This window comes from Hydractinia symbiolongicarpus, chromosome 8 (genome assembly GCF_029227915.1).
Source record: "Hydractinia symbiolongicarpus strain clone_291-10 chromosome 8, HSymV2.1, whole genome shotgun sequence".
Lineage (NCBI taxonomy): Eukaryota > Metazoa > Cnidaria > Hydrozoa > Anthoathecata > Hydractiniidae > Hydractinia > Hydractinia symbiolongicarpus.
The window spans coordinates 18819972-18941867 of record NC_079882.1 but is presented as its reverse complement, the minus strand read 5'-3'; the positions used below and the strand labels follow the sequence as shown (position 1 = coordinate 18941867).

The following is a 121896-nucleotide window of genomic DNA, read 5'->3' as shown; positions in this document are numbered from 1 at the left end:
ACATGCTGATGGGTCAAACGCAGACAATTAGAAACACGTTAACATTACGTAAGCAAAATTATTTACCAGTTTGCTTTCCCTTCAATGACATAGCATGGTTAAAAGGTGATAGTAAGGAACAACAAAGACCGTTGATAATTTTTGCGGTTTCAGTTTCTATGACCGTGCAAGTCAATTTGATTTCATTTAATCCGATTACAATATAACTTCTTGACCCTTTTTTCTTCGGATATGAATGGTATTTTAACTGAGGCTCAAGGTTGCTTAATTTTCTTCATTTCACAGGCTCAACTGTTAGTTGTTGCTCGTTAACTAGCTATCTGGAACGTGGCTAGAGCCAATCGAAATTAAAATCCAGTTTAATCGCGTTTTTTTTATGGAACTTACATAACTTTTAAAGCAGAATATGTCTGGGAAACTATTGTTTTTTTTATAATTTCTGCTTTTGTTCTTTTATACAACATTTGGAGGAAGATGCATCTACTTTAGGCTAGGTTATTGTTTGTCTGTTGCTTTTTGAAAGATTTGAGTCTCGTGTTGCTTGTAAAATGTTTCTTATGAAAAAGAAGTGTAGACTAACACGACAAATGGCGCTGCTTACCTAGCGCAGCTAACAAGGACCAGGTCTATGGTACTAAAATACACTTGATCTATCTCAAGACTTTTTAAGCATTGATGGTTGCGTGATGCGGCATGTATGTTGTCCCCTACATATCATTTAGGTAGAAGCTTAACAAGTAGTTTTCACTCGGATTAAAAAATTTAAAAGAAACTGGGGACAAGGTTACCGGACAGGGGGTTTTAGCAAAGAAAAGAAACAAATATAACAAATCAAAGAATAATAATATAATTTTTAGAAATCATTTAACGTCAAAAAGGACAATCAATTATCAATCTTTTATAATTTTATAGCATCAATGTTTGTCATGTAAGCATGTTAAAGTACATGGAAATTTCCGTTGAGGATATTGGTTTTTAATTAATAGCTTTTAGTTTCACAAAATCATGTGCTGATCGTTTGTTCTCTTTTGTCATCAAAGCATTTGCTAGACACAAGCGGAAAATTGCGTTGATTGTATTTACGCGCACCAATTTCCTATGCATACATAGGGCGGTATCAAGAAGATGAAATTTACAAGCACTAACGATGTGGGGGAAATTTGCATGTATAGTGATCGAGTAACAAATTATAATATGAATGAAACTTGTCATCCACTGCCGAGTTATATGGTCTGTATAAACAATCGCTGACATGAATAATTTTTAAGGGTAAAAATTACAAGTTGTTTTTAATGTGAATTATATAAATAAATTCCTTTTTACGATATACCCCTTGATGCCTAGAAAAATAACATAATGACGTCAGCATTTATTGCATTTAAAGCTCCAATTTGAGCTACGAAATTCGTGCAAGCACAGCGATCGCTTAACTAGAAAACCACCCAAGATATCAACTCTATTCAGGGGCGGATCTAGGGTTAGGCAGCCTAGGCAATTGCCTAAGCCTAAGCTTGGGCAAAAAAAAGGAAAATATGCCATATAGCATAACTTGTGAAAGTAATAAATATTTTTGTAAATTTGTCTTGTAGTGCTAACTTTGCTTCGCCAACCTGGATGCGCGTTGTTAGGAACTGTTTTTTTTTAAAAATTCAATAAGAAGTAAACCCGGGGCGATTTTAGGCAAGATACCGATTCGCCTAAAACGTCCGTGGGTTTCCAAGTTTTAAATGAATGAAAATCACGGGTGGAAGAAAAAACGCCTAAAACGTCCGTGGGTTTTCAACTTCAAATGAATGGAATTCTTAAATCGGAAGAAAAAACGCCTAAAACGTCCGTGGGTCTTCAACTTCAAATGAATAGAATTCTAAAACCGAGAAGAAAAACGCCTAAAACGACCGCGGGTAAGTTTTACATAAATCTCTGTGCGGCCAAGGGTGTGTCCTTCTTTTTCAACATGGATTCCCTTGATCAGGAGTACACTGTTGAAGAAGCTTTCAAGTCAAATGATTTGAATAAATTGAATGAGTTGTATGCAAAATTGAAAAAAGAAATTCTGGATTCAGCTACCTTTTCGGATAATGAGAGGATTAATAATGTTGGAAAGAAGTATTTTCGCGATCTAGTTGCTGAAACCTTTATTCCAACCTTTGCTAAAGACAAATTTATTGCTTTGAAGTAAGTAGCTAGATAATTTTTGTAGCTTTTTCTGTCTTGAGTATTAGGTACCTCTTTGTGAAAAACATTAAAAGTTATTAAGCACCAGCACTGATTGTTATGAAATAATTAACCCCCACCTCCACAGATGTTCTTACAAAACGTGTTATTAAATCTTTCTTATCAAAACAAAAGCTTCAATTAATAACCTCGTTCATATGAATAGTTTGTTTTTTTAAAAACAAGATAACTGAGACAAGTGTAATCTTGTTTTATGTTTTGATGAGTTTGTTAAGTTTAGTATGGAGTATAGCTAGCCAGCAGCTGCTTGTGTGATAGTTGGGAATTTTGTTTAATTTTTAACTTTTACTTTCTTTAGGTCACAAGCCTCAGGTAACTGTTTATACAGCTCTGTATCTTTGTTTTTGTGTGGAGATAACTCTCTTGTTCGAAAACTAAGAACTTTGACATCGTTAGAACTGTATTTAAATAGTGGCTTTTATATAAAGCATCCCACTATAATTTCGGCATATGAGAAAGGCAAAGGAGTTTATTTTAACAATTTCAGAAACATTTTAGGTGGTCTCTTAGTTTCACATGCTGCTTTAGATTCAGGTAAAACTGCTGATGCTTTAATTAAAGTAGAGGCAATGCATAATATAAAAAACTTTGAGTGGTGTAGTTTTGTTTGTGTTCTTGCACTGTCCTCAGCAATTTCGAGGAACATCATTACACTATATCCAGACTGTGGTCACGCAAAATTGAAACTTCTTTACAGTCAAAATATTGAACCTAGAGATTCTGCAGTTTCTTCTACAAGTCTTCACATTTTACTTTGTTATTGTGGTACTTTACCGACACAAATTGAATTTAAACATAATCATTTTGTGCCTCTATTATGTGGTGTACATCCAAAAAGAAAAATCAAGCAACCATTGCCAAAACCTGTGATTAAAAAAAATAAGCAGTCAAAATTGCCTTTCTGGGTAAATAGACATGGCATGAATGACCTAGGTATTGCTTCTGACAGACCTACAGTAACATTTCCTGCTGTCAATATGTCAACCAAAACAAAAAATATTCCAATGTCATCAAGTTCTACTGTTAAATCAGTGACTAGTATTAGTCCTGTAACTAAGCAATCCTCTGGAGGTGCAATAAGTTCTATTATTTCTGTGTCAACCGAAATAACCTTAGCCAACGATATAGCTTCGTATATGAATAAAGTTCAAAACATGGAATATTCAGAAATAATTAAATTAATAAACGAAGTTTTCATCCCTGATAATAACTATAAATTTCCTGTTAAAGATGGTCGTTCCTTTAAATTTGATTGGTTAAAACAATACACCTGGCTTTGTTATTCACCTGCTTATGATGGTGGTTACTGTTTGCCATGTGTTCTTTTTGGAAATAAGTTTCCTAATTTGTTAAAAAACATAAGAAATCTGGTAACACAGCCTGTTAATGCAAAACGTTGTGCTACAACGTTGTTCAAAAACCATGAAAAAACATCTAGCTCTGTAAAAAGTCTTCACCAGGCAACATTTTCACTGTTTACAACATATTTGAGCCAGCATTCTGGTAAAAGCAAACCAATTTCTGAACTTGTTGATCAGCAAATAAGTAAACAGATTTCTGAAAATAAAGCCAAACTTGAGCCAATCATCGATACAATTTTGTTGTGTGGAAGACTAAATATCCCTTTAAGAGGTCATAGAGATGATAGCAGTTATCATCCTGAAGTAGGCAGTTACTCATCTGGGGGAGTAGGTAATTTCATAGAAATTTTAAATTATAGAGCTCGTGCAAACCCTGTTTTCAAAGAAACTCTTGACAACAGTGCAAAAAATGCTACCTACATTTCAAAAACAGCTCAGAATGAGTTGATTAATTGTATTGGTGAAGTCATCACTGAAAAAATTGTTCTTGAAATAAAAGGCAGTAAATTTTTTTCTATTCTTGGTGATGAATGCATGGACAGTTCATGCAAAGAGCAATTTTCTCTTTGTATAAGGTTTGTTGACCAAAATTGTGATGTTAGGGAAGAATTTTTAAGACTGGTTCATTGTGGGGAAGGTTTGTCAGGTGATGGTTTATGTAAAATTGTCCTAAAATGTCTCGCAGAAGATCTTCAGCTAAATATAATGGATTGTAGAGGTCAAGGTTACGATGGTGCAGGTTCAGTGGCAGGTTTTAGAAATGGTTTGGCAGCAAGAATCCTACGCATAAACCGAAAAGCCTTGTATACGCATTGCCATAGCCATCGATTAAATTTAGCAATCTGTAAAACCTGTGGCATTCAAGCAGTTGAGAATGTTATGGGACAGATTAGAGACATTTCATTTTTTTTTAATTACTCTGAAACTAGGCGGTTGATTTTAGAACGTAATATCAAGGAACACTGTCCATCAGCTACAAAATATAAATTATTTAATGTTTGTGCAACAAGGTGGGTTGAGAGAATTAAAGGTATGGAGGTATTTAATGACCTTTATGTAGCTATTGTAAACACATTAGATGAAATGAATTTAAATTTAAATCATGTTTGTAATGCTGACACATCCTCTAAAGCTCTTCCTTTTTTAAAAGTCCTAACCTCATTTGATTTCATGGCTACATTTATGATCACTAAAAATATTTTTTTGATGACTTTACAAGTAACTGAGCTTTTACAAAGCAGAGCAAATGATATCATGGATGGTATACACATGATAGATGCTCTCAAGTCTCGTACTACCATGGTTAGAAACAACATTGACTACTACCATGAAAAGTGGTACAAAGAAGCTTCTGATCTTGCTAAGGAACTACATGTTACTGAGGCAAGTCCTCGAACCTCGGGTATAACACTTTTTAGATCCAACACACCATCAGAAAATCCTTCTGATCATTATAAAAGGAATATTACAATACCTATGTTGGATCATTTACATTCCGAACTTACTGGCAGGTTTGAAGAAAAAGCATTGTCTTGCTATAGTGGGCTAGCTATTCTCCCAGAAAAAATGCTGAGTCTTATCAAAGAAAATGTAGATTGGAAAAAAAGGTTCAATGCTTTCTTTCAATTCTATCTAGAAGACTTGCCCAATGTTCAATCTATCGAACATGAATTGGAACTTTGGGAAATTTACTGGAAATCATATGAAGGGCCTATACCTAACAACATTTCCTCCACATTGAAATCTGTCAATTTTACTGGGTTTGAAAATGTAAAAGTGGCCTTGAGAATTTTAGCCACTTTACCTGTGACTTCTTGCGAGTGTGAAAGGACATTTTCAGCCATGAAGAGGTTAAAAACATTTACTCGCACAACCATGGACTCAGATAGACTAAATGGCTTAGCCTTAATGCATGTACATCAAAACATCATTCCTAATATTTCTGATGTTATTGAGAAATTTTCATTGAAAAATAGACGATTAAACTTTAAGTGAATTACATTATTACCTTCTTCATAAAACCTTACTTCAAGTTATTGTAGAACACTTCTTTTATTATATATACATATGTACCTCTTATTTTACCATACCTATTCTTTTGCCTAAATTATACTTATATTAGTATATGCCTTATCATTGCCTAAATTATACTTACATTTTTATGTACTTACCTTACCTATTTTTGACAAAAATGTTTTCTGTAACTTTAATTCTCGAGTTGCCTTTGTGGCCTCTCCTGGAAGCAATTGACTGTAACAAAGCACCTCCAGAGTAAGGTCCAAATTTCACAATCAATTTACGTAATTACTTAAGTTCTGTTTTTCCTAAATTTTGTGTGTTTTTTATTATGATTGTTTTTACCTTTAGCCTTTTACCCTATCATTTTGACTGGTCTTGATGCAAATAATTGTATCTGTTGAGTGGCGCTCCATTCACTTCATGGTTTGTTGTTTGACAATTGATCATTTATTTTGATTTCAATGCTAGATTCATTCGTCCATTGGTATTACTTCTGTTTCTGCTTATATACAAGTGAAGAAGAAAGAAGAAAGAAGAAAAATTGTTTGCCTGGTTATTAGATTAACCTCAAATTTATAAAAAACATTATTCTGGCATATACAAAACGTCGGAAGATAGTAAAAAGACGGGAGTAGTTATCGCATTATGTATCAAAACTTTTATTTGTATTTTATATTATTATATAGCCTTAGTAGCCGAAAAGCACTTGTTACCACCTCGAAAACCTCTTTCTGGTCTTCTGGTATCTCGTAAAAAAAATTGAAAAAAAAACAAAATTTGCCTAACCATAAAAAAATCCTAGATCCGCCTCTGCTATTCTCATGCTGAGCGCTAAGCAGAAAGGATTTTATAGTCTCTGGCATGATTCCGCCGGGGTTTAAACCTAAGACCTCCCGCACTGGAAGCAAACGCTTTACTATAAGGCTACCAGTCGGTTAATACACTGCAAATGTTTTTAATTTCTGCACGATTCAGACTTAAATCGCTGGACATTGAAAATACAATAACTATTTATTCGCAGAGTAACGAACTCGAGTAACATTTTTAACAATAAAAATCCCTCAAACATTCCGATCACGATAACGAAGCGATACAGGTCAGTTTCAACATTGCATGCGTCGGTGATCGTTTTATCTTCTAAAATGGTCATGTTGTCATTTTAAATATTTTAAAGGCTTTATTCCTACTGAGGATACGTGCCCTTTTTTCCACGGTATCCACCAAGCAGAGGTGTGACAACTCAATACTTTAGCCGTCACATATTCCCCTCCTGTCGCGAAAGTCAAATTCCAGCACGTAGATGTCCATCTCAACGATTTCAGCAGGAAAAAAAGAATAGTCTACTGACAAAAAAAAAGTTAACCAACTCCTTGTTTCGAATATCAATAAGCAATTCATTCTGCAAATATTCGAAGAAACCTTAACAAGGCTTGTTTCGAGATGACAAACGCATCTCTTTTCTGTTAAAGTATCAATCTAATTGAAGCTGTTTAATAAGCATTTTTCATCAAATTGTGGTTAAAGAATTTTTTTAAAGTTATTAGAAAAAATAAAATTAAACAGTTGTGCAATTTTTTTTTCTATTAACATGAAACATGAAAAGTTTTTGCACATTGATGAACCAGTAATTACATTTAGTTATATTTGTTTTGTTTTGATTTTCAAAAATTATGAATGTTGATTGATACATCTGTTTGTTTTAATCCACGATGATGCTTATATCATGTCTTTGTAGTTAATGTTACTGGTAATATCCGTCCGAAATAATTTTCCGATTTGAAAATAAGCTGTATTAATCTCTTTCAACTACAGCAGGCAATTATACCATAAAAATACGACATAACAATTCAAAACGTTGCTTGTAGTAAAAAATAAACGGTATTAAATTTCTTTGCGCGCCTATTTGCTGAAAATTTGAACTGTAAGAAAACGGCAGTAGTATATTGGTCTTATTGAGTGTGCTTTTTATTAGGAGGGTAATAGCAAATGGGCACAACAAATCTTAAAACCTAAACATTTGAATAGAACAACGAAAAAAAAATTAAAATTTAAGAGCTCCTCAAATTATGGAATGAATTTTTCACACTTTTTTCGTTAAAAGATTTTCAAAATTTATTAACACTTATAGTGCTATTATGCGAAAAATGTTAACAAAAAAAAATGCGGTAACATCAAAAGAGCAAAAAATTCTCTAGAATATTTCAACTTCATGTATATTATTAGCCCGGATTCCTGACGCTCTTATCGACATTACGGCGACCGGTACAGGGCCGTGGAAAGTAGAAAAAAATCGAATCAATTACTAAAAAGCTGTAGAAGAAGAAATAGAAGAAAAAAAGGCAGGTAGGTCGGTCTAGTAAATTATCCAAATCTATTACCAGTTTATTTCTGAAACTTTTTAAAAATAGGTCAATCTAGTAAATTATCCAAACCTATTACCGATTTATTTCTGAAACTTTTTAAAAATAGTTCGGTCTAGTAAATTATCCAAATCTATTACCGATTTATTTCTGAAACTTTTTAAAAATATTATATATTATCTACGTTTGGACTATTTTTTTAAAACAGAAAAAACTTTAAGTCAACTTCATGAATTTGATTTGGAAGAATCTTAATCATAATTTATCACCATGAAAAAAGCTATCTGTAATTTACAGAAGTTAGAAAAAAACAATTGATAGGTCAAAACCGTCATCAACGTAGGTAATTTTTGTGACTTAAGCGACGACTAATTTCTCCTAAGTGTGTGAACCAAACTCACATTTTCCGCGTAAAAAAACGCGGGAGAAACAGATTGCAACATCTCAGACATTGCTTAATTACGATGATAAAATATGAGATCAGAAAAAAGAATTACGATTTCCTGTGTGTCTAACGTAGGTCAGCTAGCAACCGCAAAAAGCAATTTAAGATCAGTGCAACAATAAGAATCAGCAAATCAGCAAATTTTGCGAAATATTATACAAACCTATGGAATAACTTTTCTTCATTCGCATATGAAGCAAGCCATTTTCTTCCATATTTTTTTGCAGATATGCTGCTCATAAAAAACATTTTTGAATAAAAGGTGTTTAAAACTATAAAACTATAAAAAAGGTCTAACTTTAGCCTTCCAATGAATGAAAAAGGCTTGTTAAATGCCCTTCTTATTGATCAAATTCAAGTTCTTAAAAACCAGTCTTAATAAATCAATCAAAAACTAGTGATGGTCGCGTCAAATGAAGACATCTTGTAAGAAAAAATATTTCGCATAGCGGCTTGTCGACATCTAGTCATAAAAATTTACATTTTGATCACCTTTAATTTTATTGAGTTCTGAGGTGTTTCCGAGATTACCAATTTATTAAGATTTGCTTTTGGTCAGTTTTTCTTATTGTAAAAGCAAACTCTAACCATTGGAATGCGCATTGGTCATCACAGTTAATGACGTATCTTTACTGACAATGAAAATATCGCCAGCTCTGTTGATGTTAAAATATTAGGTGTGTTAGGTATCGTAGAAAGAGAAAACTTAAACACAAGAAGATTTCTAACGTATTAAAACTAATCGCGCTTGTCTTTGAAAACTTCACATAAAAAAGACCCTAACCCCAATTTTCATGAGATAATTATTAAACTATACCTTAATGATTATTGAGGTATACTGAAAATTCAATTAGTAATTTCCAAAGATGTATCAGGATGTTTTTATTTTAAAAAAGGTAGATTTTCCATTATCTGACCACCCCAATCAATTCATATACATACAACCATAAAATAATGAATAAAGATAACTTGAATAGAATTGGTGCATTTTTTTGGACATCTTACGTCTTATTGGGTCAATTAGAAATTGTAAAAACGGGCAATAGTTTATTTACACGAGCTGCCAAATTATTTTTTTTTTGAGGAAAAAATGATTTCTTGTCATTGTGCTGTTTGAATCAAGCGTTTCTAAGAGTTGAATTTATTCTTTATTTCGAATCAAAAGCAAATCCTAATTTTGTAACTTTAGTAAGTCGATAGAAAACAACAAACCTTCTATCATAGAATTTGTTTTGCTTAATCACCTAGCAACTATGTGGGTGTATGGCCTGCTAATCAGATAATGGTCAAGTGTCTTTTATTGTGTAGATAAAATATAAGAGTGAAATTTCCGTGGAGGCGCTAAAATGACGTAGAGAATATCCGGCAGTCGATGATTTGTCAAACCTACTACGCACGAAATATAATCATGCGAAACTCAATTTCGGCATTTTTCTGTGATGTACTACAAGTTTTTTCCTGTAATGTCGTAAGCATGTCAGATTCCTGTCACTGATAATTAGACAACTTAATAAAACTAGTCGTTAGCCTGTGGAAAAATCCACGGGTTCGCCCGTCGCAGTTAAGCTACCATTTTGCGTGACGGACAGACGTATACGGGTATTATAATATAGACTAGTCGTTAACCCGTGGAAAAATCCACGGGGTCGCCCGTCCTTTATATATCGCATTTCGTGTTTCTGTAACAGGACGCGGTTTTCGCGGACAGACAGACAAAATACGGCTATTATTAAAGAGACTAGTCATTGCCCGTGGAAAAATCCACGGGTTCGCCCGTCCTTTTTATTTACCTGTCGCAACAAAGTGGATAAAAATATATTGCATTTGATATTCGTGTTTACGTAACATAATTTTGTAACTCAGCAGAGACAGACAGACGACGGCTATTATTATAAAGATTTTCGAACTGTTAAAAGAAGCGGTTAGCAAAAGCAGTTAATAATTAAAACTCCGGACGAGATGCGTTTCCTTCCTTATGATTCTTCGATAATTTTCTGACCCAATCGTTTTTACATCCCTTTTAACTTCAATATCGTCCACTCTTCACTTATTAGGCACGTGATAACACCTAATAAAACCTAATTTACATCCATCTTCGCTCTGTAAAATGCGCACAACTTTTTACAGTGTTTAACTGGCAGTTTCACAATTTTGTAGTTAATACAGTTATAAAGCGGGTATTGGCAGTGACAAAAAAGTTAACATATTGTAGACTTTTAAGTATACCTACTTTTGCTATATGTTTTCTAAACCTACTAAGTAAGCCACGTTTTTGGATTGATCCGAACATCTTTTTATATTACTGTTTACTAATAAATTTAGAACTAAAACTTATTGTACAGTTTATTAACGCTTAGTAGCCAGGAGATCCAGCATACTTTTTGTTTACCACTAACAAATCGGAAGAGTTAAGGTGGGAAAAATTATTCTGGGGCGCAAACGAATTTTCTGCGGTCGGAATTATTGGTCACTTCTTGTTCTTCGCCTACATAATAATCACATTCAAATTACCATAATAAATATTCTTTCCTCTCTAACGTTTGCACGAGAATGGTCTCACTCACTCAAACAAACATTATAAATCATCCTATTATTATTAGAGGGTAAGATGACTTTACGCTCATTGGTTGATTTTAATTTGGGGTTTGCCCTTAAAAATTCTTTCGTGTTTACTGGGTGGATTTGAATTAGGGATTTGCTTTGACACATGCGTCTAAGCTTTCTTTTGAGAGAAACTCAGTTTTCTCTTTCTGAATATCATAAAAAAACTTCGATTGAATCTATAGCACCTAATTCAGAATACAGCTTAGGCAATTTTTTAAGGTGAAAAATACACCGATTCAATGATAAATTTGTTTCGTCTGAAACACGATATAAGCTAAAGAAAACTTTTTCTATTTTTTTAACTTATCTTTTATAGCTACTAATATAAGTAGATTTAATTCATTTATCTGAAAATTCAAGTTGTAACATACAACGCAACAAATACTTCGTGACACAAGTCTGCCACCCCGTTTAGCTTTCTGAATATAACTCCTTATTTATTAGATTTAAATTTATCAAATTACAATTTATGTCCGATTTTTTTTGGAGTCAAATGTAGTATATTTAAACTAGTACCAATGGAGAAGGTTAACACTACCAAACTAGTACCAATGGAGAAGGTTAACACTACCAAACTAAAAAAATAGAAAACCAGAAAGAAATCATAAACATAAAAATTTAATTGAACTCCTGAAGACAGGAGATCTCCTTTCCTTTCATTGGATAGAGCCTGCAGGATAATAGTATAGATGGTCATGCCTGTTCAAAGAATAAGCAAAACTTGTACCTTGTTTATTTTGTAATTGGGAGACAAGCATTTAAAAAATGGTGATATGGATGATGAAAGCGTTGATCCTTTGCAAGTTTTTCTCAAAAGTGAAATATAGTCATAATTTTTACAATTTCTATAGTCTTTAAAAAAAACGAAACAAACAAACAAATAAAAAACAAACAAACAAACACACAAACACACAAACATACACAAACAAACAAACAAACTCAGTAAATACATTCCGCATTAATTGTCGCAGTCTCGGATGTTGGTCGTTCCGTCATTCTTAGGCCTAACTTATCCTCTAGGTAGCGTATGTAAGCAATTGCAGATTGAAGGATGTGCAAATATCTCGGTCTGCCTTCCATAGGTATATTCAATGCCATTTGTAATGATTTATACGCCAGCCTAATTTCTTGTACTCTCAAACGTTCTCGCAAAGTAGCTTCAAATCGACTTTCAATTGTGTGTCTTGGCTTTTTGGGCTTCGCAATACACTTACGTCGATATTTGCAAGATTTCATTGCACCCAGGACGCTAAATTAAATGCTACAAGTAAAAACACACTTTATAAAAGTTGGATTATTTGAAGGAACAGTAAAAATTACCAATAGATGAGCTAAAATAAACTTTTATATCCAGGTTGTGCTTTTCGATACTTGATATAATTGATTGAGGAGATTTCAAAATTGGAAAATTATTCATTTAACCACTTTACCATATTTAGAAAAAGTGAAAATTTTTCACGAAAAAGCAAACTTGATACTTACACAGGTCTTCTTAAAATTCTTATTTATATTTTAATATTTTTTCGTTCTTCTATTTTTTAGTTTGGTGCAAGCACAAAAAATTGTTATTCTGCCGTCTGCAGAAATGCAATCTAAAAAGGAGCTTTTGAAAAACTGATCGAATTATATATTATGCAGCATGAAAAACATTTTAGAATAACATGAGCTGGATATGATATACGAGCCTGTTGTATCACTCTTTAGTAAACAACATAGCATTAATGTGCATAGAAATAAAAAAACTTATAGAAAAACCTTTCACGTACTGAATTAAGGGGAAGGTCACACATTGTTAAACTTTCTTTATTGTTTACCTCAACTGTCAGGTTAATATTACACTGAAAGTATTTTTCAGATAAAATATTTCTAAATCAACATATCCATTCACTGAAAGGTCATTGACGGCTTAGTTTTTGTCACGTTATGAACCAATTGGTGAAATAGAAAAATAGCTCGTTGTTGCAATGAGGATTTTGATAAAACTTTGTAGCTGACTTGTCGTGACATGTCGTTAAAAGTGTTGTTGAGTTTTAAGTTTTCCAACGAACTACGTAAAATAATGTGCACATTTGTTTTATGTTTTATATGTAAAACAAATTCAATTCACATTAATGCATGGTAGTGAATTTTAACATGTCTATTTTTTTCCCTTTTTTTAATTTTTCGCACCTGGTTCCCTCTTGTACCCCACTAGAATTTGATAGTTTCGAGATTCTGTGTAAAGTGTGCTAGAAGAGAGAGGGTGCTAGAACGCGATAGATGTTTTCACACCATCCGCCCTTTTTTAAATACTACTATACTTCGCCACACAACCAAAAAATTATTGTGCCCGAACCGAAAGTAATTTTCTAAGCTATAGAGAAGGCGGTAAATAACGCAAGTTTAGATTATCTAGATATATCACAAAAATAACGAAGGCGATAATAGACTTTGCAAATAAGGATAATAAGAAACCTCTAAAGACAAAATAATCAAAATAAAAAGAACAGATTAATGAACTTAACTTCGACGGAATACAGTTACTCGTAATCATAAAAAACATACTAAAATTCGAGAAAAAACAACGATATAAAAGAAAATCTTTTTGGATAAAATGCAGTTTTCAAAGATATAAAGTTAACAGACAACAAAAATGCAATTATTGCTGAATAAAAACCTAATAGACTTGGCTCATCTCAAAATAAACAGCCGTGCTCATAGGACATTTATATGTAGATGCCGTTTGAGTTATTTTTAGTAAAAAATGCGTTCCGAAAACATACAAAAGCCTGCAGAGAACAATTGATATTAAGAAGAAAAAACAAAGCCGCAATACAACTTTCTGAATAAAAAATACCTCTAATTCTTTACATAAAATTGCAAAACTCTACACGGATCCATTGTCCATATCCAGGATGTTATCAGTGCCTTAGACTCAGCACGCTTTCTCCTGTTGGTATTCTTTTTCAGCTTATAATTAGTGGGAGAACTCCTTGCCCCTGCACAGAGTATCATATCCCATTGCGCGCTGCCCTGATGTGCGTAGAGGTTTTTTGTTGTTTAGGGGGTATTTCCACCCACACCAATGACCCGTACAACACACAAATAGACACACACAGTAGGACCACGCGATTTGAATGCGGGAGCAGTCGCTTATTTCTTGCTTAAAAATACTTCGGAACAAAGAAACAACAAACCAGATACTTCAATATACATGCTTACTCTCCTTCACTATCTTAATAATATCCCCTCTTCAATCACACTAGTCTCCTCGTCAATCATTTTAACATCAAACCGTTTATTACTATTATATTAAACTATTATGTTAATACTAGTCGTTAACCCACGGTAAAATCCACGGGGTCGGCCATCTTTAAATAAAACGCTGTTTCGTGTGCCCGTTGCAAGACGTTTTTCTTGCGGACAGACAGACAAATTACGACTATTATTATAGAGACTAGTCGGGAACCCGTGGAAAATTCACGGGGTAACCCGTCCTTTATATATCGTATTTCGTGTTTCCGCCACAGGACTCGCCTATCGCAGACAGACAGACAAAATACGGCTATTATTAAAGAGACGAAATCTGTTACAATCTGTGACCATCAAAGTGGGCGTGCTCATGTTTCTTTTGCAGCTAAAAATATTACGTCTTATTAAAAATGTTACTTTTCTGGCGTTCCGGCACAACGTCAATACATTAGACTGGCTGACGTCAATAGTGAATTAGTGAAGCTTTGCAGTCATTGCACTTTTATGTTTGTGGCCTAATATCTTGAAAACAGCTGGAAATAACTGACGTGATAACTCTCTCGTGGGTAACTAGGGGCAACTTCTCTAATGCTGGGTCAACTCACCAGTTTCGAAAGAGAAGGGTTGATGACGTCATCAAACAGTCCTTGAACCCCAATATCTCTGTAACCGTTCGTCAAAAGTAAATGTTCTTATACTAGGCAGTTCATTTTTTGACTTTGTAGTATAAAATAGTATAAAAAGAGAGATAATAACTATGGGTCAACCAACTTCCATGTCCAGGCCTTAGTTGGAAATAAAAAGAAAGGGATAAATCTTCAAAACTGTTATGTTGTTAGTATTTATAAAGAAGAAAGACAACAGTTTTGGCACTAAAATGAATGTACTCTGAAAAGTAAGTATTATTGTTAAAAATATTCACATAAAAGTGGTAGGAATTAAAAAAAAAATAGTATTGTGAATAATAATATATGAAAAATATATATGACCAAAACTTGTATTTTTAAGCCCGATAAAATATTTTGCAGACAAGCTACTAAATTACAAACAAGCATCATTGAATTGTTTATGAATTTTTTACTGGACCAGTAAAAAAAGAGACAAAAGAAGCTAGGGACGGGTTTTGTTTGCGCATTATAAAGATTTTAAAAAAATCACTGTCAAACATTTCATTCAACAATTTCGGCAAGATCAAGGAAATCTTTGATTTAAATGCATCATTTTTCATGTTGGGTAGGTTTGATGGTATGTTATGTCCAACAGCTACAAACTCTGTGAATTGTCAATAGAATGTTAAAGGCGGTTGAATCTTTATCCACTCTCTTGTTTTACCACGTGTTGGCTTCTCCTCATCTGAAAGAAAAAGCTCATTCAGTAACACAACAAGCACTGCAAACCTCTTGTCATCCGCCATTTTGCTTTTAAAGAATGAATGAACGATCAAATCTTTAAGCGTTCAAATGTTGGATGAAAGAAGTGCCCACAAACCTAAAATCTTATATCATCCAAAATAAAGTTTTTCATCCAACATGGGAGAAGCTTGGTTGGTTTGCCTCGGCCTTTACCCAGTGCTTTGTAGTTTGGACACTTAACACAATGATAAAAACTTTAGTGACGAGGTTGAATTTCTGATTTGGTTTTCATGAGTATTAATTAAAAATTGAGAAGAAATAAGTCTTTCCCACATTTGTTATAAAATGAAAATAAAACTTTATAAAAAAATTTAGAAATTTTAGATATATCATGTTATTTAAATGTGTGTTTTAAAGATCACAGGTGTAATATACAGACTAGCCTTTACTACGAGTATAAATGCAAGTATAAATTGATTTTATGTACATAAAATACAAATTATTAGTCATGAAACTTCAGAAAAACAACTCTTAGCATGTGATGTGTCGAAACACAAAACAATGTGGGAGTATAAACAGATCATGTATTTTTAAAGTTTTAAAATTTCAAAAATTCGTAGAAGATCTAAAAATGCAATACTAAAACAGAATTCAAAACATCATATATGTTACGCAATGAATCACGCGATAAAACACTCAATGATAATAATGATAACTATTCACCTAAGAGTAAAATAGATCTGACGCCAGAGAGAGCTGGAAAAAAGACGGTAAGTATTTTGACGACTATTGTTAATCTATTTGTTCAGTCTGTTTTTATCAAATAATAGATCAGAAATGAGCATTTTAACGAGCTCAAAATGTCCATTATCTTTTTTTAATAAAACTCAATGATACTCAATACGATACTAACATCACTTGGTCAATTAAGAAGTGGAACTAAAAATGTGTGATGCTGGTCCCAACACTGAGGTTGTCTGTCTGTCTGTCTGTCTGTCTGTCTGTCTGTCTGTCTGTCTGTCTGTCTGTCTGTCTGTCTGTCTGTCTGTCTGTCTGTCTGTCTGTCTGTCTGTCTGTCTGTCTGTCTGTCTGTCTGTCTGTCTGTCTGTCTGTCTGTCTGTCTGTCTGTCTGTCTGTCTGTCTGTCTGTCTGTCTGTCTGTCTGTCTGTCTGTCTGTCTGTCTGTCTGTCTGTCTGTCTGTCTGTCTGTCTGTCTGTCTGTCTGTCTGTCTGTCTGTCTGTCTGTCTGTCTGTCTGTCTGTCTGTCTGTCTGTCTGTCTGTCTGTCTGTCTGTCTGTCTGTCTGTCTGTCTGTCTGTCTGTCTGTCTGTCTGTCTGTCTGTCTGTCTGTCTGTCTGTCTGTCTGTCTGTCTGTCTGTCTGTCTGTCTGTCTGTCTGTCTGTCTGTCTGTCTGTCTGTCTGTCTGTCTGTCTGTCTGTCTGTCTGTCTGTCTGTCTGTCTGTCTGTCTGTCTGTCTGTCTGTCTGTCTGTCTGTCTGTCTGTCTGTCTGTCTGTCTGTCTGTCTGTCTGTCTGTCTGTCTGTCTGTCTGTCTGTCTGTCTGTCTGTCTGTCTGTCTGTCTGTCTGTCTGTCTGTCTGTCTGTCTGTCTGTCTGGAAACACAAAATATGCGATATAGAAATGGACGGCCGACAACCGGGTTCATGCTAAACCACGCACGAAATCTTTTAGCTGCAAATAACAAATGCGTTACATTTTAATATTGTAATGGTGAACGCATAGCTGACCTAGCAACAAGCCACACATGTGAAGGTACTTCTAATGCTTCATACTAAATGTGGCTAGGTAAACTTTTGAGTGTATGGATATAACAAATAGTTTCTAAGCAGTGTGGGTAAACAGTTTTAAAATGGCAACATATTTCGCCAAAAATTGTTTTGCTTCCAATCAAAGACAAAAACAATTTACTGTTTTCTCGTTAAATAACAAACGTAAGAATACATTGAAAATAATATTGTCAAAACTTTATAACAGATTATTACTGTGTCACGTGTTCGATAGGTTGTGTTTAAGTATTTTAAAAAAAACAGATATCCTTTCAGGTGTCGCAATTAATTGATTGGTGGTCTATAATGCCAGGCATTAACTTTAGTATGAAATTTACTTAATCCACAAGCTTCTTTGGTTTGAAATTTTGTTAACATATGCACAGATGTTAAAAATATTGTTTTTATTACTAATTTATTGGTTAGTTATTGTGTTGGAAATAGCTTGAAAATCATAAGTTTTTCTATTGCAGAACAAAAAAAACGAAACTGATTTTTTGCTGCTTTTCGTCTTTCTTGGTTCGAGGTACAAACAAGGAAGTGCCATAAGTGGTGAGTTACTTTAAAGGCGTTTCATATCACGCAACCTCGTTTTATTTTGTTAAAGAATCCAGTTCTTGTATGAAATCCAGAACACCTTATATATTACAGCTAAGCGTTACTTCAGCTCTGTTTTTTATGGACTTTTTCTAGCGTTGAAAGTATAAGAGTGTGGCATAAAGTGCATGCTGTCCATAAGTTCTAATAGAGTCATACTAATGACATAAAACTTAGCACAATTGTATTTTTATTTAGCATAATTATTTTCTTGCTGACGTTAGTGTTTTTTTGTAACGTTATCAGCATACAGGAAGACGTTGCGACAAGTGCCCATTTGATCAATAGATCAGACTATAGCATTAGTCACAAAGTTTCATAAAAATTGAGCAAGTAATAAGATAATTTGCCGCGGGCACTTCTCCCTGTGTTAAAATCTTTTTGAGTTACAATTTGAAATTTTGCTTAGGTGATATTGTTCTCTTTTCTTCACAAAGCTTAAAACAAGAAAACCCAGAACTTAACAAAAAAGTCTATTTTGTAGATGCAACTTCACCAGGTCGATTTGCGACCCAAAATAATTTCAAAAAGCATACATTGCAGTGTGATTTATAGTTACAGTGTCGGTACTCTATTTCAATATCATATGAAAAATGCTATTACCATTTTGTGGCAATTTCTTATGATCAACTTTTGAGCATTGGTAGAGCTGATGTTAAAGGGTTTCTAAGTTTTTAAAGCGTTTTAAAATCCTGAAAAAAATGGGCTTTTATTTCTCAAAATGGCTCACAAGAATATTTTCTTTCAAGTCTGTAAATTTAGATAAACAGATTTTTTAGAGAGCCGTTGTAGATAAAAATTGGAATATTCCTATTTTAATGTTTTGCATACATTGAATGAAAAAAAAGGTTCAAAACTTCCTTAACAGTAACTTTCTATCCATCAAGAATAAATGACTTTAGATGGCGTTGTGGTAGTAAAACTATGCCGCACTTGAGATATGACGAAGCTTTCGCAAACGAACGAAAGACTGACTACAAGTTTTCGTTTCCATAGTTGCCAGTAGAACGCCCTCAGTTTTTTCAATACAAAAATAATTTTGCAAAATTATTAAGTGCCACATCATTAAATTAAATACCGAAACAAAGTGGAGGATTAAGTTTTGCATGAGCTAACTACAATCTGTGATGAAAAATATTTCCTTCTTTCAAAAATATAGAAGATAACTTCACTTTTTCGTACTGGTTACTCCAAGTTTCAGATGATATTTAGAATGACACTGAATGAAAGTTAGATTGTCTTCAGATTTAGAAAGCAGACAAAAAATCACACAAACATTGATCTTCTTATCGCACTCTACCTACTCGATTGGTATTTCACTGTAAGTATTCTGATTAACTGCCACGTTTTGAAAGATCTGTTCTAGAATTTTGTCTTATTTTTAAAAAATATATTTCTGATCCACTGGACAATTGTTAAGTACACTGTGACTAGACAAAGTAGTGATCAAAGAGCAATGTGTAATGGACATTAACAACATCACAGATATAAAATGCAGTAAGTTTCTTACTCAAAAATGGCCTGATAGCTAACCTATTGAAACCCATAGAAGGACTTATGATAGTCACGTCTTAAAACAACCAGGATCATTCAAGTTGTGAAGAAAAAGTTATCAGAAGGGGGGGGACGCATAATTGCAAACGCATAAAGCAAAAAATAAATAAATAAAAATGTAAAATCTATTTAAAAACAGTAGTACTACTTTCCACAGCAACATAAAAAATATCGACGAAAAAAACCCTTTTTTCTTCGTTTTTCATTGTTATCTTCATCAATATCCATTAGATTGTTATTAACGCTATTAGAAACTGAAGAGCGATTAACAGTTGGAACAGCTACAATAACTTCCCCGGTTGTATCGGAGACAATTACATCTTCAGGAGCATTATTATTATTAAGGATAGTATCAATACCAGGCACAGTATCAATATCTGGAACAATGTGAACATCTGGGACAGCATCCCTATCTGGGACAGTATCACAATGTGGGATAGCATTATCAAGCGGGACAGTATCACCACTAAGAACTGCCTTAGCACCTGTGTCTAACTGTTCAGAAACAGAAATGTCATCAACGATTTTCTCCCTAGTTTTGACAGACGGATGATTTTCTTGCAACAAGCCGCCATTGTTACAAGTTGCATCACTTTCAACCAAGCTAACAGGATTACTTAATATTTTGACGGAATTATCATTTTGTACAAGAGAAATCAATTGCAACTGCTGTTCCGGTAAGCCGCCACTACTGGTGCCAACACGTGCAATCTCAATCTCACCTTTGTCATTTTTCTTTTTGCAATCAGTTATATCGCGATATCTGACAAGTTGTGTATATATCTTATCAGGCTTGTTCGGGTTCACAGAGGATTTCTTCATTATTGGAGGTGACCTTTTTACTTTCTTCGCAAATTTTCTCTTCAATTCTTTCAACATCCTTGTCTTTAGTATTTCTAGATGGAAAAAAACAGATCAGGGACACCCAATCAAAAAACAAACAAACCACACAACATCCTTTCTTTACATACGATACTTCGAATCCTCCACTGGAGATTAGGGACACCCAATCAAAAAACAAATCTGCTATAGTGAAAGCATGTCGGCATTTAAGTTGGGTGGCGGTCTGGTGTCCTTTTTGTGTTTAGAAGTGATATTCTCACTTTTAAACATCGATTACAATTAAACTTTACCACATTTTTACCTGTTTGATAATTTTTGTAATAGCAATAAAAAGTCGAAAAGTAATTATTCCCTACCTTGGAATTCCTTAATACATCGCATTCTATCGTCAAAAAAATATCCATTACTCAGTCGTATTATCGCGTCATCGCTTATGGTGAAGAATTTATGAGATCGTACAAAGACGAACAACCCAACCACCACACAACAAGGCACCACGTATTTCATCACTTCTAACAATACATCTAAAGCAAGAAACAAAAAGTAAGTTCCTTCACAAAGGAAAGATAACCGCAGGTTTTTTTGAAACCAAATGTCAAAATTGGAGATTCAAGAAGTAAAATTATGGGTACATGACTTTAATACGGATATGGATTAAATACCGTATTTTGTTTCCATTAATACCGTTTGAATCCTTTTCTTCGGCCGCAGAGGCGTTATTTTTGGAACAAGACACAGGGGCCCACATGCCCCACTAATGATGGGCGCAAGAAAAAAGGATAATAACTGGCTCACTAAGTGAGAGCTGCATCCCGTTTTATTCTACATTCAAACCTGTCTTTAGCAGACATGTGTTTGGGTGTTTGCTACACAAGGGGTTTGGAAACATGAAAATAGTTTAAATTTGTGTTAACTGAAATCAAGCTGCCGTATGCAACGTACTAAAAAACATTTCTTTCCTATTTGTCTATTTCTCTATGGCGACAATGTCGCTATTGAGTGAAGCACCTATATATACCTTGGCTATCCACAATATGATTTGCTGCAGACAGGCTTGCTTGATTGCATTTTTTGCAGTACAAAATGTCTCTTTTAGTAGCCAAGATTTAGTTTATAAATAAAGTTCTTTTCTTCATATAAAAAATGAGTATTTCAAAAGAAGAAAACGGGGGCAATAGGAAAAAGACCGTGTAAAGAATACGAGCCAGGGTTAAAACAAGAATATCATTTTAAGCCCCGACTCCTCTCTGTTGTGTATGTTGGTGTTTTGGTTATGTTGAATATAGGTTGGTTCGTTTGTCAAATTTAGTTAAAGTGGGATGGTATTCTAAAGTTGCTCCTCCCCTCTCCTCCCTTTTCTAGCTCACAGTACCGGCAGAAGAAATTCTTACCCCTTTGTGACATGTAAAAGAAGTACAGTTGAACCAAACTAACAACATATTCCAACACGTCAATTGGAGTGACAATATCCATAGCTGCGTTCTGTCTACTGTCTTTTCAAAGACTGAGTTGCTTTGTATAATTGCAAAGTAAGTTGCTTTGTTTGACGTCAAATAGTGAACGTAGAACGACTAACGATATTTGACGTCAATCAAAGAACCAATAGGATCATGGGATAGCACGGGTACTTAGCAACCTTCCAGCAAGTAATATGGTAGACTTCGTTTCTATGGTTTGGCAGAATGCTTGTAAATATTAACTTCATAGATCGCCTAATGAATGTTTTTGTTGTAGTTTTCAAATTTATCAAATCATTTTGTCAGACTTGTTTTGTTGAATTGAGGACACTTAAATTCATGAATGTTCAAGTTGCAAGAACGTTGATTTGAAAACAAAGAATTTATATTTTGAATGCTATTTTCTCCGTTTTACATTTAAACATCGAACTAAAAGACGACTATTGTAAAGCAACCTAAGTATTATGCACTTCATCATTTCACAACTCATGCTAGTTGTCTATATTTAGGCTGTTGTCTTTTAATACTCGACCTGATTCTGCTGCTGAAGGTACTACAGATTGTCATGGCAAAGCTAAATCCTAAAATTTCGCAATATTTATATTTTATGCTTTAGGGTGTTTCACAAGGCTTTTCTATCAATTTATTTCACACCAGATAATTTTTATTCCAACAAAAAAAATTCTTAACAAGGGGCTCTTCACAAACAAGTCTTCAAATTTTTTGATCTCCTATCGCATCCGTCAACCTCCGTTAACGTTGCTTTCCCCCCTGCCACTGACCAATCAGAATAGAGATTGTAAATAATACGTTCGTCACGAGTGTATTCACGTGGCCATACCGTTCTGTGGCTAATTCACCTGGAAGAAGTAGTTGGTTAATAAAGAATTTCATAACTCAAACTCAGGTCGCTAAAAAGCTAATAACACTGTTTAAGAGAGGACTGTATATTATCTAAGATAATATGAATCGAAATTAAGACTGGAAGCACTTTGTCCCTTTAGCAAAAAAACTTAATGTAACTCCAACATTCTGAAAACCGTATGTCAAATGATTCGAATTAAAAACGAATTATTGCAAATTTTATTAAGATCAAACGATTTTCTGAGAGAGTCCATACTTCAATTTCAACATAGAAGAGAAAGCAAAATACAATCGCGTACGAGTTTCGAAAGTTGTGACATCTTTAAAGCAATCTAAAACGGCCAAAGCTTTCCATTGCATTTATTATTTTCACAAAAAACCTTTTATAAAATCTTTATCAGTCGTACTTTTCAAAAAGTTCGAGTTATTGAGAGTTCGTATATCTCAGACATTCGTTAGGTCGGACGAATTTTATTTCTCTCTGAGGGCCGGAGTTAACGGTACTTTATTGTATCACATAAATATCGAATTTGACAATAACACATTTATACAGAATTTTAAATAGGCCCCGCTGTTAACAACAAAACAATAGAGTAGATTGTGGGATGCAGTCGCAATTTGAAAATGGTGTCTATAGAACACATTACAGTGCGTTCTGAAGAACTTTTAAAGTGTTTTAAAACAGTTAAGTTTCCTTACATCCCTCAAGTCAAAGAGCAAAATGTATTGCAAGCAAAACGTCACATTTGCGTGAACCTCTACTGCAGTTGCAACCTTTGTTATGGTACTACAAGAAATCCAAGGATACACATGGTAGAATGTGATCTATTACAACTAAGTTTGATTTTTTTAATAATTTTAAAATTTCTTCTTGTGCTATATCTTTTTAATATAAGATAAACACTTTTCATCATTTTAATCAACGCTGGCAGAAAGCTTGTAGAAATTCTTAATCCTCAGTACACCATGTCTTGCTTCTGAGCGTAGGCCCTGCGCAAATTCTCGTAAAGGTACGCGCTCTTCTTTTACATTGCGCCCAGAGCTTCTTGATTATATTGGTACGATGCATGAACTCGCAGCCTTCTATATTGCTATGCGCGCTATTTCCTGTCCGCCCAAACCTCTATGTGTTTGCGTGAATTTTAACTTCCAACACAGGGCCTATATATTACTTTTTTCTTATGTTACTTTACTTTCACTTGTTTTTCGTGTCACATATGTTATACCCCACTTTGTAATATCTGCCCCACTTTGTAATAACTTTTGCCCCACTTTGTAATTTCGGAGCTGCCCCACTTTGTAATTAATTCATTGCTGCCCCACTTTGTAATTTTCGCAGCTGCCTCACTTTGTAATAATGTCTTGCCCCACTTTTTAATTTTTGGTTTATTTTGCTCATCAATAGCCTTTCAGGCCCTCCCGTAGAAAAAAAGCTTTAGAAGGGGGTTGCACGACATAAATTCAAAACGAAGCACACTGAAATTCAATACACAACTGGGATCTCAAATACTTGAAGTAATCTGTGTAGTTATTTTCCTCCTCGTTCATTTTGACATCTCCTAGTACATTTGAGATTTGATTATTCGATACTGCTAATTTCATCTCCGTGCCTCCAAATTGCTCTGGAAGATAATAGATTGAATCAGGACGGCCAGATGCAGTGTCACGTCGAGATTTTCTAATTCTAAGAGTATCCCAGTGTGCAGTCTTTTTGCAATAATGCAGAAAACGAATACCATAAACATTTTTTAGAAAGCTCGTCACTTAAATCCAGGCCTCCATTGGCCTCCATGTCAGCAAAAATATTCTTCCACCAAATTGATCGTGTTTTGCTGAAATGAGACCACCAAGATTCAATGCGTTGATTTCTTGGCGACGGGACGTACCTAATGAACTCGGTGTTAGCACGAAAAAATGCTTGAATTTCGGCTGTAATACAGTTCTCTGTCCCCAAATGGTAATCAGTTCAACTGGACATCCTTTATTTTTAATAACGCAATCAACGAACATCCATGCTATATTATCTGGCGAATTGTTAGACCTTGTTACGTTTAACCATAATATTTTTCTGCTAAAACCATCGATAGCACCGTGAATGGGGAAACCATATGGCTTAAGCTTATCATATCCGTCAATGTTCCAGACGAAGTTTGGGCCAGGATTCGAATATTCCCTCCTCTTAAGACGGCGGAATTTTCTGAATTCGGTACCTTCGGGATCCAACTCACGTAGCAATTTAGATACAACACATCTTGGCATATCCCATCCTTGCATTTGTAGAGTATGCCAAACAGTACGATAACCACCACATGATTCTGGACCGTCAACAATCTCACGTATTCTTTGTTCAATTCTTTGATTTGAGTTAACAACATTGCGATTACGTCTACACAGCTCATAACTTTTAAGGCGTCTTAGAAGCGTGCTTATGCTTATGATGCAGTTGTGTTTCCTCCCAAGTAAGAGGACAATTTCTGCATACTTAAAACCACAGTGGTAATAATATTTGATTACATTTTCTTCATCGAAAATGGCGTCCTCTGTGTACTCTTCTAAAAATATAAAACATTCGTTGCGATGCAGCCTAGCAGGAATTTCTCAAAAACCTACATTTTCTAAAAGTAAGTCATACCTGATGAGGATGACATACCTTGAATAAGTAAACACAGTTTAATGCCTCGCAACACAAGAGAAATAAACTCTGTGAACATCTACCTCAACCAACCAACAACCCAACACGGTCAACAATAGACAAAACCTGGAGCCTGAAAGAGGCACCAAAGTCACCTTATTGTTTTGTTTAATCAATTTGATTTTTCAGAGTTTCTTTATTTGCCGCGAATTTTCTTTATTTGCCGTGAAATTTCTTTATTTGCCGTGAACTTTCTTTATTTGCCGTGAACTTTCTTTATTTGCCGTGAACTTTCATTATTTGCCGTGATACTTGTGGGCCACCGTATAAAATATTTTTTTAAGATTTAATAAAGTAAGTACATGAATTTTAAAAATCAGGGACACCAAAACATTTAATATTTTTTACTGCGTAAAACCTCTTCTGTTACTAGCAGAAAAATATGGAGAGATTGTAAAATTATTTTAGAAATACCCTCATTCTTCACGACTTGCCTAGCAATAGTTCTGTTACTGTTGAGAATTGAACATTCATAATTTTCTTCAAAAAAACTCATCGCTGTCTGAATTTTGAGCCTATGCCTTCTAGACAGTCTTTTAAGGCTTAAATAATACCACTACAACTTAGTCCTGTGTGGTTATACCTTTAGTTTTGTGGCTGCTTGGCTGTGGTTGCTAAAAACAGAAAAACAGGACCATTTCATCTTTTTCATATAGCTCACAGGGCAACGTTTAAATGTGTTTTTCCGATAGGCAAAACTCTGATTGTGTTTTTCACACAAGCAGATCCCAGCCTGATTTTGAATTTTTACTTGATGGTTTTACAGGAAAGGTTTTACTAACACATCCACATCAGAAGACCTCAAAACATTTTTTGAAATATATATTCGTTCTTTTTCAGAACATCCACCATCAGCATTTTTTAATAATCTTGAGCAAAGCAGAAAGTTTAGAAATATGTTTAGAAAATTCAGATGTTAAATTCACATTGTTGAACTAACGAAATGTTTGAACTGCTTGGTTTATTGTACCATCTCACAAGTTATTATTCGAATCATTAATTTTACAACAAGATTTGTGAAATGAAATTCCAAAATAGATTTTACGGACATTAAGTTGCTACTTTTTAAGAATAATAGTAATGTAAAAACTGCATGTAAAGTCTATAATTTTATTCAGATGTATTGTATGTAAGTTCGAAAAGTTAGCTATTGCGTAAAAATACAGTTTATTTTTTATGATAGAGACTTAAAACTCTGAATTTTTGAGGAAAATAAATGATTTTGTCCCACCTTTCTTGGTCTTCAAAGTTTATCTATGATAATTAAAAAACTTGTCTATGTATTTTATTTGCGGAAATTTTTTCGGGTTTTGTAAAATTTGCATTATTACACTATTCCCGCAAAATGTTGAAATTAGAAATAGTCCATAAGAATGTCGCTGCTGCTATAACAAAATCCATGAGAAACTAGTGGGAACGACACAAAAAAAGGTAATCTCATATTACACAACTGGTGTAAATTTAATGAATATGAAAAGTTAATAAAGTTATCTGAGTGCACAATGGAAAATAGGCGTGATTTTGCAAGGGCCGGGCTATTTTGTTACCCATTGCTTTGTTTTTTTAAAGATCGGAGTCTAATGTTGGTTATAAGATGTTGCTTATAAAAAAACGTTGATCAACTTTGTTTTAGATTGTTCTAGTGCTCTTGAATTTGTTTCAGATCTGTATTTCTTCTACATTCTTCTTTATGAAAGTTCAAGTGCATTTGTATCTCCGTAAGTGAATGTTTATTTACATAATATTTAAAATTTACATATCTACATTGAGTTAATTTCGCAATTATTATAAGGACGAGAGAAGTTTGCTGCTGCATGTAAATCAAATGATGTCGAAGTATATAAAACCATCTTTGCCATGAAATCCTGTGTGTACTTCATCTTTATTTACTGAGTTGATTTGGCATAATTTGCTTTCGGTATTTCCTTTATATTGGAAGTTAAAAGAATGGCAAGCTTCCCCATGTTGTTGACACAAAACGAAGCATTCGTTCACATTTGAAACGAGTTTTTTATCAAATACTTGTCCTTCTAAAGCATGATCCTTAAAGTCTATTTTGGTTGAACCAATCCTTGCTCTGTAAAACTTGGCTTGGTAATTAGGTTTCGGTTTGTTTAAACCTGGAAAGAACAAGTTTGTGAACATGAATTAAATGCCATGTCAAAATATTTTGTTCCGTTTTAAAGTTAAAAGTGCGCAAATTGCCAAACGTTTGTGTTTGATTTTACAAAAAGTTAAAAATTTAGACAACTAAGTGAGACCGATACAGCAAAGAACACAACAATGATATAGCTTTAAAAATCACAAACAAAAGCTAAGAAACAAAGCAATGTAAGAACCAAATAAAAGTACCTGCATGAAATGTCGAATTTATGTCAGTTATCAATAAAGGTGTGTCCCATATCATGACATCATCAACCATAATATCCACCCCTTCATCAGGAGGTGGTTCTTCGGCAGTTGTTCCTATAGCTAATCGGTTTGGAACTGGTAATCCTTCAATTAATATTGTATACGAATTGGTCGCACAATATGTATTTGTTTCTGACGCATTGACAAACACAGTAAGACATGTTTTGTTCCATCTGATTGTATAAAAATGCCAGTCGGGATTTCCGCCTGCATCAGTTCGATTAAACAAGCTGGAGGTGTCATGAAAAATGTTCCACGAATTGGAACCATCCCAAACTTCAATCGGCAGAACATTTGGCGTAAAATGTTTTATGTTGAAAGCACTCGAACTGAATATATATGACATTCCTTCCGTCCATTTAATCCAGAACGCTAGAGTGTATCCGGTACTGCAGGTCGTAGGTTTTAAGAAGCATGTGTTTTGCAAATTATCAACTAGGATCCCACTTTTCTTGCCACTAAAATAAGCAACGTTCGTGGTTAGCGGGATGTCATATTCTATGAAAGTTCCAGAAAGTATTTTTCCATTGTTAATTGTTCCATTTTTTGAATAAACAACCCCTTCAGCGTTAAACTTCTCCATGTCCAGCCAAAAATTGGGCTCCACAAATTCACCTATAAAAGGATTTGTGTTAAAAATTAACTCGGCAACAAAGTTAAGTTAAAAAGATATATCTCTGCAACAATTAATTCTATTCTTAACCAACATTCGTTTGCACGTTTCGTTTTCTCTTATTTTCAGATAAAAAACTTCTTGATTATTTGAACACCTTATACAAATTAAAATGATTTAAATGAATTCAAAAGTCCATATCAATTGTGGGTACTTGCAAAATGAGAAGAATGTAGAATTCAGTAACAAATTCCCTATTAAAATATTTTCTCACTTGTTTAGTACGGAAATCGAGCAATACTACATTTGATAAGTCGGAAAAAATATCCAGCAAGGATTTATATTTTAAGTTTGCATGGGAATAACCACCACCAAATAAAACGTAGCTTAACTTTATCCCATCTCCTATACTTTGAATCTCATAGGTTAAACTACATATTGACAAGATTGGAGCCAACTCGGAGCTACAGAAAATCTACGATGATTAAATAAACACCCAACCTGTAATGGATTGACAAAATGTTTCCATTAGTTTTAACAACATCAGCTTCTTTAGCAAAAACATTTTTCTTTTTTTTCTGTCGCGACCAACTTTTTGCTGTCTAGTTTTAAAATAAATAAAAATTCTGTTCAAATATTTTACATTTAATGTTATAGTTTATAGAAATAACCATGGCAATGTAGGAAGTTTTTAAATTATGTCATAGCACCCGTTTGTGTTAAACTTATTTCAATAGATAATGAATAGACTGTATATATGTGTATATAGACTCCTGATTAAGTATATTCTTTTTTTTATTTTTTTTTATTTTTTTGACTTTTTCTTACAATTTTAGTGTGACGTTGATGCGTGTACTTGTTTACAGAAGTTATGAGAGAATTTTTATGAGAGAAAGATTTATAATATGTTTAGTTTCAGAATTAAATGTTTCAAGGAACATCGGGCAACACCTGTTTCAACTGAACTTACACTCCGCGCATGGTACAGGCAAGTTGTATACAGAAATTAAAACAAAATTTTTTTTAGAATGCAACTGATGAAAGCAGTAAATAGAAGAAAAGTTAAGATTCATCTCTGTTAAAAGTTACAAAAAATAGTCAGTGCTCCTTTTTTTTGAGTTTTGGAACCGAATATTAATGAGTAAATTTTTCGAATAAGATGAAATTTGCATTTATCAACTTTGTGAATTTTAGTATTATGAAATTAAATAACCACCTTAAGTCTGTGCTTGGAGGGTCTGTGCTGCAGAGATATGAAATTCCTGTCGACTACTTCGAAAGTAGAAATTATCTCTCCAAATATTATATCTTTTGCATATTTCATCTTCAATAAATTGGATTGTGTAGTGTAAAACATTAAATTGAAAACCTGACTTTAACTTATTATCATTTTTTGCTATACTTCCTATGCCTATTCATAAATTCAATACAAAAACGAGACTACGCATGGAATTGAGGCCAGGGCTGCTAGAAAAACTCTTTGTTTTAAGCCGGGCACAACAAAGTTGAATAAAATTATTAGGTTCAAGCTATAATGGAGGATATCTATTTTACCGTAAAATTTCATGATACGTCCAAAATATTGCGGTTGTTTTAACAATCTCCATAGTAAAACGAATATATGACAACCAAAATAGCTCACAATTGCCATTATTAGTTGTTTCAACTACAAAAGAGAGGTCTGAATTTTAGTGAGCGCTACATGTTACCCACTAAGAAATTATTGTATATCGTAGAAATGTTTCGTCTTTGTATGGTCTTTGTCACGTGGAAAAACAGCTTTTCTTACCATTCAATATTATGTTTTTTTGTATCCGAACACAAATGTGGCGATTTTTTGTTTAAAAAAATACCATGAACAATTTAAATACTGTGTTTCATCATAAATTGTTCTAGTATATTTTTCTAAATAAATTTGTAAAAAATTTATCTCAAATGACATTCGAGGTAAAAGACGCAAACACATATGCCAGTCTGGACTTACCTTTGAAACCCCACCTGGCAGTGTGTCAATTCTTGGTTAGCAAGCAGAGTAGACATATTGATCTTATGATAAAAGAATCCAACGGTATTAGACAATTTAATATAATAAAGAAAACCCCCCGAAAATTACCACATTTTTACGTTTTAAGTTTTAAATAAGAATTATCATGAAAACTTCTTATTGTGTTGTTATCAACCATATCAATTTAAATCAATCAATTTAAATCAAACATAAACTTCTGTTTTGTTGGATATATTTTTTTTGCAATAATGGTAGAAAATGAGAGTTGTCAAAAGAGACAAGCTTTACCATTTTTGTCAATGTGGTGGCCAACAATATGTTCAAATCAAATTGACATTTTTAGTAAGAAACTTTGTGTGAAAAACTTTGCTAGCAATGACACATCATCGCATACATATGTAAAGAAACACTCATACCCTACTTCTTAATGACAATATTCACAAAACCTTTGTGAAAAAGAATTGTTTTCTAAATAACCGAGACAAGTAGAAAGACTCAAATGACCAAGAAATTGCCAAAGATTTTATTTATAGGAACTGGTCTGTTCAGTATCTTACCTAGAGAAATCAGAAAGCAGGAGAATTTTTTATCATCCTTTGGCTCTTTATCTTCTTTTTATTTGTTTTGTGTCTAAATTTCTGCGTCTTCTACTTACTGGAAATTTTCACATATTTTATCTTATTAACTTTTTTGTTTTTATTTTTACATATCTGTGTTTAACGGATTAATTTTGTTCTATATCATGGTTTCAAATTCATAACAGTTAGAAAAATAAGCGGGATTAATGTTTGCGAGTCTGCATCTGCCTCATAAATATAAATTCCGCACATCTTTAATTTCACATTTTACTTTATTTTAGGTTTGTTATAGGATTAATTTTCCTACTAATTTCTACATAGGATAAAATCAAAATAATAGCTATGTTCGCATAGAATGTTCGCAATATTTTATTCTGCATTTTGCATAAATTTCGAGGTCCTATTTGCAAACATAAATTCCACGATCTTTTCTTCCGCAAACATTTCTTCCCTTTCTCAGAGTTTATTATTTATATGTAGTTTTAAAAACAAAGTTAGTTAAGATTAGTAAATTGTTTTTAAATAAATGACATATTTCGTTCAATAGAACCTAATTTTTCCCTTCTATATAATCACAATCCAATTTTGAAGTCCCGTTTCTTATACAAACAAATTGTACGTACGTTCTTTCGCAGATTACGTGTTTCCGATTTTATTAAAGACTAGCTGGGAGACCCAGCGTCGAAACGCCCCCTTCTACCAGTATTGACAGTCAATCCTTCAATACTAGGAGCTTAACTTTAGGTTTAACGCTTGAGTTGTTATAAACCGTGTTGTCTGTCAAGGTGAAGCACTTTGGCAAACGTATACAGTATGTCGCAAATCCAGAGAAGCGCACAGGTGTTTTAGCACATCGGGTGTAATGTATTTCCCAAAAAACAACCTTCCCACAGCTTTAGCTGAAATAAAAACAAAATTAGGGTTACAACCTGTTGTTACCCCGTCATAGCAAAAACAGTTGGCTGGCATTTTTTTAACTTGGGGAATAAGGTCCTGCGAAGTTCTAAAATTTAATCGGGGCAACAGGATGAGCGCTTAGTAGAGGCAAACCATGTTGGACATACATGTAGGCATAATACCCTTTTCAAAAAAAATTCATCACAACTTCGATTTCAATAAAGCACTGGAAACATTACTCCGTCCAGCTAAAACAATTTTAGCAACAATAAGTTTTCATGAAAGTAACCTATTCTTGCAAACTTTGCAAATTGTGGGCAAAAAAATAAATCAAGTTGTTTAATTGTGAATCAATAAACTTAAGACTTTTGCCAGATTTATATTAAAGTAAAATGTGTAGCTGCCAAACTGTATTTAGCATAAGAAGAATTTGAAAATTTCGTTGCAGCTAACTGTGCATTTGGCTAATTTCACTTTTTTAGCTAGAGATAGCTAACAGCTAGATAGCCCGCAGTTGCAACGTAGTATATATCAGATTGGTGAAAATAACACAAAAAGAAGTATTGCTGGCTAGGATCAAAAGCTCTTGTACCAAACTGAATAATAAGACTAGCTAGATAGCTGGCCTTTTAGGATGCTTTCTCGAAATCTTAAACGTAGCCAAAATCTTAAAATTGATGAGTTCAAGAAAATAAATATTACTTTAGATACAACGTATTTAGGAGGGAAAAAGTCAAAAGGAAACCTAAAGGCATTACACCATAACTTCCAAACCAAAATCATTACTTCCAAACAAAAATGGCCTTCGTGAGCGGAGTCCGACCGTAACATGTTCCCTTCGTCAGCATTTTGAGACTAAGAAAGAACTTGGATTGGTTATTAGCAAAAATCTGAACAATCAGAGCTATACTACAATTTTTTACTGGTTTAATTCTTTCATAAGTTTTCAAAATACAAGTATCCAACTTGCTTGTTCCTCTTCTTGTCGCACTTTGTCAACCTGTTCAGCCTACACATTGTTCTGTTGTAGTTTTTGTCAATTTTGATGCTAAATGAACGACAATTTGGCCTGTGGTTTTGGCACAATCTATAGCAGTCATTCACAGATAAAACATTGCTTTCAAAGATAAACTCTCCGCTTGACACGTAATTTCTATCACCAATAGTCGACAGACTTGCTTGAGCATCGTAGACGCTTATCTTTGATTCTGTAGTTTTCCATCTTCCAAGATCTGATAATAAAACAAGCGAATATACCGCTTAAATTGTTACGTTACTGTTGTAATTTCTCAAACTTTAAAAAAGGCTACCGTCAATCCAAAATTATTGCATACTATGTCTTAGAGGATTTTGCAAGATAACAACTTTGCGTTTTATTATTTAAAAAAAAACGCATAACAAAATTCCCGCGAAGCCTTGATTAGGCTCTTCATCGTTATATTTTAGTCCAAGAGTATTCTCATTTTTCAAATGCAATCAATTTTGAACAAAAACATCATGTCAAATTATTAGTTCTTTATCGCAAATAACTTTACGTAAAATATACACCTCAAATTTCTTCATAAACCGGTACGACTTGGTTGTGATTGCATGCATGTATCTATTTCGTCAGAACTTGGAGGAAGAAAGGTCAGAATAAGTTTTTTTTTTACATGTTTGTTCGTTTTTACAATCAAATAATAACTGGAGCAAGTAGAAGACATATTTTGTCTTATCATCAAGCCCCATCTAGTTGAGAGAGGTTCAAAAGAGGAGGTTAAAATTAACGTAAAGAAACCTCTAAAGTACAAAAATGTGATACTAAAAGTATCGCGAATAATCTAAATTATTAATAACAAGAAATGTTTAGTTGTTTTCTTAAAATGCGTCAACAAGCAAATAGATTTTTTTATCTTCATCTAAGATTGTGTTCCATAATAATGGCCCGACTGTTCTACTGGTCACTAGTAAGGTCTTTGGAATGTTAAAATTGTTTGTTGAATGTTGTGTGTAATAAAAGATTACAGTCTAATAATTACACCCTACTTTCATTTCATAAGGCGTGCAAAAATATGGAGAATGGGATTAACGGGTTTGCAGCTTTCGGAGCTTAAATAAACCGAATCAGTTCTTTTCCTGTAATATGTTCATAAAAACGGACCAAATCGGGTTGGAGAACTTTAGCCTTTGTTCTTTGAAATACTATTTGCTTCTATCAAACACACGAAATATTTACTTTGAATGGGAATTTTAAAAGCTCTCGTGTTGCTGTTGTTTCTCTGAGCTTAAATATAAATTTATATAAGCTGAGTCTGTGTTTATGAGGGGAATTTTCGACATGCACTTTTTTTCCACTTTAAAAATTAGGGAAAAATTATATCTCAATTGCTAAACGACGAGTTACTTAGTTTGACGTTACGTCACAACGTCGATAATTTACTTCGACATCAATGTTTAATTTAATTAGTCATTGTGTTGCACTTTAAGTTTAAGAGGCTAAAATTAATTGGAAAGAGGTGAAAATAAACTGACGTCATCTCCTGTATGGATAGCTAGAAACTAAAATGCGGCCATTTTCCTAAACCTAGGTCAACCCATTCGTTTTGGCACAGACAGTTTAATTACGTCATCATAAAATCTTTAAATCCTAATATCTTTTCAACCGTTCGTCAAAAGGATATGATTCTATGCATTTTCTTGATCAGCATTTGAAGCTTTATACAGAGGCAACGGGTTAAAAAACTAAAAATCTTTTTATGTACATTGGTGGGACTTTTCTAGTGTCAGCAAATTTTATAAACTCTTATATATCCGTTATAACCGCGCGATCCTATCCATTATTTTGATCAGCGTTTCAAGCTCTACGCAGTACAGGTAACAACTAAGAAAAATTGTGAAGAAAAATTAAATAGTGGGTATATATAGTATATATATAGTTAAAACTGCATCCTCACGAGACAGTCTCAAATCACAATATTAGGTTACCTGTTAATAGCAGCTCATTCAATGCTGTTTGCGAAAGGTGAAGGTTCCATATGCGCACGTTATCTATAAACACTCCCACAGCTGTTAATAATCTTCGCACGTATGATGATGTTCCAATCGCGAAACGATCCTTAATAGGGGTCTCCGACATAAGTATACTGTATTCTCTAGTGTCGCATCCTTCTTCATTGAATGTCGCGTTGATATAAACACTGAGACAAGTTTTATTCCATTGAATAGTATAAAAATGCCAATCTCTATTACTGCCGTCCTTTGTGCGATTAAGAATTGGTTTCGTGTTGTGAAAAATGGACCACGAGTGAGTACCATTCCATACCTCGATTGGAATCACTGAATTTGTGAAGTGTTCCATGTTGAATGATTGAGAACTAAAAATAAACTCCTTGGTGGGCTTAATCCATTTTATCCAAAAGGATAAGGTAAAACCATCAACGCATTGTGAAGGATTAGTAAGGCAGGTTTTATTGAACTGATCTATTATGATGCCGCTGTTTGATTGACTGAAATTTGCTGCAGTTGATTTAAGGTTTTCGTCATAAAACAGGGTAGTTCCAGGAAGTTTCAAAGCTATGTTTTCATCTATTTTGTTACTATAGATCGCATTTCTGCCATCCGTGTGTTCCATGCTGTACCATGCGTTTGGCTGTGGCACACCAACTATAAGTAACACAGAACCATTTTTAGGTCGAAAATACCGATGTTTTTAATTGTAGAAGTGCTTACACATACTGAAGAAGAGCTAGTAAGGTAACCGAATGGGGCCATTTCAGGTTAAAACTAATTATTCAGGTGCTAATTTATTGAGCAGTACCCAACAGTCTTTAGCAAAAAAGTACAATAAATATATCTTCTTTAAAATCCTTTTGCTTCAAATTGAAGGCTCAATGGGAGAAGTCAGAGATTGTCAGCATACCTGTGATGTCTATTGACATGACGAAACATATCATGAAAAAATTCATGGCACGACAACTGCTCCAAACTTCTTTCGTGTTCTCTTCTTTCTGAAATTTGGTAAAACGAATATATCCTATCCATGCGAAAAGATAAATTTCGTTCATGTTGAAAATTTTTATATACTTGTTAAAGAATTTTGTATAAAAAAATAAAAATAATATTCAATAAAATTTTCGTGTTTGTAATATGGAAACTTTCGCTAAGGACAGAGAACAAACATCAGAGGTACTTGTTATTTTATTATTATGCTTGAGAAGAAAACTAAAAAGTATAAAGTGAAAAAAGATAAATATAAATTAGTGTTAAGGCTGAAATACACGGTCTGACCGTGTATTTCAGGCTTTAAAATGCAACATTCTCAACCGCAAAGCTTTATGAGATAAAACTGAAAAGTAGGTCTTATATCAAAGAACTCTGGGGACCAGAATGGGAATGCACCCAATTAACACATCAGTCTCCCGATTTCAGTTTAAGTAAAACCATGAATCGTTTCAAACTAACTGATTATGACAGAACGAAAGGGTTCTGAACGGGAGGTACTTAAACTTCACTTTAAATTCTGGAAACTGTTTTTAGCAGCAACAGCTTGTGATTTACAACTTTGATATATCTTCTGATAAAGATTTTGTTGTCAACATCGACTAGCTAATCTTTGCCGATTTAGAAATATATGCCCTGCAACCATATTAAGTCTTTTTTGCAATAAGGGTCACACAAATATTTTATCAACAACACTCTTTCTAATTCGCGTCAGCAACAAGGCAAGCAGAAAATGAAATTACGTCGGCAATTTTTTGAGAAAAATTGAATTAGAAAGACATAAGCAACAAGTTTTGGTAAAAAAGATATATATATTAATGTAAATTTAGGATCTCTATATATACATAAATTAGAAAAAATATCATGAGAACTTCATCGGCTGTTTGTATTAAACTGCATGAAATACGCAGCTGTAGGATCGTTGGTGTAGACTTCTTTATTTAGATTTTCCAACCTAGAACACAACAAGAATGTATAAACAAATATAGAATGGTTTCGAAGATCTGAGTTATAATTTTAAGGACTTATGTCTTTGGTAATCCGCTTGCATAAACAGGGTATCTGCCAATTTTTTATTTAATTTTTAGCGGTGTCGAGGTTTTCAATTGTTTTTCATTTTTTAAAAAGGTTTCTCAAGGCTTTTTACACAAATTTTCGCCATATCTTAAGTTTATATAGCACAGACACAAGGAAGAACCCATAAAAAACTCAAATGGCTTTTCTAGATATCTTAGTGGAAGGCCACGGCCTGTAAAAAGAACTGCAAAAGTAACAAATCAATGTTCATCTAGGTTTTTAAGGTTATGAGTATTTAAGGATTTTGAAGGTCCGACAGGCACCTTGATAAAGACAACAGATATAACCAGATTAAATACAAAACAAACAAAACTAGGGAAAATGTTACCGAACAAAAAATAGGGAAAATGTTAACGAACCTAGTGTTTTGCTCATTGGCAAGTCTTAAATTTTCATCGGCTTGTTTTTTCATGAGTTCTTTTCGCAATCGTTCTTGTTTTCTTTCGAGCATTAGAGCAGCTCTTGCATTATCTAGCATTTGCTTATTCCACTCGGCCTCCCTTTGCGCCTCTTCCTCCTTCAATCGCTAATAAGAGTGAAAATATTTTAGAAAACATACAATACAGTGAAAATATTTTAGAAAACATACAATGCGGCAACCAAACGCAAGTACAGTAAGCTAAGGTCATTTGTACCTTGTTCTCTTCAACTTGTTGATTTTGGATATTTTGGATATTATTCACTTCTGCTGGGCTCATGCCTTTCCATCGATCAGGTATAACTCGATGTGATCCGAATGCACTTTGAGCAACTGAAGGGTTTTCAGTCAACATGTCACCGTTAACATGATTCGAGATTTCAGTTAAATTATCCTCCAGTTCTTTTTGCTTGTCAAGTTCTTCCTTGGTCTTTCGTTCTCGATCTAAGGCTAAGTTGTAATCCTTCATAGCCATGTTAATAGCGGTTCGACATTCTTGTTCGGCACGTGCTAATTCTATGGCGCGTTGATCTGATTCAATTGCTTTCAAATCATATAACCATTGGGCTTGTTTTAAGTTTGCTTCTTCTTGCGCTTTTTCGTTCATTTGTTGCTTCATCCATTCTCTAAAGAATGCTGTTGTTAACAAAAAGTGCATTTACAACAAAAGATAAAAAAGAAAACGTCCTGCCTAAACTGATATAGTTGTTGTAATAATCAAATCCAAGCACAAAGATATCACTAGGAATTACATGTTTATTAAAGACAGCAATGAGACTCGTTGATGTTTTAGCCGACATAAAAAATGAAAGCTATCATCCAATCAGTTTTTAATATTTTTCTGCTCACGCAAAACCTCACCGGTGTTGCTCTTGCTGTAACTTCTTTCTCGCCGTTTCATTTAAATCTTCACCTAAAAACTTTTGCATACTGGAGATACCACATCTCGGATCATCATCAGAAATCCGGGCAGGTTTATCCTTCTTTTTACCATCCGGATCGTATATGTCAAATTCGCGTCTATCTTCTGGACGTTGAAACTTTTGACGAAATGCATTTATAGACTTATTAAGGTTGCGTAGATCATTTTCTTGGCGGTTTTGAAGCAACGTACAGATTTTATCATTTCTTGCCATATCTGCAGCTGTAAAAAAGAAACAGTATTTATTATATACCTAAAAAATTTAAGATATAGTTAGTAAATTACATACCAAGCGTAGTAAAACTTTTTTTCCCCAAAAATTTCAGGGTAGCAGGAAAAACACATACCGAATGCCTCTGATCTTCTTCTTTCCTGTTCTTTCATCCATTTTCTTTCAGCAACTTGTGTTTCTAGAGCCTGAACATCAATCTGTAGAAGAACATAAAATATTTTATTGCAAACTAGTTGGCATACAAATACTGTTTGTAAACAGAATTGAATGATTATGCAGTAAAAAATCGGTTCTATGTTCCATGTTTTGCCGTTCCTTGTTTTATATATTGTCTTTATAGCAGGGACCAAAATTATGATTCTGTGCAATCAATTAATTTATAATTCGAAATAAAAATAGCTTTTATACAACTCGTATAAATTTTGTTTATTGACTGGATTTTAAGAATAAATACTTCAGTTCTAAGGGATATCAGGAAGTCAATCAATTTCACACTTAATGATCTCAAAACTACGAAATATGATGAATAAAAGGCCACCTAGTTCCCAGGGCTTTTTTAGTTACTTTATGCACTTGCTAACTAGCTACCTTAAGGATATGGTAACCTTTTTGTATCAAAAAATCTATTTTTTATTAGTCATTTATACTAAAGAAACAACAAACCCTAAGAATGAGAAAACTATTGATTTATTCTTTAAACTCCTGGAAAGTTAACTTTACCCACATAAACTTACTTTTTTTCTCGGACCATTCACATGTTTAAATTGAAAAGGAATTGTGAGTGAATTTTTTTAACACGTATATATCATCCTGTTGAGCATAATTTGGTTTGCTTTCTTTGATAAACTCACTCCGTAGTTATAAATAATAATTTTAATAGGACAACCTTCTAAAAATTTACCACCCTTGCATTATCACCCTCGCTTTTTCGTAGTGTTGTGTTTTTCGTATACCATGTTAACATTTTAAATTTCTTTTACAAAACTACAGAAACTCTGAAAGGAAGAGTGCTACTGTGCTAAAGTCAAGGTGTTTATCTAAAAATGATTTTCCTGTTTTTCGCCAAAAATTGAATTATTTTAATCATAATATTCAGGACGCTACTGACATGAAAATGCAGAAAAAACTACAAATCAGGTGGACAATGAAATTTTCCATAAATTTCTTAAACTATAGGCTCATAAAAACCAGAAAACCAGTTAGAATATATACATATTTCAGGGGCGGATTCACACATTGGCGAACTCGGCACTCGCCTAAGGAGAAATTTAACCCTCCCGCGCTTTCTAGAATTGTGTGAATTAGGTTCCGTTTTCACTTCGCTTTTTTATATTATGTTGTAGCAGTGTCTCCTTCACGGTCCTTTCCGAGTCTGTAAGATTTTTCCCAGTGATACGGTACCGATTTAATACTTTGTCCTATTTCATACTTCAGGCTTGTTCCAAGAGACTCCATAGGCTACCGTAAAGTTTGGTAAAGTCGGCGAGAAGCACATCTCGCCGACTGTGGAGTGCTTTTCGCCGACTTTGGGTAAATTTACGGTAGTTTTCTATAGGCCGACTGTAAGTTCACCTTACAAGGACAATTGTTTATTTTAATCGTTGACCGTTGACCGTTACGAAAGGACCAGCTAGACATAGACAGACCTGGTGGTGGAATAATGAGGTTGACCAGTGTATAAAGGAAAAGAGGAAACTTTGGAAAGAGTGGAAGTCAGGTGGTAGTAAAAATATTTACTTAGAAGCTAAGCGTCGTGCTCGTACAGCAGTGTATAAGGCAAAATCAGAAGCAGAGAGAAATAGATTTGCAAATGTGTTAAGAAGGGAAGACCAGCGCAATGAGGTATTCAAGATAGCAAAGCAAATGAAGAAGACTAATCAAGATGTTGTAGGTGAGAAGTGTATACGTAATAATGAAGGTGTTTTGGCTAGCACAGAAGAGGAGAAAAGTGTAGCTTGGAAGAATTATTATCAGGGGTTGCTTAACACTGAGTTTGATTGGGATGAGGATAATTTGTCTGATGGTGATGTTGTAGAAGGACCAGCTATGCAGATCAAGACAGAATGGTAGTGGAGGCTATTAGGAAATTGAAGATTGGCAAGGCTGCAGGAGTATCAGGTATTGTTGCAGAGATGGTAAAAGCATCTGGATATATTGGAGTTGAGCTTATTACAAGTCTTGCTAACCAGATTATAAAGGATGGTGCTATTCCGAGTGAGTGGCAGTCGAGTGTAATAGTGAATTGTTTCAAGGGCAAGGGTGATGCATTAAAAAGGGGTAACTATAGAGGTTTGAAGTTGGTTGATCAAGTAATGAAAGTTATTGAAAGAGTGCTTGATAAGTTACTTAGGGAAAGGATTGATAGAGATAAGATGCAATTTGGTTTTGTTCCAGGGCGTGGCACTACAGATGCAATATTTTTACTCAGACAGCTTCAGGAAAAGTATTTAGGAAAGAGAAAGAATCTCTATTTTGCCTTTGTAGATTTAGAGAAAACTTTTGATAGAGTGCCACGTAAAGTTATTTGGTGGGCTATGAGAAAATTAGGTACAGCAGTTTACAAAAATAATAGCATTAACTGGATGACTACGTTTTCAGGCACATCTGTTTACCTTTAATTCCATTGATCTTAGAGTAAGATACACAATTGCCTTCTATTGCTGTGCTAGCAAGTGTGAACATGAAACTGTTTATAGTTTCACTTTCAACAAATTTGAAAAGGTTTTGTGTCAAATTTCAAAGAGCTTTATGTTTTCTTGGGTTTCTTTTTTATTTAAGTAACAAGACATTTTATAATATCACAATAAATCGAATAGCTAGCCAGCAGGTTATTTTTTGTAGCTGGTAAAGGGTGTAATGTATATAACAATATGTTGACTTCGTAACAAATTTTTATGTTTACTTTTGTAGATTCAAAGCTTCTGGCAGTAGACACTTTCCAAACGATTTTTTAACATGCCACGAAGCCAAGGAAGAGAACACTAGTTTTGGGAGGACAAGACTTTATGATGTTTTGGTGTAAAATCTCAAGCCTCGTATCGAAAAATTCCTGGAAATGGTGCTAATTATACAATTCGAATAAAAAAAAGGCATGGCTTTACTTAATGGATGAAATGACATAAGTTTTTCACATTTTCAGTAAAGAAGTTGTCTTGCTGATAGACTTGAAAATTTTTTGTGGTTCTACTAACATGGTGAACATGACTATGTAAGCATATATACTTATTACAACCCTATCCAGATGGACACGAAAACGTGAATAATGTAGTTAACGATATCTGTTTTTGAATGATTTTGCTTTGGTAAAAATTTAAAGTATTAATAGTAATTATTGCATAACAGCTAAAGGTATTTTCAAGTTTGTTTCAACATTAAGAGTCTGAGCCAGAAATTGTTACCAAAATATAAAAACAGTGTTTTTCTTGTTATTAGGCTAATAGGGCTAAATATTTTTTGACTGAATGTTGTGCTAAATCAGTGTTCATTCTTTTGTTTTTGTAGGTTGTTTTTTTGTAAGGTTGTTTTTAATTAGCTATAAAATCTTGCCATTTCTATTTTATTGTATTCATCTGTTGTTGTTTATGTTGTTGTTACTATGATATAATAATACAAATAAAACCTATTTACATATGCATTTTTATGTTATTGTGTTTTGCTTTTTTTTCTTTAATGTTATTAAATGTTTTGAAAAGATTAAATATTTTTACTTAGCCTTTAAGAGCTATTATATTCACCCATAACTTGCAAAAAAATTTTCTAAATGTGGAAGAAAGAAGAAGTTTTGCTGGTTAGCTAATTTTAGCCTTTCTTCTGAAAACATTATTTGGCTTTCTTTTAAGAATTTTATAATTGTTTTTTCCAAGTAAAATGTAAGAAATAGAGTTGTAAAGGTCCTGTCTACTGCATTTTGAAGTGCTGAAATAGGTAAATGAGCTAAAGCTTCTAGGACTTTGCCCCAGACCCCACTCAAGACCCTATCTGATTTTGACACGCGCAATTTTTGTGTAGCAAAAATTCTGGCTTCGCTTCGCAAATCCGCCTAAGGAGAAAAAAAATCCTGTATCCGTCCCTGTATTTTTGAATTATCTTACCACTTACCTTGAATCATTATTTTATCTTCCTGTTTGGCTTGTCTATGAAGTTATTGAAGGGGGTATTTCTTCACCCAAAAGCAATCCTACTAATCGGAAATGTAACCAAGAATTTTTCGTATCAAAGAAACATGAATTCAAGCAAGAGCCTTTAATGGATTATTTCCTTAATATAACTACACGCCCAGACAGAATTACTCATTTCTTAAATTTCACCAAATGGGTGTAATATAAATAAATGTGTAATGTAAATATAATTTAAAATTCTGGTAATTTTTTTCTGATTCAATGCTCCATAGAGATTCAATGTGCCATGGAGCTTCAGTGTGCCATGGAGCTTTAGTGTTGATTTTAATTGCCCATTTTTCTTTGAAATATTTATGTTAATAGCGTCCTGACTATTAAAACAAACATATATATATTTCGTGTCTGGTGCAACAATTTTCTCTACAACCACTCACATTTGATCTTAACTTTGTTTACTATCACTTTGAACTCTCTTTTGTATATAGCCTTTTTCGTTATATTTGGTTCACAATTCAGAAATTTGAACATAATATGTATATAGCTTTATTAAAAAATTGAATTTTGATTTTTTGTTTCGCAAAAAATAATATATACATACATTATGTTTTTTTCGTCAACTGGTTTTAATGAACTAGTTGGCACAAAGCCTGAATTACACCAAACCTAAACATTTTTGAAAAATGCTCCTGTTCTCTGTTGGTTACTTCGTATACTGTTGGTTCTCTTTGAAATACTACTGGTTACTGCTGGTTCCTACTTTTATTAAAAAATTTAGCAAAAAATTGCAAATAAAAGTAAAGTAGTTATTGTGAGTGCTATTGTTTTTGTACCTCCAGAACCTCAAAAACAAGGGTGCAATAATCTGCAAAAACCCTCTCATATATAAAAAGGTTAGCTAGCTATAGCTAGCTAGCTAGCTATAGCTATACTTCCAGCAGGAGACCTGAAATTTCTGAATCTCTTCTAAAATTCCAAACTTTCCAGTACTTGATGTAATTTACTAAGCAGACATTGTCACTAACGAAAACAAATAAAGCAATAACTTCTAAATTGGATAATAAGGTAAAATAACGGAAGCTAAACCTACCCCTATTGTCCTCACACGTGCATTAAATACCCTACTCTGCCTGTGCTGTTCTCGTATTCTTCTTCTCTCGATAGCTGCCGACTCCTTCGTGTCTATCGGTAAGTCTAACTTATACATTGTGGATTAGATAGTTTTCCAAATAAAATTGAAATAATGATTATCTTTGGTATGCAAGGTAAGCTGACTTCGTGTTTGTCACCTTCCTGATCTTTTGATTATTCGGCAGCCATTTTGATTATATACGTACTTTGTTTTGCAGTTTCCTTGGAGAAGTTAACGCATATCGGGTCTGGTTTTTACTGTGTAATTTATATTTGTAAAATTACTTCGTTCTGTTCAGTGCACAGTACTTAGAGGCGTGAAAATAAACTTAATAAACTTGAAATGAGATGATTAAGAAAAGCATAAAGATATTTTAGAACAAGTATACCGTTTCTGGTAGGTATAATGTAGTTCAAAATATATTAAAAAGGTAAACCGGGTCTACTATTTGTTTAATCTCTTCTTCGTTGATGTTTTCCCGAATCTCATTCTCATCCTCAGAGCTGATTATTGAGATAAACCTGTTAAGGACTTCAGATAAACCTTCTGAGAGGTCTTCTCTGGCTGTTTTTATATTTTGAGCCGTCTTCAGCTAAATTTTTCTCATTCAATTTAGGAGACAACTTCGGAATTTAGCCCAATTTTCTATAGTTTTTTTCTATATTGATTTTTTCTCTTATAGATGACTTGCCAGTGTTTACAAATTTTAAAAAAGTTTGCGTTTTTTTGCACATGCACAAGCATTTCTGAAACCAGAAAATATAAATAACAGACCACAATAATCAAAGAAATCCATACAAAAAAGAAGTATTCTTTATAAGTATTAAAATTAGTGAATTTTTTTAAAAAGAATTAGATGAATATAGTTAAAATTCTAGTTCCTCTTGGAACTTTTGTTACTCCCAAAAAATCTTTAATCTGAGACTTAGCTAATAATCATTTTACTCTGTGCGAGTCCTGCTTTTTTAACTACACAAAAGTGTGCTCATGTTCTCAAAATAAAATCAAAACAACTACGTCACGTTGAAAGTGGTCTATATATGGATGTTCTTATATTTAGATTTTTTTTTAAATATCTATATATTTGAAAAATTAAGTGTTTTTCTTTGCTGAGAGAAAGCAACGACCATAAACAATGTTTAGTTCGAGAAAAATGGCAAGAAAATGGCTGCAAAATTTAGAAATTCAGTTTTCCTTAGTTATAAATTATTTAAATTTAAGTCCGAAGTTGTTATTATTCTGTTCTTATTTTGGGGTCAAAATCTAAAACAGTATGTTTATAATAAAGGTAGATTGCAGACATGTCATTACATTTTCCCTATTTATTTTAATCCCCCTGCCCCCGTTTCCTCGGCACTCAATGAAGGGGCTGAGTTTATTATTTATTATTTAAACAAAAAGATCTATTAGCATACTAACAATCCTGCCCTAACAACCTTGTTTTTTTCCTCTTTTGCACATCGAACATGTTGCTGTTTCATATCAAAAGAGCCTTGGAAATAAAGTTGATCCAAAACACAGAGACAAACCACAGAAACAGATATAAAAAAGCAGATAAAAAACTAAGTTACATATATTTCATTAAAAAAAAGCGTAAGAAAAATTACAAACAGTGTACACCGAATTTTGAAAAGGAAGAGAAATGAATATTTTAAATTTTTCATGACTGAGGATTGACAATCTCCTATGAACATAGTACGTGTTCTCCATCTTTAAGCATTAAATATTAAAATATACAAAAAGGAAAATAGTGTAGAAAAATAAAAAGCATTTTACATATAAAAGTACGTTTATCTTATTTCACACAAACAATTTGGTCCCATGAAGCGGCGATCACATTCTGTATTCCATTAGTGTGATCGGTATGCTTACGTTTTGTCCCACTGATAATATATTCCAATTTTAGGGAGAGTTTTCTGTGTTGATATTTACTGTCATCTATTTGGTTTAACTGTTGGTTTATTTCATTTGTAAAGTTCTTCAAGCGTGTTTTCAACTCTTCCATTTTTTCTTCTTCTTTTAAAATCGATCCAGTATTGCGGCGAATTGTTTCTTTTAACTTTATCTGCGCAACTTCTCTCTGCTTCCACTTTCTTTTAAAAGCATTTAGCATTTGGGTATTTTTTTCAATTTCTTTCAATAAAATAGTCTGGTTCTTCTTCTCTTTCTTTATTTGCATGTACGCGTCCTTTAGATATTCGATCTTGGCACTGTCCGCGTCATTCTTCCTCCCTATCTCAGTAATAAGTTTTTCTATTTTTTCTCCTTCTCGAGCAGCCTTAACATAGCTCTCGCTCTGAATAACATTCTTTTCAAATTCCATTTTTATTTTTCTAAGTAGACGTTTTGTTTTCAAGTGTTCTTCCTCGACGTCTACCAGTTCTTGCTGAAGAATTTTGATCTTGTTTCTTTTATTTTGAATAGCTTTATTCATACGAATTATGTCCAAGTTATGACGGTTAATTGCACTGTCGTGCGTGCGTAATCGTTTCGTCCAATGTTTTGCCGGTATCAGTTTCGATTTTGCAACCACGTTTGACCTAAGTTGCTGTTCTATTTTTGTGAGTATTTTAACACTTGCGCTTAATACCCGATGCCCCAGTTGTCTTTTGCCACTTCTTCGTTCTATTATGCAATTTAATAAGCTTTTGTTGCGTTCACACTTACTCAGGATGTCCATGTAATTATCACCAGCTTTATTTCTTCGACAACCAGTTAAAACGCAGGTGTGAAGTTTTCTGTTTCTCAAATTAAGAAATTTCCTCAAAACATCCTTTACTTCTTCGAAACTTTGTCTTGTCGGAATTGGCTGTTCTTCTCCCGGGTGTTGCATTGTGGGAATTATATCCGTGTCAACACACAACAACTCCTCTAGCGCAATCTCGTGTTTTCTTACATCCTTGCGAAGAACATACTCTTCGTCGATAACTTTTAAAAAGTCTGCCGAAATCTGCTTGCACCTTTCTTTGTTATGTTCTCTCTTTTTAAGTCTTTTTTTTGCGATATCATCAAGAAAGGCTTCCAGTGCCCGAGAATTTGTATTTACTCGCGGAAAGCGATTCATTTGTATTAAATCTTCAATTTCAAAAACTTCTGTTTTTTTACATGCACTTATTCGTTCTAATGTTTCTGTCCGCTTCCTTTTTCTTTCTCTTTGAATGATGGAATTATCTATTTTTGGAGCTATTGGTATAATAGGAGCAGGGTCATTGGTCCTTGAAATATCAGTGCGCAATTTTATTGTTTCAAGATTTTTTCCTGCTTCGATGTCATACTTGGTCTCCGCTGGATCGTTTGCATTTGTTTGAACATTTATGGTCACAAAATACTTTTTTTGATACTGTGGTTGTTTTTTCTCCTTCAGTTTTTCTCTGATGGGTTTTACGACAGGACGTTCCTTTTTAGCATCGTCATTTTCGTTTACCTACGTAAAAAAAAGAATGGTTAGGACAATATGTAAAGTAGACAAGTAGGAAGATATCAACCCATCGAAACTAGTCAAATTTATTCGGTAAAGTGAATGCAATTACTATGTAAAGTTAAACGTTTCAGATCTTCTGCGACTGTAACTCAATTACAGCATTAGAAAAACGACTATTGTTATTCTAACTTTCATTCGAATGAGTCAGCCATCTTTATGTTGACTGACAACACTGAATTTTCAAGCCCTATAAATGACCAAGGCAATTTAAGATTCTTACAACTTTTGGCTTGTGTTCTTCTGCTTTTCGTAAAGCCCTTCGTTCTAAACGAATTTCCTCCCCATTTCGTTTAAATTTGGTTTTTCTACCCATATTAATGTAGCAGCTATCTTTATTCACAGTTGATGTAAGGAGACAGTACAACTTGAAAGTAACCGAAAAGCATGTATAATGTGTTTTTCACAAACTGTTTACACTACAGTGGTATTCTTAATTGGGCACTGCAATGACGTTACGTCATCTGTGTGTTGATTATACGACGTAATTAAACTTGACCTGTGAAATAAATTATTTTAGTATATGACAATGTTAAAGTCTATATAGTAGTATTTCATAATTCTCGTTAAAAATATGATTAATTCTTCAAAACATCATCGTTTTATATTCTCGTTTTGAAATGGAGGTCATTATAATAGCATCAATGACGAATTTGTTAGAAGACAAACGACACTAAAATAATGCAATAATAGTAACACGTTTTTAAGTGAAAAATAGTTATAATTTTAAAAGAAGAAGGAGAAGAAGAAGAAGAAGAAGAAGAAGAAGAAGAAGAAAAAGAAGAAGAAGAAGAAGAAGAAGAAGAAGAAGAAAAAGAAGAAGAAGAAGAAGAAGAAGAAGAAGAAGAAGAAGAAGAAGAAGAAGAAGAAGAAGAAGAAGAAGAAGAAGAAGAAGAAGAAGAAGAAGAAGAAGAAGAAGAAGAAGAAGAAGAAGAAGAAGAAGAAGAAGAAGAAGAAGAAGAAGAAGAAGAAGAAGAAAAAGAAGCTTCCACATTAAGATTCGTATTACCATATTCCAGGAAAATAACGAGTCACAAAATTATCAATCACGAAACTCCCACGATGGAAATTGACGCGAATGCTTGTAGAACTTTATAGTTTTGGTCTTAGTACCATCACGATCGAAGCTATATATCAATATCAATGATTTTTTCAGAGAGAGATGGTTGATTCTGGATCTATCCAACTAATTTGTTTCAACTAGAATTTGTCAATTCTACTTCGAAAGCAGCATCATTTTGAAATAAATTAGCATAATTAAAAGCTTGTTAGTATTTTTTAAAACAGATTGCCCGTATTCAAAAACAGATCGACAGTATTCCAAAACAGATCGACAGTATTTCGGTAGTAATTTAAAAAAAAATTAGTACCATTTTGAAAAAGACAGTTGCCCTTATCAGCCACCATAGTAAAATAGCTATTAATGAAGTTGATTGCAACCATATTCTTTTTCTTTAAAAAACTTTGGCTTATGTGGTCAATGTTTATATTTTTACAAACGCCTGCTTATGACCATAACGCCAAATCAAAACATTACGTCGCATGGTCGTTCAAAAATTCATACAAAAAATTAATGCTTGGAGAGATAAATCAACAGACATATTCAGAAAACATGCGGGTTTTTCCTCACTCCTGCAGTCAGAACGAACATGCTTTGGACAACTATTCAAATTAATTATTGCATTAAGGAAAAGTAATAATTTTTAAATTATTGTTAGAAATCCGAAATGCTTCAGCTTGTCTTAACCATCGATATGCCATATATTGATAAGGCCAGAACTGAGGTAATGCCGTCGGGATAATCGTCTTCGTTTGGCGTCTGGAACAGCCTACGGGCTCGATCCGCTCCAATTTCAACATAACTGCATCGCGTGGTACAGATAGACCGTGGAACAGATTCGGACGCGAACATAAAGTACGATAACCACTATTTGAAAAAGAACCTGAACTTCTTTCACTTTAGCTTGATGGTCATAGATAATTTGCCCATCCTTAATGGACCCACTTTAACGCGTACCGTATGCACAAGTTTTCCTTAGCAATCTCTGAGAAGATGAAAGAAATTGGTCTTTTAACTCTTGTACTATAGCTTTTCTCATACGACTTTGATGTCGAGGGAAGGCGTTTGCCACATTTAGAGCAAAATTTCACAGCACTTGTCAACTCTTGGTCATATTCAGGACAGAAAATGTTGCTTGTGTTGACCTAATAATACTCAATGTCCCATTAATCTGGATCTCCCCCGTGGTTCCTTCACGTTACCGAGAAAATGGGTTATTGTTATTTATTACTTTGAAACAGGTTAGACAGTAAAATTTCAGAACAGCCTAGTGGTATTTTTATAATGTTAATGTATTGTATTTTTATAATGTTCGGTTATAATTTGAAAATACTACCGAGTATTTCAAAAGTGTTCGTTAGTATTTTGAAAATGCTTAGTAGTATTTTGAACGTGTTCGAAAATATTTCAAAATAGATCTGCAGTAAATTGGAAAAACCATTTTGAACAAGATAGGTTGTCCTTATCGGCGACCGTATTTTATCCTATACGGTCCTGCTTTTTTACCTACAAGAATGTGCGAAAAAAAAGGAAAAAAACGCAAGCTTTTGAAAACAATGGAAAGTCGTCTATAAATTTGACTGTGTATGTTGGAGTTTCCATTCATCTCCATTTCCAAGCTGTCATTTTCAAATGTTTATTTTTCAGTGACGATGGGTTTCAGCGTCCAAGGAGACGTGACGATTTAAATGTTACGCAACAAATAAGTAAAAAAATAATTAACACAAGGTTCATTCGTGCAGGTAATCCATTTTATTTACATAGGAATTGAATTTTCAATTGTTTAACATTTTTTGTTGAAACTAATTATGTACCACGACACTGGGTAAATGCTGGATACAATTCCTTCAAATGCTTCTTTTGTTTCTATACAGCAATAAAATTTATAAACTATTAACATACAAAAACTCTTGAATTAAAGGGTTAATTGCTTCTAAACCGAGCAAGAGATAAAAATATATCCTGACAAGGCGATGTTTTTATGAGTAATCGATTTGAGTAAGATGGTTTGTTAAAGAATTTATTAGAGTGAAGAAATAAAAAACCAATAGTTATGTGAAACGACAAAAACAAAGTAAAGTTTTAAATACATGAAAAAAAAATTGGACGGCGTTATGCAAAACAAAAAAAAAATGAGACTTCCACATTTTAGAATGATACTTTTAGTATTTTGCGTATTTTGCGTATTGATATCGTCGATGAATTGTTATGTAGGTGTGCAGAGATATTTCAACGGTACCGATATCGAGTTTTACAAAATAAAAAGTGATGGAGCCTGCGAAAAAGAATTTGCTGGGAGAAGTTGGTTTCGACCGACAAATTCAAACTTGTGCGGTTACCCATGCTTACCAAATGGGAATAGAGCTGCGTCTGTTTACAAGAACCGATCACAGTCTACAGCCTGTCAATACGATTACGAGATAATGGACGAAGAAAGTATGTAATTCATTGCACGCTTTATTAATAAGAAACTTAGTACTAGAACATTTCAGATTAAAAAGAAAAAGTGTTTTTAGCGCACTGCAAGTCATTTGGCAATCTTAGTAAAACAAAAGAGCTAATTTTGTAATGTATTTTTTCATCACAAACGTGATGAAAATTATTATAAAATTATGACAAATCGGTTTTTTTATCACTAAGAATTGGGGATGCTTTATCATTAGGATAACTGAAGTATGCCATAAAGTAATACACTTTAGTACAAGCGTTTGTATCATTAAGAGAATGTTCTTAAACGGACATCGTCGTTCCAGCAGCATCTTGTATCTTTCTGGGTCGGCGACCTGACCTTTATCTAAGGGGAACGCAGGATTGGAAACAGGAGGGAGAGCTATGACATTTGCATTGATATGAAACAAACCTAGCAAAAGGTCCAATTCTAAAAGGTTCTTAACTTTTAACGCGGGGAAATTTTGAGAAGAAGCCTTTATGATTGCTCTATTTAGTTAAATGACACTGCAATGCAACATTTCTTGCTTCCCTTTTCGGCTTTTTGCAGTCTCATATGCCTTTTTAATAAAATTACACGCAAATTGGCTGCATGTTTCAAATAACTTAAGTGAAATAATTGGTTACTACGCAAGCTCAAGTAATAAAGCTTGCCTAGAATATTTTATGGTGAGGTCAAATGCTGGTTGCTTTTTCAAAATAAATACTAGTCGCATTTCCATCTTTCCGGTTGACATTACCATTTAGGTACATCAGGAAATGTTCAATTCAACGGGTGTCTATTGCCATTTATGAGTCTATGTTCCTCAAATTATAAATTACTACTGTGTATTTAACGACATTAATTGCAATTATTTCTTGATTTCTACAGAATGCCTTGTCAACATTGGTAATATCAGCAAAACTGATGCAATACAAACAGTGGAAACATCTTCCTTCGGCACTGCAGATCTTCACGAAAGCACTAATAACTCGCTAACAAGGCTTTCTTTTTGTCGCTTGAGGGAAAGTGGCTGCTCAGTAAAATATCGAAATATCACATCGCAATGGCAGCCATTTCGAAATTCTAATTGTTTTAAGTTTAAGGTTAAAGCTGATGGCCATATTGCCGTTGCACAAGTTACGGTAAGAACTGCTTTTATTTTTCGTGTTTCATATTTTATAAAAACTAAGGAAACCAATAATAGTTTGTGCCAATTTGCTTTTTCTTAAGCAGCCATCTAAATCATTTCAGTGAATAAGTAACTCGCCTATGAATCCTTTACAAATTTTGTTTAGTCTTTTTAACTTTTAAAACAATAAGTAGCTACAAAAAAAAATGATGAATTTATCCAACATATCAGGTATATATCTTCTTGACAACCTGTATTCACATTTTGTTCCAATGCCATACTAACCTACAGTTGATAGCAACAAGTCATTAAAATGTGAAAGGTGATCTTAATGTTCATGGTCTGCATTGACACGCACATAACATACGCGGTATTCGTGTATTGTGTACACATTTTCCCATATCATGATTATTATGTGTTTGCAGGAAGCGACTGAGAAGCGACTGAGTTTTATAATTGTGGCCTGCTTTTCTAGAAATATAAACAAAAAAGGGTGCTAAAAATTTTTTTCCCCTTAATCCAATAACAACACCTGATTATCAGTTCACAGGTTGCGTGAGCTTAAACAGAAAGGATTTCGCATTATAACCACAGTGGCTCTGTATCCATGTGGACCTATTTTTACGGTTTTAAACCCTTTCTTTTCAATGACTTGAAATGAATTAGATATCTTTTTAAAAAAATGCTTTGCATAAAACAGTTAGTTGTCTTCCACTGCAACAATGAACAACCGAAAAAATAAAATACGAAATCAGTTTGACTTTGTTTTCTTTATAGATTGACTGCTTAGAAAAAGAAAAGCCAACACTTTCGGGTCAAATGTTTCGAATTGAGCTGACCTGTCGAATCGATGAGCAGAACCGGACCTTTAATTCGTGTTTATTGTTCAAGGTTTCGGGAACATATATTGGTAAGTGCATTGAGAACAAAAAAGGCAGTTTTAGATACTAATAGTGCAAATGAATGTGGCCGGTTTGTTGATATTTAATTGAAAGATCTGACATCATTTCATAATAAAAAGTGTTTGACATTGCAGTAGAACAATTCGACTGGACTCTTTTCTGTTGTTTTTTCTTTAGAAAAATCTGGTACATCTCAAATATCTACAGGATGTATGGTTCCTCCAGTGGTAAGTCATTTGAACACGACCACTATTTTATTACTGCTACACCTACCCTAAAGTAAAAAAATAATAAAGAAAGTAATAGTCATGACTTTCTATAAATACAAAAACGTTTTATTAACATAAACAATATGTTTTTGTTTTGTTATGGGTTTTTGAAATTTGTGCAGTCATCTTTAAAGTTAATGCTTTAACACCCATATTACTGGTTGTAACTCAAAGGTTTCTGCTTAGAACAATTTTATGTTGATTAATGTTCTCCTTGTATTTTGATTTGCAGATTCCAACAAATCCAACAAGTCCAGTGACTAGAACGACCAGAACAACTGTTATTAAAAATGGTGATAATTATGACGATGATGAAGTCTTCTTTGAACCTTTTGTTTGGGTTATCATTGCATTGGTTTTCTTTCCAATTCTACTGCTGGTTGCTATTGTGATATATGTCAAATGTCATGGGAAGTAAGTAACTTAACCTGATTTATTTCAAGAGCAAGGGGTTTTTTACCCTAAGGAATAATGTTTTAGTCTTTAAATACGCTTTAATAATTTTCTCTGTGATAAGCTTCACTGCTATTAAGCAACTTCACACTCAATTATGGGTTTTTTTAATACAATTTTAGGTGCAGATGCCGAAAGAAAAAGAATTATGAGATTGGTATAAATAATGAACAAAATGGTACGCATTTTCTAGTATTTTCTCATTAGCTTCTTTTAACTGAAAATAACTTCATTTATTTGCTGTCATAAAGACACATATAAAATAACCAGTCATGCACGCCTAAGATAGAGGCTACAATCCAACTCAACATGTACATAACAAAAATGCGTAGTCAGTTAGGGAATTTACCACGCGAACGTTCTACCCTATCCTAAGAAAGAAAAAATGTATATCAAGAATGAAGAAGGTCCACTCTATGAGATATGAAGTATGATTGTTTCATTCGCAGACTATTTCTATATTTTCGGCTTTGCATCAATGAATTTACTTGTAGCTCTGAAATTTAAATGCATTTTCTAGAAGGTTGAAATTTCCAAAAAAAAAAAAAAAATTAAAAATAATAAATTTAGCAGGCGCTCTAACTGAAAACATGTGGATGCGCCGCTGATATTGTTACTGTTGGTTAAACCGGAATAACCTGCAACATAGAGATATAATTTCTAGATCTGTAGAAAATGTCCGTGTGCGTGTTTAAAAGTATTGTAGGGAAAGTAAAATTAGACATACTGTTCACTGGAAATGCTTATGTAGAGATAACAAAATAAAATAATAAACGAGAGAGTGCATAAACAAGTGAACGAATGGGCCGTAGAGAAAAATGGTTGCAAAATTTAATATAACAGACATATTGCTGGACGAGTCTGAGCAATAGAAAGCGAGCTGAAGCGGAGGTATCTATTTAATTTAACAACACGAACGCAAAAACAAAGAAATTAACAACAAAGCTTCCATTAATCTAAATATTTCCTTTTTTTAGATTGATGGAAGATTCGGTTGAGATACCTCTGCAAAGCCGTCATTGAAAAAAAGGACAAAAGTTTTTCTGTCAAAAAACATGACATAGCTATAAAAGAGCCGTGCATAAAGATGAAGCTCCCGTTATTCTTCATTTCTTTTAGCTCTTGAATTAACAACTGAAGGGTTATCACCAGCCTTCAATGGACAAAAACCAAAACCAACATACAATAAAAATGCAGAACATGTTACCGTCATCGACGAGGAAGGCTACCAAACAATTGGTGGTTCTGATGAAGAAAGTAGCTCTATGAAAAATTTGCCTGACGATGCATCACACGCATTTGTAAATCCATTGTTTGAAAACGATGAAAGTTTAAAGACAGATAAACCAGCTGTGACCTATGCACAAGTCGAAAAGCACAAAGTAGAAGAAAATAAAGAAGACGGTAAAAATCATCCAGTACCCAATGAAATATATGAGGAAATACCCGACGATAAAAATGATGCCAAGGAGTATTATCAGATACCAAAAACTCCCTCAATTTCAGGTCAGTCGAAAGAAATTTTATTCAGCGATGCAGACAAAAGTAAGGTGAAGGAAAAAAAATTTGTTCATAAATTTGTGGACGAAGACCTTGTCGATGAAGTAATCAAAACTGATGAAGAGGTCATTATTAATTTACCTTCCGACGATGAAAGCGAAGGTGACTACAACAACAACAATGTTCAAATAGTTGATGTCGCCTCTGTTGACGATAGAAGCATCGACATACTGGTAAATTCTAGTGATAGTGTTGACAATGAAAAGAACGACAGCTTGTTTGAAACAACCACAATTTTAGATAAAAATGCATTTTGGAAAAGCAAAGCCTTGAAAAGGACCCCCTCTTTTGTAATTGATGATAATAAACAGACAATTGATGATAAAAGTACCATTGAAAAAGCTGACGATAATACCGAAGATGCCCTCGATTTGTTAAATGAACCCAAGAGGATTAAGTCTGCCGATGGTACATTTCGAAAATTACCAATTAATAATATTATGCAAGACGCTCCTATTTACACGAATTCATCAAGTGTGATAGCGGCAGAACCTTTGTCAAGGTATAGTGATATTTACGAGAGAGAAACTTCAGATGACAGTAATTCAACAATAAAGGCAACTAACGAGCCGCCAGCTTTTTTTGATTCAAGCTCTGATGCTAATGACTTATCAACACCAAATGACGATTCAGATTCCGAAGGAAGTACGCACTACAAATCGCCTGTTCCATTTACACCGGAAGAGAAACTTAATGAAAGCGACGATAAAGAAACGCCACCACTTCCTGTGAAGAGAGGAAGTCTTGTCAGAAGTATTGATTCACACGAAGTATATGATAAACCCAGATGGCCGCCGCTTGCCGCATTCTCCAGTGATGCTAGTAATAATAATTACAATTATATACCGCAGATAAAGGGCGACCGGAAAGAAAGTGTTACCATCAATTTTCGTCGACCTGTTCCGGATGAAATAAATTTGATAAGACTGTCATATTCTCAATTCAACTACGGTAATAGAAATAAAAAATCAGGAAACAGTTCTTGCAACGGTTTTTGTTTATCCCTTGCTAATGCATTTCTTCAAAGAGGTAAAATAAGCGTTTCAGAACTACTGACTCAAATTCCTATGATACTGGCGTATTCAGAACAGCTTTGGAATGATCTTACCATCGGTAGTACTACAGTTGACGAAGCTTATCCGCATTTAAAAAAGGCCGGCAAGGACGATTTTATTTGCAATCTAGGTGAAGAGATATTTTGGAGCATTGATCAAGGCTTGGGAGGGAATTCTCCTTTCGAAGCACTGCATGACCTATTTGACATGTGCGTGAACAAAAAACACAAAAGCTGCTTAATACTGACATTCTACCCCGACAAATCGTGTGTTTGTTTGTTTGAAGAAAATGGTACGCAAATCTTTGTTGATGGCCATATCCATTTTAAAACAAACAATCAAGATCGCAAAGACGCCCTTCTCGACCCTGAATGTGGTGGTGTTGTAGCCATAGCCAAAAAGAGTAAATGCGACGCCATGTTAAATTTTATATTGACCAATATGTGTTTGGAAATGAAAGCCGATCCTAAGAATGGGACTGCAATTCCAATTCTTCTTGAAAGTCACTCAAAAGTTTCAGATCACAGTTTTCAATTCATCTAAAAATAATACATATATTTTTAGGACTAATAAATATTTATATATATATATACAGTTGCGATACACATTCCATTTTATCTTTACAAAATCATTTCACACTAAAAGTACAGTTTTACACTTATAAATCCAATTTCTAAGTTGTATCCATACACATGTGTTGAATTAATTGTCGCTCTTAAGAGGTGCACCAAGTACCCCAGAACATTAAAGATACGTTGCTTTTTTGTGACTGCAAAAAGCTAAGCGAAAGGTTCATGCTCTTTGCGGTTTTCGCAAATGAGGGTTGCAAAAATGACGCCTTCCAGAGATAATGATTTCGGTTGTGTTTAAGGTTAAAATGCTGGTTGCTTGGAGATATTTTACTCTGATCAAGATCAGAAAAAAAAACTCACTTCTTTTCTTGTACTGGCCCAGACAATGTAGTGTAATTTATTTTTACAGTGACTACGGGGTTATTTACAGGGTGAATAAGTTGGAAGATTCTTTTACACTCCAATCTGAAGGACGATCGGTATAAATAACTTAACTGTAGTGATTCAAAAACGTACTAAACAAAACTAAACATAACAAGATTACTGTGAAGCTGTAGAACCGAAGTTATAACAAAGCTGGGTTTTTTTCTTATCGATCTGCAGCTGTGCCAGCAACCATTTTTTCCTACTTTAGCTAATTTCTAATCATCAACGTATCGCTAATCAATAAAAACTCAGCCCCTCTTACGTAAGATTTGCACCACGTGATGCAAGATTAATTACTAAAAATCGTGTTCATTACCTTTTACAAAAGACTTAAACATAATTTACATTTTTTTTAGGAAAAAAATAAGTTGCGCCAGTAAAAGCATGGTTTAAGGAAACAAACATCCCTGCATAACAGCTAGTTTACGTCAAGCATCAAGGAGGCACTTTAAAAGTTTGAACGATAAAAAAATTTATTAAAGCAACAAAAGGTTAACATTCGGGTTAACCACTTAGCCCTGTTAAACCATGTCTGGTATACGTATTTTTTAATAGGAAACACTTATATAAAAAGCTAGATGACGAAGCAAGAAACATTGAGTATAAAAACATATTTTACATTACTCATCTGTTTTCCTATAAAGGTTGAAAAACTATCGTTAAACAATGCCGGGTAAAGCGGTCTATACAATAAACCACATTACACGTCCAATGGGAAGCCCTTTTTGAAATGTTATTTTCAAAAAACACCACTAAACAGGCTGCAGCTGTGCCAATTAATTACCTTTCTCGTTTAAGCGCACAAAATTATAAACTGTATCACAAAACAGGTTGTACTTAAGTTTGCTTTAAATTCATAGCATAACTAATAAAAAATGAGCTTTTGGTGCTTGTTTTGCAGAGGAAAAAATGAACTTCTGGCAAAATTGTTGACCCCTCTTGTTTAGTCACTGAGCAGCAAGCTCAAAAATAATAATAACGCATGTTGTTCAAACTGTTAGCCGAATTTCTATTTTGTGCCGAGGACGCCCGAAGAAAGGAATAACAATGCGATATGTCATGTGCGAAAATCTAAGAACATCGGTGATCGAAAACCCTTTGTTTTTTTATGGGATAAAGACCAGTTTGAAGCTAATTGCCCTAGGCGCTTTTTCGGACATACTGCTTAGCATTAAATAGAACGCCTTTTCGGACATGGTCTGCAAAATATTTCTACAAATCTGAGTGTTACCAGACTTTCTACGCAAATTGTCAGGCAAAATAATAAATGCGGTAAGCCGTAGACTTTATTTTCGAGGGGGGTATCTTTTGATCTGGAAATCAAAATTTAGTTTTTACATGTAGTTTGATTTACAACATATAAAAAAAACATACGTGAAAAGATCCTATTAGTCTGGCACACCTTTTAATTGTAACTTCACTTTATACACAAGCCTGGTAGTACCGTCAAAACATAAACATTAAAACTCGGATATACCACTAGTATAAAATATTTTATTCGTTGCTTTGTATCCAACACTATTAATAAATTATGGAAAGAAACTTTGTTAAGCGGAGTATGGTAGTTAAAATTTGCAGGAAATGTCAAATAACACGTTTTTAACAAGTTATCAGAATGTCTTCACATTTACTAAAATAAAGCGAAAGAGAAACTCCTTAATATATAATAATCACTTTCCTAAACTAAGGCTAATGTTGCCATTTTCTCCATTCTTACTATTTTTGCTTGTTTAGAAGTAAATAAGAAAGGGTGTACGTATTCAAAAAAAAAGATGGAGAAAATTTGTAATGAATTTTGTCAGAAAACAAAGAATAGTTTTTCTCGTTTAGGTATAAGTCAAAAAGTGGTTTTCATAGACGACGCTACATCATTGGAACAAACTTACAATGTCCCCAATAAGTCTAACCATGATGTTAACCCACCGTATATAAAAACTGGAGAGTTCGTTTCCACTGTTTCTGTTATACAATCCGCACAGAGTAATCCAGCTTTTGAAGAAGACAATGCAAATCTGGAAGAGAGAATTGTTGATGAGGATGGCTATGAGGACCCTGATAAGTACAGATATAGTGAAGAAGGAAACGAAAGAGAAGAAAAAAGTGAAGAAATTTCAGGTGAAAAAAACAAAAACAATTTAGTAGATGAGGTGAATATTCCTGACAAATGGGAAAATAAAGCGAGTGGAAATTCTGGAACGAGCACATCTGGAGAGAAGAGCGATAGCTTGTTAAAAAATGAGGTTTTTGAACGCTTTGGTCTTGACGGGGATGGAAATTATTATCAAGAACCTAGGAGCAGTGTTGATAAAACACAAGCTGAGAGCGAAGAACCTTGTAAAATTTCAAATCTATTAGACGAACATAAAAAAAAGCACATTGTTATGTTTTAGCTTCACATTTTACACCGTGTTGTAAAAATAATATTTGTCAAACGGCGCACAGCCCATCCATTTGACGGTGCGCTGTGAATATATATAGTATTAAATTTATCTAATTAAAAAACAATAAAATAGTTATACGCAAAGAAAATAGTTAAAAACATCTTGGATAAAACTGTTCTCATGAGCTATTTTCTTCATAATTTATAATTTTCCTTTGTTGATGCGTGTGTGCTTATATGATTCACATGCGCATCTGAACGGATGTCCGTTTTAACAACTTTCACTATCTGCTCAAAAATACAATCGCGCGTTTTTCTTTTTATTAAGCGCAAAAGAATTATCGGGTTTGAGAAAAAAACTCTGACTAAATGAATAGATATATGTTTGATATATCGACATTTTCTTTCTTTACTCTGTTTTAACTTTTTTAATCTAATTAAAATTTAATTATTTATTTCCACAATTTGTTTTTAGGCACTTCTGTTTTAAGTATATTTATATAGTTTTTAATTCATACATATTTTCTAACATTTAAGCATACTCAAGGATAAATTTTGCGCCAGGTAGTTTGAGCATCTTGTACACTGATTCTAGTATATATATTCTATTTCTACAAGCTCCGTGTTCTGTTTATCGTCGGAAGCGTTTAATTCTAGAACTTTAAACATAACTTAATGTTTAATGTTTAACTTAAGTGTTCAAATTAACAGACGGAATTAATTTTCGCGAAGTTGGTTGATCCTAATATTTCGCAAGGATTTAATTTCGCGAATTACGCGAAAAAATAATTTGATGAAGAAAAGACTACTGGAGTTGAAATAGACAAATATATGATAGTTCTAAGTAAATCTGAATTTCGCGGAAATCAATTTTACCGACTTTTGCGAATAGCGAGTTTTACCAATAATTTTCGCGGGGAGTCATTTTCGCGAAATTGACTTGCGAAATTCGCGAAAATAAATTCCCGCAAAAATTATTTCCCGCGAAAATTAATTCCCTTAAGGTAGCATAGCTACAAATTGCATTGTATAAATATTGTATCATACAATAAAAATACAAATCAAAAATAGATAAATACAACTTATCTGGTTTGTTTTTGAATTCAATTTTCTAAATTAGTTTTGTGTCTGGTATTTTATTCACAGTGATTGATCAATTAACACGCTTGACTGTCGGTTGTTACTGCGAAAATCAATTTCATCATTGCGATTAGTTTCATGAGTAAGAAAAGTAATAAAAAGTTTTGAAAATATCTGCCATATTAAATGGCACTTTTCTAAAGCAATCCTTATTGTGATAAAAGATTGTATTAGAAGTTTGTTTTTGTAAGATTGACCCAAAATACTTTCTTAAAATTCGACCTTTGGCTTGCGATTTAAATTATTAATTGGATAAAAAATGATGCAATTTTCTGTTATGTTAACCGTCAGTGTAAAATATAAAAATGTCATGGTGGGTACTGAGGATTACAAAAATGACTTTTCAACTTTTCCTTTTGCGTGTCCAATTTGTCATGACAATTGTATGATAATGGAATAATTAATTACAAATGAAACTCAGGAAAACAGTGTTAGCTGAGTCAACATCCTTTCAATGTTACTTCCATTATAAAACTGAAGACACCATGGTTGTGACCTGTAGCACTATTCAAATTCTAAGGTTTAAATTTGTTAAAAATGTTTTTAATAAAAGTGATGGGACTACCCCCTACACCCGGTTTCGTTCTGTTTTGTTAACATATAGCTAAACAGTTTCGTGTAGGACTATAATTTGTAAACTTCCTAATTCAAACTTAAAAAGACATTGAGAAATCATTATTTACCAATATTTTTTACATTTAATGTATCGAAGAGTGCAATATTATTGCGATATTTAGAACTGACTGAACGATATTTAAGGGGGTTCAGGGGTTCATTCACCATTGGAAGGAGGAAAGCGTTGTGTAAATACATCATCCAATTGAGCGTGTATACGCCAATATAAAACCCAATGACATTAACGATGGGAACATCATAAATAAAAATAATAAATGTAATTATGTGTAAATTTCCTTTGCTATGTATTAGTCTGCATTTTTAGAAAAAATTGATTTCGACAAGGTATTTTTTAAAAAACAATTTCAAAAGATGTAAAGGAAATCCTGAAGAAAGTGTTTAAATTGATATATAGCGCGAAATATGAACAGCATAATTCATGGAAATGTTGCATTTTTAACAAATGAGGTTTCTATAACGCCTTGTTAAAAGTGCTAACCCTGATACCAAAGGTCTAATTTTATTACTATGGATTACATAAGATCAATTAGACTGGTTTTTATTTAAGTCTCGTAAAACACAACGAACAATTTTTTTGCTGTCAATAAGTTAACCCTTACAACAAGTAATGGATATATTATTTCTACAATCAAAAGTTAACCACCAGTTTTATAAGTTTTTCTTTTCTTTGCATGAATTCGTCTGTTCCAGTTTCTTTTGATGGCATAAAATGATGATATTGTGTTACGCCATGGTTACGTCAACAAAACAATATAAGTAGGGGGACATAGTTACCAGTAGGTCTTGCTTACGCAGTCTTCCTGCGTAATTAATATAACATCTTATTGATAATTATGACCTCCTTAAGCATCACATGTAAGAACCAGTTGTTTACGTTAAAATGGTATGCGTACATATAGGAAACATTAATTCACTGATAAACGTCAACACGTTATCACATAAACGTGATAATCGCACAAAGAAATTGATAGAGAAAAAAGTAGAGTTTAATAGAGAAGAAAGAAGCAAATTCAATAAAAATTAAGAAATGAAGCCGTCTTTAGTTGTATTAATTTTGTTTCTTGGTATGTCAGCCATTGCTGTCGTGGACAGCACTGGATGTATTTGCTCAAAATGTGATGAGAATGACATAGTATGTTCAAATCAAAGCCTTAATGAAATTCCAACATATTATGATATGCAACGAGATCATATAACCAGTATTGCTTTGCAAGAAAACAACATTAAAATAGTTAACGAGTATTCCTTTGGTAATTTATCAAATTTACAAATTCTTCGCCTTGACAAAAACAAGATATCGAGTATTTCTTCGAAAGCGTTTTATGGCTTACCAAAATTAAATTCATTATACTTGATTCGTAATAACATTAGTGACATCCCGGAAGACATGGTGGAAGAAAGTGCTCCCTTGACTGGTTTTATTAGACTTGAATACAACATGCTGCGAACGGTCCCTTTAAAATTTGTATTAAAATCCAAAAAAAATATCAAAATCTCAGGCAATCCAATCCATTGCGACTGTCTCTCTGTAGTAACAGATGTAACACTACGAAATTTAGTACATGGAGAATGCCATACACCAACACACCTCAAAGGACGGCGCTTTTCTTCGTTGAGGTATGCTGACGTAAACTGTGAAGTTTGTTCAAATAACCCTTGCAAAAATGGAGTGTGCTTTTCAAAAGATGGAGGGAAAACAAGCAACTGTTCCTGCTTCAATGGATACACAGGTAGATATTGTGAAAAAGAAATTGAAATGTTTTCCGATAACGCAAAAGTAAATAACACCGGCAGTAACCTTGCATGTGTTTTAAAAGGTAAGTCCTTTACATAAAACTTTAATAAATATAAAACTTAAATTGTAATACCATTACCATACATTCTAGGCCTTCCCTCCCCATCGGTGTTCTGGGTTCTGGGCCCTTCGTACTTGACTCTTGCGTCCTGGGTTTTACCTTATCTACCCTTTTTAATTGGGATTTAATAAAATGCTTGTGTTTTATTTTAAATTTTGTTTCTATAGGATGTAATAAGGAGAATTTTAACACAAGTCTTGCTTGGAAAGACTTAAGTTTACACGAGCTATTTGTAAGTAACGGATTAAATATCGAGAATTTTGCATTCTTGCTTTAGCGACTTACCTAATTAATCCTGGCATAATACAATTTAAGGTACATGTATGTTTTGAGGAACCAACTGTAATAAGATTCAAAAACTTTTAAACAAGTTTAGTATACCTAGTACCATTGAATACCAAGCAACAAATTATGTCGTTGTTATTGGTTTAAAATTAGTTTAAAATACGCGTAGCTAAAACGAGTTTCATGACTGTAAATATTTCTCATTTTTTGTTTCATCATTTAAAAAGTATCTACATTTTATTGTTTATTTAGAATTTCACTTTTGTTAACGCCAACTTTCCGCCCATGCATATTGCGGTAAACTTATTTAGAATTATTAATGGAAGCTCTATCACAACATTAGACGATTTGTCCAGCATCAACTTCGTGTTTGACCAGATCGTTAAAGTATTTAAACCAAATCGGAATTTAACGGTATAAGTCAAGTCTAGTGTTTTTCCTCCTTATTTTCTATGGTGTATTTTTAAGTACTTTAAAGACAGAAATTTTCGCGTTCGAAAGTTTAACCTAAAATTCGCGATAGTTATTTTTGCGAAAAATGAACTTGCGAAATTTTTTCCCAAGTTTTAAAAACCAAAAACTCCTAAATAACGAGGGCATAGGGGACAAGGGTTCAGGGGACAAGGGTAGAAATAATAGAATCACAACGAAAAAAATAATCAGCACGAAAAATGGCTCTAAAACTCTATCTCCAAAAATTGCTCCAAAGCCCCGATTCAATATGGGGAAATCATCAGCTAAAAATTGAAAAACGGAAGGGTTTGAATATCTTCGTATCAGAAATTTCAAATTTTAAGACTAAAAACGAACAGAAGAGTGAGACAATAATTTGGTAAATTTTTTCTATATAATATTTGATTGTTTTCTTATATCAAGAATTACACGATAACAATACAATTTTCTTGCTGCACTCTCTTCTTTTATTTGCCGCTCAAAAACATTTCACAAATATCTCTACTCCCATTTTCAGACAATAGTATTATTATTTCATTGCAAATTTTTTGCATTGAAATTCATTTTCATTCGCGAAAGTTTTTGTTCCCAAAAATTAGAATTTTGAAAATTCACGAAAGTTTTTTCTGTAAAATTTCTTCCATAAGTAGAATTCGCGAAAATTAACTTCGCGAAATTTGGCGATTATTTATCCTCGCGAAAATTTCGGATTTGCTCCAAACAAAAGGGTAAACGGAATGTTGAAAGTGTTATAATTTTCTCCTTAGTTATTCCAACACATTATAAACATTGTTAGTGGATATATGGACATCGACGTGAAGTTATTGGCACGAGGTCAAGATTTTTCAAGAAAATTAGTGCAAAATCTCTACACATTGCGATCGGTAATGGCAAATGTTTCTAGCGATGCTGACAAGGATCATCTCTCCGTTGAGTCCAAGAATATTCAATTTTTTGTAACTAGACGCCGTATTGGCGACAAGAGAATACTTACTACAAAGTTACGTTGTATCGGTTGTAATGGACACGATGGTAATGACACGAAATATCCACCTGTGAGCATTACCAAAACATTTGATGGTGGCCTTCAGATGTATTATTTTAGCAGCAATGTGTTGTTTTTAAATAAAGAACAAGTTGAGATTATCAAACGTGGAGGATTTTCAAAAATAAGGACGAATGTAGTAGTTCTGCAAAGCTCAGAAGAACACACAAATACTTCCTTGGTGAAAGATGGTTCTGTTTTGAAATGTGGTGTACGCGATCTAAATTTATGTAGGTTAAAATTTCATTATGTTTGTTTGTGTTTAAATTTTCGTTAACAAGGTATTGGAAATTTTTAGATTTAAAACTTCTAAAACAAACTTAATTAAACATTAAACTGACATTTCATCGTTCTTTTTTAACTGAGAATTATGAACTGACCAGTGGTCTCTCTACCTTGGTCCTAAACGTATTATGTTATACATTCGTGAAAAGTAAAAATATTATTCTTCATTTTTTAGTCAAAACGACTGGTTGTTATTCAACATTGAATGCTACTTCACATAGAACTTGCCATTGCTCACTGTGGATGGAAATTTACTATTACCCCCTGTCTGGCTTGAAAACAAACGGTAACTGATTATATAATCAATTATTTAAAAGAGCTACAGAACGGCTGTTGGTTTCCGACTTTAGTGACTTACACGAAAGTCGAGCTGAAGGGGGCGAAAAACAAAACTGGTTATTTTTCCGGCATGTATGTAATTTACAGACTCGAAAATATAGATATATCCAGAATTTTTATCTTCTCCAGCCTTGGTCATGTTTTCATCCAGAATGAGTCTTGTTGAAATATTTTTGTAATATACTTTTCTAAAAGAAATATTAAACCAGCGAGCAATGTGCGCTGGTCTGTTCATTGCGCAAAACGCGTTTGCCGAATTTTTAATATGTGCACGGAATACACGGAATGTGAGCACTTTAACCAGTTCGTAGCCCCTTTAAGGAAAATTTAAATAACTTTGTATAAATAAGCTAGAACATTCTTTCACTAAACACTTTAATCCATTTCAGAAACGCGCTACACAACCCCTTCTACGACAACACATGAGGTTGAAATAACAAAGCCAGTTGCACAATCTCAACGACCTGGCCAAATCAATAAAGTATGTGTACATTTATAAACCAATTAAAATATTTGAATTCTGTTCTGTCGTTGAAATATTTCTTAAAATACTAATCTTCTTAAAGATCTGTTTGTTTTACATTTAAACTTTCTTTAGATTACAATCTGCACTGGTAAACAGACTACTAACTGTTCTAAAAGTTTAGATGTGTCTAAGGAGATAGTTGAAATGATGTCGCATGGAGCTGCCATCAACAGTGCAGCTGAAGTGGAAAAAGCAGTTAGCACTGCTGAAAGCGTAGTCTATTCCATAAACAATGCAACCGAATCAAAATGCGAGGTAAACTAAAGAATTTTTTTTAAATTTCACTGCAATTAAAATGCATGTATTAGTCATACAATATTATACAATTAATCTTGTGTCTCACAGATTATGGAGAATATAATACAAGCTGCAAGCAATCTTTTAGACGCAAATTCAACACTACTTGAAGAAGCAGAAACGAACTCTAATTCTTCAACCAAAATTGTTAAATTGCTGGAGAAACTGGCAGATAAAATTGCTTTAACACTTCACCCACGTAACCATTCTGTGTCTACTGAAAATATTGCATTATTGATATCACCTGTAACTCACAACGAAACGTTTATAGAAGCAGACACCTCTGGACAAAATAAGACGGCTGTCGTACGACAAACAGCACATAATCAGCACACCAAGTTGGCGTCTATCAAAATACCAGTAGAGGCAATGGAACAAGCCAAAGGCTCATATATCATCTCCTACTTTTTCAAAAAAAATAAATTCTTTATGACAAAAGCAATTCCAAATCTCCAGTCCATTGGTGTGGGTGAAAACACCGTTGTCCTTTCTGCAAGCATCGGTAACCGTTCTGTATCGAACCTTACAAATCCAGTAGTAATATCGTTTAAAAAAAATGATGAAATGACTGGAGAAGAGAAGTGCAAATTTTGGGATTTCAAGCTTAGTAAGTTTTATACAAAAACGTGCATTTTAAGTTTCTATTTCAGCTATAGGGATACAATGCGAGTGGGTTTATTTCAAAAGTGAATATAGGCAACTACATGAAATTATGATACAACCATTCCTCTTTAAGTACATTCGTTTCTTAAAAACATTTTTTTCTTAGTTACGCACTCAACAGAGAAGAGCATTTACAAAAATGCAGTCTTGATAAAAAAGGAGTTTACACCTGCATATTATTTTAGAAAACGTCGCTACTAATGCGTCAGGAGGTTGGTCAAACAAAGGGTGCCAAACTATCCAATCAAAGGAAAGCGATTTTATTGAATGCAAATGTAACCATCTCACAAATTTCGCGCTTATTGTGGATGTGAATCAAAACTTTAACAACCCACTACGATTAAAATTTATTTCATGGATAGGTTGTGGCGTGTCCATCGCTGGTTTGATACTCACCATTATAGTATATCTATCACTTAGGTAGGATTCAGTAAGTCTTAACTTTACTGCAGTTTCCAGTTTGTTTTGTAATAATGAATATAAATAAAAAGCGTAGATCGTTAAGGTAGCCATTTTTTGTAGGATGAATTTCTTGGATAAAAATAGCAAAATAAAATCTATATTTCTACTAAAATGTTTTTATTCCTAAATAATGTGTTAATTTTTTACTTTGTATTCTTATATAACAGCAATGGTTTTTGTAAGTACTCTTGTACGGACATGAGTGAAACCAACATGAAACAGCAGTTATAAAAATAAAGTAAATTTGATTCACTGTGCTGCCAAAAATTGACTAAATGACAAAACTTAGGCAGTATTATTTCCCTTTTAAAATTAATATATTTGAAACGAAAACAAACTTATTCATATACCGTTCTAGTATTCATCTAGATAGATAATTTTAACACTTACATATTTTCATTCTCCTTATAGAACAATTCGACAGACATTTGCTTCCAAAGTTTTAATAAGTTTGTGTTTGGCATTGATGTTTACGTTGATCCTGTTTATATTTGGCGTTGAAAGAACATCCTCTCGACTTGGTTGTCAAAGTATTGCAGCTATGCTACAATACTTTATTCTGGTCACTTTTCTGTGGATGGCTATTGAAGGTTATAACTTATACCGACATTTCATCAACATTTATATCGTGCGCAAACTATCAACTCGTGAATTTATAAAGATGTCATGTTTTGCATGGGGTAGGAAGATATTGGTTTCATCGGGTTATTTTATATATATATTAATTTAAAAAGATTATTTAAGATCTTCTGAAAACATCAGCAGTTAAATATTGTCTTTTTGACATTGCATTTGTTTGCTTACATACAGTCTTTTTGTATTCTTTATTATAAACTTTCAAAAAAAAAAAAAAATTGTCTTCTAATTTGTTTCAGGTACACCTCTTGTGATTGTTGCACTCACAATTGTTGCTGATCCAGAAAAATTTGGCAATAATAAATTGTAAGTATGCATTAGCACAGGGATGTATATAGATCAGAAAGTAATACCGAAAAATCATATTATTGGTACTCCTGTTGATTATACATCTTAAGCCAATAATTTTTCGTAAGTTATTCATAAGAATGCAAATCAAATGAATTTGCGATGACAATGTACATTTTATACGACAGACCAGATCCCGGCAAGTGTTTTTTAACGCCGATGAGTAAATAGAAAAATGATTGAAATAAAAGTCGAATTCACGCAATTTTCATTTAGATGTCTCGTTCACGGACGATCATTTTACATTGGTGTCCTACTACCAATTAGCATTATCTGGTTTGGTAATATGATGTCATTACGTTTGTCTATCGTCAACATGAACAAACCAAGACTTATTTTAAGAGAATCTGACAAAAAGGAGTTTAAACTCAAGGTGATGCGAGTGTTGCTTTGTAGCACACTACTTGGTGTGACGTGGATATTTGGAATCCTTGCCATTGGATACTTGAGAGACCTTTTTCAATTGCTATTTTGTGTGTTTAATTCATTACAAGGTTTAGCCATATTTGTACTGTTTGTGATATGTCATAAGGATATTCGAATGGAAGTAAGCAGGGCGTGGAAGAAGAATTCAATGGAGAAAACTACCAAAATGTACGACAGGTAAGCCATGCACCTTGTTACTATCGATATGTAGTATATACTGACAAAAATCTCGGATTTGAAGACATTTAATGGATGAGACTGCTAGGTCATCTCAGTGTTAAATCCCTTTTAGCTTGTTCAAAATTTAAATACCTAATAAAATAAAATAAATTTCGTTGCGAGTCCATTCCAATACCATGACAACATGACTAATCAGAAAACATTGCGTTACTTTGGTGTTTTTTTTTTATTTCCATTCAATGTTACTAATTGCATGTGGCTGAAAACAATGCTTTCTATTGTTTCAGTTATCAAATACAAAGTAAAGGGTGTTCGAAGAAAAAAGAATTTGTAAGAAAATCATGAACATAGCTTCGAAGAAAAATTTCAGTTTTAACTGGTGCGTTGCATTAACGCGTTGTGGTGCTTACTTCGATCCTTATTTGAGCTTGGCGTGAAATTGAATAGTTACAACATTGATTTAATCTTGTAAATACATTTTATTTATCATAGCGAATTTTCTTTCACATTTTCCTTTATTTATTCGTTAAATATAAATTTAATTTTTATAACTTATTTTTTCTCTTTGTTTTAAAATTAAAATAACAAGAAAACACTTGCGCTTTTAACACTTGTTCTAAGTATAATCTGATTATCTTGAAAAGGATGCAAGAGTCGTTAAAGCTAATTGTAAACGGTTTTCGTAAAGAAAAGGTGAAGTAAAAAGAATATATACTAGTCGTTGGCCTGTCAAAAATCCACAGGAATTCGCCTGTCGTATATTCTGCATCGGTATTTCGTGCGTTCTTGTTCAGTACTACTATGCGGTACAGAGTGGTTACAGAGTTATTAAAAAAACACTTCTTCTCTTTTATTTATTGTTCACCTGTTATGGAATTACTCTGCGGTAGTCATATGGTCACTGATGAAATCCAATTATAACTACACATTTTTCTTTTTGTTACAACCTAGTGTATCCGAAAATTTGGTTTAGCACTAGGCCAAATTTAAATACACATTATGACCATTGAAAAATTCACAAAAACAAACTGTTACGTTCAGTTGCTTTCTACAACATATATAACAACAACTAGCGCATTTTTGCCGCCGGGTGTGGATTAAGAAAACGAAGCTGTAGATAGCTAAGTTTGATATTTTCTTGTACGCTTTTTAAACACTGTTCAGTTAGAACAATTCAATAAGAGCAAAAATTTAGACGTTAAAAAATGCAAATGTTCAAACAAAATTAATGATTCCGAATTTATATACAGCATACTCTCCAATTAGCAGTCACCATCGGTGCATCAAAGTGTCCGCTAATTTGAAGTGTCCGCCTTTTGGCAACGATAACGAGTCAAATTGGTGTAGAGGTTATTTATCGCTTTCATGGCTATGACAAGCTTAGAAAGTGGTTGATAAAAAAAATTAACGACATTAAAAGTAAGCTGGACAGAAAAGTTGTAAAAAGTTTGAAAGAAATGTTAGAAAAACTATTCATTTTTGTCTATTTTTCTTTGCTAACCTTGGATTTTTTTGGACTGTCCGCTAATTGGAGAGAAAAAAATTAGAGTGTCCGCTAATTGAGTGTTCGCTTTTTGGAAAGTTTTTTATGAGACTTTGACTAGAAAACAGCCGGTTTATTGCCAAAGTGTCTACTAATCAGAGGTGTCCGCCTTTAAGAGTGTCCGTTAATTGGAGAGAATACTGTATAGTATAAAATAAAAACTTTTTTATTAAAATTAGAATTATTAAATTCAGTCGAAAGGCGGCAAAAAAATAGTCAACAAATAATAAATCCCCTTACAAAATTTTCTTTAAATTTATTGCTCTTCTCGTTATAAGTCAGCCTTTCTTCGATATCAAAATTTCAAACGAGAGCTTACACACAAAAGAATGCGTCGGAGCAAAACCGATATCAAATCAAGCCGATAACCAGAAACCAATATTTCAGAGCGAACTCTGAATTAAAATCGAACAACAGCGTGACCACATCTTACCCTCATAAATTGTAGCGAAATTAATGATGTTTATTTGGGTGAATGAGACAATTCGCGTCATAGCAATAAAGAAGAAGGGATTTCCCAGACAATAATCACGTGAGAAAAAAACAATAGAAGAAAGTAATCAAAAAGCGCGATCAGCAATCTTACCGCAGAAAATTAATTCGCAACCCAGCCTTAGTATTCCGATTTCTCTGCGATTAGTAAAATTTGCTGATTTTCCTGGCTGATCATAAATTTGTTTTGGTTAATTTCTTCGAAAAGGCGCGAAAAACGTTCATAACAAAATAGATCACGCAATATTAATTCACACATGCGGTAGAAGTGTGTTTTTGGGTTCATCTTCTTTTGTCGTGGTGATGACGGTCAGGTAACAAAAATGCGATTTTTCGTCTACCGGTGTATTCATTTAAATTTAAAATGGCGATTTTAATTGTCAGTCAACTGCCACCACAGTGTAGTTGCTAAGCAAAGTATTAACTCTTTTATAAGGTGAAGAAAAAAATTATTAATTGCCAGGAAATAGTCAGGCAGACAAAAATAAAAAATAAAAAGGAAATTAAACCATCCGGCCACCAACCCCTGCACCGGCGTGCTAAATTTAAAACTTGGCAGTATTGTTTTATTTTTTTCAAACATCCAATTTTTGAAATTGGTTGAACACAAAATTATTATTGGAACTTCTACCAAACTTGATTTGAACGTCTGTAGCCATAATCTAAATTGGTGTGTTTAAGATTTGTACATGGCTAAAATATATGGCAGTAGTTATCTGAGTATGTGAAAAAAATACTGAAAACAAATATTACAAAAAAAAAGTCAAAACAGACCTTCAAACGGTTTGAAGGTCTGTTTTTAACCTGAACTCTGAACACGACCACTTTCAAAATATAATGGCTCTGTTCGTTGTATGTTTTTCGTCGGCATGTCCAGGCTGCGAAAATCTTGGTGTAGTTTTTCTAATATTACGAGGGTTTCTCTTCAAAATTGCGTGTTGAAATAATATTGTTTCCAAAAAATTGTGGGTAGAAATACAAGCAACCATTTAGGGCAGACAGACAGAATACAACTGTTATTAAAAAGACTAGTCGTCAACCCGTGGAAAAATCCATGGGGTTGCCCTTCATTTATATATCGCATTTCGTGTGTCCGTAACACGAAGTTTTTTTGCGGACGGCTAGTATTAAAGAAAATAATGGCCTGTGGCCCGTGGATAAATCCACTGGATCACCCGTCCATTTTATACTGAATTTTGTGTGTTTCGCCACTTGAGGTACCATTTTGCGCAGAGAGAGACAGAGTACGACTATTATTATAGAGACTAGTCGTTAACCTGTGGAAAAATCCACGGGTTCACCCGCCCTTTTTATACCGCATTGCGTAAGTCTCGTTACTTGCGCAGCTAAGCTACCATTTTGCGTGCCAGATAGACGGACAGACGTATACGGGTATTATAATATAGACTAGTCGTTGGCCTGTGGAAAAATCCACGGGTTCGCCCGTCCTTCAAATTCACCTGTCGCAACAAAGTGAGCAAAAATATATCGCATTTGTTATTGGTGCGCATTATAAAAATTTCATGATTCCATTACGGGACGCGGCTCTCGCGGACACACAGACAAAATACGGCTATTATTAAAGAGACTAGTCCGTAACCCGTGGATAAATCCATAGGATCGCTCGTCCTGTATTTATCACATTTCGTGTTTCCGTAACACGACTTTATTTTGGCGCACAAACAGACAGACGGAATACGGCTATTATTAAAGAAGCTAGCTGTTAACCCGTGGAAAAATCCACGGGGTCGCTCCCCGTCCTTTATTGATCGCATTTTGTTTTTAGGACGCGCCTTTCGCGGACAGACAGACAGAAGGAATACGGCTATTATTAAGGTGACGGTGTACCTTTTGAGCATGTTTTTTTAAATCGCGATTTTTTCAGTTAACCAAAGTTTATTCATTCATACATCATCAAAAAGCATTTTTAAATACCTATTAAATGTCATAAAAATAATTTGAAACTTTTTAACTCGTGAAAATTACAAAGACATTTTTGAAACACACTCTGCCTTCAAAAGTGACTTCATTTACAAAACTACTTCGTTTCCAACTCTCATTCGATGTCCTTTAGAATCGTGATAGATGTATGTAAAAACGATTTTTTAATTATTTTCCACAAAGTCTCCGTTAGTGATTTATTTTACTCTTTCCAAAAAAGCCATTTTCTAGCTCAAGCTTTTGTCTTTTTGATGTAATATCTAGAGAATCGTTAATTTTTTGAAGATAAAAAAATCGCTTTGAGAGAAACATGTTGGCTTCAGCACAGTAGCACTCTCCCTTGTAGATCTTGTGTAGTTTTGTAACAGAGATTTGAAATGTAATAGAATATACGGTACGGTATCTACGGTATACGAAAAAACAACACTACGAAAAACTGTTTTAAAGATTTTGAATGAATAGTAAGAAGGTTGTCCTTTTAAGTTTTATTATTCACAAAGACGTGACTGAGTATACCATAGAAATCAAAGCAAAAATTTTTTTTAAAACACACGAACGGCGTTTTACGATAACTTGACATTCTCTTTTCACTCGAGCAGCTGTCATAGCAAGATATACACACGCAAGATATACACGTTGTTGTTTTTATAAGAAACCTGGAGAAGGGCCTAGTTCTAAACGTTTCTCATTTATAGGCTGAAATTTCATGTTTTTAGTTCCAAAAGTTTCTTATTTAGTTTCTTAATTTTCCTAGTAAAATAAGGGTTTCTTATATCAAATAAATAGCTAGTTCTAAAAGTTTCTTTAATCTTTGGACTAGTTGGTTTTAAAATAAAAAAATAAAGCATTTTTCTGTTCAAAGTCTCTGCCTAGTGATGATTGTAACACATCTTCTTCAATTAATTGTAAGAATTAGTTAGAAACAAGTTTCTTATTTCAGAAATAGACATGTAGAATGTAGTAGTAAAAGTTTCTTAATTTTTGAAGATTCTACATGTAGATTTCTTATAAACATGTTTCTTACAAAGAACGTGTACATACGCAACATATACATACGCATCATGAATCAAAACGATCCTTTGAATTTGCTTCAGTTGCACGACAATAAGAATGGTAAGTTGAAAAAAGAAGATTGTTTTTACTAACTGACGAGAATACCTAAACCAAGGTATAGCCCACTATCACAAGGAGTTATTAATTAGTCCGTGCTAGAACGGACCAAAAACTCCGATGACGGTAGAAATCAACCGATGATCTCATTATTCAGTTTTTTGAAAAAACGAAACACAAATTGCCAATATCAACACTTATATATTGGTAGATAACCAGAGCAAACTACAACAACATGTTCGCTCGAACAAACTGAAGCTAAACAAATTTGATTGTTCAATGTACAATGGGGAAAGCGAGAGGGAATAACACACTGATTTTCACACAGGATGATAGTGTTAAAACATTCACTTGTAACTCCTATTCAATTTGAAGGTGTGAAATTTGGATAAAGTCAATATTTCCTTCGGAAAATAAATAAATAGTTTCACCATTGGGAAGATCGTCGTTTCTTAAGTATAAATGGCTAATAAAAAAAATCAATTTTTTATACAATAAAGGTATACCGTTACCTTAAAGAGACTAGCCAGAAAACCCGACGTTTCGCCCCAAGACGCCGAACCACAAGTAAATGTGTGACCCGGCATGTAATGCCTGGTTAAGTTATCCAAGTCTAGGTAGAGCACTGTAGTATTATACAGCTATGCAGTATGTCGTAAATCAAGTAAGGCGTACACAGCATACTTGTATTTCATGTGTAATACATTTTTCATAATATAACTTCTCCGCAATTATAACTAAAATAAAAAAGCACAGTTCACAATCCGTTGTTACTCCGCATAGGAAAAACAGTTGACCTATATTTTTTATTTTGCGGAATAAGTTTCCGTGAAAGTTCAAATATTAATCTTGATACAAGGCTGAGCGCTTAGTACAGGTGAACCATATACGCGTAATTTCCTTTCTCAATAAAAATATCCCAACTTTGGTTTTTTAAAAAAAATACAGAAAAAGTCCATCAGGCTATAACGATCACTCAGCAATTTTATTTCGCGAAATTAATTTTTGAATTACAAGCAGATGTGAGGTGGGATAAGCTGCTCTTTTTAAATCAACGATTTCAGCTTTAAAGAATGGTTTGCTTCAAAAGACCTTAAAAAATACTATTTTGCGGTTTACTTTGTTTATCGATAGAAGGTGGCATAAGTAGAAGTTTATTTTGTAACTTTTGTAAAGTGTTTTTAACTGGTCAGAATCCAGCCAGAAGACCCAGCCCAGACCCATTTTTCTCACCACCGGGAAATCGGAATAGTTAAGGTGGGAAAAATCACACTGGGTCACAAACCATTTTTTTGTGGTCAGAATATTGACCGCACTTTTTAGTTGGTTACTGCTAATGTTTTTACTTACGTGATCAATATCGCGAAATCCCTTGTTTTGAGCGCTAATGGCTTCACTCGTTTGAACAAATATAATTAATTCTCGTATTATTCAGGAGGGTAATATGTGAGCACGCCGGCTGTGTTCTCATTGGTTAATTTTAATTCGGATCTGCTCTGAAATGTCTAAGCTTTCGTATGAGAGAAACTCATTTTATTAACCTTTAAGAAAACTAGGCTAGTCAGAGTAAAGATAAATTGTTAAGGAAAAGCTTTCACACTAAAGTTAAGTTGTTGTAGCTACCAAAGTCAAGTTGTTGTAGCTACCAAAGTCAAGTTGTTGTAGCTACCAAAGTCAAGTTGTTGTAGCTACCAAAGTCAAGTTGTTGTAGCTACCAAAGTCAAGTTGTTGTAGCTACCAAAGTCAAGATGTTATGATACTTATTTTCATTCTCTGTACAAATAATTTTTTTATACTCTCTATTTCAGGGGTAAGGAATTTCCGACCACTTTTATCTGAGATACCATCTTTGAAAGCAATTCTCCCATCTACTGTCGCTCTGGCACTTATTACAAGCTCCTACGAAAGCTGTACATATTGTTCATAAATCGCTTTGTATAAACACAAACCGAACAAATGAATATTTAGAGGTACAAAAGCGTCCACCAAGTAACATGAGGAAAAAGAGTTACGATAAAATATTAACGTCCAATAGCGTAAGACGTGAAACTTATCCTCTAACAATTATACCCACTAGAATATCGTGGATAGGCGTACCAATTATATTCGTTAATTGCCGACAATCAATATGTCGGAGAGGAATATTTTCCACAATCTGAGTTGTTCACACAATTTCATTCACTGACAACATGAACAAACCAAACAGGAAATACTATCAGAAATTGTTTTTGTTGGTATCTTTAATGTCACTTCATCATTAGAAAATTAACAACAAACAGATATGAGAATTCTGGTTATCGATGACTTGTGCTTTAACAACTCTTTCACACTTGAGTTGAAAAATTTTGTCACTAGACAGAAATTTTTTTTTCAACGCATTAAATGTGTGATCTAACAATACAGATTTATGTACCAGTACGCCGACATCAATTTCTGCAGCTTTTGTCAATTAGTCTTTTTGATGATAATGTTTATTTCGTGCATTTTAAAAGTTTTTTCTGCAGCTTCTTTATAATCTGCATTATCCAAAGTCTTTATCATAAAAACAAAATCTGCTTCTTTGACAGCTCACTCTGAAGTCCAACATATTTGAGACAAATCTGTCATACATAGTTTTAGAAAAAGAAACATATTCTTCAACACAAATTCCATACGGTTTTAAGATCCTTTTCCTTCAGATTTTGAAGGCTGTCAGAAAACATCCTTGTTGCTCTTTTAGGTTTAGCACACACTTCATACAGCCGACAGACATAGACTTTATAACGAATGTATATCTTTCTTGCAGTACTCCTCCTAAAAAAGGAAATTTTGTGATCTATAATTTTTAAGACTATATATTATCGGCTAAAAAGACAAATCAGATTTAATCCAAAATAACTCTGAGCGAAAAACTAAACTTATGGCGCAAGAGAAGTGACCGAAGTGGGGAAATAATCCTTAAGGTTCAATTTCTCGTTTTCGCAAAAAGTATTTTGAATACTATTTTGTTTATTAGTAATATGTTATAAAATTATATCGGAGCGGGAGGTGAGCTTCAAGTTTCTTATACTCCTTTAAGCTAGCTGTACGAATTATTCTATCAGAAGCTTTAATCTGAAATCTTTCATTATGAGATACAGATAGCATTGTTATATAAATCTGTGACCTAAACTATATTAATCCAGCATTATGAACAGTAATCCTTTTAAATAAAATTAGACTCAAATTGCGAAACATTCTTGTTATTCAGTCGAAATATTTAATGCCACTCGATCGAAGTTATTATGTATAAACGTATGGCTGACTTCTTAATTGCATTTAGACGTGCAATCTTGATTTAATTGGTTGTGCTAATCGTTTCTTTCATCTGCGTTCCAATTCTTAATGTGGACAGAGGTCAAACACGCACATATCGTAAAGTACTGAATGGAGTTCATTGCCTTTTTTTAATTAGTAAAGACAATGTTCGAACAGACGAATAGAAGCCAATGTAAATTTTAGTATGGACAATTCTATAAAACATTGGTTAAGTCTAATTAATATATTGCAATTTATTTCACAAATTTTTCCTGGATGTCTCTGTCGATTCTACCAACGCAGTAAGTTCAACTCACAGAGAGCTTATTCGGCCACCTGTTGACACTTTCCCCAAATAACTCCATTTCACATTTTGTACTGATAAGACTCTTATACACTGGAAACTCCATTAGAGAGAAACGTATCATCAAGTATTATCAAGTATACAGAGGGAACTGTAGTTAGAGGAACGCTGATGAACAGCTTGTAAGTACTATCGGGCAAAATTGATACCCAGTTCTCAGAGATACGAATACCATAATCGTAATAGCTTTTCGGGTTAAAAATACGTTTAATAATTCAATAAACTTAATATGTATGTAAGGTGCTTAGCAACGCTATTGCAGATAATGTGGTTTAATAAAATATGGAATTTCGAATAATAATAAATAGTAGTTATTAATTGCCATAAAATGGTAAACACTGGCAAAAAGGTAACACTGTATTATTTTCCTCACTGATGTACTGTTTCACTGAGCTAAAATACCCTTCAAAGATGATATCAATTTGCTGGAAGATTACGATTCTTGTTTCAGTTATGGTAAGAATGTCTTTTTTTTGCAAAGGAACTTATATATAATCTTCATCAATAAGGTTTCGTAAAAGCAAATCTTACTTATCTTTTTAGATTTATGAAGTTGCTGGCAAAACAGTGGATAACAGTAAGCAAAGAAAAATTTTTCGAACTTCATTATTTTGGGTAGTAAATTTTGTTATACTTTACCTGTTTTAGATATTCAAAAAATTTGTGGAAAATCATTTTTTATGAAGCATTACGTCAGCATCAGTAAGTTTGTTATGATTTTAAACGATTATTTACATATATACTTGCTTAAAATCATCCTTAGTACCGTTTCTGGCTTTCAAACCTTTATTTTTTCCATTATCTACATTCAGTTACTACGGAACTCACATTCGTCGCTTTTAAAGGCAAACTAAACACAAAAATTATTTTTCGATATATTGTCAAAAATGGGTGGTTTATAAAAAAAAAGAAGTGCGCCTTAATTATGTCTTTTTTACCCTAATAAACAGCAATTTCTTTGGCATCAACATGCCTTTTTTTAACGGACAGCGTAAAAACAAGAAGGCTGGATCTAGTAACAAATGTGACGCTGCAAAGTTCATACTTCATGCTGTGGTCGGCAAACCTGTATGTATGAGGGAAGTATGAGTCCTAGAGAAGACATAGAGCGAGTTTGGTAAGAACCTACCCAATTCGATTTGTTTTAACATATATTCTATAAACACAAACCGAAATAATTAAGAATGAAATTGTTCGTGAAACGATAGTAAATATTCGCCAGAGTTTTCCTCACTGCTGTCGCGATACCAACAAAATCCCACAGGAACTTTTTAAAGTTAAATTTATAAACGCATTATTGAATAATAATAATATAAATAATATAAAATAAAGTGTATCATCAAAATTGAGTTTCAAAACTGTGTCCCTACTACAGAAACCATTATAAACAACCTGTTTAGCCTTCGTTTGATGTTGGAAATGTTGATGACATCGGTTCACCCATTAACTCACTATAGCAAAATAGTTTTTCCTTGTTTACTCTCTGTCAAAAATTAGATTCTCATTCGTGCAAAACCAAAATAGAAAGCTTGTTCTGAAAGTTTTATAAGAAGATAATTTAAGAGCCGAAGTGGATGAAAATCGAAAAAACTATAAATTTAAAAATGAGTAAAATAACATCAATAAAAGCGAAAATAAATTATAAAATGTCATGGATTTATTGGCCCCGTAAATATACGCAAACTAGTCGCTCGCCCGTGGAAAATCCACGGGTTCGCCCGTCCTTTTTATACCGCATTGCGTGCGTCTCGCTACTCGCACAGCTAAGCTACCATTTTGCGTGACAGACAGACAGACAGACGTATATGGGTATTTAAATATAGACACAAAGAAAACTTTTTTTAATAAATTAAATTGCTACTACATAAGTTATATTTTATCAAAATTATCAACGATTACAAAAATTTGTAGCTCAAACAAACCACCCGTTGCATAAAAAAGCAATTTTCTGTACTTTAAAACGTCACAAACCACGCTCAGCCCAGTCTTTTTTTGCAGAATTAAGGGTCGGGATTGGTAGCCATATTTTGTGACGACGAAGCTTGTGGTTAGGCCACTTTGGAGTAATATGAAACAGTAAGACTACTTGAATTCGTTGTCTTATGGTAGTAGTAGTAACCATATATCAAAAAATAATTTTTGTGTATAGTTCCCTTTCAACGTTGTTTAGCCGTATAACCGCTAATCAACCGGGTTAGTGTGGAGTATTAACCGCAAAACATGAACCGGGGTTAATAAAAGTTTTGTTGGGATTTTCATCAAAAATCTCCTACAATGTTCATAATGCTTAAAGAAATCAATTCATTTTCTCCTGGGTTCAAAGTATTTCAAAGTATGCTAAGCTTTAACATATTCCTTATTAGTTTAAGAATATAAATTATTTTGCAATATGTTGCTCGTGGTAACAAGACTAAGTATTAAAAATAGAAATTTATGTTGAAATTAACTTGTCTATATTCTAGATAGAGTTGTAGGTACTGATGACTTAAATCGTTTACAATCCTGTCACCAAACAGCTCCATTATGTCCAAACTCTACATTAACATTCGTCGGAACATATGCAGCTGATTCAAAAGGAAGACTCGCCTTGATACTTAAATTTGAGAATATAAAAGCAAAAGGTATGTTTCAGTCTTGTAATTAAAATATTAAAATCAACATTCTCTTGGTTATAGCTTTAGATTTTATCTCATTTTAGATTGCTGGGGTTTTGCATTGCAATGGTCTGATAATACGCAAGTAAACAATGTCTATTTCAACTTTCAAAACTTGGTGGGTGGCTTTTATGAAATAATATTTAGAGATATTATTGCTTCGGTTAGCCAACCTAATTTAATTTTATATTGACATGATTATGGATAGAATGTAAAATATCTTGAAAATTTCGGACATTATAACCGTTGAGCAAAAGGCTATCAAAAATGTTATTGTCAGCGAAAAACAATGAACTTTTAGATTTCGGATTTTTCCAAATCCATATCTCTGATCTTGATTTGACTAATCTTAATTTTCTAGCTCATGTTTCCAATCCTAAAATTGAGAAGTTAATAAAAAGTTAACCGTTAAGCTAAGGTCTGTAACACCTGTTACACATTTTGCTGCCTTCTTATTTCCTATTACATTTTTACAGCTTTTGCATATTAACAAAAATCATTATTTGCACAAAGAGAGTCCTAACTTACTTACCCTGCAATTACTGCCACATAGGTGATAGACTCCTGTAAGAAATGTTATTATATTTAACAGGAAAAAGATTTTATAAAGATTGTTTATCTCAAATATAATCAAAGCTATGGATTTGAAGTAACGGCTCTTCCTAATGGAGTAACTTATAATCTAAATATTTTTTCTCCAGGTAAGAAATGTCAGAGTAACGCTATTTTTAATATGTATCAAATTGGTATTCCGGGTAGAAGGATGTTGCGCTGATGTGGGGTTAGCTTTAGTTAACACGTTTATTGTTATTATACGTTTTTACTACATACCGTCGTCAAGTCTTAAAAGAACACCTTTCTCATTACACAATTGGTGCGTTTTTGTTACCTCAAACCTTAAAATATAAGCCCTAGGTTAATAAAATTTCTTAATAAGCTTTTTTAGTCAATTAATACAAAACAACAGCATTCTGCATTTGTAAACATAAACATACATGGAAAACGTAAGCAATGACCTACACAACAGACTTATACAAGAGCTTCTATTTGGTGGTTTACAATTGTGAAAATAATTCTTCATGTTTTCCTGGTTTGTTGTTTGCAATATGGTATTAACAAGTGAAATTAAAAGTAATCCTTGCATTTAGCTCGTTGTGAATTTGAAACATTGGCGCATATAAATGCTGGTAAGGCCACTCAGTCAATAAATTCTTGGTAGGAAGTTTTTATAATTCTGTCTAAAAAAAAAAGCAACAAGAACAACTATTCTCTTTCTTTTTTATCAGAAATCCAGAAGAAGAAAATGTTTGAGACGTGCAGTGGACCAGGTAAATACTAATTGCCTTAATTTAATATATGCATAATATCTAAATGGATTTAAGAGAGAGTATGACTACTATTACGGCATGATGTATTTACCAGTGGATAGTCTACAGCTAATTCTAATATCAACCATGCCTCATAAACCCTACTAATTTATTAAGATTACACCAACCTACTACATGTGGCATCAGAGCTTTGCAGAATTTATCCGTACAGTCAAGAAAAGCGAAGAAAGATGATTGGTAAAGACTTGAAAGTAGAAAATTGTCGTCTCCTTTTGAAAAAAAAGCTAACAAAATGGATGATAAAACTTCTAAGACTGTTAAATTAATAGTTATTGATAGTATAACTGCGTATCCAAATTACAATACTTTTGCTGTTGTCTCAGAGCCAAAATGACATCCCAAGTCTCACATAAAAAATGGGGGGGGGGAGATGAAGGGAGTTAAGGTGGGGGGTGGAGTAGGGGTGATATGTTAGTTGTGATAGTTGTTTAGCCATCTAATCAGAAATGTAGTGCTAAATCCACTTTTACAATCTGTATGTTTTCGTTGCCGTTTTACTCCCGCATAGTGTTTTGCGAATTTTTTTTTTATAGTTTAAAAAATTATTTTAAATTAAGTAAGTAAAATAAGTCCTGTCTAAGTAATAATTTAGTAATCACTCTGCACACCATTAAGAAGGCCGATGGTGGCGGCAATATCCTCTGTAACTTTTACCTCTTTTCCGACGCTCAACTTAACATCCTTGGGGGGCGCTTCCACTCTCCAGAATATTAGACTGCGTGGAACATAAAAGATGTACTCGCTGCACAGAATATTAAAGCGTTCCGTAAGCCTGGTGTCTCACAGAATAAATGACCATGAGTATAGCATCAAAAACAGCCTCACACGGCACTCTTTAGTATCTTGTGTGGAAAAACCGAGAGTGTTATAGGCCTCCTCGAAGCTGAATACAACCAGCACTTTCACAATGATGTGATCCTCCGTCCAACGATCAGATGAAACTCTACGGACATCATCGAGAAAGCCTCACTTTTAAAAGATGACTGCGTGCGTTTGATAGACCCAAAGGATCGACTGTTCCACTGGATTGAGAAATTGTTGGCGCCCCTAGCTGGTGAGGAGACACCCTTCATCATAGTCGATCACATGATCTCACCCAAGAACCTCGACAAGCGAAGAAAGTCTCTGCTCGAGCTAGCCATCTCAGGGACGCATCGAAAACAAAGTATATGGCTCTTAACGCAGTCTTATACGGTTTTGTCCAAGAACCTTCAAAGGCAAAAAAAAAACAGTTGTTCCTGTGGTATCCTCACAAGAGACAGGAAATGAAGCTGATCGCTGAAAATACCATCAATAATTAGCCAAAAAGTCAAAATATGCCTGCCTGTATGGTTAAGAATCTTTGACAACGTACAGAAACGTTCAAACTTGCTCACATAAGCGTCTTGTCTTAGTAACAAGGCTTAGGAAAGGTCAAACTTGACATAGTGCTTTCGCGACACTGAATAGTGTCTTAGAGATTACTTATTAATCCAGAGCGCCGAGAGCTGTAGTGTTAATAAGATTTTACCGTTTTTTAAAAGGGTTTTTATGTACGAATCATTACATGAAGATTGCTGAAGTTGAACTTCACAGATATATTATATGCAGTTCTTGGCAAATCAGAAAAAAAAAACTGGGGTAAATTGCTTTTCAAAATGCAAAAAATCTAAGCTTCACGGGAATCAATTTTCGCGACTTGGGAGTTTCTCAATAGTTTTCACCGGAACTGATTCTCGTTAAATTAAAAATCAAAAGGTATTTAAGGGGAATAATAAGCAGCAAGATAGCAGGAGTAAGAAGCTCACCATGATCTATTTATTCTAGAAGTAAAAATGGTTTAATAAATCAGCAATTGGTGGCACCTTAACGTTACTCTACTGTTAAAAAATGACTGTTGGATGAGCTCTTTGTTTCTTTTTTATTTGACAGGAATTTGTTTCAGCTTTGCTATAGAGCCAGAGTGGAAATAATTCTGGCCCACTGCTTTTTTAGAGTTTACTCCTGCTGCAGATTGGACCAGACTTCCTGATGCTCTCATCAACCTTGTCATCCTGGTCCTCCGCATATGTCTGCATGTTCATTAAGATATTAGCCATCAGGAGAATTTTCTCCACTGTGGTGACGAGCCTCATGCGGGGAAACACCTCTGATAAATTTCGGCGGCTGAGAACCCTTAGGTCGATTAGAGACTAGTATGTTTTCAGACGTCGGGATGAATTTTCAATCAATTCCTGTGTAAGCCAGACTTTGTCGCGGATACGCCATTCACCTGCGTATCCAGACTTCAGGCGGTGTATCTCTGGCTCCCAAGGCGATTTTAGAGATTCCGCCCTGACCGGCGGAAATAAAAAAGAATTGATTGCGAGAATTTTAGGCGCGATAAATCTAGATATTGACAGATATCAATCTTGGTGAATGCAACGTGAATTTTGTAATCGCCATTTCCTTAATTCTCTTAAATACATTTTACGTAATTTATGGAAATTAATTTAACGAGAATTAGTTCCGGTGATAACTATTGAGAAACTTGCTATTGGCGAAATTCGCGAAAAATTAATTCCCGCGAAATTTGGATTTTTTGCATTTTAAAAAACGATTTACCCTAAAAAAAATTCTGACTCGTCTAGAACTACATAAAATATATGTAAAGTTCAACTTACCAACTAGGTTCTTGCAAAAATTAAATTTATATTCACAAAATTTTTCGCCAGCTTTATGCTTTGTTTGGTAGATCGCAGGAGCCACTTTATTAATTTTAATTATTTCGACGAGTAACACAGAGGGACGAGCGGTAAAACTGAAAACACTAATCCAATTTGCTAGAAGACATTTAATAGCACATATCATAGTTAAGCAGCTTAAAACATAACCTCGTGAAGTCTGATCGAATAATCATAATGCAACAAGGTGTTTCGAACTTATTCTTTGTGTTTCCATGGTAACTTAGACAAAATATTAGACTAGAATAATATTGACCCTAGCTAAGAAATTAGACGATCAACAAAAATCAACTTAAAACACAAACATGTAAGAATAAGGAATTCACGATTAAAAAAGCTTGCAATTAATTGGGGAAAATTGGATAAATTATACCATGTATTGTATAATTAAACAAGAAAACCTGTCGGTTTGAACACAAAATCCAATCCTAATAAATCAATTAGAACATGGTTAAAACCTGCCTATGCAAAAGTGGGACGGCTTAAACACTCACATATAAGGGGTAGCGGCAGTACTTGCATATAGAAGGTGATGTCGATTAAAAAAACACTGTATATAAAGAACTTTTACTATTTTACTTTTTTTCCAATGTGAGATAGGCTAGGCTCTACATATATATACATTTGATTTGAAAAATCTCAACAACATAACAAATCCAAAATTCTGTACTTCCTTGGCAATAAATTTGTGATGTAACCAATGATGTTGTTGTCTATAATAAAGTGAAACCTTGTGTTTACAATTATATTTGATTGATGTCAAGACTTTTGGGTGAAGCATCATCTGAAAAGGCAAATTTCAAGATGATCGATCATCATAATGGAGATACAAATCATTAGCAACACTGGAAAAAACTTTAGAAATAGAATAAAATGGAATAAAAAATAGAATCAAAGTCTGCAGAATAAATACACCTCTTCACAGTGTCGATATTCCGCGCTATTCCGTTCCGCAAAATATCAATCATCGCTTAAAATATCACGTGATTAAATAGCTTTGGTAGGTAAACTTTTGGTTTCAAAGGGCGATAGCAGTCAGTAACTTTTGAAAAAACAAAATAGTTGTAAATATTTTTTAAAGTTTTTTAAGCAGTTTACAGACCACAAACGGAAATGATCAGAGCTAATATTTTTATTCATATTTTTTAAAAAACACGTGCTCAGCAAATGTGACCATGTGGAGTGTTTTCCTTTCACTTTTGCGCTCCCCTTTTGAGTAGAAAACATCTGATTGGTAGATTCGATAAGCCTAGTACTTACTTCCCAGGGAATTTTATTTTGTGGAACATGCACTGAGAACTAGTTTTTCCCCGCAATACGAGCCAATACAGTTCGGTAAATTAATGCTGAAAAACAATTAATTCTCAAGGAGATAATAAGCATCACCAACATTGCGCATTAAGGTGTATAATAAAAACAAACATTGACATAAATGGTAGAACGGGAGCGTAATGAACAGCGATTAATTAACATGGTATTTACAAGTAAAATCGCATCAAATCTACTAACTTATTCAGTACTCTAGACTGTGGCCAGCTTTGTTTACCTACCATAGGTAGCCATATTGAATTTGGATACTATAACAACGTGAGTTTGCGCATGGCCAAACGACACTGTGAAGAGGTGTATTTCCAAAATGCACCTAATTTAGCTAGCTAGCTAAAAGTTCCTTATAATTGATTCAATCAATATGTTTTAACCTCCAAAATGATATTAAATCAATGTAAAACCATAGTTGAAAGACTAAGATAAGGAATAAATACATACATTAAAATCCACGACAAGTAAACAGTAACCATCCAACATCTAACACATGTGGGATAAGACTCATAATGGCAGAAAAAATCAGTCAAAGTGTTCATTCGGAGTGTGCAGCTATACGGAGTATAACTTCGTATAGCAACATGTTTACTTCGTATAGACGGAAATATTTAAATATCTCAAAGCCGCGAGCGGCGCAGATAGCTTTGAGAGTAATGCCGAGACTGGTTTGGATAGACATTAGCGAATGCAGCATGAGCGTCGACGTCTAAACTAAGCATTCTTATTAAAAATTTACTCTGAGCTATTCCAGTTTAGAAATTGTGCCTAAAACAAGCAAATAATTTGTGTAAGAAGAAAAACGTATAAAATATGAGACAAGCATGAGGAGTACCAATTACCGTGGATAACAGTTCCAGCTAATAAAAGTTCGAGTTAACCGGTGTTCGAGTTACCGGCAGTCCAACTGTATGATGTAGTTTACTATTTGCGTTTTGTATGAAGTTTATTTTTATGGCTTCCATTATATTCATTCTAAGCTTCATAACTTTGTTTTGTATGTTTCTGTATGCAATAAAACTAACCATACAATCAATGACTTTTTATTATGTAACTTTAAAATTGTGTACTTTTATACCAGCCATTGTAAGCCTTAACTCATTACCAATACATCGAATTCTGTTCCTACCAAACATGTCACACTCCGCATACTTAGCATGGCACACTCCATATACTAAGCCTGCACACTCCGTATAGCATACTTCGTATATTAAGCATGTCATACTCCGTATACAAAGCATGTCACACTCCGTATACTAAGCATCTCGCATTCCATATACTGAGCATGTCACACTCCGTATAGAATACTTCGTATATGAAGCATGTCACAGTCCGTATGGCATACTCCGTATAGAATACTCCGTATGGCATAGTCCGTATAGCATACTCCGTATGGCATACCCCTTATAGCAAATTCTGCATACTCCCCATAGCGAATTCTGCATAACATACTCTTGGTATCTCACAATCTGTATGCCATAATCCTTTTTTTGCAATCAAACTAATGTTCCCACACTCCGTATAACTACAATATATCTCGTATGTTTACGATGGATAAAAAGTAGGAAAATGACGTGCTTGTCTTTTTAACTTGTTTCTAATGGTGATTATTTTTTATTTTTTTTCGAAAATAGTTTTAAACAGTCATATATTGCAATATTTCCACTTTAAGAACATTCGTTGGCAGACTCCGTATAGCTAAACCAAACTCCGTATGCAGCTATACGGAGTATTACTCCGTATAGAAACCACACTCCGTACGTCACAAAAGTACGGAAAGCGAAATATGCGCCTTTTCCACAAAAATGAATAAACGGTGCGCCATTGAACAACTTTTCGTTCCTGAAGTTTCGTTTCCAAACACTAGCCACCTAAGGCGTGAGTCGGTAACTTGTACAGAAATATGAAATACGTTTATATTTAGCTAGACTTAACTACACTATAATAAATACAACTATATGAGCACTAGATCTTAAGATATTCTTTTAAAAATCAATGTCAACCCACTTTATAAAAAAATTTTTTACCGATTCGGCAACTTTCTCATGTAATCTCGTACATGAATTGGCTCCGCGTAAAATATTCATCAATGTGTTCATTTTTTATTCCGAGACGAAGAAAGGCTAAACCAAACACACATATTCCTGCGGATTGTGTGAACAAAAATACTGAACTATATGTTTCTTCGTCCTGGTAGTATGAATTTAAATGGTTTCTCGCACTGCTCACTTAATTTAATTCGACGCCCTGCTCCGCTACAAACTTGCGGAGTATTATGAGATTATCAACAAGATAATAAAAATTCCCAGGTAATAAATCTCGCGAATTTGATCTCCGGAAAATTACGATCCATGAAACACTTTAATTTCGGTTCAACCTCAACCTTAAAATAGCCATTTTTTAAGCCATATTATTAAAGAGGCTACGAACCGGTTAAAATGCTCACATTCCGTATATCTCGCGCACATATTAAAAATCCGGCAAACCCGTTTTGCGCAATAAACAGACTAGCGCACTTTGCTTGCTGGTTCAATATTATTTTTCGAAAAGTATAATACAATTACAAAAAAATATTTCAGCGAGACTCATTCTGCATGAAAACATGACCAAGGCTGGAGAAGATAAAAATTCTAGATATATGTTCGAGTCTGTAAATTACATACATGCCGGTAAAGTGGTTTGTTTTTCGGCGTCATCAGCTCGACTTTCGTGTAAGTCATTAAAGTCGAAAACCAACAGCCATTTCGTAGCCCCTTTAATCAGATCTTACTTTGTTCCATGGATAATTAAACATCGCATTAAAATTTTTCCCGCAATTATGTCCAATTCAGTGACCGAACATTTGTGGAAACTGGCTGCAATAACAACTTTTACGCAATCACGGACACATTAAAATACCAGCGCCTGTTTGGATTTTTAGGATATGTCATAATTTTTTTAATGACACCACACAGAAGTATAAAAGGCTAGTCCAGTAAGATTCACTGCATTGGATTGAGAAGTTGGGAAGTACGCAGAAAAATTGTTACAAAGTTTAATAAGAATCGTGCTACTCATTTTGTTTATGGTGGGTCTGGTTTAAAAATATTACTCATAAAACAAATACTTGGTATTTTAGTATTAGTATAGATTTATTTGTTATTTTAGACTGATTTGATAGCGGGAAGGAAGCTGGGGAATGGTGAGTAGAACAATTATTTGTTTACTTGTTAAAAAATGCATGTTAATATTTCACCGTAGAAACGTTGTGTTACATATGTCAGAAAGATTTGTAAAAAGAAACATTTTATCACGCACTATGTATAAACTAGTAAGTATTTTTGCTTGTTTTTTCTTTCTTTCTTTTGTTAGTATACATAATACCGTCGAATCTTACATTGTGACTAACAAAACGACATGAAGAAACAGTTTGACAGTTATATGCTCTGGAAATACGTTTTCTCGGGGTTGTTCTGTAGTTTTTTATTCGGCTTTATACAATATATAATCAATCTCAATGTGAAATAAAGTTTTGCTTTTTCCGCCAAATACTTGTCAACAAATCAAGTAATATGCATAGCGGAAATGATACTTTCGAAACAAAATATCGTTGTAGGATAGTTTTACAATTAAATTTCTTAAGCATGCTTTAGGAAGACATTTCTTTGCGTGCACTAGCAACGTGGTATCTTACAATCACCAGTCTACATAAAGTGTGGCTAACCTTAAATTGGCGCATTTTTTCATTTTCTGTGTCCCTACTAAACGTCACACTTTGAAGAGATAAGGTTTCTTTTAGTAAAGGCAAACCTATTGTGCCACGAAGACTCGGTTAAAGATATCCCATTTTTATTTGAAATATTATCTAGATAGAGCTAATGGCATAAATCGAATAAAATGATGCTATCGAGCATCCTCAGCATGTCAGAACTGTACACTGATTTTTAGCGGGACATATGCAGCTGATTCAAAAGAAAGACTCGCCTTAATAATTAATTTGAGAATATAATAGCAAAACGTATGTTTCAGTCTTGTAATTAAAAAATTAAAACCAACCTTCTCTTAATTATAATTTTATATTTTATCTCACTTTAGATTGCTGGGGTTTTGCACTGCAATGGTCTGATAATACGCAAGTAAACAATGTCTATTTTAACTTTCAAAACATGGTAAGTCTTCCTTAACCCTGAAGTGAATTTCTTTTAATATGAATGATGTTTCATCCTATCAAATCCATACCTTTTAGCTGCTCTTAATGTCCTGGGGTGGCTCCCGGAAAGTCAATAACTTAGACATGATGTTTGAGAAAAGGTTTTTTTTGTCTGTATGGTTATAAAGATGAACCATTGGTTTTACTGAAACAATAACGTTCTTTGCAGCTCTTTGTTGTAGTGGAAAGCAGCGTGACATAATTTAAAATTTGATATCTAAAATTACATTTTTTCAGGAGAAAGATTTTATGAAGATTCTTTACCTTCAGCATCAAAGTTACCAGATTGACAGCATCACCTACTGGTCCAACGTATGGTATGAAGATCTTAACACCAAGTCAGTTGCTATTACTAGCATTTGTTAGTTTTTTATAAGTTATCGCTATTATTTGCATCTCTTGTTTTTAGCACACTGTGTATTTGAATCATTGGCAGATATAAATGCTGGTAAGGCATTTAAGCCATATTCTAGGATCTCAGGACTCAACTTCGACAGTTACGGGATGAATGTTAATGTCTGGAAAAAATTATTTATCATCATGAATTTTCTTGAGTGTGTATTTCCCAGATCAGAGTAACGAAAATTAATCATCACAGAAACTAATCGACCGTTTCCAAAGAATAGTGATTAAGGACTAGTTGAAATGTGACGCCCTTTTTCCACACCTTTGGCTATAGGTGTCGTTGGGTCCACTTCCTTACTTCATTATTTGCTACTTTTTTCATGTTGGAAATTCAGAAAAAACGAATGCGTGTGAAATGTGTTGTGCCAGGTAATGCTTTTTTGCTTTTATGTGTCCTCGCCAAAAAAAATTGTATGACTATGTATTAAACGTACAGAGATAAAATAATATCTTTTTATTATGTCTATGGACTTACAAAGCGCATAAAACAAAGTTTATAAATCTAGACTAAATGCGGATTGTTAGTGCAGTGCAGTTCCACTCTTTTTTATAAGCATATCAGGCTGGGATTTCAGGTTTAAAGCAATGGGTTTATTGTTTAGAACAATAGACAAATAAAAATACTTGTTATAAAAAAAATATTATTCTCGGACTAAATATCGAGATGCTCTAAAATATCCCCCTTCAAAATGCTTCGTTGGTTAAAAAAAAGCTTGTTAAAACTTGCATTATTAACTTACTAATTAAATTTCCATGCCTATTATAACTTGTTTGCTATGTCCGAAATATAAAATCTAATAAAACAGATGGATGGAACTATATATAACGTATGGACAAAGACGTTAATTTTTAAAAGGGTCTTTTGAATCTATATTATAATGCCCATATACGTCTGTCTGTCTGTCTGTCTGTCTGTCTGTCACGCAAAATGGTAGCTTAGCTGCGCAAGTAGCGAGAAGCTCGCAATGCGGTATAAAAAGGACGGTGAACCCGTGGATTATTCCACGGGCTAACGACTAGTTACGAAAATCTTTGGACGCGCATCTTATAATTTTGATGCGTATAATAATAATTGTTAACATAACTGCCAAAGAAGGTTTATTTTTCATGGATACAATAAACAAAACCGGCGAAGCTATTTTGAAGTTCAGAGGCCATTCGAAATAAAGTTCAAGAGCCCTAACCACGGCAGTTGTTACTAGCTTACAGGGCTAGTATTAAAAAAGAGACGTAAGTGACTATCTTTGTCCTTTTGGACATTTTTGAAGTCACTATCCCTCATGTATCATATTAACCATTATTTATGCTTGTGGAGCAAATATTTTAGTTGATTGATAAAGTCTATACTTTCTCGAATTTAGAAGTGTAGAAAATTCCTCACAAACAATAATGCGATCAAGTGCGCGGGATGCAAATTATGCTAACCCGATGCTGGCATAATTTTCCCAGTCGGCAAATTTCACGTGATACCTTTAAATTAATGACAGGTCCGTACTTTTCATGGTAGCCATAATGATTTGAGGGAAAACACGCCGTTCACGCAGTCACCTTTTCATAATTAAGGGCTGAATTTTTCGTAGAATCTTTATTTTCTAACTTCAAACCTGTCATATTGTGTAGTTTTAGATGAGTTTTTGCTAGTTTAGCTATAACTTAATTTAGATACTTGTAGTTCTTGTTTAATCGAAGCTTCTATTGTTAGAGTTTGACCATGAAACGTCCATGTTTTCCCTCAACTGAAAGTTGTACCACGCGACATTCCGACCGGGAGAATATGAACAGGAACATTTGTTGAAGTATAAGCTTTTCTGATTTTATTTTTTTGCCAACACATCGCTGCAGTATAAAAAGTTTTAAGCAAATTGCTCACCTGCCTGGGTTGACACATCTAAATTCGTCACTAGGTCTCTTGATGTTTTCTTTATACGAATACACAAATTGTCAACAAATTCATTTCCGATAATCCCTGGGCCCGATGTCGATCATGCCCGTAATTTTTTGTGTGACCTGCTTTGTTGTGTTTTTTGGCGAAGGAATATGAATGAATCTACACTTAAATTTTTCGCAAGGTTTCTTTTTCAAAAAATATTATTTGTTCGTATGTAGTCTGACAATCAGTCTCTCTTCAAGTTCGGGGCATGACCAGGCAGGGTTTTAAATTTTTAAAAAAATAGGTTTAAGAACCTTAGCGAGCTTGTATGCCGTTACATTAAAGCAAAATTCATACAGACTTCTTTTGCAAACTAGTTATATTATAGTCTCCTTATTATTGTGTTTTCAAGTTAATGTTGTCTTCAAAACTTGCCCTTATGTTAATTTTTGTAAGTCTCTAATTCTATACAAAGCGCATGTGTTGTCCTGTACCTTCTTTTACCAGAATTTTATATTTTTATCTCCCAAAAGTTGGGACGTTTGAAAGTTCTCACCAATAACAAAAGAGAAAATATATGGAGATTACGTACTTATCTGATTTGTTCTTATAAAATAAGAAAACGTGATGTGATCACACCTTGGTAGTGAAGGCGAGCATAATATACACAGCTGTATTGAATTGCTAGGTGATACAACTTTAGTAATCACAGTCTCTCGTAAACAATGGTAATATTCAATTCTATATTGATAAGTTTGTACGATCAAAAATTGTACGCTTAGCATACGGCTGCTCAGTTACTAACTTACCATACCTTTTTTTGCGGAAAACAATGTTATGATAAATTGAACCAATAAACCACGAGATTTGTGTTTAACAAAACGTACTAATTCATTTTTTTAGAATGACTACCATTGTACAGACAAAGCGGAAATCATGAAAAGATTTTAATAGATAAACTGTCAAATGAATTTCTTTAAAAAGCCTGAATAAATACAGTGCGACCCTAATTAAGCATACATCATACATTTCTTAATATACTCTTAATTAAACCTCTCCAAAGCAGACAATCTTAAGACTGAAATACACTATCGTTTTTCAATGATCATTTTTCCAATTATGTGTATAATATGTTTCTAATTAACCAAACTTTAACATACTTAAGCCACCATAAGATATAGTGTGAGGAGAGAAGAAAAAAAGGAAAATTAAGAATTGAGGGGAATTTTCAAACTTTAAAACTCAGAGAAGACTTGCAGTATGGCAGCCTACCCCAAGTGTTGGAGCTTATTAACGCCTTTTTATATTTCTAGCCAATGATCAATTGTAAGTCTGTAATGTAATTAGTTTTTACCATTTTTTCGGGCTTAATAAGATTGAAGCAAAAAAAAAAGAAGAGATAAATGAAAAACACGAAGTATTAAGTGTTTCCTTCTTAGCATGCTCCATCGTCGTACAAGACAAATTGTCGCGTTTACATTGGCATTCAAACGAATATATACATAGGTGTTCTAATAAATTTTAGAAGCACCAAATCTAACCTGTCTTCCCTTTGTGTGCATCTAGAGCGCTTTTGATAAGTTATTTAGCAGGAATTAAATGATTTAGTTGATTATCTGTACTCGCGTCTGAGATGTGTGCCAGATGAGAATAGGTTGTTATCTTCATATTACAATCTTTGAAGCTGCACCGTTCTTGAAAATTGTGCGAATCAGTTAGCAAAGATTTTAGTTCAAACTCCAGATTATACACTAATTGTCTTGAATATATTAAATCCGCTGACAGCTGTACTGGCTAAAACACCTGGTAACTGACGATGCCAATGTATCTCCTTCACGTCTGTTTGACCCTAAAAACGTACAAAAAACGTATCCGCGTGACTTATTTTGATAAAAAAAAAAAATTGTCAGAAACATTATTTGTCTGAATATATATTTAAAAAATGGTGAGACAAAACTTTTCGCTTGGATGATTTTGTATGTATTTTAATCACTAATATTAATTATTTATTTGTTCGTTTCTTATCACCAATGATTATTCTCAACATTTCGATGAAGTTGTATCTCTCACATTTCGTTTACCGTTTGATATCACAGCCGTTATTACGCATGCTTTGTTTTAAAATGGCCGATTAACACAAGTTCTGCTATATGAAATATCGATATAAATAATACAAATATAATATAAAATATAAAAATATATATATCCATATAAAAAGTGCGTCTTTGTTTATATTTTTTCCTTTCTTTTTAAATCACGATAAACAACAAATATGTGAACTTAACAGAACACGTGTGAATCAATAAAATGACCTCACCAACAAATATCTACTTTGCTCTGCTGCACCTACTTACCATATGTATAAACAACAACTGGGGTGGTAACTGGTTTGCATCCATCGACATTTCTTCGTTTTCATCATCTTTCTCTACAGCCAAATCCCAGATGGTAACCTGGTTGTCAGCACCGGACGCAGCAAACACTGTAGCGTCTGTTGGATGCCATTCCACTGACGTTACGTAGGCGCTGTGGTGTTTAAACGTAGCAACCGGACAACCACTTTGAAATTGGCGTAAGTCCCACACCTTAATGATGCCATCGTCACCTCCAGATAGTATGAATGGATCATTTCTAAATTTTTTTAATTAAGGCTGTCTGAAAATGAGGTTTACGCTTCATTGCTGGAAGATCCTTCGTGTACGCATGACGATACCCAGTCACGCAAAAGCCTTCATAAAAGTACAAATAAGATAGAAAAAACTGCGTGGCCATCGATCTAATAATTTGTGATAGTTACTGAAAAAATGACTGGGTTTTTGTTTCAGGAAAGTAAAACAACATTGAAAAACAATTCCAAACTTTTCGTAAATGAAAAAATCATCAAGAATGCCTTACACGCTTTTTATAAGAATATATACTATAAGAATATCGAGGCCGAGAAATGGGTTAAAAATTAAGAATATCCTAAGAATATACCCAGGCTCGACCTTTCGTTTTAGATATGAAAATTTTTATGATGCACAAATTTTGATTAGAAGTTTAATTTCTTATACTGTATGTTTATTTTCTTGTCAGATCACCTGTCTTTTACAATTTCCTTAATTACTTTCCACTATCTTTTAACCATCTTTGGGCATATTAAGGGTAATTACATGCTTTCCGGCTGTGGCCATGTTAAGAATATTTTTAACAATATTTGAGGCTGAGATTTGTCAAAAAGTTAAGCGCGTCATCCTCTAAATTAAAGAGGGCCCTGGGTACTTATTTAAGTAAACACAATCAACAACTATCTTACCTATTCCACGATATTACGTTCACATCAGCGTCGTGTGCTTGTACAGTAAGCATGCATGCTTTATTCCCAACCGCCCTCGCATCCCAAATTCGAACCGTCTGATCAACAGAACAAGACGAAAAAACCTAGAACAAAACCAGATCGTGGAGAAGTTAATAATAACTTGCGTTTGACGCACAAAACGCTGCGGGATTAACTCAAACAAGAGAAGAAGCTTTAACACACAAATCCCATTTTTTGTTCAAAACAAATAGCCTGCTTTAGTTCAAAGAAAACTAACATTGCTTTCGTTCGGACTCCACTGTATATCTTCAACTGAATCCGTGTGTGCATTCAAAGGTCGTTGATCGACGTGCCAGCTACCGTCGTCTCTAGCTTGCCACAAGTGAATATTCTTATTGCAAGAGCCAGTCGCTAATCTAAATATTATAAAAGAAAGGTGTACTGAATGAGATTAGGCTAGAAGCATGACAACAAAATTATTCAGTGAAAATAAAATTTATCCGCCATATTTGATATGTGATCTCATAATTAGTTCCGAAACTTCAACGGCTACGACATCATATTGATGGAAAACCTCACCTTCCAGGAATTGTTGGAGACCAATCCAATGCAAAGCCTTCAGCCTGGAAAGTATATTATTATAACTAATTATAAACTAAATTACGGATGATTTTATGAAAAAATCGGTATTTTCCTTAACGCAGAAAGAGGATTACAACATTTTAAAGCAAGTATGAGATAATATTATAGATTATCACCTGGTGTCCAGAAAAAGAAAATATCGGTTTGACACCATCTACTGCTGTTTGATGTTGAGGTACTCCGGGAAGGTCTAGACTTTCCAACTGTTTCGTAACGTCCCACAGAAAAACATTTCCAGTCTCTGACCACGATGCAGCTAATTTTTTATTGGCGACCTGTGCATACTGAGGGAAAAAAAGATTTTATTACTGTGGTAAACTATACCGATTTTATCTTTTTTCTATGGACGCCTTTGTCGTTAAGTGTTGTTAAAAAAAAGTAAGTAAAAAAATTTACATAACCAAATAGTTACCCTAACTCTGTTCACACCTCCGACATGAGTGAGACTAACAGTTTTCAACTTTGGTCCATCCTCTTCATCCTCTATGTAGCTATCTTCGGAATCACCTTTAAAAAGTGAGTAATTAAATCACGACGACTTAAAAAACAAAGAAAATGACCATATGGAGGAGGGAGCTTTTAAGAATGGACATAAACAAATATCCAATTCTCACAACGATATATCCGTATAAAATAAACGAAGAAGCTTTCCTACTTTCATCGTCGGTTATTTTGACAAGATCAACCATTTTCATCACAATCAAATGATTAGGCTTCCCATCCGTTTGCGTCCCACACACCATATATGACGTCATGGGAAACTACAAAAATTATTATAAAAATAGGAAAATAGTTGCTACATTGTGGTGAAAGTATAATGTTCTGTTATATTGTTTAGTCCTGATATGAATAAAAAGTAGAAAAATTAACTTATAAAAAACAAATTGTGACATACTTCAGTTCTGTTGTCTCCAAGTTCATCTGGGATAATATCAAAACTTAGACATGGTGCTCCAGTCTGTGCCTATGTAATTAAAGTTTAAAAATTATTGCCATATGTTTTATCCTGAGAAACCTTTGCGATTTTCGGAAATTATAGGACGTTTCCGAACAAAATTTTAATTCTCAACTTAATTTAACAATTCTGCTTTTCTTCACTTTTCCAACTTAATAAATAAGATGTTCTCAAAAAATACCTGACAGACTTTTTCATAAATAACTTCTCAAATCAGTTTTATTTTCCCTAAAACATTTTTTAACATGGTTAACAGTACATGCAGATTAAAATGGCATTTTTATTTGTAGATTCTATATAAGGCAACAAATATGTATACTCAAAAAAAAAGATTTACATCTAAATTTTTAGCCTATTTTTCAAATTTCCTGAAATATCATCGATTTTTAAACTTATTAAGGCATGCAACCGACACTGTAAAATATATCCTAAATAAAAACATTTATACAGATTTTTCGACTTAATGTTGAACCATTTAATTAAAAATAAATAAGAACATGCAATGTGGCTTTGTCAACAATCAAAATAAAATGATGAAGGCTCGTGGATGCTGGATATAGTATTCATAAAATAGTCTTATTGGATAGGTGAGAAGCCATCGCTTATTCTAAAAATTATATTTAGTATGGTATTCTGCTCAAGGTCTAAGTTTTGTTAAAACGGAAGCATTGTACATTTTGAGATCAATTTGGACCCAAAGGAATACTACGTGCGAACACATTAAAATTTTCATTTTGTGTCATGTGTTCGCCATTATGTCGCCATTATGTTCGGAATAAGTTTTTCATTTACGGTGTTAATTTTTTTCGAAATGATTGAATGTAGTAATGGTTCATAAAATTAAAAATTTGGAAGATCTGTCCTCCATAACATGTTGTTGATTTATAAAAAAAACTGACCTAAAGAAGAGGAAAGAAGAAAACGAAAGACACAGGTGTGATAGCAATTGTAAACACCAGATATTTAACTTACAGCATGGTACATTTGATAGGCACTTTTGTCAAAAGTTAGCTCTTCATCGTCACCCATTGTCTGTCCAGGCAGGTACACTTTCTAAAATCAAACAACTGGTTTCAAAATAACAGAAATACTAAGCATATCTTTAAATCAGTCGAAGAAACAGCTACAACCATAGACAAAAAAATGAAAAATAGACAGTTTTATGTTATTAAACACGAACAAAATAATGAAACAAAGGCAGTTTTTTGTTCTTTTAAACATGAACAAAATAAAACAACGACAGTTTTTCTGGAGCCGGCAGCCTGGAGCCGGCAGTCTGCAGAGTCGCCACCTTTGCGCACAAGTAGGTTAGGTAGAGGGCATGAGAATAGCATTTGTTCGCGCGCCCTCACAAGGAAATAATCCATGTCGCGAACGATGAAGGTTGCGAAATTCGGGAAAAACGGTCGTGCTGACGTCAGTAACAATTTGCATGTTTCAAAAAAATGGATTTAGCCAAATAACCTAAAGTCTGAAATCCAAGTACGCTGTAAAATTCAACAAGTTAACGTAATTCAAAATGCACAACTCTAATAGAGAAACAATATAAGTGATCACTTGCAGCGGCCACATTCCAAAATAGCTGTGCTGTTTCATTGTATTTTGTCCATGACTGTAAATATAAAACAGCACAGTCTGGGAAAATGTTATATTTGAATAAAAAAGTTATTATAATATCAATATTGATGATAATTATCAACGAGGAGGAAGTATACAGTTCTAAATAGCAACTGCCTTTAAAAGAGATGAGCCTAGTGAGTCCTTATCAACATTCTACAAAAAACATTCAAACTGGCAGAATGACTGTTTCAATGAGTACAACCATACCTCTTCCGCCACTTCGGTTTTTCCTTCATCGTCTGTAAATAAAAGAAATTGTCATATAAAAAAACACACTATAAGTAACACTATTTCGAACAATAAAATAAATTCAAAGCTAGGACATTAACCGAGAACCGTTTTTAAATACTAAAAGAATAAATCACCAGAATAAACGAGAAAACAATGAGAACAACAACAACAAAAACTTTTTGCTATAAACAAAGTAAACAACCGAGCTGAGAGATCATAATATTATTTGTATATGCCAAAATATATATATACCATCTTCCATTGTGTCATCTACAGCATTGTCGTCATCTTCTGCACTTTCTAATTCTTCCATACATTCATCTAAAAAAATCATTAATAACTAAAAACAGAACAACACATACTACATAAGCTTTCATAAGTTACTTAACTGTATAACAGCTGTTTAAGAGAACAAGACCAAAGAATATTGATGGACATCAAAGTATTGCCTCAGGTTAAAGGCAATAGGTGGCAGAGGTCAAGACTTTAATGTAATAGTTAACAGTTTTACTGTTGTAAGTTTGAAAGTATTATTTTTTACTGTTATATTTTATCTTATTTTATCTTATTACTATATTTGTTAACATTTTGTGTCTTAAAGTTCATAAAAAGGTTCTAAATAAGATAAATTTCACATAATTTATCAAAATTTGTGAAATAGAGTAGTAAAATACCTTGTGAGAAAATTTAACAATAATGCCCGTCAGAGCCATTTTAACACTGGCTTTTATTACGTCAACTAGGTCAAAGGGTGCAAACTTAAGCTTTAAAGGGCTGGCGTTATAAGGGCTGGCATAACAAGGGCCAGTGTAATAAGGGCCAACATGGTATTTATTAAAAGCAATATGATGAAAATATAGCAATACAGTATTCAGCAACCACGTAGTTAATTTTGCTCTGTATTTTTCTGATCGTGTAAATAGACTAATTTCCATTTCCATTTCGTTTTGCAAAATATACGTACCAAAACTATTAAATAATATGAAAACGAGAATAGTTATAAGCAAACTTTTATTTTACTTGCAATATTTACAAAATTAGTTTGTCATAAAATCTAGTTATTTAAATTTGGTATAGCATCTGCCAGACACTCATAGTTTGTTTTTATTCTAGGTGTAAAATGAGCTAGGTATACTAGCTAGCTTTGAATATGATGTAGCAGTAGCTATCTTATTTGTCACAAATGTAAAATTTCAAGTGGTGGTGTTGTTGGCAAATATTTTATGTCCAAGTTATTGAGTGTAATCTTATTTTTCAAATATGTAGGGAATTATTAACTCATTACTTACAAACTGTAATGTTAACAATCACAATGCTTGATACAAATGTATGATTAGGTTTAATTTTCTGAACTGATCAAAGTAATATGAAGTGACACTGACCATTAGTAAACTGCAACCATTGGTAGGTTAGATCCAGCTAGCTACCCAGCCTACACCAAAACTAACTTAAAATCCACAATATTATAACCTTTTTTTGTCACACCACCACTAACAATACCCTCTTTATAAAACTGTGCTAATAACTATTTTGTGAAACAAGTTACAAGCTGCAAAAGTCAACAATTTATTGATGAAATCTTTAAACTTGCATGTAAACAACCAGAATGCCGAAATTCGCTTATAACTAAATCTTTGTTTCATGTCATTCTTTATTTTAAGACATATTTTGCGGAATGAAAACGGATATGGAAAGAGGCCTATTGTGCAATGAATTACAATAGAGGCTCTCCAGGTGAAGAGAAATTGAGTACGTTTGCTATGCTGTAATTTTCAGTTTTCAACAGCATTTTCAGGATAACATTTTCTTACGTATATCCTTCAGTTTTTAAAATAAAATAGGGACCTCAAAAAAATTTGCTAACAGGGTGATTATGCATCTTCAGGGCATGATAAAAAACTTCTCCCCTGCCTCTAGTAACATAATTTGATAATTCTCTAAACCTCAACTAAATGCAAACTATATATTTTATTTGAAGAAAAAATGACTCCACTCCAAAATAAAGGTTGAAATAGCTGGTCTATGGGATACTGCTTACATTTTTCTGCCTGTTGATTTGCATGAGTGGTTAAGTCAATTTTGAACCTTTTTTGCTAAAATTTTGTATTTGTTTGCCAGCTCATGGGGAATAGTATATATTCTTTTTTATGACAGTGTATCCTTTTACAAATATTTGCATTCTAACTTTAAGTACCTTCTACCAATTTACATGTGTTTTTAGAGTTTATTTATGTATATAAATATTCTTAAATAATACACGCTATTAAAACTGGTTGTAATAATATCATGTACTAAAATGAGAATTTAAAATGGTTTAAAGTAAACCCATAAACATATAGATAGACAGTATTCCATAGACCAGTCCATTTCAAACTTGATTTTTGATTGGGCATGTTTTTGATTTTTGTTGAGCGAGTTTATTTTTTCACAAATACAACACTAGCCAGGAGACCCAGCATTTATCACTATGAAGTCATAATAGTTAAGGTGGAAAAAATAGCATGCCAACTGCGCAATACTAATTATCACCTCACTGTGAGCATGTTGTTTTAAAAACAAACATTACGTTTTTGAAATTTAAATAATATTCTTGTATATATGCATTTTTCTTGAAACACATAAATACACTTGAAACACCTATTATGCATTTGAAACACGCTGGAATCCAAAATCTATTTGTGAGGTGGTTCTTTAAAACACGAAAAACTGTCTGTATCAATCAGCTGTACAGCACTTCAGAGAAATAATAGTATACACCGAGTTCAGTAGCATAACATTTTATGTAGTTAAGCTTAAAAAATTAATTTTAATAGGTTTAGCTAAGCTACCTTCTTTGTTATTGTCGCTTGTATTAACCTCGTGGGATTTCTTCTTCTTCTTCCCAGTAGCCATATTGGAAGATGCTTTATCCAAAATGCGATTCCGTGGTTTTAAATTTAAATTATTATTAGAATTACGTCATTCATTATGACGTATTTTTTCCACTGGATACTTTTGTAGATTGTAAAGAAAAACAGAAATATATATTCGAATCCATGAAAGATGTCAATGTAAAAGTTAGATATCTCGAGATAAAATCATTATCATTTCCCTGTTTATCAAAAAGATAAATCATTCGGAGTTGCTGGTGAGTTTTCAGTTATAATAAAAAAATTGATCTTTTGACCAAGAAAAACAAAAAGCAGTAGTCTTCTTTAAAAAAGAAAATCTTTGTGTGTTTTACCAACTTAATTTTTTAGATATTAATTTAAAAAATCACAAGATTCTCTTCGAATAAATCAAGAACAAGGAGTCCCCAACAAATCCTTTGGTCCGGAACTCCTTTTGTGTTTTTTGGAAAAATATCTTTTTGGTACGAAGTTTTGTCCCAGCTGATAACTAAACGGTTTGTTTGGGTGACGAAAACAACTATCCGTCATGTACTTGCTTGGATTGGCGTAAAACCTTGTTGCCATCCGTTATTAGTGGCAATGTCGCAGATGTATCCTGGAAATCTTTATCGTCGCGATACACTTTATCTCCTTTTTTCATTTTGGAACATGAAGTTGTTAGCAAGGAGGTTACTTTGGAAGATAACCAAATGTAGAACGATCTTGTGTAGCCTGTAACATCCCTTGAGCCCGCGGGCCTTTGCCTCATCTCTTAATTGTTTCACGGTATATGCATTCATATCCTCTTTATTATATGAATGTTAGAGCTCAACCAACAACATTTCTGGGACAGACTTCGACTAGGGGATTTTCCCTTTATTGTGCAATGAAGCGTGGCGCCATTTCTAGAGCAGTTTACTCATTTGCTGTATGATGTGCGTGCGCGACTGTCACAGAACATACATTTTACTATCTCTAGGAAGACAATTTGGTTGTGGAAAGACCAAAAGTTATAGGATCAACATATTTAAGTAAAAAATTCCAACCTCTCATAAAACCAAAACCAAAAAAATCGGCGTTTTCGGGAAGAGTCGGCTTGGCTGCTGAAAAAAAAAGTTTTCATCCATAATCAACATTGTCTCTAAAAAAGAAGAAAATCATGCGACATCTGTGGTTGAAGAGTTCCCTGAATACGATCCTTCTGTCATTTATGATGTACCAATGGAGCAGGAGCAGTTTAATGACGCTGCTGCTCAACTACCAATAAAATCTGGGTAAATCGGGGATCTGGGTAATAAGTGCGTCTTAAGGAAGCCATATTTAATGCCGAAGTATTTTAAATAAGAGTTAATTTTAAAATTTAAAAAAAATATATATATATATATATTTTTAAACTTTAATTACAGGTGGTAAATAAAATTATTTATATATTATATAAAAACTAGTTAAAAATTTTTCGTGAAGATGATGTAGACTAAAAAGATTCGAGAAGGAGATAGCTGCGAGAACGAAAAAAGAGAGGACTGTTGGGGACTTGATGCCTAATGTGTGCCAGCGATTAGAACAAACAAACAACAAATTTTAAATAAAATTTTAAACCACGGAATGGCATTTTGGATAAAGCATCTTCCAGCCATATTGAAGGTTTAAAGTGACGATGGGCCAAAGTAGATTTGTCCTCCAGCAAAGTAAACGCATGTCTAGAGTACCGGCGGGAAGCACTTCATGGAAGGATCCATATAGTCTGTGAATATGTCGTATACTTGAACCTCTAACACAACCTCACCTTTACCCGACATTGTCGTATTCCTTTCCTCACGACAGCTCAACTGCATTCGACACGCGACGTTAAACAATTTATCAACGTCGTGATGTTGTTAATACATACTACTGCCTAATGTAATATCTTTGTAATATACAGTAATACACTGTAGTACTTAGTAATATGCCGTATTGTATACTGTAGTACTTAGTAATATGCCGTATTACTTTGTAGTATCCAGTAATACACTGTAAAACCTTGTAGTATTCAGTAATACCCTGTAATACCTTGTAGTATTCAGTAATATACTGTAATGCCTTGTAGTATTCGGTAATACACTGTAATACCTAGTAGTATTCAGTAATATACTGTAATGCCTTGTAGTATTCGGTAATACACTGTAATACCTAGTAGTATTCAGTAATATACTGTAATGCCTTGTAGTATTCGGTAATACACTGTAATACCTAGTAGTATTCAGTAATATACTGTAATACCTTGTAGTATTCGGTAATACACTGTAATACTTTGTAGTATTCAGTAATACACTGTAATACCTTGTAGTATTCGGTAATACACTGTAATACTTTGTAGTATTCAGTAGTACACTGTAATACCTTGTAGTATTCAGTAATATACTGTAATGCCTTGTAGTATTCGGTAATACACTGTAATACCTTGTAGTATTCGGTAATACACTGTAATACCTTGTAGTATTCAGTAATATACTGTAATACCTTGTAGTATTCGGTAATACACTGTAATACCTTGTAGTATTCAGTAATACACTGTAATACTTTGTAGTATTCAGTAATACTTTGTAGTATTTAGTAATACACTGTAATACCTTGTAGTATTCGGTAATACTCTGTAGTATTTAGTAATACACTGTAATACCTTGTAGTATTCAGTAATATACTGTAATACCTTGTAGTATTCGGTAATACACTGTAATACTTTGTAGTATTCAGTAGTACACTGTAATACCTTGTAGTATTCAGTAATATACTGTAATGCCTTGTAGTATTCGGTAATACACTGTAATACCTTGTAGTATTCAGTAATATACTGTAATACCTTGTAGTATTCGGTAATACACTGTAATACTTTGTAGTATTCAGTAATACACTGTAATACCTTGTAGTATTCAGTAATATACTGTAATACCTTGTAGTATTCAGTAATACACTGTAATACTTTGTAGTATTCAGTAATACTATGTAGTATTTAGTAATACACTGTAATACCTTGTAGTATTCGGTAATATACTGTAATACCTTGTAGTATTCGGTAATACACTGTAATACCTTGTAGTATTCAGTAATACACTGTAATACCTTGTAGTATTCAGTAATATACTGTAATGCCTTGTAGTATTCGGTAATACACTGTAATACCTTGTAGTATTCAGTAATATACTGTAATACCTTGTAGTATTCGGTAATACACTGTAATACCTTGTAGTATTCAGTAATACACTGTAATATTTTGTAGTATTCAGTAATACTTTGTAGTATTTAGTAATACACTGTAATACCTTGTAGTATTCGGTAATATACTGTAATGCCTTGTAGTATTCGGTAATACACTGTAATACCTTGTAGTATTCAGTAATACACTGTAATGCCTTGTAGTATTCGGTAATACACTGTAATACCTTGTAGTATTCAGTAATATACCGTAATACCTTGTAGTATTCGGTAATACACTGTAATACTTTGTAGTATTTAGTAATACACTGTAATACCTTGTAGTATTCGGTAATATACTGTAATGCCTTGTAGTATTCGGTAATACACTGTAATACCTTGTAGTATTTAGTAATACACTGTAATATTTTGTAGTATTCAGTAATATACTGTAATGCCTTGTAGTATTCAGTAATATACTGTAATGCCTTGTAGTATTCGGTAATATACTGTAATACCTTGTAGTATTCGGTAATACACTGTAATACCTTGTAGTATTCAGTAATACACTGTAATACCTTGTAGTATTCAGTAATATACTGTAATGCCTTGTAGTATTCGGTAATACACTGTAATACCTTGTAGTATTCAGTAATATACTGTAATACCTTGTAGTATTCAGTAATATACTGTAATGCCTTGTTGTATTCAGTAATATACTGTAATGCCTTGTAGTATTCGGTAATATACTGTAATACCTTGTAGTATTCGGTAATACACTGTAATACCTTGTAGTATTCAGCAATACACTGTAATACCTTGTAGTATTCAGTAATACACTGTAATACCTTGTAGTATTCGGTAATACACTGTAATACCTTGTAGTATTCAGTAATATACTGTAATACCTTGTAGTATTCAGTAATATACTGTAATGCCTTGTAGTATTCGGTAATACACTGTAATACCTTGTAGTATTCAGTAATACACTGTAATACCTTGTAGTATTCGGTAATACACTGTAATACCTTGTAGTATTCAGTAATATACTGTAATACCTTGTAGTATTCGGTAATACACTGTAATACCTTGTAGTATTCAGTAATACACTGTAATACTTTGTAGTATTCAGTAATACTTTGTAGTATTTAGTAATACACTGTAATACCTTGTAGTATTCGGTAATACTCTGTAGTATTTAGTAATACACTGTAATACCTTGTAGTATTCAGTAATATACTGTAATACCTTGTAGTATTCGGTAATACACTGTAATACTTTGTAGTATTCAGTAGTACACTGTAATACCTTGTAGTATTCAGTAATATACTGTAATGCCTTGTAGTATTCGGTAATACACTGTAATACCTTGTAGTATTCAGTAATACACTGTAATACTTTGTAGTATTCAGTAATACTTTGTAGTATTTAGTAATACACTGTAATACTTTGTAGTATTTAGTAATACACTGTAATACCTTGTAGTATTCGGTAATATACTGTAATGCCTTGTAGTATTCGGTAATACACTGTAATACCTTGTAGTATTCAGTAATACACTGTAATACTTTGTAGTATTCAGTAATACTATGTAGTATTTAGTAATACACTGTAATACCTTGTAGTATTCGGTAATATACTGTAATACCTTGTAGTATTCGGTAATACACTGTAATACCTTGTAGTATTCAGTAATGCACTGTAATACCTTGTAGTATTCAGTAATATACTGTAATGCCTTGTAGTATTCGGTAATACACTGTAATACCTTGTAGTATTCAGTAATATACTGTAATACCTTGTAGTATTCAGTAATACACTGTAATACTTTGTAGTATTCAGTAATACTTTGTAGTATTTAGTAATACACTGTAATACCTTGTAGTATTCGGTAATACACTGTAATACTTTGTAGTATTCAGTAATACACTGTAATACCTTGTAGTATTCGGTAATACACTGTAATACTTTGTAGTATTCAGTAGTACACTGTAATACCTTGTAGTATTCAGTAATATACTGTAATGCCTTGTAGTATTCGGTAATACACTGTAATACCTTGTAGTATTCAGTAATATACTGTAATACCTTGTAGTATTCGGTAATACTTTGTAGTATTTAGTAATACACTGTAATACCTTGTAGTATTCGGTAATATACTGTAATGCCTTGTAGTATTCGGTAATACACTGTAATACCTTGTAGTATTCAGTAATACACTGTAATACATTGTAGTATTCAGTAATATACTGTAATGTCTTGTAGTATTCGGTAATACACTGTAATACCTTGTAGTATTCAGTAATATACTGTAATACCTTGTAGTATTCGGTAATATACTGTAATGCCTTGTAGTATTCGGTAATACACTGTAATACCTTGTAGTATTCAGTAATACACTGTAATACCTTGTAGTATTCAGTAATATACTGTAATGCCTTGTAGTATTCGGTAATACACTGTAATACCTTGTAGTATTCGGTAATACACTGTAATACCTTGTAGTATTCAGTAATATACTGTAATACCTTGTAGTATTCGGTAATATACTGTAATGCCTTGTAGTATTCGGTAATACACTGTAATACCTTGTAGTATTCAGTAATACACTGTAATACCTTGTAGTATTCAGTAATATACTGTAATGCCTTGTAGTATTCGGTAATACACTGTAATACCTTGTAGTATTCAGTAATATACTGTAATACCTTGTAGTATTCGGTAATACACTGTAATACTTTGTAGTATTCAGTAATACACTGTAATACCTTGTAGTATTCGGTAATACACTGTAATACTTTGTAGTATTCAGTAGTACACTGTAATACCTTGTAGTATTCAGTAATATACTGTAATGCCTTGTAGTATTCGGTAATACACTGTAATACCTTGTAGTATTCAGTAATGTACTGTAATACCTTGTAGTATTCGGTAATACTTTGTAGTATTTAGTAATACACTGTAATACCTTGTAGTATTCGGTAATGCACTGTAATGCCTTGTAGTATTCGGTGATACACTGTAATACCTTGTAGTATTCAGTAATATACTGTAATACCTTGTAGTATTCGGTAATACACTGTAATACCTTGTAGTATTCAGTAATACACTGTAATACTTTGTAGTATTCAGTAATACTTTGTAGTATTTAGTAATACACTGTAATACCTTGTAGTATTCAGTAATATACTGTAATGCCTTGTAGTATTCGGTAATACACTGTAATACCTTGTAGTATTCAGTAATACACTGTAATGCCTTGTAGTATTCGGTAATACACTGTAATACCTTGTAGTATTCAGTAATATACTGTAATACCTTGTAGTATTTGGTAATACACTGTAATACTTTGTAGTATTCAGTATTACACTGTAATACCTTGTAGTATTCAGTAATACACTGTAATACTTTGTAGTATTCAGTAATACTTTGTAGTATTTAGTAATACACTGTAATACTTTGTAGTATTTAGTAATACACTGTAATACCTTGTAGTATTCGGTAATATACTGTAATGCCTTGTAGTATTCGGTAATACACTGTAATACCTTGTAGTATTCAGTAATACACTGTAATACATTGTAGTATTCAGTAATATACTGTAATGTCTTGTAGTATTCGGTAATACACTGTAATACCTTGTAGTATTCAGTAATATACTGTAATACCTTGTAGTATTCGGTAATATACTGTAATGCCTTGTAGTATTCGGTAATACACTGTAATACCTTGTAGTATTCAGTAATACACTGTAATACCTTGTAGTATTCAGTAATATACTGTAATGCCTTGTAGTATTCGGTAATACACTGTAATACCTTGTAGTATTCAGTAATATACTGTAATACCTTGTAGTATTCGGTAATACACTGTAATACTTTGTAGTATTCAGTAATACACTGTAATACCTTGTAGTATTCGGTAATACACTGTAATACTTTGTAGTATTCAGTAGTACACTGTAATACCTTGTAGTATTCAGTAATATACTGTAATGCCTTGTAGTATTCGGTAATACACTGTAATACCTTGTAGTATTCAGTAATATACTGTAATACCTTGTAGTATTCGGTAATACTTTGTAGTATTTAGTAATACACTGTAATACCTTGTAGTATTCGGTAATATACTGTAATGCCTTGTAGTATTCGGTGATACACTGTAATACCTTGTAGTATTCAGTAATACACTGTAATACCTTGTAGTATTCAGTAATATACTGCAATGCCTTGTAGTATTCGGTAATACACTGTAATACCTTGTAGTATTTAGTAATATACTGTAATACCTTGTAGTATTCGGTAATACAATAATAGTAATACGTTGTTATATGGATTATTAAAACTTTAAACACGGTTGCTATTGCCCGCTATGACGTAAGTTGTAACCAATGACATGCCGCCCTTTACCTGGGTAATAAAGCTATATATGGGACTTTTCTGTCATTTGTATTTGGATGTCCAGTGTGATATTTAAGATGATTTAAGTTTGTTGTTTTTGTCCTCAGTGATCATACATTTTCCCCCGCCATTAGCTTGACTTTCGTGTAAGTCACTAGTCGAAAACCAACAACCGTTGCAAAGAGGCTACAATAAACACTCGACGACAGCATGTTGAATAAACAGTGGTACTCTGTAGTTTGACAAATCATTAGTATTATCCCTATTGTTTTTGTTTGATTTTCAAATATCTATACGCCAATAAGATGAACACTACTGCGTTACCTAAATTAGACCAAAGCTAAGTTGTTTATTTTTGAGCTTCAAAGATTATCTTTAATTTTGTAAACTTTGGGACGACAATATTTCTAATTGGGAATTTTTAACATCGATATGCGTGTGGCGTGGTGGAATGCAAAGGCAAGGGGGGGTTGCGGGATTCCTACAATTTCGTATCCTGATACTATAATATGCACTAATCATTGCTCCCCATGTTAGGATATATATAACTTGCTTCAGAGGTCCTGCAGTGTTTAATACTGGCTCTAATATTCCTTGACGGTGTTCTTGTAAGTCGAAATATCGAAGTTTTTTTCGTGCATTCTTATCACCCTAATTTTTTAAAAAATGTTGCAGATTAAAACAAAATAATACCAATACACCAATTCATAACAAAACAATTACATTTCCCGTTGTAAAAACCGGCGTATAAAAAAAAATTCCGACGAAATAGAATCTCTTTAGAAAATTTTTAGGCGATGTTTTATAGAACTGGAGTGTTGCACTAACTAATCGTTCATAATCTACACTTTGTGCTAAAAATGCATGAAGTATAAACTAGTATATAAATAACTAGCTGTATTACACTTACGTTTAGAAAGCGTTATACTATTTGACAGCCTGAGCGCTAATGAAAGGGTGGAAGGGAAGCGGAAAAGAAAATGAGATAAAAGACGTGCTGAATTACCTCCTTTTTTTTACTGCGTTATATTAAAATAGCAAGTGGTAACAAACTATAAAATGTCGTGCTTCTTTGTTTTGTTTAATAACTTTTTGTGTCTAGTAGCATGATTCGGACAAATACGTTAAGCGTTTTAATAAATGTAGTTTACATCTTATGTAATTTTGGAGATATCGTAGATATATATTACGTTAATTATGCTGAACCTTATTAAGTGCACAATTTGTTATTGGTCGAAAAACAAAAAGGACATATATAAAATCACTGTTTTGTCTAGAAAGTGTTTAAAATTTAGAACGATATCTTTTTTATTTGAACTTACTTTTGTTTTGTAGTGTTGAAGTGTTTTATTTTCTTTCTATTTTGCTTATTTACAAAGGTTTATTATTTTTTTTATTTTACTAAATATTTTTTACAATTACTTGGCAGAAATATTTCACAGTCCTAAAGGTTCTGGACTGATATGTAGCTCTGCCAAAATTGTTTAAAAGCACAATGTATATATGTTAGAAATCAGATTATATTTGTATCAGTTATTTTTCTGTTTATGTCTTTCTCCATGAAGTATTAACGAAAGTTCAAGAGACTCGAGAAAGTGATTTGATAAAATGAATGCTGGAGTTATCAACTGTATTGTTAACAGGCCCCAGAATAATCTGAGGCGTTTTGTACGTTAAATGACTTGGGACTGGGTCAATTTTAGCAAAAAATGGGAAAATAAAAATATCTTTTTCTCTCAGTACTTTCAGAAATGTTAACAACGTGTATGAGCTGGTCCTACCTACACCATATTTTATAACCAAAAACGTCGCCCAAGATTGTAGGTTTGGCATTATCATGACTATTGATTGAGCGTTGTTCAAGTCAGTTCAGCCAGTTTTAATATCAATTCTCTAGTTAACTGACGTCAAAGATTAAATCTTTTTAAAACAAAATTAAGCCTGCAAAGGAATAGCGGCGGAGTGGATTATTTCAATGCTAAGAAAGCAGAAAGTTTTAAAGCCAGTCAACTTTCAGGAACAAAAAATTTTAAAAACAAAATAATTAGCAGATATTTAATCAAATTTCAGTATTTTTATTGCTTTTTTCCGATTTGTTTGATTTTAAGTGGAAATCCACCTTAACGGAAATGGTTTTTATATTCTTATGTGGTTAAGTTTTTCTGTGATTGGTTAATGTGCACGAAATATACTACGGAAAAACGAGTGTAAGTTGCACCTATTTTTCAATGCCATACTCCAGAAAGGTTACACTTTATAATTTGCTGAATATCGAGCAAAATGACAATTTGTAGAGAAATTCATTCCAAAATTTTTTACTCAAAACATTATTATATAAAACAGACAAACGTTCGCGGTAATGGGAAACAAAGGTCAAACTTTTTTTTTTATTTTCTTCACTTAAAATGAAGTATGATGTGACATGACAGACATGTTTTTATTATTTATTTTTACTCTAATGTTGACTAGAAGCAATTTAAAGTTTCAATGGTTATGATGTCATAGTTGCGTTAGGCTATACTCATAGTTAGTATGTAGGTCAGATCAAACAAAATTCAGTAAACCTAACAGATTATTGGAAACTTTGATATCTTACCCTGAGGCATATTTATACATAATAAATTGCTAACATACATGTAACAGTAGAAACCTCTGTTCTCCTATAAAGAGCCTTTGAGACTCCTATAGTGAGATTTTTTAGTTCACAAAGAAACACATTAAAAGAGACCTACGTTTATCAAGATCTATGTTTAGATTCAGGATCTTTTTCAGACCATTCGCGTTTTTCTTCTCCCTTTTTATTAACTTATTTTTAGGGGATTACCGTAACATAGCCCATCATCAACCCCGCGCACACGATCCCCGAAATGTAAAGGAATGTCAAGAACCGTAATAATTTAATATTTGGATTGAAACATTTAATAACTTATGAAATATTTATAGCCATTTTTTGCTAAGGGCTGGCTTTCTTTTAGGGCTCATTTTGAGAGCGCGCTACAATGAAATTGATTACCCTTAGTAAATAATTAACGTATAGCGTCAGAAAGATTTTACACAAACAGAAAAACCTCTTCAAAATTTGTTATTGTTAACCTGACATATCCAACTTCAAGAAATAACCAGGAAGGAGATCTGGAAATAAAAAAGAAAAGTTGTTTTTTCTAAAAATACTAAATTAGAGTTTTTAACTCTAAATTTAAGTTTTTAATTTTAATACCTTTTTTAATTGCGATAGCGCGATGGTTTGGTTTCGGCTCAGCCCTACGGCATTCAAAAGTCACATTAATAAAGTTATTTTAAGATAACAAGTGCTATCTTAAGATAACTCTATTAATGTGATTTCGGAATGCGTGTATATTCACATAAATGTCTTGATTGTAAGATAACTCGAGTTATTTTAAGATAACATAAATGTGATAATTCTATCTTTTCTAATGCGCATATGTGTAAATGAACGTTGCTTAGGGTGCGGATACGTAAAGTAGCTCACAAAACAACAGCCTACATGAATTTCCGGCCGTATTGACATTTATTTTGATACGTCATTTGTATTGTCCTTGTGGTGTCGCGTATGTGCTCTGCTGTAGAGTTCGCTCTGCGGTGGAGAACAAGATGCATTTTGTTAGTTTTGTGTTGTGATGTATTGTCCCGTGTTAATTATGTAAAGAGAATAATTGTAATTTTGGTACTATTTTTAGTTAAATTTTCTGCACGTCTTGCACATCTTTTTTCTGCGCATTCAGTCTTCAACATGTAATAACAGAGTCGAACATACATTTTTGTATAAAATTTGCTGTTGAGTGAAATTTTTCTTTCATACATCACAGGAGTTGTCCTGTATCTCAGGTTTTAGTTGTTTTCTCTTACATGTAGTTGGCTTGGCTTACGCCACTATATATCTAGTAAGTGTTTATTTCTTATTATATTTTATGTCATCTTACATGTGTAATTTGTTGCTTAAATTTCGTCTTGTAATTTTGTCGTTTAGCGAGTAAAAATAGTTAACTCAGTTGAAATCGTGTAAGCACCTACACTAGTCGATAAGGCCCGCAGAAAAATCTACTTAGTATATACACAAAAAAAAAATTTTCCCCATGTTTCCCCGTCGCCTTTATTGAGTAGAGCTTAAAACGCTGCTGAAAATAAATTTATACAGTATTCTCTTCAATTAGCGGACACTTAATTAACGGACACTCGAGCGGACAAATTTTTTTGCACGAAATGGCAACTATAGGCTTTTTTTCTCTCCAATTAGCGTACAATCCAAAAAATTAGAGATAAGCATTTAATTTTAAAATATCTATTTTAAACACTTTAAAACTTTACAGGAAATGTCTGCTTTTACAGTCTCAATCTTCTTCGCAAACCAGTCAATCAATTTTTCTTGTCCATAAAACTTATACACAACTGGTATTTCCAGACCATATCCACCTCCACGATTAACTCTCTTTCCACAAACCTAAGCTGTAATCGAAGTGTTCGAGACTTTCAAGAACATGAAAAATATTTTTGATATGTTTTGTGGCATGTGTACAACAATGCTTTCGTTTTGTAAAGAATCAGTTCTTTTTATTGCTATTGCATTTCCGTCCACTTCGTTAGATGGCTCATGCCTGAATTGTAACAGCTCCCTGTAATAGTACTCATTCCAATCCTTTTCGATGAGTATGGGTATGTTGACCTCAATATCTATGTTAAACGACAGTTTAAGCGTTAAATGCAGTTAAACCCTGCCATTCATCTAGTGATTAGTGCAGATATACGTTATACTAAAACTCTGTTGAGTTGTTATAGAAAGAAGTTTTCTGCAAGTGCAATTCAAATAAAATTGAGTTATTTATAAGACATTGAATGCCAGTTGGATCACTTAAACCGTCACACATCATGGCGGAGTGCTTTATTCAGATGTACTGTACCCCCTACCTGAACATATATTTTAAAATCTCACAAGTAGCGGTGAAAAAAGCACGAAATAACTACACCATATTAAAACCTTTTCCAGCAGGATTAGCCACCAAACATTTTCTATTTTGCAAAACGTTGTCACGATGGCTCAAGACACATAAAAACTAGTCCGTTAACTATAAACCCAACATACATTTTAAAAATCAGGGAACATTTTTTTGTTTTTTTTAAGAAAAAATACAGAATTTATGTCAATATTTCTTTGTGTATCAAAGCTACATTGGCCAAACATGCGTTTCCTACTGATCACAGTGTTTGTATTCCGTGAATTATGTTTAGCATGGGTAAAATTCATGGTATTGTTGTTTAAAAAAATTGTCAAATTAAGTCCACTTGAGATATTTGAACTAAGTCTGTCTACAAAAAACAGTTATTCACATTAATTAATCAGCTCAAAAAATATCTGCAAACTAATTACAGACGATGTGGCATCCACAAAAAAAAATAGTCCACATGGAATTTAATTCATGTGAAACATAATTCAGTGGTTCTATATTGTTATCCATTAACATCTTAGCTTTAACTGATTAACTGTACAGAGTCAAGCATGGTATTCCAATATTCCCGCATATACTTAATGAAAATCATACTATATATCACAAAACTTTGTTAAAATTTAATTGAAATAGAGTTCTCTAATAGTCTGGATGTAATACAATTTTCTCAATGAATGTGTAGTCTACGAAGTCTGTTATTTCTATTTGTCTTTTTGTGACCATGTCAACAGAATTGAAAACATTGTTTGGATTTTTATAAAGCAATAAGGAAAAAAGAATCAACAAGCATTGCAGTTAGTGACATACATCGCTACTTTTTGGCCACAATGGACCGGTGTCAGTGTTGCAAGTATTTGATTGTGCGTCAAAACCAATACATATGTGTTCAGGCTGAAAATATAATCAACAAGTCACCAAGCCCAAAAAATACCGTCAATGAAGAAACTTTATGAAATTCCTGAAACTTGTACTTGAAAAGAGCAATTGGCTTTTAAAAATTGATTCTGGACCTATTTGTATTCATGAAAACGGCACACAGTTATAACCTATGGTATAAAGCCAATAGCGCTAGTGGAACAAATACTCCACATAAATGTTTTTCTTTTTGATTCAGCCTGAAAAACAGCAAAAATGCAATGTGTACCAACTAGGATTTTTCTATATAAAAATTTTTTTTCAATTAAGACCAACGAGTTTCCATTCATTACTATCTGCATGCATGAATAGATGGGTTTTTTTATTTATATATTTCCAGCATTAAAAAATAATTATTTGAGGAAACTTCTTAAATGTTTGTTAAACTTTCACACAACTGTTTAAAAAGTTATGCAGACTTTTACTTTGGACTAAAACGTTCTTTTACTTTATATTTTTATTGTACATGAAGCAGAGACCAGTGTCCTTCTAGGGTTATTAAGAAATATTTACGTTATATTTAAGTTAAATCTTGGCATTCATTTTTTTGCTTTGCTAAATTGTATTTTTGGTAATATAGAACAGACAGCCAATTACTGATATGAAAAATCGTAAGAATAATATTAAACGAAGATCCATACAATGTAAATGTAAGTCCTTGCTTTTTTATTGCTTTAGACTCCTCAAATAGAAATATGTGAACACATCTTTTAGAGTACTATTAGACCTCTATGTATTGTCTGCAAATTCCGGAGAATTGCTTCAATATTTTATTGTTTTGTGTTTTGTTTTTTAGTGGAGAAACTGATTACATTACAACGAACGAGTGAATGATCAGTGAAATACAATCTAAGAAATGTATGGATGCTGAGTCGTTTACAACACATGTAAAAAAGTGCGCCGAATATAATTTTTTTAAAAAAATCTGCCGAATTTATGGATACTGTGTCGTTGATAGCAAGCACAAACTGTGTATTTGCTTTCCCCTCTTGAAAATTTTAGCGAATGTGTGCATAAGAGTTCTGTAACCATGGAACCAATATACGTCTTATGTGCCTTTAACAGAACACTGTGTGGTGAAAATCAATATAAGAATTGCGTCAATGCTGTGGCGGTTTCACGCGCTGTTAGTAAAAGTATGGATGCTGTTTCTAACAAAACATTATAATCAATGCAAAATGTTATTTTTACATTTGTTAATGCTCGGGAACTGCAATCTTTCTAAAAAGAGTATGAATGTCATGTCAAGCAAAAAAGGTGTACTAAGCTATGTTGTGGAAATCATTGCAGCAAATATAAGGTCGTGTTCCCATAAGTTCTTAAAAAGATGATGGATTTAGTGCAGCTCTGTCGGTAGAGCGTTTGAATCATCTCCTCTACTTGAGATTATAAGTTCAATGTCCCCCCATTGTCTAGTTAGTTTGTCATTTCATAAAGATTTTTGTAGCAATGGGAGCTAAACACTGGAAACCTGGTCCATCCTGAAATCCATTGAGCACAGACCACATTAAATATAAATCACCATCAGTGGTTTGAGGCAGAATTGTAAGAGAATTTACATACTGGATGGTTCTTTTGTTATGAAAGTTTTTTTGCAGTAACTTTAATGACTAAGGTGTCTTTTTATGCCACTACCTGTACACATGATAGAGCTTAAAAGTACTGCCAAACTCTTTTTCCATGTATTGGAATAAAATGTTAGTGTTGATCATGTTGTTGTTATTTGTTTCTTTACAATACATATTATGACTGCTAGGTGATATATTTTTCTGTTTGCTATTACTTTTCCTAAAATTCATAGTTTCCAAATTAATTGTATTCATTTCCAAAGTTTTTTCGTGTAACATTTCTGTGATCTAATAGCAAGATTCTTAAAGATTAATTGTTTTTTAGTGAAGAAACTGATTATTGAAATCCACTAGCTGTTACTGTTTTGCCAATTTATATAACCAAAAATTGCAGCAAGCTCAACTGACATCCAGTTATACAATGGCAAGTGCCTTAGCACAAGCAGATCGATATTAAAAAATATGTTCTTGCTTAATTAGTCTTATATATTAATTCGGTATATAACTTCACAATAAAAATAAATACGAGAAGTTTGATTGATGATGACATTTTTTATTTTATTTTAACGGATATTTCGTCTTGTTACTACAAGACAATTATCAACGTAAATTGTTACAATTATCTCAAAAGTTTTTTAAATATAATTTTCAACAACTACGCAATACACAGAGGACGTATAAAACAATACTTAACGAAACATATAACACATAACGGCATACCCAAAGGTATATAAACTATATACCGTTGGTGAGGGTAACGTCCACCGCGCGGTGCACAAATGCACTCCTCCCCTTGTTGACTATAATAATATTTATCTTAAAACAATTTTAATGGAACAGATAATCCCTGTACATTAAGCGTGGGACTGTTATCACAAATATACATGGCCTCAGCTATTTTTTTCTTTTTAAAGTGGTGAGCATTATCTATCAAAATACTGAAGTTCTTTTGTTCACCAAGTTGGTAATTCTCAATGACTGAATGTTTTAGGATGTGAGAGTTCTTATCGCGTTTTTGGTGGTCTATCTTTCATTAAGCCTCCTGGCTGTTTCACCAATGTATGTAGCATCGCACTATTCCACCGGACAAGTATATTTGTACACAACACCATGTTGTGTTCATCCTTGGTTCTATTTCACAGAAAATAGCAAACATAACATTTTACATTGATCAGCAATGCGTGGCTTGACATTGGCTGATAGAAACTGTTTAAAAGTGTTAGACGCTTTACTAAGCAGTTACCATTATTTTCTAATTCGCTTTTCTTAAACGAAATTAACCTTATTTATTTTCCCGTAGCCAGACTTGACAGAATAAAAACCATGAAAGGTGTTATTGGAGATTCATTGGTGTCTTCTTCAGAAACAGTGTCGGCATTTTGAATGTTGAAATTTCGCTGTGTGTTATTAATTACATTAGATACAACTGCTTCGGGATATGTTTTTTATAAACACATTTTTTAAGTGATTTAGTTCGTATTTCAGATCTTGTGATTAAGAACATATATTAAACGCTCTTAACACCAACCATTTAACCGTTTCAACTTTCCATGGGCGTGATGCAGATGAATTCTAGTGCATTTATATGTCAGTGTTCGTGTCTTTTCGATAAATAGATGTGTTTTTACATCAAGAAAGGCTATGTAGTTATCGTTTTTAACTTCATATGTTCACTGGATATTCGAATGGTAACTATTAAGTGTGATCAGCACATTGTTTATCTGGTTTTCATTAACAGTGTCATCTACATATTTCTTCCAAAATTTTACTGAATTTTTCTAATTTTGGGACTATTTCATTCTCCAACTCAACCATGAAGATATGCTAGGACTGGTCCTAGAGGCGAGCCCATTGCTACACCATCTACCTGAATATAAGTTGGTTGCTAAAACTGAAATGTACATGTTTTGTACATGAGATTAATAGATGTTTCATTTCCTCTCGCTTAATTTTTGTTTCTATAACTTTTTCAGCATATATCTTTTGCAATATTATGTCTATCTTTTGTTCCAACGGAACGTTGGTGAATAAACTAGTGACGTCAAAAGGTACTAGTTTGTAATTATGAGGTATCTTTTCTCCTTTCAATGATAATATAAAATCTAAAGAGCTTTCAGTAGTATATGTTGACTTTGTCAGCGGTGTTAAAGATTTCGCGAGGTAGTTTGATGTGTTGTAAGTAGCAGATCCGATATTCGATATGATGGGTCGTGATGGTAAATCGTCAGCTACTGTAGAATTAGGTGGTATCTTGTGAACCTTGGCGGTACCATAAAACTGAACAGGGCTGGAACCTTGTGGATACAACTTTTTGTATTCGTTTTCTGTGCTCTCTGAACTTGATTAATTTGTTTTCTTATTGACATTTGGTGTTATATACATAGTGGTTGTATTATAAGATGGAGCGTAAATATCTACGCAAATGTTTATCGTCGTCTTGTGTTTAATCCCCTTCTAAACTGCCTTATCCCAAAAGAGCCAAAGCTCTTTTGTTAAAATTATTCTTCTATTTGATTTTTAATATTAATTATTAATCAACCGCATTTGATGTGGTACTTTAATATCAGATTTTTATTTCCTTAAAGGGCGGAAGAAATTTACATCTGTAAGGCTTTAACAAAAAAGTTAGGAAAGAATTGGCAAGTCAGGAGCAATCCATACACATAAAGTTGGCTAACATTTGCGAAATTGCCTTCACAAAATATTCAGGTAAGAATTCCCGATTTCAAAAGCAATCCATACATAACACATTCGGTTATGTTGGTAAATCGAGCCTCTGATAAGTAAGAGATACAGTTATTTCCGCAAATTAGACCTTTGATAATCATTCAGGAAAGAGCTCCTGTTTCTAGAAGCAATCCATACATCACAGATTCAGTTGTTTCGGTGGATTGGCCCATTGTTAAGCATTCACGAAAAAGCTTCTGTTTCTAGAAGCAATTCATACATCACAGATTCGGTTATTTCGGTAAATTGAGCCATTGGTAAACATTCAGAAAAAGGATCCTGTTTCTAAAAGGAATCCGTACATAATAGATTTGATTGTTTCGGTGAGCTAGGTCGTTGAAAAAAAATTTAGGAAAATGGTCCTGTTTCTAGAAGCAATCCATACATAGCAGGTTCCGTTGTTTTGGTGAATTGGGCCTTTCATAACACCGAAGTCGGCACTTGTCTATGGCATTATCAGTTAAGCCCTGCAGATTTCTCTCGTTTCGCTTAATTTTGGCCGGAAATGAATTGTGTCTAATGTATTATCACATATACGAACTCTACTTGTCTTGTTTCGATGAATTGAGGCCTGAATACTTTTGTATATAGCGATTATCTCTTGGTTGAACGAAACCTTTTTTTGTTTCACAACATTAAAACTTGTTAACATATACTGGAATGAACTTTAGGCAAACGTGTATCACGTCGTCTTCGTTAAGGATTAATCTGTTATGCTTTCGAATATAGAAGAATCCGTTTTTTTTGTGAAACAATTGTTAATATATATTGAACGATTGTAGTTTGTAGTTGTAGTTTCTTGATGAAATGTGTTTGTGTATTTCATAGACTGAAGTTATGAATTATACTTTCAGGTTTATTGAATGGTTTTATGATGGTTCTCATAATGTATATAAATGTACTGACAGTAATTCAATTTTTCTTTGTAGTTTCCTCAAATAATTATTTTTTTCAAAAAATATGCTCATGCACTACGAAAGTCAAAACCATTAGCATCTGTGGCATCACAGAATGTTTCACAAGAAGATTACTACTTCTTTATATATTGCTTTTTGTTAATATAGAAAGTTTTTTATGTGATTACTTCAAAAAAATATGATCAAGCTTGTGGCCATCCTTTTTAATATATTACATAGCATGCCCGGAATGATATTTTGAAACATTCACTTTCTGTTTGATAGCCCATTGTGATTGATTTCAATTTATTTTCACAAATGAATATATATAATACAGTGCCACGTATGAGGTGAGCTAGTTTTACGTATACTATACATCTTGTATTATTATAAGAAGCAAATAAGTACTTGTTAAAAAAAAATATTCTACAAATAGTTGAAATAGTATACAGCTAATAGTTTTGATTGAAGTAGAATGAAATGAATGCGGGCTAAAAGACTTTGGAACAAACTCAATTTCTTTATTCCCTTTATAGTTCAGAAACATATTTTAATGACTTGACACAAGTTGATAATATAAATTGATTACAAACAATAGAATATGCTGCGTGGAGTGAGTGAGGAGGAGAAGAAGAAAACTGTTTTGAACATAAACGATGAAGATCCGTCTCGGAGATGGAGACCCGTCACGTCACATTAATTTTAATTGGGTTTTTATAGTTTTTTCGCGCACTTTCACATTGTCTTCTAATCTCCGTACGAATAGGACAAGCGTGTGGTAAAAGTGAGAATCGAGAATATCGTAGTTCTTGATTGAAATCTTAACGTAAAGAGTTTCTTCAAGCAGCAAAAAGGAAGCAAGTAGCTAGACATTTCTTTTTTGAGTATGCCGACTTTTTCTTCACATCTTTTCAACAGCTCTAATTCAATCAGAACAACTCTTTTAAATTTCATCGACAATCCTTTAAAAAATACGATGTAGTATATATTGGGAGATATTTTTGTGTAACAATATTTTCGTTGTTGCCACTATTTTTTGAGCCCTACAGTACCTCTATCCGAATGTTTTCACAATAAATGTAAAATCGTGATATACGAAGTGTCAAGAAATGTAACAACAATTCTACTTACCATCAATTCCGGTATTTTCCATCCATTGGGATGACACTTTATGAAGTCTACCCATAGTTGAGAACTGTTTTGTGATGGCGGCATTGTAGCCAATAAATCCAATGCTAATTGAATGTGTTCCTTCAAATATGAAAAAGTGGAAAATAAAGTATGATGACACAACATGTATCAACAAAAATGTATTGGAGT

The 121896-nt window shown here is 33.4% G+C and overlaps 9 protein-coding genes and 1 long non-coding RNA gene across 10 annotated transcripts; 5 read left to right on the top strand and 5 right to left on the bottom strand.

The window, feature by feature from the left end:
* The first annotated feature begins 798 nt into the window (after nucleotides 1-798).
* LOC130654671 (52 kDa repressor of the inhibitor of the protein kinase-like) lies at nucleotides 799-6339 on the top strand. Its single transcript, XM_057457284.1, has 2 exons — nucleotides 799-2175; nucleotides 2534-6339. The coding sequence occupies exons 1-2, from the start codon at nucleotides 1790-1792 to the stop codon at nucleotides 5589-5591; spliced, it is 3444 nt and encodes a 1147-aa protein (XP_057313267.1). The 5' UTR covers nucleotides 799-1789; the 3' UTR covers nucleotides 5592-6339.
* Nucleotides 6340-26104: 19765 nt separating this feature from the next.
* On the bottom strand, nucleotides 26105-29077 carry LOC130654788 (uncharacterized). Its single transcript, XM_057457414.1, has 3 exons — nucleotides 28924-29077; nucleotides 27750-28424; nucleotides 26105-27517 (listed from the first exon to the last, which is right to left on the bottom strand). The coding sequence occupies exons 1-3, from the start codon at nucleotides 28985-28987 to the stop codon at nucleotides 27219-27221; spliced, it is 1038 nt and encodes a 345-aa protein (XP_057313397.1). The 5' UTR covers nucleotides 28988-29077; the 3' UTR covers nucleotides 26105-27218.
* Nucleotides 29078-32774: 3697 nt separating this feature from the next.
* Nucleotides 32775-36020, bottom strand: LOC130654820 (uncharacterized). Its single transcript, XM_057457457.1, has 3 exons — nucleotides 35801-36020; nucleotides 34867-35544; nucleotides 32775-33134 (listed from the first exon to the last, which is right to left on the bottom strand). Exons 1-3 carry the CDS (start codon nucleotides 35943-35945, stop codon nucleotides 32839-32841), a joined length of 1119 nt encoding a protein of 372 aa, XP_057313440.1. The 5' UTR covers nucleotides 35946-36020; the 3' UTR covers nucleotides 32775-32838.
* A 652-nt stretch (nucleotides 36021-36672) lies between these two features.
* LOC130654882 (RIB43A-like with coiled-coils protein 2) lies at nucleotides 36673-43971 on the bottom strand. The gene is made up of 6 exons (XM_057457532.1): nucleotides 43735-43971; nucleotides 38645-38726; nucleotides 38237-38519; nucleotides 37593-38001; nucleotides 37317-37483; nucleotides 36673-36835 (listed from the first exon to the last, which is right to left on the bottom strand). The coding sequence occupies exons 1-6, from the start codon at nucleotides 43849-43851 to the stop codon at nucleotides 36754-36756; spliced, it is 1140 nt and encodes a 379-aa protein (XP_057313515.1). The 5' UTR covers nucleotides 43852-43971; the 3' UTR covers nucleotides 36673-36753.
* Nucleotides 43972-45182: 1211 nt separating this feature from the next.
* Nucleotides 45183-48798, bottom strand: LOC130653810 (putative leucine-rich repeat-containing protein DDB_G0290503). Its single transcript, XM_057456318.1, has 7 exons — nucleotides 48751-48798; nucleotides 47848-47927; nucleotides 47678-47753; nucleotides 47478-47621; nucleotides 45587-47200; nucleotides 45388-45486; nucleotides 45183-45338 (listed from the first exon to the last, which is right to left on the bottom strand). Exons 1-7 carry the CDS (start codon nucleotides 48796-48798, stop codon nucleotides 45183-45185), a joined length of 2217 nt encoding a protein of 738 aa, XP_057312301.1.
* Nucleotides 48799-50246: 1448 nt separating this feature from the next.
* Nucleotides 50247-56716, top strand: LOC130654907 (uncharacterized). Its single transcript, XM_057457558.1, has 7 exons — nucleotides 50247-50750; nucleotides 51634-51887; nucleotides 52652-52784; nucleotides 52954-53003; nucleotides 53278-53459; nucleotides 53621-53676; nucleotides 54618-56716. Exons 1-7 carry the CDS (start codon nucleotides 50405-50407, stop codon nucleotides 56654-56656), a joined length of 3060 nt encoding a protein of 1019 aa, XP_057313541.1. The 5' UTR covers nucleotides 50247-50404; the 3' UTR covers nucleotides 56657-56716.
* Nucleotides 56717-62167: 5451 nt separating this feature from the next.
* LOC130655670 (uncharacterized) lies at nucleotides 62168-70144 on the top strand. The gene is made up of 13 exons (XM_057458447.1): nucleotides 62168-63084; nucleotides 63291-63355; nucleotides 63661-63822; nucleotides 64629-65136; nucleotides 65367-65477; nucleotides 65920-66011; nucleotides 66129-66311; nucleotides 66402-66960; nucleotides 67202-67436; nucleotides 67890-68158; nucleotides 68354-68420; nucleotides 68679-69065; nucleotides 69356-70144. Exons 1-13 carry the CDS (start codon nucleotides 62295-62297, stop codon nucleotides 69411-69413), a joined length of 3486 nt encoding a protein of 1161 aa, XP_057314430.1. The 5' UTR covers nucleotides 62168-62294; the 3' UTR covers nucleotides 69414-70144.
* Nucleotides 70145-78132: 7988 nt separating this feature from the next.
* LOC130655024 (uncharacterized) lies at nucleotides 78133-82656 on the top strand. The gene is made up of 8 exons (XM_057457726.1): nucleotides 78133-78250; nucleotides 78338-78371; nucleotides 78443-78496; nucleotides 80257-80415; nucleotides 80493-80566; nucleotides 81041-81149; nucleotides 81597-81635; nucleotides 81735-82656. The coding sequence occupies exons 1-8, from the start codon at nucleotides 78170-78172 to the stop codon at nucleotides 81785-81787; spliced, it is 603 nt and encodes a 200-aa protein (XP_057313709.1). The 5' UTR covers nucleotides 78133-78169; the 3' UTR covers nucleotides 81788-82656.
* An 11066-nt stretch (nucleotides 82657-93722) lies between these two features.
* LOC130654998 (glutamate-rich WD repeat-containing protein 1-like) lies at nucleotides 93723-103632 on the bottom strand. The gene is made up of 14 exons (XM_057457701.1): nucleotides 103580-103632; nucleotides 101897-101964; nucleotides 99321-99389; nucleotides 99045-99076; nucleotides 98190-98270; nucleotides 97158-97226; nucleotides 96918-97023; nucleotides 96675-96769; nucleotides 96379-96546; nucleotides 96200-96243; nucleotides 95898-96036; nucleotides 95618-95742; nucleotides 94677-94953; nucleotides 93723-94171 (listed from the first exon to the last, which is right to left on the bottom strand). Exons 2-14 carry the CDS (start codon nucleotides 101958-101960, stop codon nucleotides 94067-94069), a joined length of 1374 nt encoding a protein of 457 aa, XP_057313684.1. The 5' UTR covers nucleotides 101961-101964; nucleotides 103580-103632; the 3' UTR covers nucleotides 93723-94066.
* Nucleotides 103633-115768: 12136 nt separating this feature from the next.
* On the top strand, nucleotides 115769-117073 carry LOC130655092 (uncharacterized). Its single transcript, XR_008984561.1, has 2 exons — nucleotides 115769-116035; nucleotides 116182-117073. It is a non-coding gene; the product is annotated as an uncharacterized LOC130655092 (long non-coding RNA).
* The last annotated feature ends 4823 nt before the right edge of the window (nucleotides 117074-121896 follow it).

What these genes read in the sequence shown, in the direction of transcription:
- LOC130654671 (XM_057457284.1), top strand. Translation starts at nt 1,790, where the DNA reads ATGAATGGAATTCTTAAATCGGAAGAAAAAACGCCTAAAACGTCCGTG. An exon ending in GACAAATTTATTGCTTTGAA is followed by an intron (nt 2,176 to 2,533) that starts GTAAGTAGCTAG and finishes TACTTTCTTTAG; the next exon opens with GTCACAAGCCTCAGGTAACT.
- LOC130654788 (XM_057457414.1), bottom strand. Translation starts at nt 28,987, where the DNA reads ATGTTTTTGCTAAAGAAGCTGATGTTGTTAAAACTAATGGAAACATTT. An exon ending in ATTTTGTCAATCCATTACAG is followed by an intron (nt 28,425 to 28,923) that starts GTTGGGTGTTTA and finishes ATCCTTTTATAG; the next exon opens with GTGAATTTGTGGAGCCCAAT. An exon ending in AAATTCGACATTTCATGCAG is followed by an intron (nt 27,518 to 27,749) that starts GTACTTTTATTT and finishes TGTTCTTTCCAG; the next exon opens with GTTTAAACAAACCGAAACCT.
- LOC130654820 (XM_057457457.1), bottom strand. Translation starts at nt 35,945, where the DNA reads ATGAACGAAATTTATCTTTTCGCATGGATAGGATATATTCGTTTTACC. An exon ending in CATGTCAATAGACATCACAG is followed by an intron (nt 35,545 to 35,800) that starts GTATGCTGACAA and finishes TGTTACTTATAG; the next exon opens with TTGGTGTGCCACAGCCAAAC. An exon ending in GAATGAGCTGCTATTAACAG is followed by an intron (nt 33,135 to 34,866) that starts GTAACCTAATAT and finishes TTTTATTATCAG; the next exon opens with ATCTTGGAAGATGGAAAACT.
- LOC130654882 (XM_057457532.1), bottom strand. Translation starts at nt 43,851, where the DNA reads ATGTATAAGTTAGACTTACCGATAGACACGAAGGAGTCGGCAGCTATC. An exon ending in CACGTGTGAGGACAATAGGG is followed by an intron (nt 38,727 to 43,734) that starts GTAGGTTTAGCT and finishes GTTCTTCTACAG; the next exon opens with ATTGATGTTCAGGCTCTAGA. An exon ending in GCCAATGAGCAAAACACTAG is followed by an intron (nt 36,836 to 37,316) that starts GTTCGTTAACAT and finishes GTTGTGTTCTAG; the next exon opens with GTTGGAAAATCTAAATAAAG.
- LOC130653810 (XM_057456318.1), bottom strand. Translation starts at nt 48,798, where the DNA reads ATGCGACGTAATGTTTTGATTTGGCGTTATGGTCATAAGCAGGCGTTT. An exon ending in ATGGTCATAAGCAGGCGTTT is followed by an intron (nt 47,928 to 48,750) that starts GTAAAAATATAA and finishes GCATTATTTTAG; the next exon opens with TGTCGTTTGTCTTCTAACAA. An exon ending in CCGCTTCATGGGACCAAATT is followed by an intron (nt 45,487 to 45,586) that starts GTTTGTGTGAAA and finishes TAATGCTTAAAG; the next exon opens with ATGGAGAACACGTACTATGT.
- LOC130654907 (XM_057457558.1), top strand. Translation starts at nt 50,405, where the DNA reads ATGAAAAAAAAATTGGACGGCGTTATGCAAAACAAAAAAAAAATGAGA. An exon ending in CGAGATAATGGACGAAGAAA is followed by an intron (nt 50,751 to 51,633) that starts GTATGTAATTCA and finishes TGATTTCTACAG; the next exon opens with AATGCCTTGTCAACATTGGT. An exon ending in GATGTATGGTTCCTCCAGTG is followed by an intron (nt 53,004 to 53,277) that starts GTAAGTCATTTG and finishes TTTGATTTGCAG; the next exon opens with ATTCCAACAAATCCAACAAG.
- LOC130655670 (XM_057458447.1), top strand. Translation starts at nt 62,295, where the DNA reads ATGAAGCCGTCTTTAGTTGTATTAATTTTGTTTCTTGGTATGTCAGCC. An exon ending in CCTTGCATGTGTTTTAAAAG is followed by an intron (nt 63,085 to 63,290) that starts GTAAGTCCTTTA and finishes TTGTTTCTATAG; the next exon opens with GATGTAATAAGGAGAATTTT. An exon ending in CAACCGAATCAAAATGCGAG is followed by an intron (nt 66,312 to 66,401) that starts GTAAACTAAAGA and finishes TGTGTCTCACAG; the next exon opens with ATTATGGAGAATATAATACA.
- LOC130655024 (XM_057457726.1), top strand. Translation starts at nt 78,170, where the DNA reads ATGTACTGTTTCACTGAGCTAAAATACCCTTCAAAGATGATATCAATT. An exon ending in CGATTCTTGTTTCAGTTATG is followed by an intron (nt 78,251 to 78,337) that starts GTAAGAATGTCT and finishes TTATCTTTTTAG; the next exon opens with ATTTATGAAGTTGCTGGCAA. An exon ending in GAAGCATTACGTCAGCATCA is followed by an intron (nt 78,497 to 80,256) that starts GTAAGTTTGTTA and finishes TCTATATTCTAG; the next exon opens with ATAGAGTTGTAGGTACTGAT.
- LOC130654998 (XM_057457701.1), bottom strand. Translation starts at nt 101,960, where the DNA reads ATGGCTACTGGGAAGAAGAAGAAGAAATCCCACGAGGTTAATACAAGC. An exon ending in AAGCGACAATAACAAAGAAG is followed by an intron (nt 99,390 to 101,896) that starts GTAGCTTAGCTA and finishes TGATTTTTTTAG; the next exon opens with ATGAATGTATGGAAGAATTA. An exon ending in CCTATCAAATGTACCATGCT is followed by an intron (nt 97,227 to 98,189) that starts GTAAGTTAAATA and finishes TTAATTACATAG; the next exon opens with GCACAGACTGGAGCACCATG.